Source organism: Oncorhynchus masou, chromosome 11 (assembly GCF_036934945.1).
Source record: "Oncorhynchus masou masou isolate Uvic2021 chromosome 11, UVic_Omas_1.1, whole genome shotgun sequence".
In the NCBI taxonomy this organism is placed as follows: domain Eukaryota; kingdom Metazoa; phylum Chordata; class Actinopteri; order Salmoniformes; family Salmonidae; genus Oncorhynchus; species Oncorhynchus masou.
The window spans coordinates 32887100-33022176 of record NC_088222.1 but is presented as its reverse complement, the minus strand read 5'-3'; the positions used below and the strand labels follow the sequence as shown (position 1 = coordinate 33022176).

General features: G+C 42.4%; 1 long non-coding RNA gene across 2 annotated transcripts; it reads right to left on the bottom strand.

Moving 5' to 3' along the window:
* Positions 1-42076: 42076 nt before the first annotated feature.
* On the bottom strand, positions 42077-121527 carry LOC135548560 (uncharacterized). Of its 2 annotated transcripts, none has more exons than XR_010456844.1 (4): positions 121145-121527; positions 65577-65628; positions 44903-44957; positions 42077-44205 (listed from the first exon to the last, which is right to left on the bottom strand). It is a non-coding gene; the product is annotated as an uncharacterized LOC135548560 (long non-coding RNA). The 2 variants fall into 2 exon arrangements; XR_010456843.1 differs by lacking the exon at positions 121145-121527 and adding an exon at positions 87647-87802.
* Between the last annotated feature and the right edge of the window lie 13550 nt (positions 121528-135077).

Sequence of the window (135077 nt, the reverse complement as noted above, 5' to 3'; positions counted from 1 at the left end):
GGCGTCGTGAGGGAGTTTGTTCCACCATTGGGGGGCCAGAGCAGCGAACAGTTTTGACTGGGCTGAGCGGGAACTGCCTATTTATTCAGGACAAGAAGTTACTTTGCCACATTTTGTGTCATGCTTGAGGGTCATGTCAGGAGGAAGGGTGTAGGAAGGGTACCACATGAGGGAGGAGGATGTCTTCCCTCTAACGCACAGAGTTGAGATTGTCTGCAATGACAACAAGCTCAGCCCGATGATGCTGTGACACACTGCCCCAGACCATGATGGACCCTCCACCTCCAAATCGATCCCGCTCCAGAGTACAGGCCTCGGTGTAACAGTAATTCCATTCGACGATAAACACAAATCCGACCATCACCCCATGGTGAGACAACCGCAACTCGTCAGTGAAAAGTACTTTTTGCCAGTCCTGTCTGGTCCAGTGACGGTGGGTTTGTGCCCATAGGCGACGTTGTTGGCGGTGAAGTCTGGTGAGAACCTGCCTTACAACAGGCCTACAAGCCCTCAGTCCAGCCTCTCTCAGCCTATATGTGGACAGTCTGAACACTGATGGAGGGATTGTTCGTTCCTGGTGTAACTCGGGCAGTTGTTGTTGCCATCCTGTACGTGTCCCACAGGTGTGATGTTCGGATGTACCAATCCTGTACAGGTGTTACACGTGGTCTGCCACTGCGTCTTAGGCGTCTCATAGTACGGACATTGCAATTTATTGCCCTGGCCAAATCTGCAGTCCTCATGCCTCCTTGCAGCATGCCTAAGGCACATAAGCAGGGACCCTGGGCATCTTTATTTTGGTGTTTTTCCCATAGTCAGTAGAAATGCCTCTTTAGTGTCCTAACTTTTCATAACTGACCATAATTGCTCACCGTCTGTAAGCTGTTAGTGTCTTAAAGACCATTCAACAGGTGCATGCTCATTGATTGTATATTGGTCATTGAACAAGCATGGGAAACAGTGTTTAAATCATTTACAATGAAGATCTGTGAAGTTATTTGCATTTTTACAAATTCTTTGAAAGACAGGGTCCTGAAAAAGGGATGTTTCTTTTTTTGCTGGGTTCATGTGTGGGGTACAGAGATGAGTCAGTCATTCAAAAATCATGTTAAACACTATTATTGAACACAGAGTGAGTCCATGCAACTTACTACGTGACGCAAATCTCTACTCCTGAACTTATTTAGGCTTGCCATTACAAAGGGGTTGAATACAAGACATTTCAGCTTTTCATTCATTAAATTTGTTGCAAAAAAATACATTTTGAAGTTATGGGGTATTGTATTTGCATTTATTATGGATTCCCATTAGCTGCTGCCAAAGCAGCTATTCCTGGGGTACAACAAAATTAAGGCAGTTTATACCATTTTAAAACATTACATTCAAAGGTTTCACAACACACTGTGTGCCCTCAGACCCCTACTCCACCACATATCTACAGTACTAAATCCATGTGTATGTATAGTGGGTATGTTATTGTGTGTGTGTGTATGCATGCGTCTGTGCTGCTTCACAGTCCTGCTGTGTGTAGGCCAGTGACACCATCTAAATGTAATGCATTTTAAATTCAGAGTGTAGCAACAACATTTTTAAAAAGTCATAGATAATACTTTCTGAAAGGCACTGTATAATATATAACCCCAAACCCCACCACAGATCACATATCTGTCCTATGACATGGCACCAAATTTGTAGAATAGCAGGAAATTTGCTTTAAAATGCTAAGTTCTCTCAGTCTCATTGTAAAATGTCTAGAATGGCTCTGAAACTACATTTTTTTCTCTAAGCCCCATGGCAAAATGTGTAGAATTGTAGGAAAGCCAGTGGAGTGTGCGGAGTAACGGGGTGATATGAGAGAACTTGGGAAGGTTGAAAACCATGCGGGCTGCAGCGTTTTGGATAAGTTGCAGGGGTTTGATGGCACAAGCGGGAAGCTCAGCCAACAGAGTTGCAGTAGTCCAGACAGGAGAGGACAAGTGCCTGGATTAGGACCTGCGCCGCTTCCTGTGTGAGGTAGGATCGTACTTTATGGATGTTGTAGAGCATGAACCTGCAGGAGTTGGTCACTGCTTTGATGTTTGCAGAGAATGACAAGGTGTTGTCCAGTGTCATGCCAAGATTTTTGTACTCTGGGAGGGCGACACTGGAGTTGTCAACCATGTTGGAGAGGTCTTTGAGCAGACAGGCCTTCCCCGGGAGGAAGAGTAGTGCCGTCTTATCGAGGTTGAGGTGGTGGGCCGACATCCAAGTTGATATATCAACCAGGCATGCAGAGATGCATGTCGCCACCTGGGTGTCAGAAGGGGGGAAGGAGAAAAGCAGTTGAGTGTCATCCACTTAGCAGTGTTAGGAGACCCCATGTGAGGATATGACAGAACCGAGTGATTTGGTGTATAGAGAGAAGAGAGCCTAGAACCTAGGCCTGAAGGACAACAGTAAAAAGTGTATGTGGTACAGACACAGAGCCTCTACACGTCACCTGTTAGGAGCGGCCTGCCAGGTAGGATGCAATCCAAGAGTGGGCAGAGCCTGAGACACCCAGCCCTGAAAGGGTGGAGAGGAGGATCTGATGGTTTACGGTGTTGCAGGCAGCGGATACATCTAGGAGGATGAGAAAAGAGGATAAAGAGTCAGCCTTGGCAGTGCGGAGAGCCTCCATGACACAGAAGAACAGTGGCCCGTCTTGAAGCCTGACTTGTTAGGCTCAAGAAGATTGTTTCAAAGAGAGATAACAAGAAAGTTGATCAGAGACAGCACACTCGAGTATTTTAGAAAGAAAGGGATACACAGGTCTATAGTTTGACGTCAGATGAGATGAGTGTTGGTTTCTTGAGGGGAGCAACTCGGGGCATTTTTATGAGGGAAGTGAGGAATGGGAGAAGGTCTCCAGAGATGGTCTGGAGGAGGGAATGGGGTCAAGCAGGCAGGTTGTCAAGCAGCCAGACCTCACTTGTTGCAGAATGTCATCTGAACAGAGAGGGAGAAAGAGGTCAAAGCATAGGGTAGTTCTGTGTGTGGGAGAGACCAGTGGACTCAATAGGCTGAGTGAATGAGTAGCGGATGTCATCAACATTTTTTCTAAATTGTTGACAAAGTCATCTGCAGTGGGAGGTAAAGGATAATTAAGGAGGGAGGAGAAGTTGGAAATTAGTTTCCTAAGGTTAAAGTCAGAAGCTTGAAATTTAGAGTGGTAGAAAGTGGCTTTAGCAGTGGATACTGAGGAAGATAAGGTAGAGTGAAGGGAGTGAAAGGATGATCGGTTCACTGGAAGTTGAATTTTCCTCCATTTTCGCTCAGCTGCCCGCAGTCCTGTACTGTACGCTCGCAATGAGTCACTCGGCAATGGAGCAGGAGGGGAGAGCCGAGCCGGCTGGGCGGAAAGGGGACAGTGCGAATCAAATAATGTGGAAAGGGAGGAGAGTAGGGTCAAAAGAGGCAGATTCAGGAGATAGGAGGGAGAAGGATTTAGCAGAAGGGAGAGATAATAGGATAGAAGAGGAGACAATAATGGGAGAGAGAGCTAAGATTGTGACGGTGCATGATCATCTGGGTAGCGGCTGAGTGGTTAGGGTTGGTGGAAAGGGAGACAAAAGGAAACAAAGTAGTGATCAGAGGGGGGTTACAGTGACATTAGTAGGCGAGCGGCCTCTAGTAAAAATGCATATTGCATTGCCTGCCTTGTGAGTTGGATGATATTGGGAAAGGGTGAGGCCAAAGAGACCTTGTAAGGAAATGAATCGAAGGCAGACGTCGCCAAGAACAAAGAGCGGTGAACCATCGTCAGGAAATGACCTTATCAAGGTGTCAAGCTCATTGAGGAATTCTCCAAGGGCACCTGGTGGGCAATAGATGACAATAACGCTAAGCTTGAGTGGACAAGTGACAGCATGGAATTAAAATGAAGATGGACATTTGAGAGAGGGAGAAGAGAAATTCTCCACTTAGGAGAAATGAGTAGACCTGTGCCATCGCCATGATGACCAGATACTCTCGGACTATGAGAGAACGCCTCCCTGTACTAATTGCTGATTGCTTAGGAGAGGTGAAACGACTCCCCCTCCAATTCAGCCACTGAATACCAAAACAAGACACAAATTGCCCTGCCTCTTGATCCTGGTTGATGAGTCAACAACTATCTGCAAATGATGAGCAGTCAGCAGTTCTCACACCAAGTAGGCCACTGGGAAGTCAAGCGGCACTTAAAGTAGATGGACCTAGCTAGCAAAAAGACTAGACTAAAAGTACTAGACAACAACAGATGAAGACAATATAAATACACGTTTCACTCCTGAAGATATCAGGACTCCTCTAGCTATAGAATTAAGTACTTTAAGAATATAACATTAATGTCTTGTGAGCTTAGTTCAACTGTCATACCAAATCAGAACCCAAAATACAAGCTTGTTTTACTCCAATGTTTGAAAACAATGTGAATATAAACAAACACAGTATAGCCTCAAAACATATCATTTTGATATCATGGATGGTCAGTCCTTGCATCCATAGCTCAGTCTATGAATTTGAGAGTGGTTAGAATTCTCCAGGCTCACCCCTCCGCTTTTTACCAAAACACAGATGGGGTGACAGCATTGTTATTGTTTCAAGGATTATAGCTTTAAGGATACTCTACTCTAAAACGTTATAAAAGCATTTAGAGAAAAGTTGCCCAGGGTAAGTCTAATAAATTATGCATATTTGGAAAAAAGTAAAGTATGAGAAGCATTTCTCAGGGGGATGCAAAGTGAAGTATAGTAATTAATGATATCCAAACTTAAACCACCTTTCCTTATAAGACTGACAGCTCTTAATTTCTGCGTCCAGAGTGACAAGTGTATAGTTGGCCATCATGTTGATTGCCTTACCTACTAGAACATGTCTGTCTGTCATCTCACTGTTCTCTCAGCAACACTTTACAGTGTGAATAATAGGGTTAACATAGTGCCGCGAAGGCATAATGGAACCCCTGTGTGGTAGCCTGTCAAACAGTTCTATTGGACTGACAGGGGGTCTGTGTTGAATTGACGGTCCAAATGGACGACTCCATCTACTAAATAATATTAAAAGCCACAGGAACAGTCAACATGGTGACAACAAAACGCTTCCCAATCCCTTTCTCCACAGCCAGAGAGAGCATTTCCTTCAGTTTCTCACATTGTGGATATAGGATTCTTATTTTCATTGCAAGTAGATTATACAAAAACATGTATTGGCCCATCTACTGCTACGGAGGACAAAAGTTACTTTGTTTGAATTTGTGGTATTTATTTTTGAGCTTATTTTGTTACTTATACAGTACATTATTCATGCCTTTTACATACATGTTACTTTTATACACAGTATAACATGACATACAGTATAGTTTGATATACACATTACACATTAAGTGGTACTCAGAAATATTTGGTGTACATGATATGGTGTATTCGGTCCTGGCTATTACAGATCATGAGCTTTTAATCCCAGCGCTCAGCCACACTCAGCCCATCCCACCTATCTCCATGGATTCCCCCTCTCTTGATTTTCATGCGCATTTATTTTTCAACTGTGCTGTGGTGTTTTTCTAATCTCATAGTATCCACAGATTGTAAATTAAAGATCAATATTTATGTTAAGAATATTATTAGATTATTGATTGACAATGGCTTTCCAAATTGCCCAACAGCACCATTTGTAGGGTTAGGTTTTTAGGTGAATGTTGTAATTTTCAAAGCAGAGAGTTTGAAGCAGAGAGTTCAGGGGAGTGCTATTTTAATGCACAAAGAAACTGCGAACATAAGCCAAACCCACAAAAACACAGGGCGTAATGAACAAACAATCACCCCAAATGGGGGGACTTAAACTGTCCAGGAAAAACCACGAGATGGGAAGCCACGAAACCCATAGACGTGCACACAAGTACACCAAACAGACGGTCACAATAATGAATCCCGCACAAGGAACCAGGCGGGCAGGCTGACTAATAAAGCCTCACTACTAAATTACCTAACTCAAAACAGGTGCACTCAATAAACACATAAGGAGGGGGAGGAAATAATCAGTGGCAGCTAGTAGGCCGGCGACGACGACCGCCGAGCGCCACCCGAACGGGAAGGGGAGCGTCCTTCGGTCGGAGCCGTGACAGTACACCCCCCCCCCTTGACGCGCGGCTCCCGCAGCGCGCGACACCGGCCTCGAGGCCGACCCGGAGGACGAGGCGCAGGGCGATCCGGATGGAGGCGATGGAAATCCCTCAACATTGACGGATCCAAAATGTCCCCCACCGGTACCCAGCACCTCTCCTCCGGACTGTACCCCTCCCAGTCCACGAGGTACTGCAGGCCCCTCACCCGGCGTCTCGAGTCCAGAATGGCCCGTATCGTATACGCCGGGGACCCCTCGATGTCCAGAGGGGGAGGAGGGACCTCCGGCACCTCACCGTCCTGTAGGGGACCAGCTACCACCGGCCTGAGGAGAGACACATGAAACGAGGGGTTAATACGATAATAGGAAGGGAGTTGTAATCGATAACACACCTCGTTTATTCTCCTCAGGACTTTGAAAGGCCCTACACACTGCGGCCCAAGCTTCCGGCAGGGCACGCGGAGGGGCAGGTTCGGGTCGAGAGCCAGACCCTGTCCCCCGGTACAAACACGGGGGCCTCACTGCGGTGGCGGTCAGCACTCCTTTTCTGCCGTCCACTAGCCTGTTGAAGGGATTCCTGGACGGCCCTCCAGGTCTCTTTGGAGCGCTGCACCCATTCCTCCACCGCAGGAGCCTCGGTCTGGCTCGGATGCCACGGTGCCAGGACCGGCTGGTACCCCAACACACACTGAAAGGGGGACACATTAGTAGAGGAGTGGCGTAGTGAGTTCTGGGCCATTTCAGCCCAGGGGATGTATCTCGCCCACTCCCCTGGCCGGTCCTGGCAGTACGACCGCAGAAACCTACCCACCTCCTGGTTTACTCTCTCCACCTGCCCATTACTTTCGGGGTGATAACCGGAGGTCAGGCTGACCGAGACCCCCAGACGCTCCATGAACGCCCTCCATACTCGGAACTGGGGGCCCCGATCAGAAACGATGTCCTCCGGCACCCCGTAGTGCCGGAAGACGTGGGTGAATAATGCCTCCTCAGTCTGTAGGGATACCGGGCAATGGGAGGAGACGGCAGGACTTAGAGAACCAATCCACAATCACCAGAACCGTGGTGTTGCCCTGAGACGGGGGAAGGTCGGTCAGGAAATCTACGGATAGATGTGACCATGGCCGTTGTGGAACGGGGAGGGGTTGTAACTTCCCTCTAGGAAGGTGCCTATGAGCCTTACTCTGGGCGCATACTGAACAGGAGGAGACATAAACCTTAACGTCCCTAGCCAAGGTAGGCCACCAATACCTCCCCCGAAGGCTCCCCACTGTTCTCCTCACCCCAGGGTGACCCGAGGAGGGTAGGACGTGAGCCCACCGAATCAGTTGGTCCCGAACACCAAGCGGCACGTACCTCCACCCCGCCGGACACTGAGGAGGTGCGGGTTCAGCCCGTAACGCCCGCTCGACGTCCGAGTCCACCTCCCATACCACGGGTGTCATCAGCTTTGAGGCCGGAAGGATGGGAGTAGGTTCAGTGGACCTATCCTCCGTGTCGTAAAGGCGGGACAGTGCGTCCGCCTTCACGTTTTTGGAGCCCAGTCTATACGATAAAGTGAACCGGAATCGGGTGAAAAATATGGCCCACCTTGCCTGACGCGGGTTCAGTCTCCTAGCTGCCCGAATATACTCCAGATTTTGGTGGTCGGTCCAGATGAGAAAGGGGTGCTTAGCCCCCTCAAGCCAGTGTCTCCACACCTTCAGAGCCCTGACCACCGCTAATAACTCCTGGTCCCCCACATCATAGTTACGCTCCGCTGGGCTGAGCTTCCTCGAGAAGAAAGCGCAGGGGCGGAGTTTTGGTGGCGTACCCGAGCGCTGTGATAGCACCGCACCCACCCCAGCCTCGGACGCGTCCACCTCCACTATGAATGCTAGAGAGGGGTCCAGATGCGCCAACACGGGTGCATCCGTGAACAGCGCCTTCAACTTGTTGAAAGCTCTGTCCGCCTCTGCTGACCACCGCAACCGCACCAGGCCCCCCTTCAGCAGTGAGGTAATTGGAGCCGCTACCTGGCCAAAACCCCGGATAAACCTCCGGTAGTAGTTGGCAAAACCCAAAAACCGCTGCACCTCTTTTACCGTGGTCGGAGTCGGCCAATTACGCACCGCCTTACTGCGGTCACCCTCGATCTCCACCCCGCGAGGTGGAAATACGATAACCCGGAAAGGAGACGGCTCGTTTGGAGAACACACACTTCTCAGCCTTGACGCATAGGTCATGCTCCAGCAGTCTACCAAGCACCTTGCGTACCAGAGACACATGCGCGGCGTGAGTGGCTGAGTAGATCAGAATGTCATCGATACAAACAACCACTCCCTGCCCGTGCAAGTCCCTGAGAATATCATCTACAAAGGATTGAAAAACAGCGGGAGCATGTTTTAACCCATACGGCATGACACAGTACTCATAGTGGCCCGATGTGGTACTAAATGCGGTTTTCCACTCGTCTCCCTTCCGAATACGCACCAGGCTATACGCGCTCCTGAGATCCAATTTTGTGAAGAACTGCGCTCCCTGAAAGGATTCCACTGCCGTAGCAATGAGAGGTATGTGGGTAGCTGAACCCCACTGTGATGGCATTTAGACCTCTATAATCAATACACGGACGCAAACCTCCCTCCTTTCTCTTCACAAAAAAGAAACTTGAGGAGACGGGTGAAATGGAGGACCGAATGTACCCCTGTCCCAGAGACTCCGTGATATATGTCTCCATAGCCAACGTCTCCTCTTGGGACAATGGGTACACGTGACTCTTGGGAAGCGCAGCGTTTACCTGGAGATCTATCGCACAATCCCTTCCCGGTCGATGTGATGGTAATTTAGTCACCTTCTTTTTACTAAAAGCGATTTACTCGGGGGGAATGCACACTGTGGGACTCTGTTCTGGACTTTCCACCGAGGTGGCACCGACGGAAACTCCCAGACACCTTCCAGAACACTCCTCTGACCACCCCTGGAAAACCCCCTGTCTCCACAAAATTTTAGGATTGTGCCTGGCCAGCCAGGGAATCCCTAGCACCACTGGAAACGCAAGCGAATCAATAATATAGGAGACAGATACGCTCCCTATGATTCCCCTGCGTTACCATGTCCAGTGGAACCGTGGTCTCCCTGACCACCCCTGACCCTAATGGCCGGCTATCTAGGGAGTGCAAGGGAAAGAGAGAATCTATCGGCACAAGCGGAACACCTAATTTAATAGCGAGTCCGCGATCCATAAAGTTTCCAGCTGCGCCTGAATCGACTAGCGCCCTATGCTGGGAAGAGGGGAAAAAATTAAGAAAAAAAATGTGACCAACAGGGGGTTCTGGGTGAGTTTGGTGCTGACTCACCTGGGGTGATCGAGAAATGTTCCGCCTGCCATCTCGACTCCCAGACAGACCCCCCCAGCACCGATCGGCCGTGTGTCCTCTCCGACCACAGCTGGTGCAGAGGGAGCCTCCTCCTCCGGTACCCCTCGGCAAAGCCCCTCCCAAATCCATCGGAACGGGAGTGGAGGTGCTGGGTGGTGGAACACACAGGACCCTCTCCGAACGCCCGCGGGCAGCCAGCAGATTGTCCAGTCGGATGGACATGTCAATTAGCTCATCCAGGGAAAGAGCGGTGTCCCGACACGCTAGCTCCCTGCGGACGTCCTCCTGGAGACTACACCGGTAGTGGTCGATAAGGGCCCTGTCGTTCCACCCGGATCCTGCTGCCAAGGTACGTAACTCCAACACGTAATCCTGGGCGCTCCTCTTCTCCTGCCGGAGATGGAATAGTCGTTCTCCCGCCACTCTGCCATCTGGAGGGTGGTCAAACACGGTGCGGAAGCGGCGAGAAAACTCGGGGTAGTGCTCCTTAGCTGAGTCTGGGCTATTCCAAACTGCGTTTGCCCACTCCAGAGCACGACCCGTGAGACAGGAGATGAGGACACTCACCCTCTCCGCTCCTGAGGGAGTGGGTCTGACGGTGGCCAGGTACAGTTCTAGCTGGAGTAAGAACCCCTGGCACACTGCTGCCGCTCCATCATAGACCCTCGGGAGCGTAAGACGGAGAGTGCTGGAGTTGGGAGATGGGGAGTCCTGAGTAATGCACAAAGAAACGGTGAACATAAGCCAACCCCACGAAAACACAGGGCGTAATGAACAAACAAACGCCCCAAACAGGGAGACTTAAACTGTCCAGGAAAAAAACACAAAATGGGAAAACACGAAAGCCATAGACGTGCACACAAGTACACCAAACAGACGGTCACAATAATTAATCCCGCAACAAGGAACCAGGCGGGCCGGCTGACGAATGAAGCCTCACTACTAAATTACCTAACTCAAAACAGGTGCACTCAATAAACACATAAGGAGGGGGAGGAAATAATCAGTGGCAGCTAGTAGGCCGGCGACGACGACCGCCGAGCGTCACCCAAATGGGAAGGGGAGCGTCCTTCGGTCGGAGTCGTGACAAAGGCGATACGTTGAACAAGGTGTAATATCAATTAACCAAAAATTTGAGGTTGTAATCTGGATAAAGGCAAAAAGGACATTTAAAATGAGCCATTCTTACTAATCTACTGGATAACCTGATCGGGTTTAAGTATCATTTTTGTATGACTGAAGCTTTTAGTGAGATGTTTAATGCATTAATATTTCATAATTTTAGCCCCCCAAACTCATATTTATTATATACGTAAATATGCATGTTTAATTTTGTCTGGCTTACTGTTCCAAATAAAGTGAAAGCTTGCAGTAAAATCTGATTTAGAAACAGATAAAACAACACCTCAGGGCACTACACAGGCTGTGAAGAGACACACACACACACACGCACACGCACACACGCACACACGCACACACGCACACACACACACACACACACACACACACACACACACACACACACACACACACACACACACACACACACACATTGTAATATTGTAGTGTTGTAAAATTTATACTGTAAATGTGCAATAATGGAGTAATAATGTAATATGTTCTTGTATGATATATTGTTTTTTTATGATGTAATTGTTTTATTCCTGTGTGGCCGAACGAAATGAAAGTGAAATATTTTTTGCTTATAAAAAAACAAGTAATCTGGAGTAGGTGTAACAGTATAGCTTCCGTCCCTCTCCTCACCCCAACCTGGGCTCGAACTAGGGACCCTCTGCACACATCAACCACAGTCACTCACGAAGCATCGTTACCCATCGCTCCACAAAAGCCGTGGACCTTGCAGAGCAAGGGGAACAACTACTTCTAGGTCTCAGAGCGAGTACCGTCACCGACTGAAACACTATTAGAGCGCACCACCGCTAACTAGCTAGCCATTTCACATCGGCCACATAGGCAGCACCATAAGTAAATAAGTAAACTGTGATATGACTTAAAAGAGTTCATCGGTGTGATTTTTCCATAAATAGACTGGTATTTACCTCACCATGGTTGCAAGATCTTGTCTATTTTTGCTAGCTTTCTATTGAATTTTGTGAGTTCGTTAATTTTGTCTACTTCACCATCAGACCAGTACTGTAAAAGTTAACAATCCAATATGTAATATGGTACACATCATAATTAGGAGCTCATTTCAATCAAACCCGCATTGCAGTTTTTACGCAGTAGATCTTTTTCCAATGCTCAAATGAAGTCAGACTGGTATTCGGTACTGTATAAAAACCTACAACTATTGCCAGGGCAACTCCTTTCACAAGCTTTCACTTTTCAGAACTAGAAGTTTAGGCAGGGGATGAATATTATAAAAATAAACACACTGTGTAAACTTTGCTATGGCAAGTTTGACTGAATCCCAGCCTATGTTTTAGTCCAAATAGATAGAGAAATTATCAACATCCTCAATGAGACCTTGCAGTAATCCAGATTGCGAATTTAAAAGAAAACTTTTGTCATCGGTATACATTGACACTTTTAAGCCCTGGATTTTTAACCTATAGATGTTATTGTTGAATCTGATTTTAATAGCTAACATTGGCCATAACAAATAGATATGGAGATAGTGGACAACCTTGTTTAACTTCGCTTGACAGCCTTTCACAGTACAGGATTCTCCATTTACAGTCTCTCATTCAGTCTTCATACTGATATATTTACTTATACAGCTGTATACACAAATCTATCAGTATGCAAATTTCCTCAAAGTCCGTGCATATCCCCATTCCTCATTCGTAACAGCATTTATGTTGGTCTACAATACAACAGCTACATTTAATTCCACAATGCCCATTATTTTAGCACCAAGGAAAAAATAGTAGGGGAATATTTTTGAAGAAGTTGAGTAATATGAACTAGGAGAACCTACACTTCCCATGTGTCAAAAAGTCAGGCCACTCAGCCTACAAAAAACCTTAGCAGGAAAAGCTCAAACCAAGTTTATTCACCCACTGGATCAAACAGCTGCAAAGACAAATACGTGTTTACACAAGCACATATATTTATACCCTCCAACTAGGAGGAGTCACCTCCTTGCTTCTCTAGATAGCCAACATATCTATGTTGCTAGTCAGGAACCTAATTGGTTCCTCTCACTGGTGTAGTCATGGCCCTGCATCCTGCTATAAACCTTTGTGGGGATGTAAACATATGTGTAACAGGACTGTTCTTCCTCACTTCATCTGGCATGACCTCACTCTTCCCTAATACATGGCTGTCCTACCTTATTAGTGACTGAAACCAGACTGTTGAAACCAGACTGTTGTCATAAAATACTTTTATGATATCACGTCTGAATGAGCAGTCACTATACTGGGCTGTAAATATATTCCTTAAACAAAACAGAATCTTTAACTCATCAAATGAAAAAAAATGAAAAAACAATCTCCTTATTACATGAGCAACTCGTGCTAAAAGCAAGTTGACTGTACTGGACTTTTGTCATTTTGGAATGGGGTGGGGGCTGTCATTATCAATGCTTTATTGAATAATTTGGTCATTGCTGCCATGGGAGCCCTGATGGTGACAAGCTCAACATGTATTGTGACTATCATAAATCACTCAAAGTTTAAATCTTAGGACAAGGTGTCCAGTCACGCTTACGCCTATTTTACCCCACACACAGATAATACCAGGAGAGACGGATGGCTGATCAATTTGACCAACATTTAGGCTCCTTTGTATGGATATAAGACCTCAACTATTTTCTCTGGACCTGACAAAATGAAGACGAACCCAAACGTATTGCTCTGTTAATTTAGTATTAGTTAAAGTCAACTAAACACTTGTCTCAGAACATTCAAGACAGACCTTTATGGAAAAATTCTATACCTGATATGAACAAAAACTGTTTCTAACTGATATTACCTTTATGACAACAGAAGCAGTGAGAACTGAGAAAAGCCTTTTTCTCTCAGAGGTGAGCTTTACTGAAAGCCTCTATACACACCTGTCACAGTTGTTATTACAACTATAAATGTGTATTGCCAAAATGCTTTTCCTTTCCTTCATTGCATCCAGTAATATAATTCCCCTGTTAATGGGGCTTGAGTGAACAAACCTTACCTTTTTACTGCCCACATCTATCAAAGGGGGATACCTAGTCAGTTGTACAACTGTATGCATTCAACTGAAACATGTCTTCAGCATTTAACCAAACCCCTCTGATTCAGAGAGATCCAGGGGGCTACCTTACTCAACATCCACGGCGCCCGGGGAACAGTGGGTTAACTGCCTTGTTCAGGGGCAGAATGACAGATTTTTACCTTGTCAGATTGGGGATTCGATCCAGCAACCTTTCTGTTACTGGCCCAACTCTCCTACCCGCCAGGCTACCTTTTCTTTCAGTGATGTAGTAGTGGCCGTGCCCCAGACCTGACTCTTATCAACTATATGCAAGGATCATTTTGTATTTCTCAGGAATGCAGAATTATCTCTGCTGCTCTCACTATCCCCCATTCTGTCACACATCTGGGAAGCAGAGGTTATGTTGTGTTGACATCCTATAGGTCTGATGTCATCTGGTGTGATTGGAAGTTAACTTTACATTCATGCTATAGGTGACTGTAGGTCAACAACTCATATTTAGAATCCAAACAGTCAGATGTTATAAGAGGGTCTCAGATTCATTGTGTTGTTCTCTGTTGTTCCTGACCTGCTGACCTATACTGTCTCTCTCTATACTCCCTGTGGACTTTCAGGCCATGAACTCTATCTCTCTCTCTCTCTCTCTGATCATGTCTAGAATGTGATTGCTTTGTTAATGCCAGTATTGCTTTGAAAATTATGGTTATGACTTGTATAATGTAATCACTTTTTTTACAATGCAATTTAATATTTTTCTTAGACAATTATCAGACCTTTCATGATAGGGCCTGAGGGCACACACTGTTTTGTGTTCACACTGTGTTGTGAAATGTATTGTAATGTTCTTAAAATTGTAAAACTGCCAAATTTTGCTGGACCACTGGAAGAAAAGCTAATGGGGATCCAAAATAAATACAAATACAAATGACTGTAGCTCAACAATAGTCCTGCTTGCACATTGCTATTAATATGGAGTTGTTCATATTAATTGAATAGTCATATTACGGGTCGAAGGTGAAGTATATATAACAAAATATTCCAGCACAAGTAGTGGGCTATGATTGCGCTCAAATCAAAGTTAGCATTCCTCTGACATTCTAACAATCATTCGGTCACATATACTCCCTCTCCGGCCCTAGGTTATCAGGCTGCTGATTATCCCGCACACCTGTCGCCATCGTGCTGCGCACCTGCACCTCATGACACTCACCTGGACTCCATCACCTCCTTGATTATCTTCCCTATATCTGTCACTCCCCTTGGTGCTTTTCTCAGGTGTTATTGACTCTGTTTCATGTAGGTGTGTTGTTTGTGTTTCGTGTTTATTATTTTGTTTATTTATTAAAACACTCACTCCCTGTACTTGCTTCCCGACTCTCAGCACACTCAATACACATTCAACATTAACATCTATTAAAACATCTTGGTGTCAGGGGGCAGTATTTTCATTTTTGAAAAAAAAACGTTCCCGTTTAAAAAGGGTTATTTTGTCAGGAAAAGATGCTAGAATATGCATATACAGTGCCTTGCGAAAGTATTCGGCCCCCTTGAACTTTGCGACCTTTTACCACATTTCAGGCTTCAAACATAAAGATATAAAACTGTATTTTTTTGTGAAGAATCAACAACAAGTGGGACACAATCATGAAGTGGAACGACATTTATTGGATATTTCAAACTTTTTTAACAAATCAAAAACTGAAAAATTGTGTGTGCAAAATTATTCAGCCCCTTTACTTTCAGTGCAGCAAACTCTCTCCAGAAGTTCAGTGAGGATCTCTGAATGATCCAATGTTGACCTAAATGACTAATGATGATAAATACAATCCACCTGTGTGTAATCAAGTCTCCGTATAAATGCACCTGCACTGTGATAGTCTCAGAGGTCCGTTAAAAGCGCAGAGAGCATCATGAAGAACAAGGAACACACCAGGCAGGTGTTGTGAAGAAGTTTAAAGCCGGATTTGGATACAAAAAGATTTCCCAAGCTTTAAACATCCCAAGGAGCACTGTGCAAGCGATAATATTGAAACGGAAGGAGTATCAGACCACTGCAAATCTACCAAGACCTGGCCGTCCCTCTAAACTTTCAGCTCATACAAGGAGAAGACTGATCAGAGATGCAGCAAAGAGGCCCATGATCATTCTGGATGAACTGCAGAGATCTACAGCTGAGGTGGGAGACTCTGACCATAGGACAAAAGACCTGAGACTGGGACGGAGATTTGTCTTCCAATGATCCAAAACATAAAGCAAAATCTACAATTGAATGGTTCAAAAATAAACATATCCAGGTGTTAGAATGGCCAAGTCAAAGTCCAGACCTGAATCCAATCGAGAATCTGTGGAAAGAACTGAAAACTGCTGTTCACAAATGCTCTCCATCCAACCTCACTGAGCTCGAGCTGTTTTGCAAGGAGGAATGGGAAAAAAATTCAGTCTCTCGATGTGCAAAACTGATAGAGACATACCCCAAGCGACTTACAGCTGTAATCGCAGCAAAAGGTGGCGCTACAAAGTATTAACTTAAGGGGGCTGAATAATTTTGCACGCCCAATTTTCAGTTTTTGATTTGTTAAAAAAGTTTGAAATATCCAATAAATGTCGTTCCACTTCATGATTGTGTCCCACTTGTTGTAGATTCTTCACAAAAAATACAGTTTTATGCCTTTATGTTTGAAGCCTGAAATGTGGCAAAAGGTCGCAAAGTTCAAGGGGGCCAAATACTTTCGCAAGGCACTGTAATTGACAGCTTTGGATAGAAAACACTCTAATGTTTCCAAAACTGTAAAGATATTGTCTGTGAGTATAACAGAACTGATGTTGCAGGCGAAAGCCTGAGAAAAATCCAATCCGGAAGTGCCCCAGGTTTTGAAAGCGCTGCGTTCCAATGACTCCCTATTTAGCTGTGAATGTACCATCAACGAGCTTACGCTTTCTACGTATTCCCCAAGGTGTCTACAGCATTGTGATGTAGTTTTACGCATTTCTGTTGAAGAATAGCCATAGGCGGCCACATTGCGTAAGTGGCCACATGGTGGCTCCGAGAGAGGTTCTTGCGTAAAATACAGAGGTAGCCATTATTCCAATCGGTCCTAGTGAAAAACGAATTGTCCCAACGGATATATTATCGAATAGATATTAGAAAAACACCTTGAGGATGGATTCTAAACAACGTTTGTCATGTTTCTGTCAATATTATGGAGCTAATTTTGAATATTTTTCGGCGTTGTGGCGAATGCAATTTCCGGGCGATTTCTCAGCCAAACGTGAAGAACAAACGGAGCTATCGCCTACAAAAATAATCTTTTGGGAAAAAATGAACTTTGGCTGTCTACCTGGGAGTCTCGTGAGTGAAAACATCTGAAGTTCATCAAAGGTAAACGATTTAATTTGATTGCTTTTCTGATTTCCGTGACAAGTTTGCCTGCTGCTAGCAAGGCATAATGCTATGCTAGGCTATGATAAACTTACACAAATGCTTGTCTAGCGTTGGCTGTAAAGCATATTTTGAAAATCTGAGATGACAGGATGATTAACAAAAGGCTAAGCTGTGTTCCAATATATTTCACTTGTGATTTTCATGAATAGGAATATTTTCTAGGTAGATTTATGACCGTTGCCTTATGCTAATTAGTGTCAGATGATGATAACGGTCCCGTTCACGGGATGGGGTGTCACTACTGGTTAAGAATGCTATTATCTGATGATTATTCCATATTGGAATTTGGCATCGAGGTACCCTCTCTAAAGGACCATCCACGCCAAGGATGATAACTACAACGATAACTATAATGATAAATTATACATAACTATAAACGTTGGCAAGCATCCACACCAGCGGACCGTTTAACTTCTTGGATATAGGGGGCGATATTTTAATTTTTGGATGAAAAACATTCCCGTTTTAAACAAGATAATTTGTCACGAAAAGATGCTCGACTATGCATATAATTGACAGCTTTGGAAAGAAAACACTCTGACGTTTCCAAAACTGCAAATATATTGTCTGTGAATGCCACAGAACTCATGTTACAGGCGAAACCCAGATAAAAATCCAATCAGGAAGTGTCGCATTTTTTTAAATGCCTCATGCCAATGACTCCTTATATGGCTGTGAAGGAGCTAGGAGTCAGCTTACGTTTTCCACGTTTTCCCCAAGGTGTCTGCGGCATTGTGATGTCTTTTTAGGCATTTCCATTGGAGAATGGCTGTAAGAGACCATATAGGGCGAGTGGACGCATGATGTCTCCCGGAGAAAACCTTGTGTAAAATACTGAGGTAGCCATTTTTCCAATCGTTTCATATGAGAAACGAACTGCCTCCATGGATATATTATTGAATACATATGTTAAAAACACCTTGATGATGGATCCTAAACAACGTTTGCCGTGTTTCTGCCGATATTATGGAGCAAATTTTGAAAAAAGTTTGGCGTTATACTTTAAGTATTTTCAGTTGATTTCTCAGCCAAGCAGGATGAACAAACGTGACGTTTTTCGCCTACAAAAATATTATTTTTGGAAAAAAGGAACATTTGCTATCTAACTGGGAGTCTCCTGGGTGAAAGCATCTGAAGTTCTTCAAAGGTAAATTATTTAATTTGGTTGCTTTTCTTATGTTTGTGAAAATGTTGCCTGCTGCCAGCACAGCCTAGCATAGCATTATGCCATGCTAAACTTACACAAATTCTTGTCTAGCGTTGGCTGTAACGCATATTTTGAAAATCTGAGATGACAGTGTTGTTAACAAAAGGCTAAGCTTGTGTTTCAATATATTTATTTCATTTCATTTGCGATTTTCATGAATAGAAAAAGTTACGTTATGCTAATGCATTATAGTTTAAGTATTTTTCTGTCGATTTCTCAGCCAAGCATGATGAACAAACGTGCAGTTTTTCGCCTACAAAAATATTATTTTTGGAAAAAAGGAACATTTGCTATCTAACTGGGAGTCTCCTGAGTGAAAGCATCTGAAGTTCTTCAAAGGTAAATGATTTAATTTGGTTGCTTTTCTTATTTTTGTGAAAATGTTGCCTGCTGCCAGCACAGCCTAGCATAGCATTATGCCATGCTAAACTTACACAAATGCTTGTCTAGCGTTGGCTGTAACGCATATTTTGAAAATCTGAGATGACAGTGTTGTTAACAAAAGGCTAAGCCTGTGTTTGAATATATTTATTTCATTTCATTTGCGATTTTCATGAATAGGAAACGTTGCGTTATGGTAATGCACTTGAGGCTATGATTACGCTCCCGGATACGGGATTGCTCGTCGCTAATGGTTAAGAATACTATTTTCTGATGATCATTCCCTATTGGAATTTGGCCTGTACTGTAGGTACCCTTGCTATAGGACCATCCACACCAAGGATGATAACTATAGCAATAACTATAATGATAAATTATACATAAAAATACTGAACAAAAATATAAATGCAAAATACAACAACTTCAAAGATTTTACTGAGTTACAGTACATAGAAGGAAATCAGTCAATTTAAATTAATTCATTAATTCATCAGCATCCCCCCTCCTCAGACGATCCCGCAGGTGAAGAAGGTCCTGGACTGGCGTGGTTACACCGGTTGGATGTACTGCCAAATTCTCTAAACAACATTGGATGTGGCTTATGGTAGAGAAATGAACATTGAATTATCTGGCAACAGCTCTATTGGACAATCCTGCGGTCAGCATGCCAATTGCACGATCCCTCAAAACTTGCTCAAAACGGCACATTTTAGAGTGGCCTTTTATTGCCTCACCACAAGATGCACCTGTGTAATGATCATGCTGTTTTCAGCTTCAGCAATCTCTCCTCTACTTTGAGCCATAAGAGATTGACATATTATTAATGTTAGCTCTCTGTGTACATTTAAGGGCCAGTCGTGCTGCCCTTATCTGATACCTCTTTGTGGCACCTGACCACACGACTGGACAGTAGTCCAAATGAGAAAATACTAGGGCCTGCGGACCTGCCTTGTTGATAGTGTTGTTAAGAAGGCAGAGCAGCGCTTTGTTACGGCCAGAACTTCACCCCATCTTAGCTACTGTTGCATCAACATGTTTTGACCATGACAGTTTTACAATCCAGGGTTTCTCCAAGCAGCTCTTTGTGTTGCAATGATTTCACTAGCTGTAGTAGCTGATGTTAATAGTGTTGAGTCATCCACATACAGACACTTTAATCAAAGCCAGTGGTATGTCATTAGTAAATATTGAGAAAAGTAAGGGGCCTAGACAGCTGCCCTGGGGAATGCATGATTCTACCTGGATTATGTTGGAAAGGCTTCCATTAAAGAACAACCTCTGCATTCCCAAGCCCGCTGTAGTAACCATCGTGGATGATGAATGGGCCGGAGTATCAGACAGCCTCACAGTCCGATGAAGGGGAAGCTCTGAGGATCTGAACCCGAGGTAGAATCCACCGGAGAGGGAGACAGAACAGAGGACGAAGGCACAGGTACCTCCGGATCTGATCTCTAATTGGAAGCCCACAGACATATCTGCCGATTCCAGCCTTGCTGAAGCATCCCCAGATCATCACCGATCCTCAACCAAATTTCACGACCTGGAGAGGCCTACAAGCCACAGTGTCTCGCACCCACTGTGAAATTTGGTGGAGGATCGGTGATGATCTGGGGGTGCTTCGGTAAGGCTGGAATCGGGCAGATTTGTCTTTGTGAAGGACGCATGAATCAAGCCACATACAAGATAGTCCTGGAAGAAAACTTGCTTCCTTTTGCTCTGACAATGTTCCCCAACTCTGAGGATAGTTTTTTTCCAGCAGGACAATGCTCCATGCCAAATAGCCAGGTCAATCAAGGTGTGGATGAGGGACCACTAGATCAAGACCCTGTCATGGCCAGCCCAATCTCCAGATCTGAAAAGTGTAAAGTAAAGTCCAGAACGGCATATTAGCATGCCAGTCATAGTGTGTATTTTGTCAGGATGTATTGGTGTAAACAGATAGGCCTACCAGCTTTCTCAAAAGCTGTTTGTTGTGGATCATCATTCTCCAAAGTCATCCTATTATTAATGTGGCCACCAATATGCTCACACATGCCCAGTTATTCAGGCAAACTTACATTGCATTCAACCTTCTCTCTGAGCAGCCTCGTGCACCTAGAAGTAAGAACTCTTCAACTGAGCATGTTTTTGATTGGTTGTCAATTGTTTAATCGTCGGTGGGACAGGGAGAAAATTGTTCTGAAAGTGATCCAAATTATAGCTCTCGTTATTGTTCTACACTCTTGTTGTAGTGTGAACACCCCTGTTCAAGATTTTTATTTTATCATTATAGTTATCTTCCTTGGTGTGGACAGCCCTTAAGACCAGAGATCAACGTAAACAGTTTTAATGCAAAAGTGAATAAAAAAATGATTATACACTTTTATTTTTGCAATTTGAATTACATGAATCAAAAACTCATATACCAACAATACATTGCGGCTTTGGCGTCAAGAAAGGAACAGCCTGCTGGTGGCTTTGGGGATGGAGGCGAATCAGGTAAGTCGGTACTAAAGTGCCCAAAGAGTTTTGTAATGTTATGTTGCTAGTAGATGAAAAAAACGAAGATAAGTACACCGTGCAAAATGAACTGGCCGTCTTGGATCTAGCATGGTTTTGGGGGATGGAATTATACAGCAAGCAAGCTACAACAACTGCACACTTTGCAGAAATGAATGGTCAATTACCAATCAGATAAATGTCTGTTTATTTTAAGGTAAGCTTTTATTTTTGCTGAACTGCCTGATCTTTATTGGCCAATATAACTTAAAGGGTATGATGGTAGCCAATGTTTGTGTTAGCCATTATACCTGGATTTACTCTTTGTTACTGCTGCTAGTAACGTTAGTAACATTAGCACTCAGTTTAGCATCTGGCTTGCTATAGCTACTATTTGCCATCAACAGAGTTTTAGCCAGTTTGGTTATAGACATTCAATGTGGTTTATCTTGATTTTGTGCAACAGTACAATAAATCCTGATGTGCTGAACCACTAATAAGTGATGTGTTTCAAGGCTTCTAGTGGTTAGCATGGGTCTGAAAGGGGCTATGCTGAAAGCATGCCCGCTGTATAAGTGATTAAAACATTTTTAGCTGTTACATCATAAAGAAATCACAGGATGTGGTCACATTATATGTTGTCTTTATTAAGAGTGTCAAAATATATTCGTTTAAACAATGAGGACTAGGTATGATGTGGGTCTTTACCTTCTTATGTGGACCGTGGCTCCACTCCTGCTGTGGATTCACACGCTTGTTCTTCTCTTTGCGTCACTTTTTCAAATGCTTTTCCCCGACATGACTTCAGTCAAATTCAGATCAAATATACATTTCTCCCAAAATACAAATGTAAAGTGATATGTCATATTGGGACTTTTAGCTTGATGGATGAAACCAATCAGAATGTTAAAAGGTAATTCTGCAATCTTCCCTTTAAGTGATAAAGATGTTTAAAATGTATATTCTAGTTCTGTTCTCACCTCTGGAGGGTGGTAGATTGCTGTGAACTTCGTACAGGAACGTGTCTGTCTCCCCATATGCATGTCTGTCTTTGTCCATTAAACCTTTACATATAGAAGTTGTTAGCCTAATCTTTGCATCCGGCATTTCTCCACACCTTGACCAGTTTTCAATTCATAACACATCCCCACCATAGAATCAACAGAATTTCAATCTACTCCCCCATCTCCAGCCATAAGTGACAGCCATTTAAGTGCTTCCTCTGAGATATTCAGACTTTGTGTTCTCTCAAAGCTGTTTATTCGTCCTTAACCCAATTTTTCTGAATAGCCTATCTTTATTGAAGCCCTTTTGAGTAGAAACGAAAAGGTAAACGATGTAGGCCTTATGTCCAAAACGGGCTGTGCTGAAACACATTGGCATTTTGATTGCTTGTCTATATTTAACAAGTTCTTTAGAAACGCCAAGATAATAGCATTTTTAATCTCAAACTTGCTGCCTTCTAGTGTGCCTTGAACGCCCAGAAGAAAGCTGTTAAACTACGGGATATATTGTTGTTATTTACAAAGTGGTTGGTTTCCTTGGAAAAGGGGACTTTTGTGTCATGTCTTAAACAGTAGACATACACTTAATTAACATGATAACCTTGAAAAGGTGCTAGCCAGAGTGAAAAACCAGTGGCGCCGAGGACTACAGTGGAAGGCAAGAGGACATAAGACACCCTAATTTAAATAGAATGCACTGACTGTTAATTGATTCAATGAAATTCCGACCTGAATTGATAAATGGATGATAACAAAATGTATCACTTCTATAACAAAATAAAATGAGCATAGCGTTTGTAAAATGTAGCGATGGAAAATACAATTCCCATTCAAATCCCTTTTCCCTAAAGCGCTATTGGCCATGAAAAAAGTATTTGCGGCCAGAAAACTTGCAAATGGCCAATCGTGCATGACATGCACAAGTAGGCAGTGGAATGGATGGCATCCATAGTAGACAGAGTAATTGTGTGCGCTGAACCCAGCGGACCTCATTTTCTCTCTGTGTGCACTGAGAGGCATCAGAGCAGTTTCATCTAAATGCACTGAGATTGCCTCTGTACCAGGGAAAGTCACAGGACATTATGGCTCAAACACAATGGACGTCCTCTCTCCCTATTATGGATGCTCTCTTTATTAGGGGATGTAGGCCTACTTGGCTAATGGAGCAGCCCGTCTGAGCCACATGTTGCTCCATTGGAAGATATCCATATGCACTTTTAATGATCTCATGTTTTCACACTTCTATTGTAAATTGAACAATAGTTTGCATCTTTCTTATTAGGACATTTTCAAATTACATCTTTGAATAGTTGCTTTTCATTTATGGACCAAAGGCTTTAATTTCTGAACAGCTGATGATCACTGTGGTTTCTGGATTGAAGAGTGTGCTGCATTGCTACCACCTGCTGGAATAGTGAAGTTTCTACAACCATTTGTACAGGTACAAGTCAAATCTGTGTACAAGGCATGTTACCTTCTCCAGCTGCTGACCTCTGACTGACAGCACTGACTATCTGGGCCGGCCAGCTCCAGAGTTGTTTGGTCGTTCAGTTGTTGTGATACCAACGTGTGCAATACATCAAAATGTCTATTAAAGGATCCACATCATTCCATGTAGGCCAAACCAAACAACCATCTCTTTCTCCCCCACATGGTTAGCCAAAATAGACATTTCAGAGTAGCCTTACATTTACATTTTTTTGTAATTTAACAGACGCTCTTATCCAGAGTGACTTACATTCATCTCTAGATAGCTTTGTGGGACAACCACATATCTCAGTCATAGTAAGTACATTTTTCCTCAATAAAGTAGCTATCAGGAAAGTCCGTGCTAGTAGGGGGGGGGAAAGGTCAAGTGCGAGTGTAAACTCACAAAAGGCATTTTGGGGGTGGGTGCTGTGGGATTATTTAAGATACTCTTCGAAGAGGAAGGGTTTCAGATGTTTTCGGAAGTTGGGCAGGGACTCTGCTGGTTCCACCATTGGTTCCACCATTGCCAGGACAGAGAAGAGCTTTGACTGGGCTGAGCAGGAGCTGCCCTCCCATAGGGCCAGAGGTTGCAGAATGTAGTACTCAGGTTGGGGTGTAGGGTTTGAGCATAGCCTGAAGGTAGGGAGGGGCAGTTCCTCTTGCTGCTCTGTCGGCAATTACCATGGTCTTGTAGTGGATGTGAGCTTCAACTGGAACCCAGTGGTGTGTGTGGAGGAGCGGGGTGACATGGGAGAACTTGGGAAGGTTGAACATCAGGCGGGCTGCGACATTCTGGATAAGTTGCAGGGGTTTGATGGCACAAGCGGGAAGCCCAGCTAACAGCGAGTTGCAGTAGCCCAGACGAAAGAGGACAAGTGCCTGGATTAGGACCTGCGCCGCTTCCTGTGTGAGGTAGGGTCATATTCTACAGATGTTGTAGAGAATGAACCTGCAGGATTGAGTCTGCTTTGATGTTTGCAGAGAATGACAGGGTGTGGTCCATGGTCACGCCAAGGTTCTTTGCACTCTGGGAGAGGGATACCATGGAGTTGTCAACCGTGATGGAGAGGTCTTGGAGAGGGCAGTTTTCCCCAGGAGTTAGAGCAGCTCCGTCTTGTCGAGGTTGAATTTGAGGTGGTGGGCTGACATCCAAGCTGAGATATCTGCAAGGCATGCAGGGATGCGTGTCACCACCTGGGTTTCAGAAGGGTGGAGGAGAAAAGTAGGCAGCGATGTCAAAGGAAGCTGATAGATCTAGGAGGATGAGAAGACAGAGTCAGCGCAGCGAGCCTTCATGACACCAAGGAGAGGAGTCTTGGTTGAGTGAACCATCTTGAAGTCTTTATTTGACCTTTATTTAACTAGGCAAGTCAGTTAAGAACAAATTATTATTTTTCAATGAAGGCCTAGGAACAGTGGGTTTACTGCTTTGTTCAGAACAACAGATTTTTACCTTGTCAGCTTGGGGATTCATCCTTGCAACCTTTCGGTTACTATTCCAACGCTTAACCATTCGGCTACCTCCCACCTGTCTGACTGATTAGGGTCAAGAAGATCGTTCTGAGAGAGATAGCGAGAGAGTTGGTCAGACAGCATGGTTAGGGTCAAGAAGATTGATCTGAGAGAGATAGCGAGAGAGTTGGTCAGACAGCATGGTTAGGGTCAAGAAGATCGTTCTGAGAGAGATAGCGAGAGAGGTGGTCAGACAGCATGGTTAGGGTCAAGAAGATCGTTCTGAGAGAGATAGCGAGAGAGGTGGTCAGGCAGCATGGTTAGGGTCAAGAAGATCGTTCTGAGAGAGATAGCGAGAGAGTTTGTCAGACAGCACACACGTGTTTTGGAAAGAAAAGAAAGAAAGTATACCGGTCTGTAGTTTTTGACATGAGTGTTGGTTTCTTGAAAAGGGGAGCGACTCCGGGCAGTTTGAAGTCAGAGGGTATGCAGACAGTGGTCAGGGATGAGGGAAGTGAGGAATGGGAGAGCATCTCCAGAGATGGCCTGGAGAAGGGAGGAGGGGATGGGGTTGAAAGTGTAGCTACATCTGTGAAGTTGTAGATTGATGGTCTAAGTAAACGTGGATGGATTACTTCCTATGAGGAGCAAGAACTGGATAAAGGAGGTAACGTCTCACTTTCTCTTCCGTCTCTGCATTAACTCAGTTCACCCCACTCAGGTATAAATTAAATTACATCTATTTTACAAGATTTTACAGTATTTTATACGATGTACGAATATAAACTTGCATCATGTACAGTATAATCCACCTGCAGCTTTATTGCTGTGAAAGAACACGAATGTGTGTGAAACGGATAGGCAAAAACGTGGGATTTTGTCATATATTTGAAAAGTAGTTTGCCTAACGTAACGTTAGTAACGAGCCTAGTCAAGGATTCAATGATCATGCTATTATTATACCTTTATGTCAACAAGGAGCACAGACTGAGACCTGTGTCTTTTACAGCTGGGCCCTGCGTATACATGTTTACACATACAGTTTAGGTACAATGATTAAGAAACTAAACAAGACAAACAAAACTCTCACAAATAACACAACAAAAATACAGCAACAGATTACATTTACACACAGGTTATTCCCGTAACAGCATAAGAACTTGCATTACCCGAAACAGTTACAAGCAATACAAAAATACAAATCCTCCAATAAATATTTTAAATGGGCAAGGAGGACAAGAGTCTCAAGTTTAACTTTAGTCTGCAGGCTATTCCATGGGCAAGGAGCGTAACAGGAAAAGGCAGCCGTACCCAACTCTGTGGAAATCCCATGGGCCTCAAGTATAATCCATGCTTGAGACCTGGTTTTAGGAATTAGAATTCTAATATTGATGAGTGATGATAAATAAGAAGGTAACGTATTCAGAAGTGCTTTATAGACAAGCACGAGAGCATGTTGTTCTCGTCTCACGGACAGCGAAGTCCAACCCACATTTTGATATAAAACACAGTGGTGAGTTCTGTAGCTAGCACCCGTAATAAACCTAAGTGCGCAATGATAAGGAGCATCCAGCAATATAAGTGTTGATGCCGTAGCATGCATGTAAATAATATCCCCATAATCTATAACAGACATAAAAGTAGCTTGCACAATTTGTCTTTTATTTACCGAGAACAAACATGTCCTGTTTCTATAGAGGAAGCCTAGCTTGATGTTTTGCCGTTTACAAAGTTCATCAATATGCATTTTAAAAGACAGTTTATCATCCAACCATATCCCTAAGTATTTATATGCAGAGACCCGATTCATTCGAGAACCATCTAAACTCGTAAGTGTATTTTCAACCAACTTTTTGAACCAATTAAAAATCATAAAATGTCTTTTTTTATAGTTTCAGCTATATAAAAGACCCTTGTAATATCTTAAAATATGTCTCCAATAATGATAATGCTTGGTCAGATGTTGAAGCGATAGAGTACATGATAGTGTCATCAGCATATACATGAATTTGACACCTTATCTCATCACCGATATTGTTTATGTAGAGAGTGAACAGTAATGGACCAAGTATAGAACCTTGTGGGACCCCTTTAACCAACTCCAATGGCTCTGACTTGATGCCTTCGACTCGAACAGCCTGACTTCTATCCTTTAGATAGTCATGAAACCAACGACAGGCATCCAACCCCAGTCCTATTGATGACAGCTTACCCAAAATGGTCTACAGTGTCAAAAGTTATCGATAAATCTATGAACAAGGCGGCACAGTACTTTCTATTTTCTAGGGCATTAGTAATATAATTTACAACACGTACAGTGGCCGTAATAGTACTGTGTTTAGGTCTGAAGCCAGATTGATTACTAGAAAGAGTATTGTTAACGGTTAAAAAAAGATTGTAGTTGCCTATTCACCAGTGACTCTAGAATTTTAGCCGATCAGGAGAGCTTAGAGATGGGCCGATAATTATCAAATTCACTACCATCACCTCCCTTGAGGAGTGGTAAAACAAAAGCTGTTTTCCAAGATTTAGGAATTTTTCCTACGACAAATGTTTGTCGTGCACCAGCAATAATAGGTGCCTCACACTTGAGTAAATATGTTTCCAGATTGTCAGCGCCGAATGATTTCTTAGAATCCATAGCAGATAGTGCAGATAAGACCTCATCTTCTGTCACTTTTTGAAAATTGTTTTCCACATCAGCTGAAGGCCGAGGGACAGAAACAATAGATCGGTCAGGATCATGTTGGCCATTTTTTCTTTCAAAAAGAAAACCAGCAGAAATAAAAATGCTTATTAAAAACATCACAAATTTCAGTTCGGTCACTGATGAACCCAGATTCCGATGTAATTTGCTTCGGCAGGGAAGTCAAGGAATTTTCTCTTTTAAGTGAGTTAACAGTTTTCCAGAATGTAGCCGGATCACCAGCAGACTCTGTCGTAGCATCAAGAAAATATCTAGATTTTGCCATCTTTATTCCTCCGGTCCATTTATTTCTCAATTGCCTAAAAAACAGCCAATCAGCTGTTTCGCCAGTTTTCCTCGCCAAGGCTCATGCTTGATTTGTTTGCTGAAATAGGATTTTCAAATCACAGTTTTTTTTTACCCTGAGTCGCTTTAACGGGGCGTGTTTATCAGCCATGAAGTTAAAAATGTATGAAAAGAAAGAGAACGCTAAAACTGGGTCCATTATGCAGATAAAAGCTCTGAGTAATAAAGGTCATGGATAAAGACTTGCTCTGAGAAGTGTTTATAGTTTCTCTTTAGAATTATACGTGGGTCAGGGTTTTTTAGCCTAGTATCTCTGATACATGCAATAGCGCAGTGGTCACTGATGTCATTAGCAAATAACCCACTAGCTATATATTTGTGAGATGTATTTGTTAAGATAAGGTCTATTAATGTAGATGTTTTGGGGTCTTTTGGATTAGGACGGGTAGGTATAGTTATTAGTTGAGTAAGATTTAGTTTGTTACAAATGTCTTTTAATTTAAACAATGCTGGCATCAGCCAGTCCAGATTGAGATCTCCAATAATCAATAATACAGAGTTTGCATAATTAACTCGAATAGAGCAGATACCGGAGCTTGGGGTGAGCGATAAACTCCCGCTAGCGTTAATAGTGCATTTTGACCAAGGACTAATATTGGCACTCTCTACACTTGAGACAGACTAAGTGAAGGGGAACAAAATTAAACCTTGAATTTGGAGTTTTAAATATATCCCTCTGGTGGCCAGGTTAACCTATCTTAAGAAATGCCATTGGTTTGTGAAGAAAAGGTTTAAGATCTTTGATTGGCCGTCGCTGAATTTGTTACAGGAAATAATCACTGCCACCTGGTGAGGTTGCATAGGGCTAATGTGTGCCGGGTTATCTGATGGGACCAGCTACTGTACACAATGTAGCGTTCTATCACGTGCAAGTAAATTGACAATTTTAATTGGCTCAGATGCATTTTGAGACAGAGGTCCAGGTTAAATTTAAACTTTTTCTAATGTACACAAGTATGGCCCCAAAATGTCTAAACAAAATACACTCTAAACTGCCATCTCCTAAGATTAAGATATATTTATGAATCAGTTGTACACAAGGTCCAACCGAAATGTGACTTCTGCTTTATCCCAACCCCTCAGAAAGACACAGATACATGGTTGGAGATGTTGGTGCAAGAGGCTGCCACACTGGGCACCGGTGGAGCAGTTGTTCTGGGGGGTAAAGTGCCTTGCTCAAGGGCACAACAGCAGGCAATGGCATCTAAGATTTGGTACCAGCAACCCTCCAGTTGCTAGCTCACTTCCAGACAAGTATTTCTTGTCAGACCCTGCATTCAAACTGGCAACCCTCTCTAACCGCTAGGCTACCTGCTGCCTTGTAGGCCTATACTTTATCTCAATGAGAATAACCCGTATTACTTTCAATGAAAAAAAGTGCTTGTCTTATATATTTGGGGTTCTATACAGTCTCAGAAAAACATTTATGTTAGGTAATTGTGTGCATTGTGTGGAATTCAAATGCCAAGAGTTTGTCAAAACATGTTGAGTGCAATATATTTAACTTGCACAAGATGGCGCCATAGCTCTTTCTTAGAGTGAAAGTTATGCATAGCGCACTGCACCAAAAACCAGCACAACTGTATTCATCACAACTAATTGGGAAGATCCCAACTTCCTTCTGAAGTTATTACCCTGACATATTTTCAACAGTGAATTAACCATCTGACCCATTTCCTGCCATTATACCCCTTTATCCACTCATGCCACTGTCACCATAGGTTGTCTTTTAGGGAATTATGCTTGGGCCTTTTGTTCAAAACATTATAAATCATGATGTGTGTCAAAGGCATTTTAAACACATTTGAATGCATCATCCTATGTGTCATTATACATCCAGTCCCGCACAAGCACTTGGCGTATTAAAAAAACCACTGCTATCCACTACAGTAATAATCTGCTCTGAACCGTACAGTACGTTGTATGAACAGTACTGCTGCTTTGTCTTGTCTCCAGTAACACTGACTGGATGTACAGTAGGCCTCAGTGAGCCTGTGAAGGACAGAGACATCTGTATATCCAACTATTCTGTTCCTACAAGCTGCTGCGCACAGCGCATGGTAAGAGCACATCAAATGCACACACACACAAGCCACAAGTACGCGGCAAACCGTGTCCATCAAATCAAATCAAATGTTATTCGCCACATGCTTCGTAAACAGGTGTAGACTAACAGTGAAATGCTTACTTATGGGCCCTTCCCAACAATGCAGAGAGAAAGAAAACATGTCATATAGAAGTAATAATAAATACACAATGGGTAATGATAAATGTAATATATATTTGACAATACAACTGGGAATAAGGGACAGATAATAAACGGTAGCAGCTGGTTATGTGATGAGTCAAAAACGTTAGTGCAAAAAAGGTCAACACAGAAAGACTGACAGATTGTCTGGGTGGCTATTTGGTTAACCTCTATGGGACGGGACGGTTGAGTTAACATGCACTAATGTGATTAGCATGATGTTGTAAGCAACAAGAACATTTCCCAGATCATAGACATATCTTATATGGGCAGAAAGCTTAAATTCGTGTTAATCTAACTGCACTGTCCAATTTACAGTAGCTATGACAGTGAAAGAATACCATGCTATTGTTTGAGGAGAGTGCACAAAAACAAACTTTTATCACGGCATTTGGTTTGAAACATTCACCTCTGAAGGTAAATCATGTAAATAATGTACTCAAATCATTCATCTTGCTCTGATTTGTCATCCTGAGGGTCCCATAGATAAAATGTAGCATAGTTTTGTTTGATAAAATCAAATTTTATTTTCAAATGTAGGAACTTGGTTCTACAGTTTGATCCCCTGCCAAGCAGTTGCCAATACAAGCGGTGTTGCAGCCAGTCAAGATGCTCTCAATAGTGCATCTGTAAAACCTTTTGAGGATCTGGGGGCCCATGCAAAATCTTTTCAGACTCCTGAAGGGGAAGGGGTGTTGTTGTGCCCTCTTCGCAACTGTGTTGGTGTGTGTGGACAATGATAGATCCTTAGTGATGTGGACACCGAGGAACTTGAAGCTCTCAACCCGCTCCACTATAACCCTATCGATGTAAATGAGGCTGTGCTCAGCCCTCCGTTTCATGTAGTCCATGATCAACTCCTTTGTCTTGCTGTCATTGAGTTGCAGAGGGAGGTGTACAGTCCCAAGGGTCCTTGGCTTAGTGATGAGTTTAAAGGGCACTATGGTGTTGAACACTGAGCTGTAGTCAATGAACAGCATTCTCACATAGGTGTTCCTCTTGTCCAGTTGGGAAAGGGCAGTGTGGAGTGCAATAGAGATTGCATCATCTGTGGATCTGTGGGGCGGTATACGAATTGTAGTCATTTAGACAGATTATCTTTGTGTTCTTGGGCACAGGGACTATGGTGGTCTGCTTAAAACAGTGGAGGATCCTTAGAGGAGGAAGGGAAGGACCATCCTCAGTGAATTTCATAAAAATGTAAACAGTGAAACATTAAAAAAGTTATCATTTTTAGATAACACTATATTAATATAATCACATCACCAAATAATGAATTAAAGCATACTGTTCAGCAAATAAGGTCTACAGTAGCCAACCTCTCTGGGATATGTGGGACGGTAGCGTCCCACCTTGCCAACAGCCAGTGAAATTGCAGGGCGCCAAATTCAAAACAAAAGAAATCCCATAATTAACATTCCTCAAACATACAAGTATTTTACACCATTTTAAATATAAACTTCTTGTAAATCCAGCCAGTGTCCGATTTCAAAAAGGCTTTATGGCGAAAGCACACCAAACGATTATGTTAGGTCAGTACCTAGTCACAGAAAACCATAAAGCCATTTTCCAGCCAAGGAGAGCCCTCACAAAAGTCAGAAATAGCGACTGAATTAATAACTAACCTTTGATGATCTTCATCAGATGGCACTCCCAGGACTCCATGTTATGTTAACAGCACTCTGTAGGGTAGCACCATGGTGTAGCCGGAGGAGAGCTAGATTCCACCCTCTTCTGGGTACACTGACTTCAATACAAAACCTAGGAGGCTCATCGTTCTCACCCACATCCATTGACTTACACAGTAATTATGACAACTTCCGGAGGAAGTCCTCCAACCTATGAGAGCTCTTGCATCCTGAACTGACATGTTGTCCACCCAATCAAAGGATCAGATAGTTAATCTAGTACTGAAAGAATAAGCTACAGCTAGCTAGCACTCCAGTGCATAATATTTGGTGAGTATTTGACTCAAAGAGACGAAATACAATAGATGAACAGTTTGGAATAAATTAATTGATTTAAAAATTAAGGAGAAGCAAGAGAGCTAGCGAGAGTGAGAATATTTTTTATCTTTAATTTAGCTAGTGAATGCTGCTATCTAGTCCAACGCTCTAACCACCTGATTACATTGCACTCCACGAGGAGACTGCCTGTTACGCGAATACAGTAAGAAGCCAAGGTAAGTTCCTAGCTATCATTAAATTTGTATTATAAAAAACAATCAATCAATCATAATCCCTAGTTAACTACACATGGTTGATGATATTCCTAGTTTATCTAGCGTGTCCTGTGTTGCATATAATCGATGTGGTGCGTATTTGCGAAAAAGGACTGTCTTGCTCCAACCATAAACATCAATGCCTTTCTTAAAATCAATACACAAGTATATATTTTTAAACCTGCATATTTAGTTAATATTGCCTACTAACCTGGCTCGTTGCGAACTGTGTGACCTGGCTCGTTCCTAACAAAGACAGCCAACTTCGACAAACGGGGGATGATTTAACAAAGCACATTTGCGAAAAAAGCACAATCGTTGCACGACTGTACCTAACCATAAACATCAATGCCTTTCTTAAAATCAATACACAGAAGTATATATTTTTAAACCTGTATATTTACATTTACATTTACATTTAAGTCATTTGGCAGACGCTCTTATCCAGAGCGACTTACAAATTGGTACAGTTCTTTCCACAGATTCTCGTTTGGATTCAGGTCTGGACTTTGACTTGGCCATTCTAACACCTGGATATGTTTATTTTTGAACCATTCCATTTAGCTAAAAGAAATCCAGGTTAGCAGGCAATATTAACCAGGTGAAATTGTGTCACTTCTCTTGTGTTCATTGCACGCAGAGTCAGTGTATATGCAACAGTTTGGGCTGCCTAATTTGACAGAATTTTACGTAATTATGACATAACATTGAAGGTTGTGCAATGTAACAGGAATATTTAGACTTATAGATGCCACACGTTAGATAAAATACTGGACGGTTCCGTATTTCACTAAAAGAACAAACGTCTTGTTTTCGAGATGATAGTTTCCGGATTCGACCATATTAATGACCTATGGCTCGTCTATGATTTGATAGAGCAGTTTGACTGAGCGATGGTAGGCACCAGCAGGCTCGTAAGCATTCATTCAAACAGCACTTTTGTGCGTTTTGCCAGCAGCTCGTCGCTGTGCTTCAGGCATTGAGCTGTTTATGACTTCAAGCCTATCAACTCCCGAGATTAGGCTGGTGTAACTGATGTGAAATGGCTTGCTAGTTAGCGTGGTGCGCGCTAATAGCGTTTTAAATGTCACTCGCTCTGAGACTTGGAGTGGTTGTTCCCCTTGCTCTGCTTTTGTGAAGCGATGGGTAACGCTGCTTCGAGGTTGGCTGTTGTCGATGTGTTCCTGGTTCGAGCCCAGGTAGGGGCAGTGAGAGGGACGGAAGCTATTCTGTTATACTGTCAATACTATTGTGCCTATAAGAGCATCCAATAGTCTAAGGTATATGAAATACAAATCGTATAGAGAGAAATTGTCCTATAAATCCTATAATAACTACAACCTAAAGCTTCTTACCTGGGAATATCGAAGATTCCTGTTAAAAGGAACCACCAGCTTTCATATGTTCTCATGTTCTGAGCAAGGAACTTAAACGTTAGCTTTTTTACATGGCACATACTGTACTTTTACTTTCTTCTCCAACACTTTGTTTTTGCATTATTTAAACCAAATTGAACATGTTTCATTTTATTTGAGGCTAAATTTATATTATTGATGTATTATATTAAGTTAAAATAAATGTTAATTCAGTATTGTTGTAATTGTCATTATTACAAATTTAAACAAATTAAATCTGCCGATTAATCGGTATTGGCTTTTTTTGGTCCTCCAATAATCCTCCAAGTCCTCCAATCCTCCAAGTATCCAAGTATCCTCCAAGTATCGGCATTGAAAAATCATAATCGGTCAACTTCTAATTACCACTACACACACTCTACATTGTTATCACCATATTAGCTAACGTCAAAGTCAACATAGCTTAAAGAACTAATGTGTTAGTAAACCTGATACAATCATGCAGAATAGATACAATCATGCAGAATACTCCGGTGGTAGTAAATTAATAAAACCAAAAGCTTACCTTGACTTGGAAGAGTTCCAGTGTTGGATAGCCAGCTAGTTAACACAACATCCCTTTATGTTTGAGCTGGTTGTTTGAGTAGGCTTAACTAGCTATTAACTGTAAGGTTGCAAGATTGAATCCCCGAGCTGACAAGGTAAAAATCTGTCATTCTGCCCCTGAACAAGGCAGTTAACCAACCATTCCTAGGCTGTCATTGAAAATAAGAATGTGTACTTAACTGACTTGCCTTGTTAAATAAAGGATTTTTTAAAAAAGGGGTACATTTTTTATTATTTTATTTTAAAAAATCAGCCAAATCGGTGTCCAAAAATACCGGTTTCCGATTGTTATGAAAACTTGAAATCGCCCCTAATTAATCGTCCTTTCCGATTAATCGGTTGACCTCTAGTAGTTATCATATGAATTTCTGGCTTGGAACGTTTCTTTTCCTCCTGGTTACAGACAGTTGATTTGTTGTGTGCTGAAGTCCACAAGGGAAGGGAAAAGGTGAGAGGAGCAGAGCTCTTTGATGCGAGAAGAAATTATACAATGAGCAAAATGATCATGCTGTTTGTATGTGGCTGCTATGAAAGTGAACTTTGTTTGCGTTTGATCAGTGGTGTATTCATTCCGTTAACTCTGTTGAAAAATGTTTCTTCAACGGAAGCAAACAGAACAAAATAGGGATAAACATACCTGAATTTGTCCAATAGAATCTCTTATTTACAACTTGTTGGACTAATGATTACCCCCTAGATCAGCTAAATGCATGTTAACCATCATTGTTATGTGAGCTGAGTTGCAGTTTTTTTTTGTGTGAAATAAAATGAATCGAAAGGCTCTGTGTCTATGGCTTTGGCACAGATGGGGTACATACTTGTCTATGGTTGATGATCTCAGTAACCAAAGGTGTGGGATGCAGGAGGCCCGTGGGCTTAATTGTCCCCAACTTCAACTCCAAAGAATTATAATATGCAAAGTCAAAGGTAAAGTTGAATAGACCAGGGGTTGATAGTGTTAATGTACTGTACTTTCAAACTGCTTGTTTGTGAGCATGCACACGCACGCACGCACGCACGCACACACACACACACAGACACACACACACACACACACACACACTGATCTTATCCCTCTCACAGTTATTTGCTTTGGCTGAGTTTTTCTTTTTTGCTTCATTTGTAACAGTGAGAAGCTTGTGTTTTGCCATGTGCAGATGATGTCTTGTTGTTTTTTTATGTGAGATCCCTTGTGGCCAAAACTTCAAGAGAACTGTCAGCAGATTCTGATAAAATGTACAAGCACAGTGTTTGCTTTACTCATCAGAAATCAGTCTCCTTTGTGTGGAGCAGGATTTGATTCTCCAGCCTGCTAGTACAGGAGGGTCTTTTGAGTTCAGAACAACATTTCAAAAAACAGACGGCAGAAGCCCTCTGTGAGCTCTCTCTCTCCCACCACAATTCAAAGGAATGAAAGAGCCCACCATCTTCAGTGGAGCGCCTAAACAGCTTGAAGAATAAGAGTTATTTGTTATTTACTGGCTGGTAATACTGTACAACTTCAATATTGTTACATACATACTTTGTAAGGTAGATTATAAAACAGAACTTTAAAGGGCAACTCCACCACTTCTCAACCTAACTGTCATTATCTCCAGCACAATACCGTGTCTACATATGTGAAAATGGCACATTTCTATCTTTTGTAGAAAAAAAATATAAAGTTTAGAAGTTCTACCTGATGATATAATCAAAGGTTTAAACATTTTAAAAACTGATTTTCAAACACTATGAGGTTTATGGGGACGTGGGATCCAAGAAAATACCTAGGAAAAAACAGGAACCATGATTGGCTGAGATAATGGATGGGCTGGACATGCAGGGAGATTCGTTTGGATTAGTCTGCCATGTAGCATGCTTCTGTTTATAATGTGAGCTGCTCAGTATGTATTGCTAATCCTTCCTACCGCAGCTTTTTGTAAAGATATAACGTTAGCCATCAAGAACTACAAAAGTTTTACAACTTTTCTTAACAACATTGATGCCCTGAATTTAGCAGTGGACGGGTCACAATTGTCTAGACATGTGTACATGTTCAGGAAATACAATTAACGGCCATAATCTCCCCCAGACCCACCTGGCTAACTTGATGGGTCATGTAATCATCTGGCGAAGTGGAGTCTTTTGTTTAGACATATAGCTTGCTAGCTAAACACTGAACTTGCATAATTCCAACTCATACTACTACCGCGAATACAAACTGATTGTCAAAGCTGTAGTATGAATCTGCATGTAGCTCAAGCTAACCAGCTGGGTTCAATGTTAGCTAGCTAGCTAACATTGAACCTAGTTGGTTAGCTTTATCTACATTTGGGCAGCCCAATTAAAAATCACATGCACAGCCTACTTATTGCCAATATAGGTCTCACTACACACCCATCTTTTACCCAGATGTAACACATTTGGGTAAACCACTAGGGCAACTTGTAAAGCCCAACATTAACCCACATACATTCCAACATGGCAACCACATGTGGGGCCAATATGGATGTTGAGGACAAAACTTTGTGGGTCCCTGTTGGGTATCCCTCATAGGGCCCGTGGGACAGCCCTCCATTACCCCATATGGGCACCACATGGAAATGTTGGCAGGCATGTAGACGTTGGTATGGTGCTAGAGATAATGAATATGAGGTTGAAAAGTGACGGAATAGACCTTTAACAGTTCGTTCTGTACAATCAACTTTAGAGATATGCATTTCCTGTTATTCATGAATGATTTGATCACTCATGAATAATAATTTGTTACCTCACTAGGTGATGTGTTCATGACACATTGAAGCATGTAGCCTATAAATGTGAAGATATGACTGCTTTGTGTCTTGTAATACTTACAAGGTCTTTATTGTTTTGTATGTAGTATATGAATACTTTACCAGGTCAAATTTACTGTGGAACTGTGTATAAATAGGTTCTTCTGAGTATCTTAGAACATATCCACTGTACGCATGATATGAACAAGTAGAAGTTTATGATGCTTGACATACTGTATATCTAAAGGATGTTTATGACAATTACTTTATATTCTTACTGAGATTCTTCTATAATCTAGGGTTAAAAAACACTCTTATCTTTCACCTCAGTAACAACTCAATGCCCAGTGAGGGTGTGATCTGTGAGAAATGGTTACATATTAGGAGTAATGGAGATGATGCTAGCAGCAGGCTCTGGTGGACTGGCTAAGCTCTGTGCTTTGTTCCCAGATGTATCACCCTGGGTGGCGGCGAAGGAGCGAGTGTTCCGAGCGATCAGAGTTGGAGAATTAGGATGCAGCTCCCATCGTCAGAGCCGAGGAGCTGTCTGCTGCCTTCCCAGCAGCCCCTGGGCCAGTGACAGGGAGATGGATGATATCTGCAGCCTGGCCGCACTGCTCCCTGAGCACAGTCTGGCCATGCGCGCGCACACACACACACACGCACACACGCGCGCACACACACACACACACACACACGCACACACGCACGCACACACACACACAATGAACCTAGGATATGTGTGCCTAATTCACCTCCACCAGGTGTTGCCTAGGCAACCAATGCACGCTCAGGGGATATACAACTTGAAGGGTTTCTTATACACTGAACAAAAAATATAAACGTAAAATATAAATGTAAAGTGCTGGTCCCATGTTTCGCACAAAAAACAAATGTTCACAAATGTCATTAATTTTGTTCACAAATATGTTTACATCCCTGTTAGTGAGAATCTTATCCTTTGTCAAGATAATCCATCCACCTGAAAGGTGTGGCATATCAAGAAGCTGATTAAACCCCATGATCATTACAGAGGTGGACCTTATGCTGGGGACAATAAAAGGTCTGTCTAATATGTGCACTTTTGCCACACAACACAATGCCACAGATGTCTCAAGTTTTGAGGGAGCATGCAATTGGCATGCTGACTGCAGGAATGTCCACCAGAGCTGTTGCCAGATAATTTAATGTTGATTTCTCTACCATAAGCCGCCTCCAGCGAATTTGGCAGCTCGTCTATCCAGCTTCACAACTGCAGACCACATGTAACCAGGCCAGCCCAGGGCCTCCACATCTGGCTTTTTCACCTGCGGGATTGTCAGGGGAAAAAACTGTAGGTAAAAATACCTCCCAAGTGGGTGGGTCTACAGTTGAAGTCAGAAGTTTTCATACACTTAGATTGGAGTCATTAAAACTAGTTTTTTCAGCCACTCCACAAATTTCTTGTTAACAAACTATAGTTTTGGCAAGTCGGTTAGGACATCTACTTTGTGCATGACACAAGTCATTTTTCCAAAATTGTTTACAGACAGATTATTTAACTTAAGTATCACAAATCCAGTGGGTCAGAAATGTACATACGCTAAGTTGACTGTGCCTTCAAACAGCTTGGAAAATTCCAGAAAGTTATGTCATGGCTTTAGAAGCTTCTGATAGGCTAATTGACATAATTTGAGTCAATTGGAGCTGTACCTGTGAATGTATTTCAAGGCCTACCATCAAACTCAGTGCCTCTTTGCTTGACATCATTGGAAAATCAAAAGAAACAAGCATACTTCCAAAGTTGTGGCGAAATGGCTTAAGGACAACAAAATCAAGGTATTGGAGTGGCCATCACAAAGCCCTGACCTCAATCCCATAGAAAATTTGTGGGCAGAACTGAAAAAGCGTGTACGAGCAAGGAGGCTTACAAACCTGATTCAGTTACACCAGCTCTGTCAGGAGGAATGGGCCAAAATTCACCCAACTTATTGTGGGAAGCATGTGGAAGGCTACACTAAATATTTGACACAAGTTAATCAATTTAAACAAACAATTGAGTGTATGTAAACTTCTGACTCACTGGGAATGTGATGAAAGAAATAAAAGCTGAAATAAATCATTCACTCTAATATTACTCTGACATTCACATTCTTAAAATAAAGTGGTGATCCTAACTGACCTAAAACAGGACATTTTTACTTACATTTTACTCAGGAATTGTGAAAAACTGAGTTTAAATGTATTTGGCAAAGGTGTATGTAAACTTCCAACTTCAACTGTATGCCCTCCCAAGCCCACTAATGGCTGCTCCCCATCCCAGTCATGTGAAATCCATAGATTATGGCCGAATGAATTTATTTCAATTGATGGATAATATACAGTTGGCTGGGTTTTCCGTGCATCAGCAGGAGAGAACAGCTATGTCTGGTAAGACGATGGGTGAGGGTGTGTGTCTACTTTTAAATAATAGCTGGTGTGCAATGTCTAGTTTTAAGGAAGTCTCGAGGTATTGCTCACCTGAGGTAGAGTATCTCACGATAAACTGTAGATCACACTATCTATCAAGAGAGGTTTCATCAATATTTTTGTAGCTGTCTATTTACCACCACAAACTGATGTTGGCACTAAGACCGCACTCAACGAATGTCACGTTCTGACCATCGTTTGTGTGTGTTTTCCTTGTTTTAGTGTTGGTCAGGACGTGAGCTGCGTGGGCATTCTATGTTGTGTGTCTGGTTTGTCTATTTCTATGTTTGGCCTGATATGGTTCTCAATCAGAGGCAGGTGTTAGGCATTGTCTCTGATTGGGAACCATATTTAGGTAGCCTGTTTTATGTTGGGTTTTGTGGGTGATTGTTCCTGTCTCTGTGTGTTTAGATAGGGCTGTTTCGGTTTTTTCACATTTCTTGTTTTGTAGATTGTTCATTGTTCATCTTTATTAAAGATGTTTACAAGTAACCACGTTGCGTTTTGGTCCGCCTCTCTTTCCCCAGAAGAAAACCATTACAACGAGCTGTATGAAGCCGTTTTACATAATTTTTACCAGCATGTCACATATGCAACCAGAGGGAAAAAAACTTGAGAACACCTTTACTCCACACAAAAAAAAGACTCATACAAAGCTCTCCCTTGACCACCTTTTGGCAAATCTGACCATAATTCTATCCTCCTGATTCCTGCTTACAACCAAAAACTAAAGCAGGAGGTACCACTGACTCGCACAATGCAGAAGTGGTCAGATGACATGGATACTATGCTACAGGACTGTTTGACCAGCACAGACTGGAATATGTTCTGGGATTCATCCAATGGCATTGACAAGTATACCACCTCAGTCACCGATCATTAATCACATCGACTACGTTGTCCCCACAGTAACCATACATACATATCCCAACCAGAAGCCATGGATTACGCGCAATATCCGCACCGAGCTAAAGGCTGGAGCTGCAGATTTCAAGGAGGGGGACACTAATCCGCATACTTATAGGAAATCCCCATATGCCAAGCAAGGCGTCAATACAGGACTAAGATTGAATCCTACTACACCGGCTCTGATGCTCGTCGGATGTGACAAGGCTTGCAAACTATTACGGACTACAAAGGGAAACCCAGTCATGAGCTGCCCAGTGATGCGAGCCTACCAGACAGGCTAAATTCCTTTAATATTTGCTTTGAGACAAGCAACACTGAAGCATGCATGAGAGCGCCAGCTGTTCCGGACGACTGTGTGATCACAATCTCCATAGCTGATGTAAGCAAGACCATTAAACAGGTCAACATTCACAAGGCCGCGGGGCAAGACGGATTGCCAGGACGTGCACTCAGAGCATGCTTGGACCAACTGGCTCGTGTCTTCACTGCCATTTTTTTTTACCTCTCCCTGACCGAGTCTGTAATACCTAGATGTTTCAAGCAGACCACCATAGTCCCTGTGCCCAAGAAATCGAAGGTAATCTGCCTAAATGACTACCTCCCCGGATCACTCACGACGGTAGCCATGAAGTGCTTTGAAAGGCTGGTCATGACTCACATCAACACCATCATCCCGGAAACCCTTTACCCACTCAAATTCACACACCGCTCAAACAGATCCAAAGAGGATGCAATCTCAACTGCACTTCACACTACCCTGGCAAAGACCTGGCAGTGTGGTGCCAGGACAACAGCCTCTCCCTCAACATGAGCAAGACAAAGGAGCTGATCATGGACTACAGGAAAAGGAGGGACGAACACGCCCCCATTCACATTGATGGAGCTGTAGTGGAATGGGTCGAGAGTTTCAAGGTCCTTGGTGTCCACATCACCAACGAACTATCATGGTCCAAACACACCAAGACAGTCATGAAGAGGGCATGACAACACCTTTTCCCTTTATGGAGACTGAACAGATTTGGTATGGGTCACCAGATCCTCAAAAAGATTTACAGCTGCACTATCGAGAGCATCCTGACCGGTTGCATCACTGCTTGTTATGGCAACTGCTTGGTATCCGACTCTCAAGCACAACAGAGGAGGCCAAGCTTCCTGCCATCCAGGACCAATATACTTGGCAGTGTCAGAGGAAAGACCAAAAAATTGTCAAAGACTCCAGTCACCCAAGTTATAGACAGTTCTCTCTGCTTCCTCTCAGCAAGTGGTACTGGGGTGTCAAGTCTAGCTCCAACAAAATCTTTGAAATCGTTGCATGTTACTTTTATATTTTTGTTCAGTATATATGACCAGGGTTGAAAATATACAGTAGGCTATAGAGATCCCTAGAAATACCAAAAGACACAGACAAATGTGGAATATTAATCTGTTTATTTTCACACAATTTGTAATGACATTTTACACTGTTTGCATTCAATCATTTGCTTTCTTTATAACACTATTCTCAAAAATGTAAAACATTTATTTGAAGAAAAAAAAATGTCTACGTAATAACATAATAAAATACAATATATTAGACAAAATCATGCTGTAAAGCTGAAGATATAACATATGTATCTCAAGAAGCATTACATTATCACTATATAGTCATAAAGGCTCTTACAAAGAAAAAAGCCAAAAGTACCAAACATTACCCAAACTCCCCTTGCGTGTTTGTGAGAGAGAATACATTTGTTCTTGCTTTTTGGATACATGATGTGCGCTTGACATAAAGTTTCTAGTCGGGTGTTTTGCCATTAAAGGCCCAGTGCTCTTTGCGAAGAAGCACATTTTTTTTCTTCTTGACCATTTTAGTTAAAAAATAATCACAGTAAGGTACTTAACTGTTACCTACAAATTATATTTGATATTGAGAATAAAACAACTGCATTGGACCTTTAATACATATACAGCACATTCGGAAAGTATTTCCGTGAGAGTTCCTCTGTGAGAGTACCTCTGTGGAGATGGGAGAACCTTCCAGAAGGAAAACCATCTCTGCAGCACTCCACCAATCAGGCCATTAGAGTAGCTAGATGGATGCCACTCCTCAGTAAAAGGCACATAACAGTCCACTTGGAGTTTGCCAAAAGGCACCTAAAGACTATCAGACCATGAGAAACAACATTCTTTGGTCTGATGAAACCAAGATTGAACTCTTTGGCCTGAATGCAAAGAGTCACTTCTGGAGGAAACCTGGCACCAATCCTACGGTGAAGCATGGTGGTGGCAGCATCATTCTGTGGCAATGTTTTTTCTGTGGCAGGGACTGGGAGACTAATCAGGATCGGGGGAAAGATGAACAGATCAAAGTACAGAGAGATCCTTGATGAAAACCTGCTTCAAAGCTCTCAGGACCTCAGACTGGGGTGAAGGTTCACCTTCCAACAGGACAAAGACCCTAAGCACACAGCCAAGACAATGCAGGAGTGGCTTCAAAAACAAGTCTCTGAATGTCCTTGAGTGGCCCAACAAGAAACCAGACTTGAAAGTGATCAAACATTTCTGGAGAGACCTGATAATAGCTGTGCAGCGATGCTCCCCATCCAACCTGACAGAGCAGAATGGGAGAAACACCCCAAATGCATGTGTGCCAAGCTTGTAGCATCATACCCAGGAAGACTCAATGCTGTAATTGCTGCCAAAGGTGCTTCAACAAAGTACTGAGTAAAGGGTCTGAATATTTCTGTAAAAGCGATATTTTTTACTCATTGTCTGCAAAAATGTCTAAAAACCTGTTTTTGCTTTGTCATTATGGGGTATTGTGTATAGATTGATAAGGGGAATTTAAAAAAAAATGTCATCCATTATAGAATAAGGCTGTAACATGACAAAATGTGGAAAAAGTGAAGAGGTCTGAATACTTTCCGAATGCACTGTATACTTAGAAACAAAAAGGTGCTATCAAGAACCTAAATGGGTTCATTGGCTGTCCCTATTGGAGAAACCTTTGATGAACTATTTTTGCTTCCAGGTAGGTTCTGGTTCTACATTGAACTAAAAAGGGTTCTACCTGGAACCAAAAAGGGTTCTCCTATGGGGACAGTCATATAACCCTTTTGGAACCCTTTTTTAAAAGAGTTTAGGTGTGTGTGTGTATGTGTGTGTGTGTGTGTGTGTGTGTGTGTGTGTGTGTGTGTGTGTGTGTGTGTGTGTGTGTGTGTGTGTTAGTGTCTGGAGAGTGTACGGAGTGCACCCCCAAAGCCTCTTGGGACATCTTGCCCTTCTTTCGCTTGTCCTCTTCTTCCCTCCTTCTCTCTTTCCTCCTTTCCTTTCTCTGCCTGTTCTCATTACCCTTACCTGCTGTCCTCCTCTCCTCTGTGTCGCTGACTTTCCTCTTGCAGTAAGCTCAGCCCGAACCCAGTGGCCCTGTCGCCTGGGGAACAGCTACTGCATACTAATGACAAGGGGAGAGGAGGGGAGAGCGTTCTGCTCTGCTCCGTCTGAGGAACACCACCCTTCAGCCACCCTGTCCCTTACACCTTGGCTACCTACTTCTCTTCGTCCTGGGGAAACAGAGACAGAGAGGGAGAAAGCGAGAGAGAGAGAGAGAGAGAGAGAGAGAGAGGGAGACAGAGAACACAAGAGAGAGTGAAATAAAGAGTGAGAGGGAAAGAGAGGTAAATTAAAAAAAGAGAGAGAGGGAGATAGAAGCAGAGAGGGGGGACATACATCAGTGTTTTAAGTGACTGCAGTGGGACGGGGCAGACTAAAAGGTTGTCTGGTGTCTCCCTGTGCACAGTGGGCATCTAGATCTGCAGAGCCACATGCCCCAAACGACTCTGGCTAATTACCCAGCTCCAGGCTGTCTGTCTGGCAGAGCAGCAGCCAACACGCCTGACATTTCTACTGACTCATGGCGAGAAAATGCGCAAGGTGGACCAAAATGGAGGAAAGTATCATTAAAACACAGAGACTAATATAATTAAAACACAGAGACTAATATAATTAAAACACAGAGACTAATATAATGAAAACACAGAGACTAATATAATTAAAACACAGAGACTAATATAATTAAAACACAGAGACTAATATAATTAAAACACAGAGACTAATATAATGAAAACACAGAGACTAATGTCTCCAAATGTAAAATAATAACATGGCTAAACTGAGGGTTCGAGATGTTAATGAAGAAAATAGTGTCCTTATTCTTGGCAGACCAGTCACTGTTTTACAGTGACTGTGATTTGGTCTTACCTGTGAGTGAGCATACACTGAGAGAGAAAGAGGGGGGGGGGGGGCTCCACAGTACCTAAACAAGAAAGGATAATGACAGCAATTAGTGGGAGAAGGAAAACCGGGAAAAAGGGATGTTAACAATGACTGGAGGACGAACATTTCAGGACCATTCCGGGGGAAAAAGTCATTTGGATTCATATATCTGAGTCACACAAACATTCAGGCAGAGTAATTTACATCATAACCATTCAGTGTGTGAAATGAGTTTATTTATATATGTATATTTTACCTTTATTTATTTAACTAGGAAAGTCAGTTAAAAACAAATTCTTATTTTCAATGATGGCCTAGGAACAGTGGGTTAACTGCCTTGTTCAGAGGCAGAATGACAGATTTTTACCTTGTCAGCTAAGGGATTCGATCTTGCAACATTTCGGTTACTCGTCCAACACTCTAACCACTAACCACTAGGCTACGTGCCGCCCTTGCCGTGAAATATGAGTAAACAGATTGTGTTTCCATGTGACCAACTATGCATGGGTTGGGCAGTGCAGTGCACTCGAGAAAACACAAGGAACTTCCTCTGTCATGATTTCTTTGTAGTGACACAAAGGAAGCCAGAATGCAGGATTTATCTCTGGGACTAAGTCTACAGTCTCTTTATTGACCACGTCCTTGCCGGGTAAAAGGTACATTCATTGGCCCAAGTGTCTGGCGGCCAACTAACCAACGGGTTAAAAGCATTTCTCTGTGGCGACACAGCCAAGCCAGCTGTAGGTCACATTCAAGTCCCAGAGTCTAATTATCCCAGCCAGTTGCGGTTCAATAACTCCAGCAAGCCTGCAGCAAGATACCGCGTTTCCGTGGCAACACCTCTGATGAAGTGAGAGGCAGGGAGGCAACCGTGGATGTGGGGAGGAGGGAGGGAATGGGGGGGTACCCAGCTAGAACACCATCATGGGCCGCACTTACATAGAATGCACACATAACACATGCACATAGACATGCACTCACACATGCACACACAGACACACACTCAGGCAAACTTAAAGTGCCAGTGGACATGTCAGTGAACAATAACCATATATTCAATACCACTGTCTAGACATCAGTGTCTCTATACTCCATCCCTATGCCTTTGGTTAAAACGATGTCTCAGTGCAGCCAGAGGTAGATACTGACCATTCGATAATGTGTTCACACACCAATGTTCAACTTACTGTAATGAACTTTATTCCTGGCCAACACTGGCCTGAGCATAAAAGGGAAAACTTGGCCCTTTGTGTTTTTGTGCTGTTGATTATGGTTATATTGTCTAAAGCGCTAAATGGTATATTGTCTTTAGCACTACATTCCCCCCCCCCAAAAAATGGATTATAACAGAAAATTACATTTGCCTTCATGGGGACGAACACCGGGGTGTGTGCGTGGAAGTGTCATTTGTGTGTTCAGGTGACTGGCTGGCTTCCTGCCGCAGTGTCTGGAAACTCAGACATAGTGCCCCCCCCCCCCGCCCCGCCACACCCCGTGCCTCAGTGGTCCGTCCCCTCCACCCCCCCTACTCACCATGCAATCATACACACCTGCTGTCCCCCCCCATCTACCTGAGATAAGAGATCCGCTGGGCTGCAGCTCCACAATGCCTGACAATCAAGGGTAGAAAACAAGACGATAATTCCTTTTAATCCATCTGATTTCTGTGTCAACTCTGTCCAATCAAAATGTGCCCTCTTCAGAATAGAATGCAATCTTTTTCTTCACACACCCTTAGTCTGTCGGCGAACACTCTTTAATTTAGAATAATCTGGAACTAGGGTTTATCCACGGCTGGTCAGGGATGGAATCAATCTTTTCTGCTGCAAGAAACTGATGACTAACAGAGACCATGGAACTACATATTGAAAGATATTTATGTAACAAATGCCTTGATGAATGTGGTTCGCAGTATATCACACATTTTTGCTGAGCCAGAGAATCTGAATGCTGTACAAAATGTCACACTGGTTGTTAAACGGAAATAGAAATGGATGATTGGAGTTTCACTGAATACATTTATTGTGTCAGAGGCATATTTGATCTCCTTTTTGTTAAACTACACTATCCAGGCCTCTTCTTAAATGACTGAATGCACTAATATGTCCAATATGTCCTAATATGTCCAATTCCAATCCATATTACTAGAGATTTATATGGTTTAATTACTCTAAATCAGTGGTTCCCAACCTTTTTCGGTTACTGTACCACCAACTGAATTTTGCTCTGCCCGGAGTACCCCTGAAGTACCCCCTCATGTACATTTTACCAGTAGGCCTATGGTGTCATGAGTCTTCGGTTATCACTAGTTACCACAGCCACATAGTCAAAATTGGCAATATCTACAAAAGAAATGCATGATTTCTTAATTTAAGGTTAATGTTAGACATAAGGTGTGGTTAGGGTTAGGTTTAACATCAGATTTTAAGAAGATAAATTGTAGAAATAGGCAGGAGTTAGCCATATGTATGACTGTGTCTGTGGTAACTCGTGATTACCTCACTGTCACGCCCTGATCTGTTTCACCTGTCCTTGTGCTTGTCTCCACCCCCCTCCAGGTGTCGTCCATCTTCCCCAATTATCCCCTGGGTATTTATAACTGTGTTTTTCTGTCTGTCTGGGTCAGTTTGTCTTGTTTGTTCAAGTCAACCAGTGGTTTGTATCAGCACCTGCTTTTCTCCAGTTGCTCTTTTTTGCATCCTGGTTTTGACCCTTGCCTGTCCTGTCCTGTCCTGTCCTGGCCTGACCTGACCTGACGCTGAGGCTGCCCTGTGCCTTTGCCCTTACTCTGGATTACCGATTTCTGCCTTACCTGACCCTGGGCCTGCCTGCCGTCCTGTACCTTGGCCCCACTACTCTGGATTATCGACCCCTGCCTGCCTTGACCTGTCGTTTGCCTGCCCCTGTTGCAATAAACATTGTTACTTCAACACAGTCTGCACTTGGGTCTTACCTGAAACCTGATACTAAGTCTTAGTACCCCTGGTTGGAAACCATTGCTCTATATGGCAAAATGGTAAGAGGGGATTTTGATACATGACATAACACAATGTAGAACTGCTGTTGCTGATGATCAATGGGAGAAATTACAAGACAGTATGTTTACCTCTTTAACTTGAGGACCCACCTCCACAGTGGTTCAAGATATCTCATTACATAAAGTCAAAACCAGCTTCAGACAATAGTTCTGTCCTACTGTACCTTCTGTCTATATTTGTTTCAAAGGAATGAATTAGCATACCTTTTTTTTTTTTACATAAATAATATAAACGATTGAGAAACAAATTGCTGATGTCTGATGGTACACATAAAGTGCCATAAGGTATGAGGTGGTTTCTTATTTGTCAGCACTGATAGTTTTCCCTGCTCATTTTCAATGTTTTCTTTGTTCATTTTCTTTTTGCAGAATAAACAAACACTTCTCCATCAGAGGTCATCAACCTTCAACATATCAAAACGAGACGAGGGAGGGAGAGTTCATTGTTTGAATTGTGAATTGTCCAAATTTACAGGGATTTTACATCAACATCTCAGAAACCTGCAATGTTTGAGCTATTCATTTATTTCAATGTGTCTGTCTTAAATTCTATCTTTATCCCTCGTTCTCATTTGATGTTGTAGAATCCACTAAACAGAGGAAGACAATAGAGGAAGACCAAAGATATCATTTGCAACTTGTAGCCTGGAGAGGACCAAAAGTCATATCCAGAATTTTCTTTTACTCTATTGTTGGATTCTCTTCATGCTGTAGTACAGTATTTTAGCCTTTGAGGCTACTGTACTGCATTTCAATGCCAAATAAATCCATCTAATTTGCACCAGTTTCTAATTGTAAAATAACTTGAAATTTCACAAAAGTTTTCTAGGGCTAGGCTGTTCCCTATTGAATAGTGTTAAATGCTAAAGTCCTGAGGGTTGCTGAGATGATTTCACTGTGTAATATATTTATGTATTGACTCCTTTAGATGAGAATATGGGTTGAGAAGAGCAGGGCAGCCAGCCTGCCTTGTTAGTGTTGTGGGAGCTCGCAGCCTAGCGCTGAGTTGAAGATTTCATCAGTGGGTTTCCGATGAGTGCTAGCTGCCTCCGTGCCTGCCAGGCTTTGCCACGTGTCAGACACATCCTAATAAAACTGTCTAACTGTTTTGTGGGCACCAGCTCTACCCTCGCTGCGTCGTGTCTGACTGCTTGGTATTCATGGGGGCATGGCACTCACTCCTTTAGCTGTTGCTGGGGGCTCTGTGGCACAGACACAGGCTGATTAGTTGGCATCAGCACTGTTCACTACGGACACCAAACAGGGAGTAGATAGGGAAAAAACATCATTAGTGAGTGTGTGTGTGAGGGAGAGAGAGAGGAGAGAGAGAGAGAGAGAGAGAGAGAGAGAACAGGCATAGAGAGAAAATCAATTGTTTTGAAACTGCATTTCTAATGTGGGTAATTTAGCAGAAATGTGTTTTTTATAAAAGCAAGCTGCCTCGGGAAAAGCAGAAAGTCAAAAAAACGAGGTCAGCTGTTAGGGTGAATTAATTTACACCTCTTTTAACAGTGAGATCCGTGTTAAGGACAGGGGCAATTTGTATGAGTTGTAATTGGATTGTCTTGGTCAAAAGCTATTTGATTTTGTATAGCGACAAACAATGTGTTTTCATTTGACATCCTATCTGCAATCTTCTCCAATCCCCTGAATGAAGATGAATTCCTGAGGGCCTTTCCTTTATTTCAAGGAAGTCGGTAATTTGACATGGAATAAGGTTTTTAAAAAGCCTTTACACATGAATGAAACATGACTGAAATAAGTGAGGGCTAGAAAGTCATCAACTATGCAAAATATTTATTTTTGTATTTTTTATTATAATATATAGGTAAACTGCTTGAACATCACCTAGTTTCCATAATAATCTTGTAGATCTTTATATATAATGTTGGTAAATAAATCAAACCAATTGAGAAAACAATATGGTAAACTGTTTACATGGATAAACAATGTTATGTGCTGAACAAACGTGTATTGTAATTCCATATAGTATATAATTTATAGTGCAAACACAGTAATTCATAAAAACGGTTTATTTAAAAAAAATGCTTTGTCTCATACAGTTAACATTGATGAAAGAAAATGTTTCCAATTGCAGAGTAATTGAAGAGTATTGTTATTCCTAACTTCAGGTTTGCTGGGTTGTGGTTCTTAACATGTAATTGAGTCTTCAGGGGAACTTGTTTCTATCAATTTAGTTTCAAATCATAAAGCAGTTACAGGGATGGTCAAATTAAAGCATGCTTTCAGATGACTTCATACAGCATTGAAAGATGAAGTTGAAGAAATATCTGTCTGCTACATAGTCAGGTCCATAATTATTGGCACAATTGATAAAGATGAGAGAAAAAGACTGTATGAAATAAATAATACAAATACTGAGCTATGCAAAAAAAGTGAAATTATATCATTTTTATACTAATACAAGAAATAATAAAATACATCTCAAAAAGATAACGACACAAACTTTGTTTTAAATGCTATGAATTTGGGGAACACATCAGGAGGGATCTTAGATCATCATCTTTCCAGATCCTTGATATCCTTCATCTACCCTTATGGACTGCCCTCTTCATTTCACACCACAGGTTTTCAATGGGGTTCAAGTCCAGACTGAACATTTGGATTTTGTGGTCAATTAACCATTTCTTTGTGAATTTTGATGTGTGCTTAGGGTTTTTGTCTTGCTGGAATATCTGTCGGAGGCAACCAGGTTTTTGGCTAAAATGTCCTGGTACTTGGTAAAGTTCATGATGCCATTGACCTTAACAAGGGCCGACAGGACCAGTGGAAGCAAAATAGCCCCATAACAAAGATGCACCACCATATTTTACTGTATGTATGAGGTACTTTTCTGCATATGCTTCCTATTTTCGACACCAAACCCACCACTCGTGTGCGTGGCCAAGGGTTCTATTTTCATGTCATCTGACATGGCCAAGATCTTTGGCATTGAAAAACAAAGCATATGCTGAAAAGTTCTTCATACACCTACGGTCAAATATGGTGGTGGATCTTTGATGTTATAGGACCATTTTGCTTCCACTGGTCCTGGGGCCCTTGTTAAGGTTAATGACACCATGAACTTTACCAAGTACCAGTACTGGACTTGAACCCCATTGAAAACCTGTGGTGTGAAATGAAGAGGGCAGTCCATAAGGGTAGATGAAGGATATCAAGGATCTGGAAAGATTCTGTATGGAGGAATGGTCTAAGATCCCTCCCTAAATAAACTAGTAATTTCATAAATAAAACAAATATATTGAATAGCTCTTGAAAATATGTGCAACCTTTTCCCCCTCCGTATCCACAATGTGCGTAAATGAGGCCCATACAGATGATTTGCCTGTAGTTTTTTCCTCCCTATACTCTCTTTCATTCAGTTTCTTCTTCACATCAGCAAAGAATGACTCTGTGTTTCAGAAATTCACTTTATATAGATTAGGGGCTATCACTCTTTCCCCCTGCAGCATCCTCCTCTCCCGTAACAAGTAGCCTATTTTACTCGGCGTCATTTGCAGTGGCTAGTTTTCATAAAGCGAATAACATTATGCAGTTTTGTCACAAAATGATAATTTATTTTGACACATTATGTTCGATGAAAGGGGAGCCCCTGACAATCATTTAAGATAATAAAATATAGGCTACATTACAGTAGACAAACTGAAAGCAAAGACAAAAATCTTTCTTCAATATAATAATTCAGAAGGTTAAACTCATAAAACTGTCGTCAACATGGTTTTATTTTGTAGTCCTATTGTAGGCCCGCCAGGCTGGAGTAGATGTACTCAAAGATGCCCTCTGATGGTTCGCACAAGCATTAACGGCAACAGTGGCTGACAACAAAATACTATGACGTCACGCACTGTAACGTGCAGTACCGTACCGTGGCATACCGCAGTGTATCGCGATATGATGCAGCAACTACTAAGTGAGGACCCACTGTAAGGGCGCTCATACATTGTACACATAGGGATGTGAGCGAGGGCTAAATCGTTAGTAAAGCTCATCAAGAAAGAAACCTACGTTTTAATTTCACTACCAACAATGATCTCTTTCGGTCCCCCTTCCTCATCCCCCTTTTCTCTCTGTCTTCCCCTTCCTCCCTTTTCCCATACATCCTGATGTGTGTAACATTGATGTCTGCAGCTGTTCCATCCCGACTCCACCCTTGGCAGGCACATTGGGTTGCTACTGTAGTCGCTCGTGCCCTCCGCCAGCGTCCCAAGAGCCTAACCCGTGATTTTTCATGAAGAGAGCTCACAAGTTAGGGTCTCAGGGAGCAGGAGAAGTACAACAGGGTCCTGGCACTGAGGAGCCGCACACAGGCAGTCAGTCAGACAGGGGTGTGAGCAGCATGGCACCCTTCTCTCACTATCACCACCCCTTGGTGCCTCCCTCCTGCCCCAAAACCACCTCCACGTGTCTGTCTGGCCAGTGTCCTGTCCGGTCTGACCACTTGGGTAATGTGCTGAAAGGCTTCGTCAAACAACAGTCTCCTGCTGTGGAAGAAAAAAAGTCCCCATTTTTCACTGCAGATAACTTATTCCTTCATTTCAGAGAGCTCGAGTAAAAGATAAGCTGAATGCTCCGCACACAAAGAAAGGCATAGACAGATGTATCAGAACACACAGACGCCACAAACACAATAAACTGTACCACCACAGAAACACGATAATAATAGCAGAGACAAAGATGAAGAAGGAGATATGAGAGAGGTCAAAGAGAGGAAAAGAGAGGAATAAGGTTCGCCGGAGACGATCAGAGTTACATTTTCCAAGTCGCAGGGCAGAGCCAGCCTCAGACAGGCGAGCAAGCACTCTCTGCTCTGCGCTAACTAGCCTTTGTGCTGGCAGAGGAAAGCCCCCCAGCCAGGCAGACAGTCTCGCCTCTTTGTCCTCTGAGCGTCGACATGCACGCGGATCATCAGTCTACATCTCCCTCTCCCCCTTGGGATGGATGGCCCCAGTGCTGACCACTGCACCGGACCCTCCAACCCATCGCCTGGAGCGACCACTGCACCGGACCCTCCAACCCGTCGCCTGCACTGACCACTGCTGATCACCACAGCCACCGCCAGGGAGGAGAGCTGACCACCTGACGGCCCCAGTCTGAGGGCTTCCATTACGGGGGTGACCCGGAGACTCTAACCCCCCCCTCCATGGAGAGCCTCAGTCATAAATGAAATAATGAGAAAATGTATCATTACGTGACGCCGCCACTCTCTTGGCTGACCAGCTTTTGCGGAAGTGGCAGGTAAAAAGCGATACTAACCAGAGTAAGATAATACAGAAACACAGAGCAGCGCATCTTCCAGAACTTGTGCTCCCCCACTCCACGCCTCTAACTGCACCCCCTCCCCCCTTCACACACACTGCTGTCTCTACTGCTAACAGTCTCCCCCTGCTTTCACCCAATCCCCTCGCCCCACTGCCATGGTGGCGAGCTCTGCACGGTACAGAAATAAGTTGTCACCACCACAGAGCCGAACAAGAAGCCACATTCAGTCACAGAGCTTTCCTCTCATCACAAATACAGAGTTCAGACACACACAGAGTACAGACACAGGCGGTGGTAACCAGAGCCACACAATCATACTGCCATGAAAGAAACCAAACTGCCCTGTCATGAATCTTAACAAAGCACCGCAACCAAAACATTTACATGTCATTTTCACCCCTTGTTCACCCTATACAAACCCTCCTCACCCCTCCCCCTCCCAACTCCTCCCACTAATAGTTAGATAGATGCCTTTCTCAGGGGAACACGGAGCAAAGCGGACGTTTCCGGAAACGCGAGTGTTCTCTCTCGCGCCTCGCCTCACACACTCCTCCGTGTCTCTGCCGACGACGCCTCTGTCATCTATCTTTAAGCGAGGGATGAGGGGGAAAAGGAGAGAAAAAGTAGCAGGGGAAAAAGAAAAACAGAAAGGGAGATGCTGAGGAGTCCTGGGCTGAGCCAGACGCAGGTCAGTGAGGTGGGACACCTCACCTCCCCCTCCTCCACCCCCCTAACCCCTTCTCCCCCTCCCCTCACCACTTGCATCATCAGCTCCATCTCACCTCCCCCCCTTAGGCTCCAGGACCACCAGTCGTGTCGTGACAGTGATCTACCCTGTTTTTTCCCACATAGGTCCAACACCAACACCACAGTGACAACAGGGTCATCAAAAGAAAATGGTGATGCCAAAACATTTTGTCTCCCAAAACACTGCCCACATGCTATTCTCATCACCCCCTCCTCCCCATCCCCAGGTCTCTACCTGTCTGCTTGTCTCTGTGACTCCCGTCTGTGGCTGCTCACTCGCCCAGAGTGGTACTACGCTACGGCAGCGGGAGTCTGCAGCTATAGCCCTCCCTCTCTCTCTCTCTTTCTCTCTCTCTCACTCCCATACAACCTCGGCTGGCGCACACATTCCACCTGTGCTGATGATCAATTCCAACGCCTGGCTGGTTGGCCAAGGAGCAGGATGCTCTAAAGTGGCTCATGCTGTCACACAACAGACACACAACACAAGGCATACTGACATATAACACAGAGTACGGACGCCATCACAGACATGTAAACACAAAACTCAGACACAGTCGTCGACAAAACAGTAGTACACAGACAAATTGACAAGAACAACAGACCAAAAACTCCAAGAGATACTGTCACAGTCCCCCATTACACAAGATACAGACACCGACACACAATGACAGGGTCACCTAACACTGAAAACTGACACTGCCGTAATATTATGACCTAAGCGCTGAAGCGTGCACACCGTCAGATGACAGTCTGACAGGACTGTATTTCATCAGTCAGACCATACAAAGTATACCATAATAGCTTTATAAAAATATTCAATAGATACTCAATTAACAGCATACACCTATAGAGATGCTGAATGACACACAAGCAGAGAAAAATCACAGAAATCACAGGACATGATTGTTTGTGAGATTCTTTGCTTGGATAGGTTTTGGACAGACGTGGCTATCTGTTTCTCTCTTTCTAGAAGCCCGTCTATCTATGCCCTTAAGACTCCACACCACATCCACACTACAGTGCTGCAGTTAATAAAGGAGGACCTTTAGCAAAACCATTCCGTCATACTGTAGACGCCCTGCTGAATACTGATTAGTTAGAGACATATAGTCTCACATAGGCTATCTGTACGTCTTTGCCCTGCACACTCCCACAGCGTTCAAGCTTCACTGTCCTCCCCATCCAAAACACTAAAATGATATGAGACAGCAAATGGAACGAAGTCATAAGTCAGAGCAAAACAAAGGAACAGACAACGTGGGTTTTTTCTCTCTATCTGAATGAGATCTGCCCTTGGCGGCTCATCCTAAACTCAGAGCCCCCGATCTATCAACCTCAACACCCTGGATGGATTAGGGTTGTGACTCCGTACGACAAAGAGGGGAAAGGTAAAGGGGGCCTGCAAATATCATCATTGATTGGTTATTTGCTTTTATTCAAAACTGCGAAACCCCCACATCATGGCTTTGCTGCAATGCAGAGATCCTTCAGAAAAATCACTCTGTTGCTTCACACAGAGGCATCTGTATTTGAGCTCAGAACAAGGTCAAGACTAAAAACGTCAACAATTAAAAATAATATGGTATATTACATTATCTTCCTTCTGTAGCCAACGTCACTACCATGGCAAGGTTGAAGTCTATATGCGAGTGGGTAAGGGTTAGCAGGCCTGGTGATGGCAATGGTGAGATGCTGGGGGTAGAGGTGTAGGAGAGAGGGGAGAGAGAACAACGGGTGGGAGGAAGAAGGGGAGAGAGAATGAGGGTAGGAAGGAAGAGGGGACAGAGGACTGGTGATCAATCAGCTTCATTACAGCCGTGTCACTGTAAAGTCTGGAACTACCGCTGCCCCGCCTCGCAACACACACACACACACACACACACATACACACACCACCGTGCTTCCTTAGACGCTCCAATCAGCGAAGAGCTAACCCCCCTCCAACACACACACGGCTAGACATCACGCTTTGACCCTCCTCTCCCTCCCCCTCCTCCTATTCCCTCTCCTCCCGTTTCCCCATATCCTCTCCATTTTTCTAGTCTAGACTGATTAGCGAATCTTGGAATACCACGGTTGGTCATTTTTTAATTGGCTGAGGAAACGTGTACAATGTCATAAACATGAATGACCCTGGGTTGTCTTTAATAAGTTATAGTAAAAATCTAAAAGATGAAGGAATGTGAGTAGCAGGCTGGTACAATAAAAACATCTCCTCAAGCCTCTATGATGCAGCACTGATATAAAAGAGAATGTTGTCATGACAGGAGTACAATGATTTACACCACAGAAATAACCAGACTGTTCTATGTCTCAAAGAACCCCAAAAAGAACTTGCAGCGGAAGGCAGTGCAGACAATGACTTTGAGAACCATTATGCACTATCAAAACGCTATGACACCACCCATTTTACAATAAGTCTGAAATCAGATGACAGTGTCTTACGACACGCGTCAATCACAAAGGTTTCCAGGCAGGAAGACAGACAGACTGACAGGCAGGCAGGCAGGCAGGCAGGCAGGCAGGCAGGCAGGCACGCGCACCAGTGGTGGCGAACAGGGAATGTGAGTAGCACAGTGGGGGACAGGAGAGGCCAGAGATTGAGATGCACAGCGCCTCCCTCGCCTTTCCCTCATATCATCAGCCAGCGGGACATTAATGACGATCATGTCTTGTCACACTAGCTGACTGGCAGTCGAGGCGGGCGGGCTGGTGGGACCCGTCAGAGGACCCTGCCCTTGCCCCTGCTCTTCTCGATCAATACCATTGATCTGTCCCAGGGGTCAAGGGGCAAGAGCATATCGATAGGGGAGAGTGGCTGACGCAGCAGCAGGCCGAGGAGAGAAGAGGAGGATGAGAGGATAGGAGGGGGGGGCTGAATGAATCCAGACAGATCAATGACACACCCGTCTGCCATGGATGTGTTATGGTTATTCATTTGCCATTAAACTAACCACATTAAGGGGATATCTCGTTTTAAGGAAAAATACTAGCAGCCATGCAGAGACCTCACCAAATCACAGTCTGCTACAGCCATATGAAGTGGGGAATTTGTAGAGAATTATTAGCTACCTGTCTGGCCAGTGACACCAGTGGCAGGATCTAGTCCCTCATGTTTTTATTTTCTATCAACGTCTCTGGTGTTTACTGAGGGCAGAACCAGCAGACCAATGGCCTTGTTGAAAGGACCCTCACTCAGACAAAAGCAGGAATTAATTGAATTTGCTTATGCGTGTGCACCAATGGGTATTATGTCCAACAATAGACTTACTGAAAATACTCAAGATTCACTTCTCTTAATAGGGTTGATTTTTTTACACATGCGTAGTGGCTAAAAAATATTTCACAAAGATGACATCAAGAGCCTAACATTACTTTTACTAATGCAGCTGGACCTGGCTTAAGCTAAGAGAGATTTGATATTCACACATTTCATTCCTGTGTACAGATGACATAAAATTGAGGGTCCTCGCTATCTCAGCTCCTTGGGATGTCCCTACCACATTGATGTTTACATTTAAAATCATTAAGGTAAGGATTAGAGCTAAGGTTGGGGTTAAGGTTAGGGCTTAGGGTAGGGACATCCCAAGGATCCCGGGATAGCACAGCAACAACCTTAAATTGATACAGTATGTGGCAAGAAATGAAGATAACTTGTTTTGATGGTAAGTTGCATTACATTAGAAGACAATTACATGCCTCCTCCATAATATAATTTGCTTGGAAAACATTTCATCTTTACAATTTTGCCTGGCATAACACAAATTAAGTAAATAAATGTTGCTAGCATGACCGAGGATGCAGGATATATCCTTAATACAATGAAATCAGTACAAGGATCTTGGAGCAACTGGCTTGTTACAGAGCTCTCTCAGTCAGTGTGCTGTTCTGTTATTAAGGAGGCCTTGGTTGGTGCAGTGAAAGCATAATCTCTTTCTCCAAGTCTCTCCTCTCCTATCTAATCCCATGATTTATTTGTCCAACCTCCCATAAATGGAGGCGCAGCTGGAACCAATGACTCCTACCCTGCTTGGCCTGGCCGCTGAGCCAGCTGGACCAGGGAGTGCTGAGGCAGCAGAATTCTCCAGGACCACGTCCTCTTCGCCTCGGCCCCACTAGTTAGATACATCTGGACGACCCATTCAGTTCAGAGGTGAGGAAAGATGGAGAAAAACTGAACTCTTAAAATAAACTCTGGGCTCCGGCCCAACGCAGCTTGGCTCCTCTAGTCTGTTTAATAACTGTGTGTGGAGGGTTGAGGAGGAACAGTATGAAGCCAACCAAGGCTTTTGAGTACCTGGCTGTAATTTGGAAAGCGTATGTGTATAGTACATACTACAACATAATTATATTTGTTTCTGAAAAACTCAAGTGAAAAGTGAGAAGATAGATCAACAATGTGTCTATAAATTGGAACTGGAATTAAGACATACAGTATTTCAAGTTAGGTCTCTTCCAAAAATTCAGACATGGTTAATTGAACGTTCTCCACATCATTCAGAACATGAACCTAGATCCTTTCACTCAGTCTGAGCTCCAGAGGGCTAGACTGACTGAAGTGCAACACTATAGTGGTTGACTGGACAGAGCAGAGCAGTCACCACACAGAGATCCCACCCCAGCAGGGGAGTCAGCTAGGAGGCCCCATGCAGATAAAAGGCCCTTCCTCTTGGGGTTTCCAGGGTTTTAGCAGGATCAAGCTAAACAACACACTGTCAACCTGTTGGCATTGTGAGTCGTCTGGGGCTGAGGGGGATCGTTGAGCCTACATGGAGAGGCCTCTCACGCTCTGCCATTGAACATCCATTAATATCACTCTACATTTGTTTGGCCCCTAATTGATAGCTGCTAAGTCCCTTTCACTGGGCAGCCTGTGTTGATAAGAGGCTCCATCAGCTGAGAGGCTCTCGGAGGCCCTATAGGCTAGCTGTAAAGATACTGCTGCAGGGTCCTTAGCTTAGTGATGAGCTTTTTGGGCACTATGGTGTTGAACGCTGAGCAGTAGTCAATGAACAGCATTCTCACATAGGTGTTCCTTTTGTCCAGGTGGAAAAGGGCGGTGTGAAATGTGATTGAGATTGCATCATCTGTGGATCTGTTGGGGCGGTATGCGAATTGGAATGGGTCTATGGTATCCGGGATGATGCTGTTGAAGTGAGTCATGACCAGTCTTTCAAAGCACTTCATGGCTACCAACGTGAGTGCTACGGGCGGTAATCATTTAGGCAGGATACCTTCGCTTTCTTAGGCACAGGGACTCTGGTGGTCTGCTTGAAACATGTAGGTATTACTGACTCGGTCAGGGAGAGGTTGAAAATTTCAGTGAAGACACCTACCAGTTGGTCCACGCATGCTTTGAGTACACATCCTGGTAATCCGTCTGGCCCCACAGCTTTGTGAATGTTGACCTTTTAAAGGTCTTGCTCACATTGGCTACCGAGAGCGTTATCACACAGTCGTCCAGAACAGCTGGTGCTCTCATGCATGCTTCAGTGTTGCTTGCCTCGAAGCGAGCATAAAATGTATTTAGCTCGTCTGGTCGGCTCACATCACTGGGCAGCTCATGACTGGGTTTCCCTTTGTAGTCCATAATAGTTTTCAAGTCCTGCCACATCCGACGAGCGTCAGAGCCGGTGTAGTAGGATTCAATCTTAATCCTGTATCGACGCTTTTCCTGTTTGATGGTTCGTCTGAGGGCGTAGCGGGATTTCTTATAAGCGTCCGGATTAGTGTCCCGCTTTCAGTACATTTCTAATTCAGTATGAAATGTACTGTAGACTAAGAAAATGGATCCACATATGCATTTTGTTCTCCTTTGTGGTGATCCGACTCATTTTACAAGCTGTGAACGACTGCCAGAAAGAAAGAGAGAGCCAGAATCAGAGCCCTGATCTTAGCAGACAGACCTTCCAAGGCTGGGGCAGGTTTAAACCACATACCAGACCGCATATCACTACTCCTCCCCATCGTCATTGTAGAGGACAAGGGCCCATAGATTATAACTAAGTCTCAGTGCATGGAAACATATAAACATACAGGCTGTTCCCTCCCATGCTGAATAGTTTAAACATTACAGCAGTCTGTCTGTCTGCTGAAGCAGTTTGGGGAATGGCCTTGGTTCCAGGCAGGTAGTTAGGTGGGATAATCAAGCCACTAAACCCCTCGAGAAAGGCACTTAACCTGGTTGAACCTGGGAACTATATTCTGCAGTGCAAATGGATATGTAATAAAAGCTGTGGGCGATGTCAGTTGTTTTCTGGAACAAAAGCATCTGCTAAACAGAGAATCTCAGATGTATTATGATTATTGCATTTCATACTTGATGTTTATGTCCAACCATCTGGGCCTCAAAGTGTGGCTGGGATTCGCCACTCAGCTCACAGGAGATTGGTTGTGATAATGTCAACCCACATGAACAAATGTGTATGCTACAATAATATCTGCAAAACACTTAAGTAAATACTACAGTATACTACAGTCCACAAAACACTACAGCTGTGTTCAAATACCCATACTAACATACTTACTATACTATACTACATACTATACCACATACTATATACTGTACCATTATTTAATTTTATTATACTGTAAATGAACAGTCTCCTTTCAGTTGAGTGTACTAGTGCTTTGCCTGTCTACCGGAAGTTGATGCTGTTGCTATACAACTTCTTGCTAGTTTGTTAGCATGGCTAACAAATTACTAGCCAGACATCTTACGACTTATTTGACAGTGTCCATTGAGAACGCACAATGACTATACCACTTAGCTAAGCTAAGAATGACATGAATAATCAAGTCAATAAACATTGGGTAGTTAGTTAGATAGCATATAGTTAATACTGGCAAGTTGGCCAACTAACGTTAGAACAGTAGCTAGCTAACAAACCGGTTGTCACGCCCCGACCTTAGAGATCCTTATTTATTCTCTATGTTTGGTTAGGTCAGAGTGTGACTCGGGTGGGAGAATCTATGTTTTCTATTTCTTTGTTGTTTTTGCCTAGTGTGGTTCCCAATCAGAGGCAGCTGTCTATCGTTGTCTCTGATTGGGGATCGTTGTCTCTGATTGGGGATCATATATAAGTTATAATTTTCCATTTTGGTTTTGTGGGGTGTTGTTTTCCGTTTTGTATCTGTGCCTGACGGAACTGTTCGCTTTCGTTTTTGTATTCGTTATTTTTGTTTGAGTGATTCTTGACAATAAAGATCATGAACACTTTCCACACTGCTCTTTGGTCCACTCTTCCTTGCGACGACGAGCGTTACACCGGTACATAAAAGCAACTGCTGTAATGATATGCGGTTCATAAGGCTAGCGTAGCTAACAAATTGTCAGACAACATAACGTAACTTATTTGAAAAGGCATTACTTTATTACATTGCTGAATTTTTTCTTAACAATTTTCATAATTAGTTAAAGCAATGAGTTTGGATCTGCTCATCGGACTTCGGCTGCATTTTCTTCAAATCTGAAAATGTTGTGAAGCCATGCCCATTTTCTGAAGAATTGCATTATGGGCCCCAAAAGCCCAGAAATAGTTTCCACTGCTTGTATACTTCATATTTTGGCGAATTCAGTACGACATTCGGGATCTTTTGGCATACTATGACCAATAACCATACTACATACTCAATTTATGTCACAAATAGTACAGATAGTGCTATAGTAGACTATAGTATATTGACCTAAAATATTTTACTGAGTTACAATTCACAAGGAAATCAGTCAATTGAAATACATTCATTGGGCCCTAATCTATGGATTTCACATGACTGGTAATACATATATGCATCTGTTGGTCACAGAAACCTTTATAAAAAAGGTAGGGGCGTGGATCATAAAAACAGTCAGTATTTGGTGTGACCATCATTTGACTCATGCAGTGCGACACATCTCCTTCGCATAGAGTTGATCAGGCTGTTGATTGTGGCCTGTGGAATATTGTCCCACTACTCTTCAATTGCTGTGCAAGGTTGCTCGATATTGGCGGGAACTGTAACACGCTGTCGTACACGGCGATCCAGCCTTTCCCAAACATGCTCAATGGGTAACATGTCTGGTGATTATGCAGGCCATGGAAAAACTGGGACATTTTCAGCTTCCAGGAATTGTATACAGATCCTTGCGACATGGGGCCATGCATTATCATGCTGAAACATGAGGTGATGGTGGCGGATGAGTGGCACGACAATGGCCTCAGGATCTTGTCACAGTATCTGTGTGTATTCAAATAGATTTAGTCCATCCACACCAGATGCAATCAGGACACGCAAGTTGAAATAGCTAAATTAACTCTGAACCAAATATATTAATTTGGGGACAGATCAAAACACACTAAACATTCATGGACATTCAGCTAGCTAGCTTGCTGTTGCTATCTAATTTGTCCTGGGATATAGACATTGGTTTGTTATTTTACCTGAAAAGCACCACGTCCTTTTTTCTTGTTGAATTTTTACCCATTTTGAGTCACCAAAATTGTGTGTTCTCTACTCCGATAATTCATCCACAGATAAGAGGAAACCTAGTTAGTTTCTAGTAATCTCTCCTCCTTCAGTCTTCTTCTGACTTTATATAGCGGTTGGCAACCAACTTTAAGGTGCATTACCGCCACCAACTGGACTGTGTGAACCTCAGATCATCTTTCAATCCCCCACGTGGGTACAGAATATACTGTACTCCTAAAAACCAATGAGGAGATGGGAGAGTCAAGACTTGCAGCGCATCAAGCATCAAAAATAGAACCAAGGTCTATTTTAGCGCCTGGCTACGCAGACTCTCGAGCAGTTTGGATTAAATTATTGAATAACATGTATGTGTACATTTATATTGAAACACTCGCGCACGCAATGTGGGTGGTGTGGTCAGCATCTTATGGTAGAGAAATTAATATTAAATTCTCTGGCAACAGCTATGGTGGACATTCCTGCAGTCAGCTTGTCATTTGCACGGCTCCCTCAAAACTTGAGACATCTGTGGCATTGTGTTGTGTGACAAAATTGCAGATTTTAGAGTGACCTTTATTGTCCCCAGCACAAGGTCCATCTGTGTGATGATCATGCTGTTTAATCAGCTTCTTGATATGCCACACTTGTCAGGTGGATGGATTATCTTGGCAAAGGATACATGCTCACTAACAGGGATGTAAACACATGGATGTAAACACAACATTTTAGAGAAATAAGCTTTTGTGCATATGGAAAATGTCTGGAATATTTTATTTCAGATCATAAAACATGGAACCAACACTTTACATGTTATATTTTTGTTCAGTGTATTTTTTCATGTGGGAAGGCCCTGGCCCACACTGGAGTCGCCTTGACTGACGGAGGCTAGGAAAACACAGGAACGCTCAAATGACCCAGGAAGCAATATGAAACCAGGTGAAACTGGTTGTGTGAAGTAGGTTACACCACAAAATCATGTCTTGGTGACAAATTGAAATGGACCTTTAGCAATAACAGAATAGCTTGACAGTATTAGGATGTAAAACGTAACAGATTCCCTTGCTGCGAACTCCATCACCAGCAGAAAATGGTGAATTGCTGTTTTAACAAAATACAAATTATATTAGATCTACTACATAATGGCCTTACAAAAAAACACATCCACACGATAGCAAGATACTATAATTCAAAGCATGAAGAATCGTGCACTCGCTGTATTCCCTCTGCAGATAAATCAGTAATTACTTTAATATGCTATATATTCATGGATAGTGAAAGAACAATTTAAAAAAAAACATTTTTTTTGCTGTGTGCTTTTTTTGTGCTTGGGGAGATACAATACAGTGGATGTCTAACATTACAGATCCCCTGTGTGATAGACGCAGTGTGGTCATTCCTCCCTCCCTACCAGAGTGGATGACAACCACTCTAAAAATACACAACTTTTCAACCTAACACTAACTGAAGGTTTTGTGCCCCTAAAGGCAGACTGACCGTGGGTCTACTGGCATGAAAGGTCAATTAGAAGCCTGTGTAGGTAAAGGAAAGACTATGACACGATACCCATTGTCACCTCACAAAACACTCCAACAATTCATTCTAATGAGAGCACACAGATAAAACAAAGCAAATCTAATTGTGAATCATCATGGCTTGATATTTGTGTTTTCTTCAAACAGCTGCACATTTCAAATAAGAAACATACATAACTCTCTCTTTTCCCATTATGTAATACATTTAGGTAATTTACTTCCTATATTTATCATCTTTTATCATGCACACTTAAATTAAAATAGTGCACAGAGAAAAAAACATTGATGGTGAGATTTTGACATCATGGCCCTCAAAAACAGTTGGCTAATGTAAACCAAGCCACGCTATGCTTTGAAAGACATGATGAGGGTCATCTCTTTGCTTGATGTCATGAGTGTGCTCCAAGGAAAGCTAGAAGGTTGTACAGTTAACTCCCAGGGTGTCATTCTAAACCATACAACCTACTACCTCAACCCGGATGCACACATTTTCAGTAGGCCTTCTTCTTGTCCTGTCCTCTACTTCCAAACCAAGAACAATAGTATCTTCTGAATTGTACTGTAGTCTCCTTTTCCATTCTGGAGGATAAGGTTGCTTCCATTAACATCAAAAGTTTGGAATATGCTATTAAATAAAACTGAAACATTATGGTTCGCGCTTTGTTAGAATAATCAAAATGTTCTATTCTGCCTGGAACTCCTTAACACCACAATGGACACCAAATATCTATTAACGCAGGATTAGTAATTGTATAAATAAAGGACATCAAAGAGACAAAAGTTACCATTAAAAAAACATGTTGTTCACACCACAATGACAGAGACCCACAGAGGCGAGCTTGTGATGTCAGATTTGCCACAAGATCGGATCTACGGGTTTGTGCCAAGTGGTTCGTTGGAAAGCATCAAAATAAATACGTTAAATTACACAGAACAATACAACGTTACCCTATTCCACAAACCTGGGCCAAACTGTGTCCAAAGATGTTACTTTATGTATGAGTCTACTGTACCATGCATGCAACAAGCCGTCAAATCAAAATAATGTCGTCGATAGGTTGATGTCCACCAATACCTCTGGTATGTCATCCTTACACTATCCTAATCAACAATAAAGTGAGGACAATAAACGCTCTCAACCTCTAAGTGGATCAATTCAGATAAATGTGTTGAATCGTATATATAAGCATTGGATCTGAAGTGTTTTGAGCAGAGCAGAGAGCTGTTGGCTACAACACAGAATTAAGCTGGAACAGCACAATGGAAAGGACCAGACAAGACCGCAAGGACGAATCTCCCAGAAACGATCTGAAAACATACTGTACCTGTCTAAACTAAGTAAGATCAAAATGAATATAGCTACAAAACCTAAATAACGTAAATGATATATTGATTAAATGTACAGATGAGACGGCAAAGATAAAGAATGACTCCACAGATTTTCGTCTGGCCTATAGACATGTCACAGAGACCATGTTGAGGAACACAACACAATGTCTGTGCCACATCCAAGGCCCACAGTTAAAGAAACTGCTGTTGGATATTTTGGTAAATCAGGATACACATAACACAATGTATTGTAGAGGGTAACTTCTTTCTGAAGGTAACTTACCTTGTTGATTGTGTGCCTTACAGGGCATGGAGTAATCTCACTCTCTTCCTATCTGAAAACACAAAAGAAAATAAGAACATTAATAGGCTTGAACAATACCGGCAGTTTCACACCCTACTGCACGGCCTGGTGGTTCCTGAAATGACAGGATTAAAATCAATAGCAACAGTACAATAAATTACCTAACAAAATATTTGCAACTGAAAATACATGTTGGTGAATAATAAAGCAACAAAAGAAAAAGACAGAATGGCTTCACAAAAACCCTGATAGTACCGACAATTGTATTGCAAAAGTATTCTTTCCATTCTTATACTGGTAATGTCAAATCATATAAAAGCAGATTCCATTTACAGTTTCAGCCGCTCATATAAGGAGCATCAAATGCTTCAGCAGTTCCCTCCCAGACAGAACATTTGCATGGAATTCCATTTTTCAGTGAGAATAATAATAATGTTGTGGAGGAGATTTATCTCCCCGTCTAGTCCCCAGAGAGACACGCCAGGGAGTCCTGCTTTCCTCCTGGCCATCATGCAGCACTGAGGCGTAGGCTGTGGCAAGAAGATAGGATAGGTTAGCCCAACTAAGCCTAGATAGCAGCAGCAATCGAGAAAATCATGGCAAGGAGCTGAATAAATCTGCCCCGGTGAACAGGATGCCATGGCGAATGGGATGCCGGTGTAATGGAGCCATGGTCACCTAGGGTTTACTGTGGCAACTTCAGAGTTCCAAACACATCAGAATATTCCTGGTCGTGGCTGCATGGCCGCAGTGCGACAAAGTCAGGTATAGAAACGGAACAGTGCGAGTATGCCAGTGCCAGTGCCACTTACCCCCAGATCTCTACTAACCATTTGGCATTCATCATCTCTATTTGGTTTGGATTGTTCTGACCTCTCTTTTGTACGCGGCCGGAGACAGACAGACAGGAAGCAGGATTGAGCTTGAATCAAAAATAGATGAAACGTGGGTGCTATGCAAAAAAGCATCCGCTTCTGATAAAATAAAAGTCAAGCTATGTTTTTGTGTCCATCTCCATTGGCAAGTCGGGTTAATTTCAGCACTGCACCATCCGCCATTTTCTAAGCAAACACAAGAATGAAAGAAAGACAAAAAAAAGAAAGCATAACCCTTTGCTGGCATCGCATTCTCTCTTTCTCTTCCTCCTTGCACCATAACAAAACCTTGGCCGAGGGGGTCACATGGTTTCCTACCAGAAAGCCACAGCATTTCCATAAAGCATTCTGCTGACATTGTGAAGACATCTTTTGTCTAAATCAAAACCTTGGCCAGCCCAGCCTGCCCGAAAATTTGGCACCTTCAAGGGAGAGGGAGTGCAGAGGGAAGGGGTGGTGTTAGGAGTCATGGCAACCCCTACCTGGCAGGCTGCCCATCATCTCGAGGTGGGGAGTAGCCGGGTCTAATGTGGTGTCGAGCAGGAATGCCTGGAGCCTTCCAAAGTCAATTTAATGTTCATGTTGGGACCTTCCATTTCGCCGCATATACGGTACCAGTTGCCTTTTTGATAGAATAAATGAAAAGGGCTCCACAGATGACACCTTCTGTCCCTTGCGCACATGTGCGCAAACACACACACACGCACATAAATACACACACACAGAGAGCTTGGAATATACATTATCTACAAGCCTTAACATTCATGTATAATGTCATCTGTACTAGGTCTTCTCTGCTGTCTGTCTGGTATGTGTAACCGGGCATTGGTCCTTCATAAAGCTCTTCTCCTCATGTTCTCAGCCGTAAAATGACATTTCTACCATTTCTACTTCCAGATATCACGACAAACAGCAAGCCTGCTGCTGTGGCTGGGAATGTACAGATAAAGACAAAACTATCCTATGTTGCTGTGTCTCTCCTGTAAAAGTTCCATGAATAAATAGCAGTGTGGAAAGTTTCTCATTTTTTTCTCTCTCTCTCTCACACACATGCACACAGGGAGGCCTTGGTACAGTAGGAACACACACACACAATTTGGCCATGGGGTCCTCCTTCGTACAGTACAGTAGAAGTAAACACACACGCACACACACACACACAAAGTCAGGCGGTTCAAGGCAATAACTCATGCATATGACATCTGACTCACACAGAGCCAGCCATCCACCAGGGAGGAGCTGTAATTTATGCCCCAAAAGCCTATTTTACATGTGTTTCCCTCACATAACGTAGCCTTAAATCAAAAGTGCTGAGCATCTGCCATGTTTCCTCACCTCCGGTAATGATTTTTTTTAAACACATACGCTGAGAGCCTGAGACTGTCTGGGACTGACTGACTGACTGACTGACTGACTGACTGGCTGGTTGTGGTGGGAGGGAGAGAGGGAGTGCCAAAACCAAGCCAAAATGTTTTTTCCCCCTTTTCTTTCAGGAGGTAAATGTATATGGCTTCATATCTCCCAGCCTGTCCAGTAACATGTAGTAACATGGTGATGATATCTCCCAGCCTGTCCAGTAACATGTAGTAACATGGTGATGATATCTCCCAGCCTGTCTAGTAACATGTAGTAACATGGTGATGATATCTCCCAGCCTGTCTAGTAACATGTAGTAACATGGTGATGATATCTCCCAGCCTGTCTAGTAACATGTAGTAACATGGTGATGATATCTCCCAGCCTGTCTAGTAACATGTAGTAACATGGTGATGATATCTCCCAGCCTGTCTAGTAACATGTAGTAACATGGTGATGATATCTCCCAGCCTGTCTAGTAACATGTAGTAACATGGTGATGATATCTCCCAGCCTGTCTAGTAACATGTAGTAACATGGTGATGATATCTCCCAGCCTGTCTAGTAACATGTAGTAACATGGTGATGATATCTCCCAGCCTGTCTAGTAACATGTAGTAACATGGTGATGATATCTCCCAGCCTGTCTAGTAACATGTAGTAACATGGTGATGATATCTCCCAGCCTGTCTAGTAACATGCAGTAACATGGTGACGATATCTCCCAGCCTGTCTAGCAACATGTAGTAACATGGTGATGATATCTCCCAGCCTGTCTAGTAACATGTAGTAACATGGTGATGATATCTCCCAGCCTGTCTAGTAACATGTAGTTTACATGGTGATGATATCTCCCAGCCTGTCTAGCAACATGTAGTAACATGGTGATGATATCTCCCAGCCTGTCTAGTAACATGCAGTAACATGGTGACGATATCTCCCAGCCTGTCTAGCAACATGTAGGTACATGGTGATGATATCTCCCAGCCTGTCTAGTAACATGCAGTAACATGGTGACGATATCTCCCAGCCTGTCTAGCAACATGTAGGTACATGGTGATGATATCTCCCAGCCTGTCTAGCAACATGTAGTAACATGGTGATGATATCTCCCAGCCTGTCTAGTAACATGTAGTAACATGGTGACGGTATCTCCCAGCCTGTCTAGCAACATGTAGTAACATGGTGATGATATCTCCCAGCCTGTCTAGCAACATGTAGTAACATGGTGATGATATCTCCCAGCCTGTCTAGTAACATGTAGTAACATGGTGACGGTATCTCCCAGCCTGTCTAGCAACATGTAGTAACATGGTGATGATATCTCCCAGCCTGTCTAGTAACATGTAGTAACATGGTGATGATATCTCCCAGCATGTACAGTAACATGTAGTAACATGGTGATTATATCTCCCAGCCTGTCTAGTAACATGTAGTAACATGGTGATGATATCTCCCAGCCTGTCTAGTAACATGTAGTAACATGGTGACGATATCTCCCAGCCTGTCTAGTAACATGTAGTAACATGGTGATGATATCTCCCAGCCTGTCTAGTAACATGTAGTAACATGGTGATGATATCTCCCAGCCTGTCTAGTAACATGTAGTAACATGGTGATGAAATCTCCCAGCCCGTCTAGTAACATGTAGTAACATGGTGACGATATCTCCCAGCCTGTCTAGTAACATGTAGTAACATGGTGACGATATCTCCCAGCCTGTCTAGTAACATGTAGTAACATGGTGATTATATCTCCCAGCCTGTCTAGCAACATGTAGTAACATGGTGATGATATCTCCCAGCCTGTCTAGCAACATGTAGTAACATGGTGACGGTATCTCCCAGCCTGTCTAGCAACATGTAGTAACATGGTGATGATATCTCCCAGCCTGTCTAGCAACATGTAGTAACATGGTGATGATATCTCCCAGCCTGTCTAGTAACATGTAGTAACATGGTGACGGTATCTCCCAGCCTGTCTAGCAACATGTAGTAACATGGTGATGATATCTCCCAGCCTGTCTAGTAACATGTAGTAACATGGTGATGATATCTCCCAGCATGTACAGTAACATGTAGTAACATGGTGATTATATCTCCCAGCCTGTCTAGTAACATGTAGTAACATGGTGATGATATCTCCCAGCCTGTCTAGTAACATGTAGTAACATGGTGACGATATCTCCCAGCCTGTCTAGTAACATGTAGTAACATGGTGATGATATCTCCCAGCCTGTCTAGTAACATGTAGTAACATGGTGATGATATCTCCCAGCCTGTCTAGTAACATGTAGTAACATGGTGATGAAATCTCCCAGCCCGTCTAGTAACATGTAGTAACATGGTGACGATATCTCCCAGCCTGTCTAGTAACATGTAGTAACATGGTGACGATATCTCCCAGCCTGTCTAGTAACATGTAGTAACATGGTGACGATATCTCCCAGCCTGTCTAGTAACATGTAGTTTACATGGTGATGATATCTCCCAGCCTGTCTAGCAACATGTAGTAACATGGTGACGGTATCTCCCAGCCTGTCTAGTAACATGTAGTAACATGGTGACGATATCTCCCAGCCTGTCTAGTAACATGTAGTAACATGGTGATGATATCTCCCAGCCCGTCTAGTAACATGTAGTAACATGGTGACGATATCTCCCAGCCTGTCTAGTAACATGTAGTAACATGGTGACGATATCTCCCAGCCTGTCTAGTAACATGTAGTAACATGGTGACGATATCTCCCAGCCTGTCTAGTAACATGTAGTAACATGGTGATGATATCTCCCAGCCCGTCTAGTAACATGTAGTAACATGGTGACGATATCTCCCAGCCTGTCCAGTAACATGTAGTAACATGGTGACGATATCTCCCAGCCCGTCTAGTAACATGTAGTAACATGGTGATGATATCTCCCAGCCTGTCTAGCAACATGTAGTAACATGGTGATGATATCTCCCAGCCTGTCTAGTAACATGTAGTAACATGGTGATGATATCTCCCAGCCTGTCTAGTAACATGTAGTAACATGGTGATGATATCTCCCAGCCTGTCTAGCAACATGTAGTAACATGGTGATGATATCTCCCAGCCTGTCTAGTAACATGTAGTAACATGGTGATGATATCTCCCAGCCTGTCTAGTAACATGTAGTAACATGGTGATGATATCTCCCAGCCTGTCTAGCAACATGTAGTAACATGGTGACGATATCTCCCAGCCTGTCTAGTAACATGTAGTAACATGGTGATGATATCTCCCAGCCTGTCTAGTAACATGTAGTAACATGGTGACGGTATCTCCCAGCCTGTCTAGTAACATGTAGTAACATGGTGATGATATCTCCCAGCCCGTCTAGTAACATGTAGTAACATGGTGATGATATCTCCCAGCCTGTCTAGTAACATGTAGTAACATGGTGATTATATCTCCCAGCCTGTCTAGTAACATGTAGTAACATGGTGACGATATCTCCCAGCCTGTCTAGTAACATGTAGTAACATGGTGACGATATCTCCCAGCCTGTCTAGTAACATGTAGTAACATGGTGATGATATCTCCCAGCCCGTCTAGTAACATGTAGTAACATGGTGACGGTATCTCCCAGCCTGTCTAGTAACATGTAGTAACATGGTGACGATATCTCCCAGCCTGTCTAGTAACATGTAGTAACATGGTGATGATATCTCCCAGCCTGTCTAGTAACATGTAGTAACATGGTGATGATATCTCCCAGCCTGTCTAGTAACATGTAGTAACATGGTGACGATATCTCCCAGCCTGTCTAGTAACATGTAGTAACATGGTGACGATATCTCCCAGCCTGTCTAGTAACATGTAGTAACATGGTGATGATATCTCCCAGCCTGTCTAGTAACATGTAGTAACATGGTGATGATATCTCCCAGCCTGTCTAGTAACATGTAGTAACATGGTGATGATATCTCCCAGCCTGTCTAGTAACATGTAGTAACATGGTGATGATATCTCCCAGCCTGTCTAGTAACATGTAGTAACATGGTGATGATATCTCCCAGCCTGTCTAGTAACATGTAGTAACATGGTGATGATATCTCCCAGCCTGTCTAGTAACATGTAGTAACATGGTGACGATATCTCCCAGCCTGTCTAGTAACATGTAGTAACATGGTGATGATATCTCCCAGCCTGTCTAGTAACATGTAGTAACATGGTGATGATATCTCCCAGCCTGTCTAGTAACATGTAGTAACATGGTGATGATATCTCCCAGCCTGTCTAGTAACATGTAGTAACATGGTGATGATATCTCCCAGCCTGTCTAGTAACATGTAGTAACATGGTGACGATATCTCCCAGCCTGTCTAGTAACATGTAGTAACATGGTGATGATATCTCCCAGCCTGTCTAGTAACATGTAGTAACATGGTGATGATATCTCCCAGCCTGTCTAGTAACATGTAGTAACATGTTGACGATATCTCCCAGCCTGTCTAGCAACATGTAGTAACATGGTGACGGTATCTCCCAGCCTGTCTAGTAACATGTAGTAACATGGTGACGATATCTCCCAGCCTGTCTAGTAACATGTAGTTTACATGGTGATGATATCTCCCAGCCTGTCTAGCAACATGTAGTAACATGGTGACGATATCTCCCAGCCTGTCTAGTAACATGTAGTTTACATGGTGATGATATCTCCCAGCCTGTCTAGCAACATGTAGTAACATGGTGACGGTATCTCCCAGCCTGTCTAGTAACATGTAGTAACATGGTGACGATATCTCCCAGCCTGTCTAGTAACATGTAGTAACATGGTGATGATATCTCCCAGCCCGTCTAGTAACATGTAGTAACATGGTGATGATATCTCCCAGCCTGTCTAGTAACATGTAGTAACATGGTGACGATATCTCCCAGCCTGTCTAGTAACATGTAGTAACATGGTGATGATATCTCCCAGCCTGTCTAGTAACATGTAGTAACATGGTGACGATATCTCCCAGCCTGTCTAGTAACATGTAGTAACATGGTGACGATGATTTTAAAAAAAGAATATGAAATAGGGCCGACACACACAAATGCATGAGTAGTACCAACACTTAATACTGTTATTATTGCCAGTGCTGCCGTATAAGCTAAGTATTTTACACTTAAATGTCAAGCACACAACTTTAACCAATGTATTACAATGGTTTATTACAGATTTAGAAACCATCTATAAACGAATAATTTTATCCGTTAAAAAGCCATTGGGTCCGGGCTCTATCATTTCTAATGACTCCAGTCCATCAGTGTTGTGGCTGGGACCTTTAATAATAACCACAGTATTAATAAGAACTGCAAACAAAGGGCCATGCAGGGCCCAGCCAGGGTCTCATCTGCTCTGAGCTCCGTTCCAAACAGACTAAGCTGAAACTGTCCAAAACATACCCCCCCCCCCCACCATCGTGCCCCTCATCCCCACTGAGGGGGTCATCTCATATCCTGAGAGGTAGGAGGCCAGGATCAAAGTTCAACTGAGACCAGAGAGGAGAAAAAAGGTTTCCCTTGGATTGAATATACCATCGCAAACCAGACAGGGGTGAAAAATCCGACGGACAGACAGTAATGTGAAACAGTTGAGCTTCAAGGCAGGGAAGAGGGTTGAAATGTGGGAAAGAGGCAGAGATGTAAAGTACTTAGGTAAAAATACTTTAAAGTACTACTAAAATCGTTTTTGGAGTATCAGTACTTTACTAATTATATTCTTGACAACTTCTACTTTACTACAAACCCCCCCCCCCTTTTTACTCCATACATTTTCCCTGAAACCCAAAAGTACACGTTACATTTTGAATGCTTGGCAGGACAGGAAATGGTCCAATTCACACACTTATCAAGAGAACATTCCTGGTCATCCCTATTGCCTCTGATCTGGCGGTCTCACTAAACACAAATGCTTTGTTTGTAAATGATGTCTGAGTGTGCCCCTGCTAATCCGTAAATTAAACAAACAAGAAAATTGTGCAGTCTGGTTTGCTTCATTTGAAATGACTTATACATTTACTATGGATACTTAAGTATATTTTAGCAATTACATTTACTTTTGATACTTAAGTATATTAAAAAATATATGTATATTAGACTTACTCAAATAGTGTTTTACTGGTTGACTTTCCCTTTTACTTGAGCCATTTTCTATTAAGGTATCTTTACTTTTACTCAAGTATGACAATTGAGAACTTTTTCCACCACTGGAGATAGGAAACCATTAGATGTGGAGTTTGACATTCACTGCATTTCTCAAATTGTAATTCATTTGATGTGAACTACCAAAACAATATCACAAGATGACTATGTTGATCAAACCTTATACATTATTTGAGTGAGCTTGTACTTACAAAAAGCCTCTCTGGTGAAATAATAATTTACCCTTAACATATCAGCACATTTCTGAGGCATGCCATTTGGTGTGAGAGTGAAATGTCAAACATGATTTTTTTACACGGTTTGTTAATCTTCACCACAAGCCAGCGCTACAGGCAGCCTTCTCCAAAGGCTCACCATGGACAGTGTTATTTATGTCTCAAAGCAAAGCACCCTTATCACCACTAATTTAATGATGTCTCCAGCCATGACAGAAAACATACAGCCCACAGGTTAATCCAGATGAAGGTTCACACTGTCCTGTCCTGTACTCTGACTGGGTCAGGCTGAGGAGAGGACTGTACTGTATAATCATTCTCTATTCAGAGGTCCTCGTTGGTTTATGTGTGGTTAGCATAGGTTACAGCACAGGCAACAGGTCTGTTTTGTGCTCCCTCACCATTAATGCAAGAGGGAGAGGCTGCAGTGTAAAAAAACAAAGCAATCAAATCTGTTCGAGCATTGAAAAACAAACTAATCTTCGGCCTTTCTCTTGAGCCTTTTTCGAGATTGACAGCTTCTCAGGCAGAGAGAGAGAGAAAGAGAGAGACTGTCTGAGACAGAGAAAGAGGCTGAGGTTGTTTTCCCTGCAGAGGCCTTGCCTTGCTCTGGCCCCTCTTCTTAAATGCTAACAGAGGTTTGCCAGGCAGTCAGCCAAGACGATGACTTTGCCTGACCTGCCTGTCAGTCGATCCTGCTGCCTAGCGCCAGACTAAACACTGACACTTTCGACAAGCCTCATTGGCTGCAGCTGCCCTCTCTGGGGCCAATCAGCAGGGAGGGGAGGGATGAAAGACACGGACCAGGGTTCTGAGTGGTGGGGAGAGGAAGAGAGTTGTGCAGAGATAACAGACACACAAAAAAATCCAACCAACCAACCTAGATAGGTATAGCCTCGAAAGAAGGAAATATCACACGACAGGAACAACAATCAATCTGTACTTTTTCTTCCTGACAGAATGACTTTCTATTTCCTGCTATCAAGTTTTTTTCACTGAAATGAGACATTAATAATTCAGGGTAGGTTGTCTAACAATGAATTGGTCCGGGGCCACAGGGTGTCTCTAGTGGTAAATGTCCACTGATAGTCCCTATAAAATGACATTCACCTAAAACAAAGCCTTTGGGGAAGGGATGGTATCCAATTAAGATACGCTATACAGTAGTAGTCATTACACGGATGTAGAGATAGTGGATGCTTTCCGCAAAGGCAGCAAATGTTGAAGGCAGCCAAACAATAACAAAATGAAAGGGCATCAGTCTTTGAATAGCACCGAATTGATTACCTGGCCTGGGCTGGGCAAGCCTTCAGATAGGACCGCTATCAGACCTTGTGCTTTTATACAAGCGTTACTAAAAATGATCAATACCTAATGAATTCCAAACACCAGGAGTTTGGAAATCAAATATGTCCTACACGTGTGTGCACAAAGTCCTCTCAATGGATCGATGGATACGGCATAACACAAAGCTGGAGAAATGCAATGTCTTAATTGACCTGAGCCATTTCAATTAATTCAAAAGACAATTCAAATTGATTGGATTTCTATTGCCCCTTTCATCCTGGAATCTCTGAGAGCTTTACATTGTGTCGCTGACTCCCCTCATGAACTGGCATTGCGTTTTAATTACCAAGGCTTCATATCACAGCTCTCAGGCATTACAACATTAGAACAAGGACACTGGAAAATGCTAATCTTTACACATAGCCATTGGCTTAAAAGCCCAGTGCAATCAAAAATGTGATTTTCCTGTGTTTTATATATATTTTCATACTATGAAGTTGGAATAATACTGTGAAATTGTGAAAATTATGAAAATGTCATTTTGGTGTAAGAGCTTTAGTGTAAGAGCAAATAAATACCAATAATACAAGAGTTTCAAACCTCTGCAAATAAGAGCATTCTTTCCTTCCCACTCAGACCACTCCCAGACAGTCCTAGCTAAATTCTTGCATGAGAAATTGTGCTTTGCTAAGAAGCTATTTGTTTCTATTTACCATTTTAATTGAAAAAAACACTTACAGCAAGGTACTTAATTGTTACACAGAATTGATTTGATATTGAGATAAAAACAGCTGCATTGGGCCTTTAACATTTAAAAAGTGGTAGGCCTGATTGAATTACGAAAGGATTGAGATAAAACTCCAGTATTGCCACCGTATGCAATGTAGTTACAAAGTTCCAGACTGATGGGCCAAAGTCTGCCCGGTAATATGGAGATATCTTTCACTACTCTACCCTCCTGCTGCTGCAGGATAGAGTGATGAAAGATTTACCAAGATGACTACAACTTCTTATGTCACAAAAAAATTGGGGCAGGCAATGTGCTATGGCACTTCCATATGGAACATTGGAAATAATTAATGAAATGGTACAAATCTATGTTATTACATTTCTTATCACAAAAAGATTTCATCTTTAAAATCATACACTGTTACTTGAGCTATCCCATATCCTATAAGGTCCTATTGTGGTAGTGTTAAACAGGTGCTGTTTGTAAGAGTATGTCAATTATTTCAACCCATTGACTCCTTTCTGGAGTCTAGAGAAAAATGTTTGAAATATGTTTAAAACATCAAACAACGTTCACTTCTTTATCCCACCAGATATTTTCCACAGGCCTCTCCAGACAGACAGACAGACAGACAGACAACGAACAGGCTGTAATCTACTGTATTAAGGATAACTTTTCATTTGGCAAGCAGAGTAGGCCGTTTCCATAATGATACCTTCTCTCAGCTTCTCTCAAACCAAATGCTTTCCCCAAAGATAATCCCCTTCACAACCTCTCATTATCAAAGCAATTGACTGACAATGGAAAAAGGAGCACTGGAAATGACACAAATTAGTGTACGCCTTTGGAAAAAAATATTACCCATCTAAGACTGTAATTAGGCTCTTTGCAAAGCAATCAGACACAATTAGGAAGTACCAGTCAATAAGGTAAAACTCACAAGCCGAGGGGAGATGAATTAATATTTTATTGTTTTGAAATGACTATTTGTGCTATTAGATGCCTTTTCCCCAATCCCCTGTAATGCGAAGCCCATTGTTTAGGTAGGGCCTTAGTCTTTCCAGCTGCTGCAGTCCGTTTCTAGGCTAATTCTTCTCCCAAAACAAGTGGTAATGAGCAGCCAGCCAGGTGACTTGCAGGTGAATCAGCTGTATTGCCTCACAATGAGGAAAACCATTAGCCTGTAATTGGCAGTCTTAGTGCCTTCGACTGAGGACGTTCTGTAGGTATGATCAGAATGTTTAACATTACTGTGTTGCTGCTGGCACAATTTCTCAGGTTGTCAAATAACTATTCCATGTACATTCCCATAGCCAGGTTTTGGTGTAGTCTACCTCCATAGCTTGGTCTATGAATTTGAGAGTTGTTTCATTTCTCCAGGCCCAACACTTTATTTTTTACCGAAACTGTGGTGGGGTGGCGGCTTTGTTATTGTTTAAATTAAGGATTCTAGTTTTTAAATGCAAAAATAATTTGGACACACAAAAACAATAATTCACCGTCTACTGTCAAAAACATTGACCAAAATATGTACACTGTATATCGCAAGCTGCCTGAAAGTCTTTCAAAAACCCACAAATAATGTAGGTTACAGAGAGGATTGGATTCAGGTTTTTATTTCAGCACCAATCTTTCTGTGCTGTCTGAAAATACCACAATAATGTTGGATGTGAAAATAAAGCTCCTACCTCTAAATGCTCCCTGATTTGAATACTCATGCAATATGCATTACATCTCACAACTACTTCATGTTTTGATGGTCTACGTTATGTTTCTCAATTCTTACACAACAGAATTAGGTATTTCAACATTTGTCAGATATTGCTGAACTTTTTCTTAACAAATAACCCCACACAACTCTCACTGTATGACAAATTCACATTGTTTCTGCACTGCAAAAAAATATATAATCATTCATGATAATAAAATCACAATGATTTTTATCCGCAAGATAAGTGGGAAATTGTTTTCCATAAGGGACAGGAACAATACTATTTCAGCTAATTGTTCAGGAATATAATGTGGTAAACCATAGTGTTCAGGAATGTAAAAAAAAAAGAGCTCTCAAAATATAAAGGAGAAATGATTGTAAAACGAAAATGAGAGTAATTTAACTATTTTGAGAAATGTTGTTGCATCAACCAGCATAAAGTATATAACTTAATTCTACATGACGTGTTGCAGGGTAAAGACTAAACCATAGGTTAACATGCTGTAGGAGGGGACCCATGCTGAGCATTGGCTTAAAGTTCACGTTTTTGGAATTAAAAAATGTGTCTTCCATTATCATCATCTCTCTGGCCTGGCTTTAGCCAAGGTGACTGACATCCATGCATGGCCTGGAGCTACTGGTATAGCAGGGGAGCAGTCAGAAATAAGTGTTCCTGCTTAAAACATAACGTGTGGCTCCTCACCAAGAAAGCCATATACAGTAGCCTATGCAGGGAAGAAGAGACAGAAGGAGCAGAGCAGAGTAGCACGTGATTTAATCAGTCAGTCAGTGTTGTCAGCCCAGGTCATGGATGATGATTCCAGGCCATTGAGGTTTAAAAGAACTAGAGAATGAGTCCAAGATGGCCGACCGTTGCTTTCAACGTAATCTATTCATGTTCGCAAATGCCGATTCCTCGACCATCTATATCAGGGTTGCATTCGGTTTACTCGGCCCAACTTCACATGTGCACTAGCACTCAGTGCGCACAGGGAGCAGAGCGAGCAGCAATGACGTCATCACTTCATCCAAAAGCATGGCAGACATTGGATGAAAATAAAATATTTATACAGTATCTTCGGCTGTGAGTAAAAAATTATAATATAAAAATAAATTTAAAAAAGTTTGGCCTCAGCAATAATTAGTTGAATAATTCAATGGATTTTATGTGCAAAGGTAATTACGATTGTCTTATTCTGAATTTTCTAATCTGATTCTCTATTGGGCCATCTATGAGAATTGTCTTTCTGAGTCGGACATTAAACTGCAGTATCGAAGCAAGACTGTAGGTGCAGTCGAAAGCGTGCTTCCAGACCGGAACCCTGGCCCCTTGTTGAAGGCAAAGCAAACAGGATGGGACAGAGCAGAGGATTATACTGCAGCCCTGGTGCTTCTACTGGGGCCTCCCCTGCTGCGCTACATGTTCACAGCTCCTTTTGTCTGCTGTTAACCCGTTAAATCCCACGGAAGAGCCCATTCAGGCTGGTGTCACACACCCCGGGGGGCCATTTGGCATGGAACAATGATCTTAAAGGGGTTACATAGTATTGCCACTGATTCCCCCCCCTCCTTTTTGTTTCCTGGGAGGCTTGTATATTCACTTGTTATTCTTATGAACTGCCTCAAGTCGTCGTAAATACCTCTTACAACAAACGCACCCCTAAAGAAGGGAGTGTTCTCCTGGTAAGACAATAGGCACTAGTCATTGATAAGAACACACAGAGGGTATTCAGTGGTATCTCACAGTTGTTCATGATTGTTCATGATTTGTTTTAGTGTGAGGGTTGGAGCATTGTAAGCTGAGCTCTGGGTAACTATGTACAAAACAGATTTACTGCAGTAGTGCCCTATGGAATTCTCTGTGTGAGTGTATAATCTGTGTATATGTGTGCTCTGCAAGAATGTGTCAACACCACAGAATTACTCTCCAAGACATGATTGTGTGTGTGTGCTTGTAAGCAAAATGATGGACACTACAGGAAAAGTCTAATTGCTGCACTATCAAGGTGTGTGTGTGTGTGTGGGTGTGTGTGTGTGTGTGTGTGTGCGCCGAAGACAGAGAGCTGTGCATAGTGTTGTGGGTACAAAGTGACTGGTAGAAAGTGTAATTACTGCAGTAATGCCCTCCATGATTGATGATGTGGGCCCCAGCAACAGCAAAAACCAGTACATTGGGCCAATGGCAGATTACCCTTTTTAAAAATAGCAGCTGATGTGAACAGGGCTGAGCACAAAATGTCTCCCAATCCGCCCAAACGGCGGCCAATTAGTGCTTCCCCCTCAGCCACACAAACCACAGCAATATATGTGCTGTAATATATGTCAATGTGTGGTTCTGTGTATGTGTGTATATTTGTATATATGGAATTGTTTAAATGTCTGACTTATATGAATGTAAGTTAAATGATTGTTATGAGAATATAGCATAATTGAATATATACAAATGAATTTCAAAAGATTTTGGTATGAAGTTTTTCAAATGGGTCAGTCTGGACAAATTTGAGAGTAAAGAAATCTATTTTAATTATTGGAAGAACAATATAATTGTTCAACGATTCAAAACGCTAAGTATTTAAGTGTGAAATGGTCTGAAGTGAAATATGATAGACTATTATAATGCATTTGGCAGAACATATTAAAACAAGTCATTGCTCTGACAATTCCTTTGATTTTCACACTATTTTGTCATTTTGAGATAACCCATGTAATATTGTAAAATGGATGTACACAAAGAAACTAACTCTAATTGACCCAATATTTCTCAGTCAGAGGAGAAGAGCAGCTTTGGCTTTAGAGGCCAGACTTGGACTACACAATAACCCCGTGACTGCTGCACTGCACTGCTCTGTGCAGAATTATTGGAAGGTCTTTTGAAACATTCTTGAAATAAGTGAAGTTCACATTGCAAGTCAAATACTATTTACATTACTGCACTGCAGTATGCATAACCAATTCTCTGTTTTGATCTCTACAATCATCCCCCCACCCACACACCAACCCCATTTTCAGTTGGAGTGCACTTGTCTCCAACCCAATGGCACCTTTTAACTACTATTGAACCAAATGCCTTTTCGCTGGCAACTGTGATGGACCTTTTTTTTTCTCCCCGCATGGAACCTGGAATAGCAATCAGGGTCCTCTGTCTATCCAAGTCATTTTGTCTTAACTGCAGGGCCAGATCTAACCATTTGGGAGCCCTAAGCAAGATTTGGTTGGGTCACCCCCCACCTCTCTGGCAAAACATCTTAGTGAACCCACTTCTTGACGGTGGAGAGAATTTTTTGTTCATTATAGTTAACTTTTATTCTAAAAGGGAAGACATATATTTTACAAATGCACCCTTTATTTACAACATAAATATACATATTATACTCAAACTATATTTAAATATACACATTATACCCAAACTATCAATATATATATATATATATATAGTTTGGTACACACACACACACTACCGGTCAAAAGTTCTAGAACACCTACTCATTCAAGGGTTTTTCTTTATTTTTACTATTTTCTACAATGTATAATAATAGTGTAAACAATAAAATTATGAAATAACACATAGAATCATGTATTAACCAAAAAAGTGTTTAAACAAATCAAAATATATGTTATATTTGAGATTCTTCAAATAGCCACCCTTTGCCTTGAAGACAGCTTTGCACACTCTTGACATTTTCTCAACCAGCTTCACCTGGAATGCTTTTCCAACAGACTTGAAGGAGTTCCCACATATGCTGAGCCCTTGTTGGCTGCTTTTCCTTCGCTCTTCACATCCCAAACTGTCTCAATTTAGTTGAGGTCAGGGGATTGTGGAGGCCAGGTCATCTGATGCAGCACTCCATCACTCTCCTTCTTGGTCAAATAACCCTTGCATAGCCTGGAGGTGTGCTGGGACATTGTCCTGTTGAAAAATAAATTATAGTCCCACTAAGCCCAATCCTGGTGGGATGTCATATCACTGCAGAATGCTGTGGTAGCCATGCTGGTTAAGTGTGCCTTGAATTCTAAATAAATCAAAGACAGTGTTAACAGCAAAGCACCCTCACACCATAACACCTCCTCCTCCATGCTTTACGGTGGGAAATACACATGCAGAGATCATCTGTTCACCTACACCGTGTCTCACAATGACATGGAGGTTGGATCCAAAAATCTCCAATTTGGACTCTAGACCAAAGGAAACATTTTCACCGGTCTAACATCCATTGCACGTGTTTCCTGGCCCAAGCAAATCTTTTCTTATTATTGGTGTCCTTAAGTACTGGTTTCTTTGCAACAATTTGACCATGAAGGCCTGATTCACACAGTCTCCTCTGAATAGTTGATGTTGAGATGTGTCTGTTAGTTGAACTCTGAAGCATTTACTTGGGCTGCAATTTCTGAAGCTGGTAACTCTAATTAACTTATCCTCTGTACCTGGGTCTTCCATTCCTGTGTCGATCCCATGAGAGCCAGTTTCATCATAGTGCTTGATTGTTTTTGCGAATGCACTTGAATAAACTTTAAAAGTTCTTGAAATGTTCCGTATTGACTGATGTATTAAAGTAATGTTGGACTGTCGTTTCTCTTTGCTTATTTGAGCGGTTCTTGCCATAATATGGATTTGGTCTTCCACCAAATAGGGCAATATTCTGTATACCTTCCGCCCCACCTTGTCACAACACAACTAATATGGCTCAAACGCATGAAGAAGGAAAGAAATTCCACAAATTAACTTTAAAAAGGCACACCTGTTAATTGAATTGCATTCTAGGTGACTACCTCATGAAGCTGGTTGAGAGAATGCGAGGAGTGTGCAAAGCTGTCATCAAGGCAAAGGGTGGCTATTTGAAGAATCTCAAATATAAAATATATTTTGATTTGTTGAACACTTTTTGGGTTACTACATGATTCCATGTGTTATTTCATAGTTTTTATGTCTTCACTATTATTCTACAGTATAGAAAATAGTAAAAATAAAGAAAAACCCTTGAATGAGTAGGTGTGTCCAAACTTTTGACTGGTACTGTATATATATAAAAAATACAAAAACAGTCATGGGAAGCACAAATAAATCATCACATATCACCCAGAAGAACAGTTATATTCCTCCACAATAAGTCCCAAATCAATACTTTAAATTGTCCGAATGGCACCAGAACATCAAGATGAAATGTATTTTGAATTTTGTTCCAGCAATATGGTGCATTAAAACTAAAAGCAGATTTACCTCAGTGGAGACCCTAGGAACCTTAAGAGTTAACCAGTCATGTGAAGGGTTAGGAAACTCAGATGTCTATACTTCAACAGCAAAGTTAGTTATGAATGACGTTTATGAAGTAGGGCCTTGTAAACAATAAGTAATGTAGAGATCTATGGGTCGTTAGCGAAGTCCAGCCAACGTTTTGATACAGGATGCAGTGATGAGTATAGAAACTGTCACCTGTAACAAAATGAAGGGCACCATGGTAGATTGCATCCAAAGGTTTAAGAGTAGTAGCAGCTGCAGTTTGATAAATAATATCACCATAATCAAGAACAGATAAAAAGGTTGACTGAATAATCTGCTTCCTGCGGAGTAGAGAAAGGCACAATCTGTTTCTGTAGAAAAAAGCCTACTTTAAATCATAGCTTCTTAACCAGCTCATCTATATATTTTTTTAGAGATCATATCCAGATCAATCCAAATTCCTAAGTATTTATAAGCAGGAACATGTTCAATTAGAGAACCATTTAATGAGTGAACATGTAGTTCATCTGAAACATTCTTACGAGAGTTTGAAAACAACATGTATTTCCTTTTGCTCGTATTAAGCAAACGTTTTAAAATCAGCAAGGGGATCCTGCATAGCAATAAAATCTGACTGTAGTTTTGACACAGTCAGATAAACAGCCGGGGCAATAGCATGCATACTGTAATAGGGTCATCTGCATATATATGAAGTTTTTAACAGATTGGCCAATAGTGTTTATATAAATAGTGAAGAGAATACGTCCCAAAATTGACCCCTGTGGTCTGTATGTACATCAAGAAGACTTAACCCCATTAATCATGATGGCCTGAGTTCTGTCACTAAGATAATCATGAAACCATGAACAGGCGTCAGAACTCAGGTCTATCAAGGACAACTTGTGCAATAAAATCGCATGATCAACACTATCAAAAGCTTCTGACAAGTCCACAAACAAACAGCACATTTCATTTTAGTGTCTAAAGCATTGACAAGATCAATAACAACTAAAGTGGTTGCTGTAATAGAGATAAAGTCATTTTAAAGTAAATTTCCTGCAATTCTACACGTTTTGCCACAATATGTAGAGAAAAGGTTGCCATTTCAAAGTACGTTTTCTATAATTCTACACGTCGCCATGGGGCAGAGAGAAAATTTAGCAATTTTATAACACAATTTATGCAATTCTATTCATTTTTCCATAAGTCAGAGAAAAATAAATCTGTTTTACAGCAAATTGTCTGAAATTCTACCCATTTCGCCATGGGATGGAGATAATTTCAGCTTGAAAGAAAATTTTCTGGAATTCTATACAATTTGCTATGACTGATTTCAAGTGCTATCGGAAGCTCCTAGTTCCCAGTGGGAATTATTTTTGTTTTGTGTTTTGGGTCTTGGCCCCATAGCAGCCTGGGGCCCTAAGCGACCGCTTATGCCTGGAGCTGGCCCTGCTTAACCCGACATTTGGATATGAAGCCTGACCCAAAACCAAAGGGATCAAGTATGCCAGAATATTCTACATGTAATTATTAACAGTGTGTTAACTGTCCAAACTATTTGTTTTAGCTAATGGAATGGATACTGAAATACCCAACCATTTTTCCACAAGTTTCCACAAATAGAAAATACCATGGAATGACTTGACAGAAATAGCTGATGTATAGGGCTACATGGAATTTTTAAAGTACTCTAATCATGCTTATTATATAGCACATAATTGTAAAATGTATGATTTTATTTGCCACTATATACCTCAATTTACATCAAACCTTTTATTCTTTATGTTAAGATATACTGCTTACATCAACAACATAAATAATATTTACTTCTCACATCTGTTTACACAGCCCTATCTATGCCCTCACAAACCACAATGTATCATGTCTAATATTTGATAAAGCTAAGTTGGTGTTCTCACGCAACCACTTCCAATGAAGGATTACAAAGAAAACATGCCAGAAGAGAAGTATATTGTACCTACGATAACAAAAAAGTCATGCAGCTCCACACAGTTACCATGCAAATCTAGCAAGTTAAAATATAATAATAATTCCTATATACTTAAATTATTTGTAAAGAAGATTGAGAGAAACACCAACACCACTTTACCAACACCACTTTAAGCAGCTCAAAACCAAACGCAGCATTAAGGTGTGCTCACAGAGCCTAGCGTTGAGTCCCTTTCTCTACGTTAGTGTTCATTTCTCTCATTGGTATTTAATCCGGTCGCAGCTCCCTGAGCAGGTGAAGTCAGCCAAAGACTTTCCCACGGTCCGGGAGCAAATCCTCCGCCCCGAGCCCTTCCTCAGGGGCGGCCATCTGTCCGTTCTGTTTGGTGTGTGTTAGGGGGCAAGCATCAGCTGCATGACCAAATTCAACGTTCCAACACTCCCCCTGCCTGCCTGCCTCCCACTCTACCCCTATCCCCCTGCCCTCTAAAAGACATCAAACAAAACAAACTCAATGGTCACAGCCCAGGCCCTAAAAAACTAAAACAAACAAATGTGATTGCTATTTTTTAGGTATGTGACTTATCACTAAAAAATATTTTCACGTAAAAATGTATGTTATTACATAATTAGAGAAGGTTCAAATAAACAACTATACAGTAGCAAGAAAAAGTATGTGAACCCTTTGAAAATACATGTCTTTTTTGAACACACCGTGTAAACATTCACAGTGCAGGGTGGAAATAGTATGTTAACCCTTGGATTTAATAACTGGTTGACCCTCCTTTGGCAGCAATAACCTCAACCAAACGTTTTCTGTAGTTGCGGATCAGACCTGCACAACGGTCAGGAGGAATTTTGGACCATTCCTCTTTACAAAACTGTTTCAGTTCAGCAATATTCTTGGGATGTCTGGTGTGAACTGCTATCTTGAGGTCATGCCACAGCATCTCAATCGGGTTGAGGTCAGTAGTCTGACTGGGCCACTCCAGAAGGCGTATTTTCTTCTGTTGAAGCCATTCTGTTGTTGATTTACTTCTGTGTTTTGGGTTGTTGTCCTGTTGCATCACCCAACTTCTGTTGAGCTTCAATTGGTTAACAGATAGCCTAACATTCTCCTGCAAAATGTCTTGATAAACTTGGGAATTCATTTTTCCATCGATGATAGCAAGCTGTCCAGGCCCTGAGGCAGCAAAGCAGCCCCAAACCACGATGCTCCCTCCACCATACTTTACAGTTGGGATGAGGTTTTGATGTTGGTGTGCTGTACCTTTTTTCCTCCACACATAGTGTTGTGTGTTCCTTCCAACCAACTCAACTGTAGTTTCATCTGTCCACAAAATATTTTGCCAGTAGCCCTGTGGAACATCCAGGTGCACTTTTGCAAACTTTAGACGTGCAGCAATGTTTTTCTGGGACAGCAGTGACTTCTTCCATGGTGTCCTCCCATCAACACTATTCTTGTTTAGTGTTTTACGTATCGTAGACTCGTCAACAGAGATGCTAGCATGTTCCAGAGATTTCTGTAAGTCTTTAGCTGACACTCTAGGATTCTTCTTAACCTCATTGAGCATTCTGCGCTGTGCTCTTGCAGTCATCTTTGCAGGACGGCCACTCCTAGGGAGAGTAGCAACAGTGCTGAACTTTCTCCATTTATAGACAATTTGTCTTACCGTGGACTGATGAACATCAAGGCTTTTAGAGATACTTTTGTAACCCTTTCCAGCTTTATGCAAGTCAACAACTCTTAGTCTTAGGTCTTCTGAGATCTCTTTTGTTCGAGGCATGGTTCACATCAGGCAATGCTTCTTGTGAAGAGCAAACTCAAATTTTGTGAGTGTTTTTATACGGCAAGGCAGCTCTAACCAACATCTCCAATCTCGTCTCATTGATTGGACTCCAGGTTAGCTGACTCCTGACTCCAATTAGCTTTTGAAGAAGTCATTAACCTAGGGGTTCACATACATATTCCAACCTACACTGTGAATGTTTAAATTATGTTTTCAATATAGACAAGAAAAATACAATAATTAATGTGTGTTATTAGTTTAAGCACACTATGTTTGTCTATTGTTGTGACTTAGATGAAGATCAGATCCAATTTGACCTGAAATCCAAGTAATTCCGAAGGATTCACATACTTTTCCTTGCCACTGTACATCTGGTTCAATAATAATGTCGTATTATACAATACAAATTAAAATATATATATAAAGTTGGTCATCCATTTTAGACAATAAAAAAAAACGAAACAATTAAAGAGTACATTCAGTTCCGCAGTCATTTGCTCACATTATGAATCTATTAATTGTATTTGACAAACTGAGGCTAAAACTTTTAAGTTAAAGGCTGGGGGTGAATCCTCATTAAGAAGCTATCCCTGCCTTTCAAAAAAAAGAGTTCACCACATAAACCTTGACCTTTGTTCTCTGGGAAGATAAATCATCTACGCTGCTGACTTGCACAGAACAATACCCTTCCCGCAAACAAAAGCAAAGCCGCTTAAAAGCAAGAAGAATAAAAATTATATCTCACCTCCTCATCACAAAATATTTTACCTTGATTTTTGTTTCGCAGTGATCATGTGACGCACTTTCCTTTCCTCTCTCCTACGCACCCCGCCGCCCCCATCCCCAAACGTATACCCCTACTCCTATTTTGTCCTCAAACATGCCATGTGTTATAATTTTATTTACCACTCTGCTGCTGCTGTGGATATGGTCCTCGCCCCAGCCCGGCCCGCCCGTATTTTAAAATGCGTGACATTGCCTCAGAGGGAGCATGAGAACTGAGCTTCCTCAATAGCGGGGTTCCCATACCCGGCCCGTAACCATGGAAGCAGATGCCTGCCCTCCCGGCCCTCCTTACCTCCTGGCAGCCGCGGGCTTTGAGCTGCTCCGGCACTGAAAAGAAGGGCCCGCCTGGCTTTCTCCTCGCCCTGACCGAACTTGCACCGCTCCTCAAAAGGAGCCATTGAACAGGTCACTGGTCTAGACTTGTTTGCACGGTCCAGGGAGCAGCCTTGATGTAACCCTTGCTCTCCCCTCACTCTTTCTCTCTCCTCTCCTTCCACTCTGCCTGCCACACCAGCCGCCGAGCGACTGCAGACTGTGGAAGGGTGGCGGGGGGGACATCGGAGACGTGGATTTGAAAAGGAGCCCGTCCGATTTTGCCATTGTGCCTTTTCATTCATCGATCGAATGAATATCGAACCTTCTGTCCGTGCATGTGTGAAACAGATAGCTTAGCAAGCATTTTTTTTCTGCTCAGGTCTGGTTTGTGTTGTGGGCCAGACCAGTGTTTATTTTTCCGTTCTCTCTTATAAGACTAATTTTCCTTTCAATCTATTTTTACTGATGCTCCAACAGAACCATTATTCAATCATAGACTAACCTTATTTTAGCTTGTTATAACTGATTTAGATAATAGCGGTTATCTAATAATTTCAGTACAACCCACTGGTATAATTTGTCCTCCACTATATCTATTGATCTTGTCAAATGTTGATATTGTGATTTTAATTTAGATTAATAATTATGAATCCATGGTAAATAAAATGTCTCATTAGCATCAGTTATTATCACAATGATGAAGTACAGAGAAATAGCATCAGTTAGTATCACTATGATGAAGTACAGAGAAATAGCATCAGTTATTATCACTATGATGAAGTACAGAGAAATAGCATCAGTTAGTATCACTATGATGAAGTACAGAGAAATAGCATCAGTTAGTATCACTATGATGAAGTACAGAGAAATAGCCTCAGTTATTATCACTATGATAAAGTACAGAGAAATAGCATCAGTTAGTATCACTATGATGAAGTACAGAGAAATAGCCTCAGTTATTATCACTATGATGAAGTACAGAGAAATAGCATCAGTTAGTATCACTATGATGAAGTACAGAGAAATAGCCTCAGTTATTATCACTATGATGAAGTACAGAGAAATAGCATCAGTTAGTATCACTATGATGAAGTACAGAGAAATAGCATCAGTTATTATCACTATGATGAAGTACAGAGAAATAGCATCAGTTATTATCACTATGATGAAGTACAGAGAAATAGCATCAGTTATTATCACTTTGATGAAGTACAGAGAAATAGCTGGAATTGTATGTAGTTACAAAAATATTTGAGTTGTGAAAATATATATATTTCTATGTCCTCAGTATTCATTAAAACATCATCATTTCTGAAAATATTTCTAACTTCACATTTTTACTCTTTAGCTTGTTTTCAAAATGGTCACATCAATTTAAAGTGATATTGTATCTCCTTTGCCTCCTTCATATTTAAAACGGTGAGTAAGTTAATGATTGCATATTCATACTGTGCATATGAAGATTTGTATTATACTTTGTTTAATGATGTTTTATAAGTATTATTTGTTTGCATCATAAAAGATGTGGAAACAGCGCTTAAATAATAACTATTTTCAGCTTTCCGCAATCAACAGTAAATCACAAATGGTAGTCTATCCCAACATAAAAGCCCAGACTAAAACAACTCAAGATAATGACGGTTTCAACACAAACAAAATTACATCTGACATTTATGTAGTTTGTGTTTTCAGTTAGACTAACCTCCTGCTGTGCGTGTGTGTGTGTGTGTGTGTGTGTGTGTGTGTGTGTGTGTGTGTGTGTGTGTGTGTGTGTGTGTGTGTGTGTGTGTGTGTGTGTGTGTGTGTGTGTGTGCATTAGGTGGATTAGCTCTCCCAAACTCACCAATAGCCTTAGCAAAAGAGTGAGAAGATTAATGTCAACATTTCACCGTTGCTCACTTGAGGATGTGTTCACAATGATCTGCAGCCCCGTCAGCACAAGCTCTGCTTGCACATGTATTACATTTCTGCCACGACTTTTTACCTCTTATTTTTGACTCACTAATGAGATTGCAGTAAAATGTAAAAAGTAGGAATAGACTTCTAGGCAAGAAAAATGTGTAAAAGTGTGACTAGGGCCTACACAAAACCTACACACATTCACATACAGTATATGCGCACACGCACACACCCCCACACACACATACATAATTTGCTGCTGGCACTCTGTTCTTTATTTTTACTATTTTTGTTCTTCTTCTTCTTATTATTATTATTTATCCTGATGCCTAGTCACTTTACCCTGTCTTCATGTACATACCTACCTCAAATACCTCGTACACCTGCACAGTCATCTGGTACTGGTACTCCCTGTATATAGCTCCACAGTGATCTGGTACTGGTACTCCCTGTATATGGCTCCACAGTGATCTGGTACTGGTACTCCCTGTATATAGCTCCACAGTGATCTGGTACTGGTAACTCCTGTATATAGCTCCACAGTGATCTGGTACTGGTACTCCCTGTATATAGCTCCACAGTGATCTGGTACTGGTACTCCCTGTATATAGCTCCACAGTGATCTGGTACTGGTAACTCCTGTATATAGCTCCACAGTGATCTGGTACTGGTAACTCCTGTATATAGCTCCACAGTGATCTGGTACTGGTAACTCCTGTATATAGCTCCACAGTGATCTGGTACTGGTACTCCCTGTATATAGCTCCACAGTGATCTGGTACTGGTAACTCCTGTATATAGCTCCACAGTGATCTGGTACTGGTAACTCCTGTATATAGCTCCACAGTGATCTGGTACTGGTACTCCCTGTATATAGCTCCACAGTGATCTGGTACTGGTACTCCCTGTATATAGCTCCACAGTGATCTGGTACTGGTACTCCCTATATATAGCTCCACAGTGATCTGGTACTGGTACTCCCTGTATATAGCTCCACAATGATCTGGTACTGGTACTCCCTGTATATATCTCCACATTGATCTGGTACTGGTACTCCCTGTATATAGCTCCACAATGATCTGGTACTGGTAACTCCTGTATATAGCTCCACAATGATCTGGTGCTGGTAACTCCTGTATATAGCTCCACAGTGATCTGTTACTGGTACTCCCTGTATATAGCTCCACAATGATCTGGTACTGGTAACTCCTGTATATAGCTCCACAGTGATCTGGTACTGGTACTCCCTGTATATAGCTCCACAATGATCTGGTACTGGTACTCCCTGTATATAGCTCCACAATGATCTGGTACTGGTAACTCCTGTATATAGCTCCACAATGATCTGGTACTGGTAACTCCTGTATATAGCTCCATTCTTGTGTATTTTATTTTACTCCTCATGTTACAATTTGATAAATTTTTAGATCTAAATTGTTTAAAAATATTGGTTATTGGTTTGTTTTCCTTAATTAATCAGTGAATTATTTTACATAGATTTTGTTTAGAAGCGAATGTGCAACAACAAAATAGATATTTTTCTATGTGAATATAATTGAGGACATTTATTGAGAAGTTCCTATTCCATTTACTCTATTGTCTTGAATATATTGGTATGCTACACACGTTGTCAGGGATACAACTGAATACGTATGTAAATGTAACATATTTTTTAATGCCGAGTTAAACATACGACCCATGTCTATTGTCACTGGTAATGATGGCTTATTTTACACAATAAAATGTGATTACAATAGAACATTGAAAAATCTAATTCAGGAGAGAAAACTTGCTAAACATAATTGTGTTGATTTTCGTAGTTCTAAATTCTAGAGCCTTGCAATGAGAAGCAGCGATCTACTGCTGTCCATTTGACATGTTGCTATGGAGGAGGTGGAGGCAGGGCATAAGCAGGACAAAACGGGGCAGAAAATGAGCAAATTCAAAGGCAGAAGAAGGAAAATAATGTGTGGAGTGAGAAGACAAAGGCATTGTGTCCTCAGGATCCCTAAAACAATCAAGGCCTCCATAATGAACACTAGCCTGCCTTGAAACACATTGCTACTGCTGCTGCCACCACTTCTACTGCTGCCACAGCCCACATCCACCACAGAGCAACACACAGTAAATAAAGGAAACAGTGCATAAACACACAACCACATCACTTTAACAGACAGACTGAGAGGGCTGGTGTTGGGGTTATACCACAGAGATAGAAAAGAGAACAGATGCACTTCCTAAGCACTTTGTTCTGAGCTACAGAAAAAACACATCCAGGCAATTATGTGAAACCTGGGTGAACATAAGCATCTACAATGCATATGATGAACACATGTAAATTGCTAAGACGGCATGTTGTGGCAAGGAATAAATGGAATGGTAGATTGTGGATAAAATGGACTAATAGATTAGTATAATTGAAAACTTGAATCAAAATACAAACGACAGAGTGCATACAACTATGACAATGGATTTAAAATATTAACATATAAATACACCATACTGACATATACACATAACATCCGTTTAAGTATGATTTTAAATGTTTAGTTCAAATGTTTTTGGAAGCGGAGTTTAAGAAATTGTATTATTTGAGGCCAACCTTTTGTATTTCTGTCATATTAATATTGTGATAATAATCAAGGCTACATTAGATATTATATAGTATTATAAACTCACATTGAATCGATTATTATGAATTAGTTGCAAATAATACCAATCAAACTAAAACAATTTAACCATTGTTTCTGTTACTTGTATGATTCAACTTGTGTGAAAACGAAATATCAGGTTATAAATTCATTAAAGTAGGTATTTCTTGGTCAAATATAACCCCTTCAATATTCAGTATTTTACCTTTATTTAACCAGGCAAGTCAGTTAAGAACAAATTCTTATTTTCAATGACGGCCTGGGAACAGTGGGTTAACTGCCTGTTCAGGGGCAGAACGACAGATTCAGCTCGGGGGTTTGAACTCGCAACCTTCCGGTTACTAGTCCAACGCTCTAACCACTAGGCTACCCTGCCGCCCCAGTCTGTAGGATAAGTGCGGTTTGTGAGAAGTTATAACCAAAAACTAGTTTGACTTTTATATGAAAATGTATGAATGTAAATAATAGATATTTAACAAAGAAGTTGTACTTTGCTAATTCAATTTAACTGCTTGAAATAAAGCAAAGTACATGCATTATATGAGAGCATAACAACGTATGAACAATTTAAGTCTGAAGGGTGAAAGAGTGAGTTGTGAGAGATATGGTGAGACATCTGAGGAGACAAATGTGTATTGAAGTCTAGAGAAACTAAAAGGGAGAGAGGGGTGGAGATAGGGAGGTAGATAAGTATGTGACTGGGGCTCATTGGCCAGGAGAGGACATAAGGACTGCCACACAGACAGTGCCCCTTTGGTGGGAACAATAGCCACCGAAGGGGCACTGGGTCACAGAGCGCGGAGGGTTCGAGTTTAAACCTCTCTGTGAAGATATGTGCCGCACCGACACGGAAAGACTGACAAAATCAGCCACTGTGTAGGGCAACATGAAGACAGGCACACTCAAACATGCTGGCACACACACATAAAACCCAATGATAAAATACAGCAAATACTTTATATTGCATTCGTTATAGTATTATTAATAACATTGAATTCAGTTATTCTAGAAGCAATTCATGTTTTATATTTACTCTCTGCGGTCTCAGTCTATTTAATGCATGGGATCTGCATGGGATAAAGTACTGCCATAATATAAAATATACAATTTTGTATAGAATTAAAAGCTATGAGTATCTTCTCCTAAAATAGTCAAGCCACAGCAAGTGCTGGAACAAATCAGTCATGTCATCATGATAAGACACAATTCAGTTCAATACAATTTTCAACTTAACCTTGACCACCACTTATAATGAAAAGCCGAGCAGAATTAAAGCAAGCTTTCAGCATTGGACCAAGCGGGTCCAGCCTGATATTGCACATATTGTAAACCATCCATCACATTTGGCTCCTCACATTTGAATGACAGCAGAACAGAAATCGATTAAAAGGTAACGAGACATATTTTGATCCCCCCCCCCTCCCGCTATCCTCATCCACAAGCCCATCTCCGATGGTCAGCCTGGCCCGTGACCTGAACGCAAACAAGCAGCTCCGTCACCATGGCCCTGCCTAGAGACAGCAGCAGCATCAGCAAACTACACGCTACAATACAATCTAGTGACGCAATGTCAGAGCAGCAGAGAGGTGACCCAAGGATCCTAGCACAGAGCCATCACACATCGTTAAGAGCAGAGAATGTCAATGAGCCACAAGGGAAACTTTAGACATTTTAAAAACTTGGAGAAATGCATAGTCCATTCAGTTGTCAGATAGATAACTCTGTCTGTCCCCTACGTTTTGGTCGTGTCGAGACCATTCTTGCCTTTTTGAATGGCGATTGGATGGGCAGCATACCATGTGACTCATGAGCTAACATGTGACATCTCTGTGTTGAAGTTTTGATCCCGGTACTGTGTGCTTTGGGGAGGGGACCCTCACTGACACTGTTGCTTTTCACCACCATTCCACGTACTATGGCACATACATGCCCCCCACCCCCACCCCACACACACACTAGTTTAACACCGACACTGTCGCTCTCAATCCCTCTTCCCCTCTCAAACACCCACAAAGGCTTGTCACACCCTCTCTCAGGTCAAGCCTACAGGCACCCACACAAAGCATTGAGTGCATCATAATCTCCCCATCCTACGTAGTTAGGGCCCTCCAACACTAGCCTAAGGCATGCAGGCAGTCAGGCGACAGCAGGAAACATCATTAGTAATCTGGCTCTTGATGGTTGCCCAAAATTACCACAACATTTAAAAAGTTCATTTAAAAAGAGAATCACACAAGCTGACGAATTACATTTCAATGGTTCATTTTAAAGCAAATAACATGAGCTGACATTGTCATATGAGTACAATTCCCTAAAATACACAACTCTGCCAGAATACTGTATTACACACATACCATATTTGGCAGTGCTCAGAAATGTTTTCTATAATTTTATTGTTAACAAATTCTGGAGTTGACTGCAAAATAACATTTTTGTAATGACTCTCTCACAAACACAGAAGCTAGGATAATGACTGCGGTAGATTGGTACAGTTGTGTAGTACATACAAACACAGAAAAGCCTCTCATTTCAACACATTTAGTTTGACAAATTAAACTGTTATAACTCATGTATATCATTTGTAAGAGGATAGACTAAGCAGTGGACTACTTTAGGATACAGAACCTATGCACCGTGTGAGAGATAATCACAAAAGCAGTGTGAAAGCCAGCCATACCCTGCTTCTGTCACCACAGAAAAACACTAGCTTTAGAAGATGCTGTTGTTGCCTCAGAACAAAGAAGCCAGTCCCATTACCACAACTCAGAAGGCCCTTTAATTAGGTGGAAAGCAACAAATCCTCCCTATTCACAGAGAAGAGGACACTTGTGGTGGTGGAGTGGATTGTCAGTGAAAGACACTCGTCCTCATAACGCCACCGAAGGAGCATCCCTCTCACTAAGACACACACACCGCGCCGCCTTACAAATAGCCTGTGTGTGTTAACAAGCCCATCGTCTGCTTGTCCTGCTCAATTGTTGTTTAAATTAGGCCTAATGGAGAAACAAAACAGCAGCACACAGTCATTTAGGAGAGTGGTTGCTCTTTTAGTGATCACCACACTATGGTGTCTGTTACCTAATGCACTACACATCACTGCTAATGAGCTGATGACAGTCTTGAAAATGTCATAGAGAAAAAGGTAAATATCAAGATCAAAATGATATGATTAAATGGTATACGGTCAGAGAACTGTATACTCCCATATTACTAAATATATCTGGCTAAATAAACATGCAAATTAACTAAATATATATTTCCCCCAAAAATCTAAAAATAATATTACAATTTCAGGGAAAAATTACATATGCTTTATCAGTCTATAGATTTCCGAAGGCAACACAAGGCAGACCATTTTCTCTCATTTTCTGAGCAGCCATAATTACTAAAACCTATATAATTGATGTAAACATGTTTTTAAATTAAGTTTCTCAGATGAAAAATAAATCAAAGTTCTGTAAAGATTTGTGATTATTCTTTAATATGTAAAGATGATTTTGTTTGCCACGTGGGGGGAATAGACTGACAATTAATGTTTGAATAAAGAACATTTATTTCAATGTGTGATTCCATATTTTTTACATAATGAGCTATTAATTATTTTTAAGAAACAAATAAGTATATCTCTTTTTAAAATGTTTAAAATAGGTAAGTGCACAAACATAGCACCCTGTATGTATTTAACAATTTTGCAACACAGAGTAACATTAGCAGCCAATCGGGTGATAACATTTAATCCTGTAGGACAAAAAACAGCATATCCACTGAGAAAAATCTCATTATGGAACCTTGCTGATATAGTTCGGTCTGGAGATGACTTTACTTTGTATGACAGGAACACATACAAGGAAATGCAATGTATTAAATGTATTAAAGATGCAGGTCCTGAAATATGATTTAAATTCACATATAATAATACAAGGAGATAATCTAAAATGCAAATAAAAACACACTCTTTTGTTTACGAATTACCATGGAATTTAAGTTAATTTGAGGTTATACATTGTGACTCATTCGTCTTTAGTCAGCCACAGTACGTTTTGGCAAGAAGCCTAGGATATTGAATGACCTTTTACACATAAAATATTGCTTAACCAAACTGAGTGCAATACACAATTTAAACAAATACAATAACTAAAATGAATAACGCAAAATCTGAACAAATGTCAAATTCAATTGATCTAAGAGAAAAAAAATGAAAGAACTTTGAAATTGGTCAGTATTTCATTGAGTAATATTGTTGGGTATTAAGGCAGAAAAAAACTGCCTAGGTGGCTTAACACTGAAAACTTTAAACCAATTAAAATGTAAATTGAAATGAAGGCCTCTTAGGATAGGGAAATACATCCACTTAGTCAAGGAGAATCATGGTCATAGAGCCATACTAACAGTTTGGCTGGTCAACACACAAAAGAGAGAGAGTAAGGAGGGGAAAGGATACGAAATGACAGAAGAGGACAAATCTTGGGGCATGACTATCCGTCTACTGTATATTCATGTGTACCTAATTGTGCAAGTGTGTGTACATTATGAGAACGAGTTTCAGTGTCTGTTGGTGAGAGTGTGTGTGCACGCACATATGTGTGTGAATGTATGAGTTTGAGTGTGTGTGAGTTCCAGAATGTGTGTGAGTGTGAGTGTGTATAGTGCTGATGGAATGTGCTTTCCTTTCAGCTCTCTCCTGGTCCGGGAGCCAAAGGCCGCCAGCGGCATTAAAGCTGGAATCCTTAGTGGTGAAACTGCCACGTCCGTTTGCGATATTACACCAACAAAGACATTACTTCAAACAACGAACACTGTTTACTTTTCTTCTGATTGCACATCAGTGCATGAGTGATAGAACAGCAGAGGAGATGAGGCTTGGTCGGTATACCGTATGCCGGGGTATTTGGAAATAGTCACAGGATGGTTTTTCAATACCGTCAATACCTTTGAAACATTTTGTTTTTTACGTTTTTCAATACATTTTAATATATTTGTAGCTACTTTTTAAGTAAATACATACAGTAAGCTTGTGCAATACATTAGGAGATAAAGCAGATTGCGTTCTTCATTTCACCTGTCACATTATTTTACATTATGAAGCTTACTGTAGTTCCCCAAAACCGTCGAGCCAGTCATATGTTTGTTTGTAAATAGCAAAACAGGAGAAAGCGGGAGCAGGTGAGTCTAGCTGTCTATTGACAGGGTCACGTTTTATATTGAAAGTCAGTGTTTTTTTTTTTGCTTCAATAGAGTGATCGCGGACTTGCAACTATAGTTTTCCTTCACCGAAAATAAATTAGTACCACACAATCTGCAGAAAATAGCTTAATTGTCATCCGATGACAACAGAAGTGCAACACTATTTGGCTGGCAGCCACACAAGTAAATGAAAAAGCAAGGTATTTTTTTGCAAAAAAAACGATGCATGGCCATCAAATGTCTAATGTTTATCATAGAAAGAATGTAACCAGCTACATTTCCTAATGTTTTGCTTAAAGTTAATATTTTTGTTTGCGCTCATTAGCATATTTAGCTAGCAGTCTCCTATGGAAATGTACTATTGCTTGTGCTAATTTTGTTAGCATTCTGGTAATAGACGCTCAATGGGCTTTTTTGCATACTTTTGTGTGCGCCCCCTTGTGTTCTAAATCGGTAATACCGTAAATCCCGGTGTGAGAGAAGGACGGTATGAGGAAATAAAAATCTGGATACGCCCCAACCCTAGAGTAGATTAAAAAAAATATTCTTGATGCTCGAGCTCCTCTCAGGGTTTTAAGAAACAAAACAAAAACAATAACAAATGTGCCTGTGGCGGTCAGTGGCACTGTTTTCCCTAATGCAGATCTCAGCTTTAAGCCAGCACTGGCTGCCATTCATTACCACATCAAGTTAATGTGAGAACCTACCCCCCATTTCCATATGAATGCTTAAGAAAACCGCAGGATCCCTAGAACAAGGAGGCGACGCAAGGAGGGAAAACACACATTTTCTCCCCTGGATAATACATAGCTCACAGACCCCCTGCACCTCCCCAGCTCTCAGATCATGTGGATGACCCTGCCATATGAACGTCGTAAACAGCGAACACAGGCACACACACACACACGGACAGCCGTGCGTGCACTCACACACACACAAAGGTCAACCCATTGTCAGCACAGCAGCTTGTGAATCAAAACACTAATGCATACGCACGTGTAGACTCATACACACACACTTAGAATTCCGCCCAAACTGCACCCCAGCACCTCAGTAACAGAGTTCATCTAGACAAAGAGTGGAGCCAGAGTGACTCTACAGCGTGGAGCAGTAAGCAGCACTGCGACAACACTAGCGATTCACACTGATATTTCAAACAGTCACACATGCCGGATAGACACAAACAAACCGAGAGAAAATCAGAACACCTTTGTTCTCACATATGTATACAAAAAAAATATTACGGACATACACTTGCAATAATGAATACATTCACAAACTTAGACTGGCCATAGGAAACGTGTGGTGATGTACATAGCTCCTCTATGCAGACACGAGAGAGATTAGCCTGTATGGTTTATGACCACCACAGAGCACAGTGCAGAGCCACCGCCAGCCTACCTCCACCACTGGATCAGACCGCACAGTAAGAGTAGAACATCACACAAACACAGACACGCACCACCTGATGTAGTGGATGATGAATCCTGGCTGGGAGACCTATTTTAAGTTCAACTTCACAGTATCTAAAATAAAAAACAACTAATTTATTCAGGTCATCAACCACATTAAAGCTTGTGTGGAAACGACGACACTGTGCTCTCCTTGTCTGGTGGAGGGGCTGTAGCGCAAGCAGCAAACTGGCCTGAACGGCAGTAATCATAAACAATCAACACAGTGCAAAGCAAGCAGCACTCCACTATGATAATATCGCAGTGTGATTTGGTTAAAAACAAGCTGGGCGCTAGCTAATTGCATTCATATAAAACGGTAAATACTTGGCTGCGCTGAGCGCTTGGCGGGAGTGAAGCTCTCCTCCTCCATCTCTGTTATTTTTCTCTCTCACATCAGTGTTTTCCTGAGGACTCAGAGCAGACCAGGCTTCAATCCCCACGTGCCTAAGTCCCACGCACGCGCGAGCGAGAGAGTATCAGAAATATTTGTTGCTGTGCATCGTTGGCACACAGTGAGCATTGTGTGTGTTTTCTATTTAGAAGGAGCCAATCAGGAGGCCAGGATATAGGCTCCTCATCAAGGGAGGACAGACAGCCTCCTTTCCTCTGGTGGTGGAGACACTGGAGCTTGGTTCCAACGTCCATACTAGCAAAGGATACCACTTACAATGAATCCCGCTGAGACATTGATTCATTCTAGGTTTTAGCCTATTGCCAGTCTGGATATTATAATATAGTCACAATCTCTGAACTGTGATAGTGTACTTTCTGTGACACACATTTACATGACCCCAAATAATTCAATATTAAACTCAATATTAAACAAGACAGAGGAGATGATTGTGGATTATAGGGAAAGATGGACCGAGCAAGCCCCCATTCTCATCGACAGGGCTATAGTGGAACTGGTTGAGAGCTTCAAGTTCCTTGGTGTCCACATCACCAACAAACTATCATGGTCCAAACACACTAAGACAGCTGTGAAGAGGGCACAACAAAGCCTATTCCCCCTCAGGAGACTGAAAAGATTTGTCATGGGTCCTCAGATCCTCAAAAGGTTTTACAGCTGCACCATTGAGAGCATCCTGACTGGTTGCATCACTGCCTGGTATGGCAACTGCTCTGCCTCCGATTGCAAGGCACAGGGTTAGTGCGTACGGCCCAGTACATCACTGGGGCCAAGCTTCCTGCCACCCAGGACCTCTATATCAGGCAGTGTCAGAGGAAGGCCCTAACAACTGTCAGACTCTAGCCACCCTAGTGGCAAGCAGTACCGGAGCGCCAAGTCAAGGTCCAAAAGGCTTCTTAACAGCTTCTACGCCTAAGCATTAAGACTCCTGAACAGCTCATCAGAGGGCTACCCAGACCTCTCTTTTACACTGCTGCTACTACGTTTATAATCTATACATATTCACTTTAACTCTACCTACATGTAAATATTACCTCAGTTACCTCGACTAACCGGTGCCCCCGCACATTGACTCTGTACTGGTACCCCTGTATATATATTCGAAGCGGAAGCTCCTCAGAGAAGGAAGGGGAGGACCATCCTTAGTGAACCATCCTTAGAAAAACTGCGAAACATTAAAAAAAGTTATCCGTTTAAGATGAAACTAAACAAAATATATTCACATGTGCCCAAATCACTGATTAAAACACAGTGTTTGCAATGAAGGTCAACAGTAGCCTCACTCACCTACTTATTTTCCACCATAATTTGCAAATAAATTCATTAAAAATCCTACAATGTGATTTTCTGGATTTTTTTTCCTCATTTTGTCTGCCATTGTTGAAGTGTACCTATGATGAAAATTACAGGCATCTCATCTTTTTGAGTGGGAGAACTTGGACAATGACCCCAAGCATACTTTCAAAGTTGTGGCAAAATGGCATCAGGACGACAAAGTCAAGGTATTGGAGTGGCCATCACAAAGCTCTGACCTCAATCATATAGAAAAGTTGTGGGCAGAACTGAAAAAGTGTGTGCGAGCAAGGAGGCCAACAAACCCGACTCAGTTACACCAGCTCTGTCAGGAGGAATGGGCCAAAATTCACCCAACTTATTGTGGGAAGCTTGTGGAAGGCTTCCCTAAGCATTTCACCTAAGTTTAATATTTTAAATGCAATGCTACCAAATACTAATTGAGTGTATGTAAACGTCTGACCCACTGGGAATGTAATCAAATTAATAAAAGCTGAAAAAAATTATTCTCTACCGTTATTTAGACATTTCACATTCTTTAAATAAAGTGGTGATCCTGACTGACCAAAGACAGGGAATTTTTACTTGGATTAAATGTCAGAAATTGTGAAAAAATGAGTTTAAATGTATTTGGCTAAGGTGTATGTAAACTTCCGACTTCAACTGTATTTTCAGGTCTCTCCAGAGATGTTTGATCAGGTTCAAATCCGAGCTCTGGACATTCAGAGACTCCTGCATTGTCTTGACTGTGCTTAGGGTCATTGGAAGGTGAACCCCAGTCTGAGGTCCTGAGTGCTCTGGAGAAGGTTTTCATCAAGGATCTCTTTGTACTTTGCTCCATTCATCTTTCCCTCGATCCTGACCAGTCTCCCAGTCCCTGCCGCTGACAAACATCCCCTCTTCATGATGCTGCCACCACCATGCTTTACCGTAGGGATGGTGCCAGGTGTCCTCCAGACGTGATGCTTGGCATCAGCCAAAGAGTTCAATCTTGGTTTCATTAGACCATATAATCTTTTTTCTCATGGTAAGACAGTCCTTTAGGTGCCACGTTTTGGCAAAGTCCAAGCGGGCTCTCATGTGCCTTTTACTGAAGAGTGGCTTCAGTCTGGCCACTCTACCATAAAGGTCTGATTGGTGGAGTGCTGCAGAGATGGTTGTCCTCCTGGAAGGTTCTCCCCTCTCCACAGAGGAACTCTGGAGCTCTGTAGGAGTAGCCATCGGGTTCTTGGTCAGCTCCCTGACCAAGGCCCTTCTCCCCCTATTGCTCAGTTTGTCCGTGCAGCCAGCTCTCGCAAGAGTCTTGGTGGATCCAAACTTCATCCATTTAAGACTGATGGGGGACACTTTGTTCTTGGGGACCTTCAATGTTGAAGAAATGTTTTGGTACCCTTCTGCAGATCTGTGCCTCAACACAATCCTGTCTCAGAACTCTATGGATAATTCCTTCGACCTCATGGCTTGCTTTTTGCTCTGTCATGCGCTGTCAACTGTGGGACCTTATATAGACAGGTGTGTGCCTTTCCAAATCATGTCCAATCAATTGAATTTACCACAGGTGGACTGCAATCAAGTTGATGATCAATGGAAACAGGATGCACCTGAGCTCAATGTCGAGTCTCATAGCAAAGGGTCTGAATACTTATGTATATTTAAAACATTTTTTTTTACCTTTATTTAACCAAGCAAGTCAGTTAAGAACAAATTCTTATTTTCAATGACGGCCTGAACTGCCTGTTCAGAACGACAGATTTGTACCTTGCAACCTTCCGGTTACTAGTCCAACGCTCTAACCACTAGGCTACCCTAAGGTATCTGTTTTTTATTTTATAGAAATTCACTAAAATAAAAAAACAGTTTTCCCTTTGTCAGTATGGGATACTGTGTGTAGATTGATGAGGAAAAACATTTCTTTAATCCATTTTAGAAAAAGGCTGTAATGTAACAAAATGTGGAAAAAGTTTAGGGTCTGAATACTTTCCGAATGCACTGTACACGGCAATTATGACAACTTCTGGAGAATGTGTTCCAACCTATAGGAGTTCTTTCAGCATGAACTAACATGTCCACCCAATCAAAGGATCAGAGAAAGCATAAGCAACAGCCAGCTAGCAATGGAGTGCATAAAATGTGATGAGTAGTTGACTCAAAGAGGAAGACAGACAATTGTTGAACAGTTTTGAACAAATTAATTTCTTCAAAAATGAAGGAGAAGCAAGAGAGAGAGATATTTAGTTGTATTTTTTTCACTTTCACTTTGAATTAGTTAGCGAATGCAGCTAGCTAGTTTAGCCTACTCAAACACCCCGCTCAAACAGAGGGAGATGCTATGTTATCTAGCTGGCTATTTCCATCAAACTGGAAGTCTTCCAAGTCAAAGAAAGCTTTTGATTGTATTAATTTATTGGCACCTGGGCACGCCATTGTAACTTCTAAATTGCTTGCTGTAGACTGTACATAGCACTGCACTATTGTAGCGGGTTTACTAATGCTTTATTTCTATGTTGACTATGACGTTAATATGGTGACAGCCATGTAGGCTGTGTGAAGCGGTTAGCGGTTATGATATGGAGGTTTGGCTTGGAAAGGTTTTTTCGCCTGGTCACAGACATCATGTGTGTTGTACACTGAAGTCTACAAGTGAAGGGAAAATGTGAGTGGAGGAGAGCACATAGATGTGAGAAGTAATTATACAACGACCAAAGGGATCATGCTGTTTGTATGTGGCTGCTATGAAAGTGAACTGTGCTTAAGTGTAATCAGCGGTGTATTAATTTAGCAGATTCTGTTGAAAAACGTTTCTGAAACGGAAGCAAACAGAAATGTCACGTTCTGACCATCGTTCTTGTGTGTTTTCCTTGTTTTAGTGTTGGTCAGGACGTGAGCAGGGTGGGCATTCTATGTTGTGTGTCTGGTTTGTCTTTATGTTTGGCCTGATATGGTTCTCAATCAGAGGCAGGTGTTAGTCATTGTCTCTGATTGGGAACCATATTTAGGTAGCCTGTTTTGTGTTGGGTTTTGTGGGTGATTGTTCCTGTCTTTGTGTTTGTTCCACCAGATAGGGCTGTTTTTGGTTTTTTACATTTCTTGTTTTGTATATTGTTCATTTATCATCTTCATTAAAGATGTATCACAATAACCACGCTGCATTTTGGTCCGCCTCTCCTTCAACAGAAGAAAACCGTTACAGAATCACCCACCACAACAGGAGCAAGCGGCGTGGTAAACAGAGGCAGTAGCAACAGCAGCAGCAGGAGAAGCGACAGGTGCAGCAGGAGCAACAGCAGCAGCAGCAAAAGCAGCAGCAGGAGAAGCAGCAGCAGGAGAAGCAACAGAGGCAGCAGAAGCAGCAGCAGTGGGAGAGGCTGCACTATTTGGAGGAATGGACTTGGGAGGAGATCCTTGACTGGAAAGGACCCTGGGCAGAGCCAGGGGAATATTGCTGCCCCAAAGCCGAGCTGGAGGCAGCGAAAGCAGAGAGGCGGCATTATGAGGAGCTAGCATGGCAGAGCAGCTGGAAGCCCGAGAGGCAGCCCCAAATATTTCTTGGGGGGGGGGGACACAGTGAGAGTGTGGCAGAGTCAGGAGTCAGACCTGAGCCAACTCCCCCTGTTTACCGTAAGGAGCCATGGATGGAATCGGAGCTGTCGGCGAAGCTGAGTGTTGAGGATGTATTGGACAGAGAGAAAGCTGTTGGTTTGGCATAGTATGCACGGAATTCGCCCTGAAGAGCGTGTTAGCTGTCTGATGCCACCTGTGTCACTTCCTCATACTCAGCCTGCAACGTGTGTTGGAGTTCCGGGGGATTTGATGCCAGCTATACACACCAGGTCTCCAGTACACCTTCACAACCCGGTGTGTCCTGTTCCTTGCACTCACCCGGAGGTGCGTGTCCCCGGCCCGGTACCACCAGTGCCGGCTTCCCGCACCAGGCTGTTTCTCCATCCCATCAATACAGGTGCTACCGCCTGTTCGGCGCTACCAGTGCTTCCGCCCCTCAGTCCAGAGGCGCCAGAGCCCCTCATTCCAGAGGCGCCAGAGCTCCTCAGTCCAGCGCTGCCAGAGCCTTCCTATTTCAGTGCTGCCGGAGTTTTTCGCCTGTCCAGTGCTGCCAGAGCTTTCCTCCTCTCCAGCGCAGCTGGAGTCTCCCGCCTGTCCGGCGCTGCCAGAGCTCCCGCCCCTCATTCCAGAGGTGCCAGAGCCCCTCATTCCATAGGCGCCAAAGCTCCTCAGTCCAGCGCTGTCAGAGCTTTCCTCTCCAGCGTTGCAGGAGCTTCCCGTCTGCCCAGCGCCATCAGAGTTGCCAGTCTGCCCAGCGCCGCCTGAGCTACCCGTCTGCCCAGCGCCATCAGAGTCGCCAGTCTGCCCAGCGCCGCCTGAGCCACCCGTCTGCCCAGCGCCGCCAGTGCCGCCAGTCTGCCCAGCGCCGCCAGTCTGCAAGGAGACGCCAGTGCCGCCAGTCCACAAGGAGCCGCCAGTCAGCCAGGAGACGCCAGTGCCGCCAGTCAGCCAGGAGCCGCCAGTGCCGCTAGTCAGCCAGGAGCCGCCAGTGCCTCCAGTCAGCCAGGAGCCGCCAGTGCCGCTAGTCAGCCAGGAGCCGCCAGTGCCGCCAGTCAGCCAGGATCTGCCAGAACTGCCAGTCAGCCAGGATCTGCCAGAACTGCCAGTCAGCCAGGATCTGCCAGAACTGCCAGTCAGCCAGGATCTGCCAGAGCCGTCAGTCAACCAGGATCCGCCAGTCTGCCAGGATCCGCCAGTAAGCCAAGCTTACTTACTTACTTACTTAACCAACAATGCAGTTTCTAAATAAACTAAAGTAAAAAACAAGTAACACAAGAAATGTACATGCTGTAACAATAACGAGGCTATGTACAGGGGGTACCGGTACAGAGTCAATATGCAGGGCTACAGGTTAGTTGGTAATTGGTAAAGTGACTATGCACAGATGATAAACAGCGAGTAGCAGCAAAAATCAAGGGGGGGGAGGGTCAATGTATATAGTCCAGGTGGCCATATGACTAATTGTTCAGCATTCTACGGCTTTGGGGGAGAAGCTGTTAAGGAGCCTTTTTGCTCCTAGACTTGGCTACTAGACTTGGCGCTCCGGTACCGCTTCCTGTGCGGTAGCAGAGAGAACAGTCTATGACTTGGGTGACTGGAGTTGTAGACAATTTTTAGGGCCTTCCTCTGACACCGCCTAGTATATAGGTCCTGGATGGCAGGAAGCTTGGACCCAGTGATGTACTGGCCAATACACACTACCCTCTGCAGCACCTTACGTTCAGATGCCGAGCAGTTGCCATACCAGGTGGTGATGCAACCGGTCAGGATGCTCTCAATGGTGCAGCTGTAGAACCTTTTGAGGATCTAGGGACCCATGCCAAATCTTTTCAGTCTCCTGAGGGGGAAAAGGTGTTGTCGTGCCCTCTTCATGACTGTCTTGGTGTGTTTGGACCATGATAGTTTGTTGGTGATGTGGACAACAGGGAACATGAAACTCGACCCGCTCCCATTCAGCCCCGGCGATGTTAATGGGAGACTGTTTGACCCTTCTTTTCCAATATTCCACAATCAGCTCCTTAGTCTTGCTCACATTGAGGGAGAGGTTGCTGTCCTGGCACCACACTGCCAGGTCTCTGACCTCCTCCCTATAGTCTGTCTCATTATTGTCATTGATCAGGCCTAACACTGATGTGTTTTTAGCAAACTTAATGATGGTGTTGGAGTTGTGCTTGGCTACACAGTCGTGGGTGAAGAGGAAGTACAGGAGGGGACTAAGCACGCACGCTTGACGGGCCCCAGTGTTGAGGATCAGCGAAGCAGATGTGTTGTTGCTGACCCTTACCACCTGGGGGCAGCCCGTCAGGAAGTCCAGGATCCAGTTGCAGAGGGAGGTGTTTAATCCCAGGGTCCTTAGCTTAGTGATGAGCTTTGTGGGTACTATGGTGTTGAATGCTGAGCTGTAGTCAATGAACAACATTCTCACATAGGTGTTCTTTCTGTCCAGGTGGGAAAGGGCAGTGTGGAGTGCGATTGAGATTGCCTCATCTGTGGATCTGTTGGGGCGGTATGCGAATTGGAGTGGGTCTAGGGTTTCTGGGATTATGGTGTGGATGTGAATGATGACCAGCCTTTCAAAGCACTTCATGGCTACCGACCTGAGTAGTACAGGGCGGTAATAATTTAGGCAGGTAACCTTCGCTTTCTTGGACACAGGGACTCTGGTGGTCTGTTTGAAACAAGTAGGTATTACAGACTCGGTCAGGGAGAGGTTGAAAATGTCATTGAAGACACTTGCCAGTTGGTCCGCACATTTCAGTACATGTCCTGGGAATCCATCTGGTCCCGTGGCTTTGTGAATGTTGACCTGTTTAAAGGTCTTGCTCACATCGGCTGCGGAGAGCGTGATCACACAGTTGTCCGGAACAGTTGGTGCTCTCATAAATGCTTCAGTATTGCTTGCCTCGAAGCGAGCATAAAAGGCATTTAGCTCATCTGGTAGACTCGTGTCACTGGGCAGCTCACGGCTGGATTTCCCTTTGTAGTCCGTAAGAGTTTTCAAGCCCTGCCACATTCGACAAGAGTCAGAGCCGGTGTAGTAGGATTCAATCTTAGTCCTTTATTGACGCTTTGCCTACTTGATGGTTCGTCTGAGGGCGTTAGTGTCCCGCTCCTTGAAAGCGGCAGCTCTAGCCTTTAGCTCAGTGTGGATGTTGGCTGTATTGCATGGCTTCTGGTTGGGCTATGTATGCATGGTCACTCTGGGGACGATGTCGTCGATGCACTTATTGACAAAGCCGGTGACTGAGGTAGTATACTCCTCAATGCCATTGGATGAATCCCGGAACACATTCCAATCTGTGCTAGCAAAACAGTCCTGTAGCGTAGCATCCGCGTCATCTGACCACTTCCGTATTGAGTGAGTCACTGGTACTTCCTGCTTTAGTTTTTGCTTGTAAGCAGGAATCTGGTGGATATAATTATGGTCAGATTTGCCAAATTGATGTCGAGGAAGTGCTTTGTATGCATCTCTGTGTTTGGAGTAAAGGTGGTATTGAGTTTTTCTTCTCCTCTGGTTGCACATTCTGGTATAAATTAGGCAAAATGGAATTAATTTTGCCTGCATTAAAGTCCCTGGCCACTAGGAGTGTTGCTTCTGGATGATAATTTTCTTGTTTGCTTATGGCCTTATACAGCTCGTTGAGTGCGGTCTTAGTGCCAGCATCGGTTTGTGGTGGTAAATAGACGGCTACCAATAATATGAGAACTTTCTTGGTAGATAGTGTGGTCTACAGCTTATCATGGGGTATTCTACCTCAAGCGAGCAATACTTTGAGACTTCTTTAATATTAGACATCGTGCACCAGCAGTTATTGACAAAGAGACACACACCCCCGCCCCTCATCTTACCTGACGTAGCTGCTCTGTCCTGTCAATGCACGGAGAAGCCAGCTAGCTCCATATTATCTGTGTCGTTGTTTAGCCACGTCTCAGTGAAACATAAGATATTATAGTTTTTAATGTGCCGTTGGCAGGATATTCTTAATCGTAGATTGTCCAGTTTGTCTTCCAATTACTGCACGTTGGACAATAATACAGAGGGTATTGGTGGTTTACCTACTCATCGGCAAATTCTTCCCAGGCACCCCGCCCTCCTCCACCTTTTTCTCTATCCTTTCTTCATGCGGATGACGTGGATTTGGGACTTGTCTCGACAAAGCAGAATATCCTTCACCTCGGACTCATTAAATACATAATCCTCTCCTGTTCAAGGTGAGTAATCGCTGTTCTGATGTCTAGAAGATCTTTTCGGTCATAAGACACGGTAGGAGCAACATTATATAAAAGAAAGGAGTTACAAACAATGCAAAAAAACAAACAAAATAGCACAGTTGGTTAGGAGCCTGTGAAATAGCATCCACCCCTCTGACAAATGATTACACCCTAGATCAGCTAGATGCAGGCAAGAGTATGCAAGGCCGTATTCAATGTGTCAGTGTCTGTCAGGGTTCAGTAGATTGTCAATTTATTCTCCGGCGCACAAAGACGGTCACGCCAACACACAGGGCGCATACAATTGACCAGCCCAAAACACAGGACCAAAATAGTCCGGAGAATAAACACACGAAAACCACCATACAACAGAGTAACAAAAACAATCCCACACAAAACAAGGGCGGGACAACCTACTATATATAAGGACGCTAATTAAATTAAAATACACACAGGTGAAACTAATAAGACAAAACCATCAGACAAACGAAAAAGGGATCGCTAGTAGGACGGTGACGACGACCGCCGAGCACCGCCCGAACAGGCAGGGGAGCCAACTTCGGCGGAAGTTGTGACAGTTGTAGTAACCTCATGATGGGTATAGGGAAAATTAGTATCATGTATTAGCCTAAACCTGCCGTTGTTACATTGAGCTGGCTGAATGGAATATGAATGACAGTCATCCAATGTGCTGTAACAGAAATAAGGATATGCTCATAAAAGAAAAGTCTTCCCTTAAATGGCACTGACCGCCACTGGTAAACACCTCAATCGGCATGTATTTGATTTACGCATGTGATAGCACCAGCTGAGCTGGCCAACAACTGAATGTATGTGCCTTAGAAGTCGTTTTCACATACAAACTTCATATGTCCGAATGCCATCAGGTAACCTGATTTCAGATGTGTCCATGTAAACAGGATTATTAGGGAAATCGTTCATTTTGCAAAACATGTAAACGTTTAAATCAAACTATTATATTAATCTGACTATCCACAATAAATCGCATTATTGTGTGCACGTACTCATTGTGATATTGTTATTTTTCTTTTATGATATTGATATGCTGTAACAAACTGGGATTCATGCCTTCTATTCTTCTAATTGTTCTTCTGTGACACTCATACACCAGAGGACGCTGGTGGGAGGAGCTATAGGAGGACATACTCATTGTAATGGCTGGAATAGAATAAATGGAATATAATCAAACACATTAAAACGCATGATACACAGTGATAAAGTCATATTGGATATTTGGGTCTCTGTCTGATTCCCTTCAGGCCCTCCCTGCCTGGCCAACTGTAGGCCAGTCTTTCTGCTGTATTTACACTGGGGTAATCAAACCGGGATCTCAACCAGATTGGGTGTCTTATCTACAAGGGTGCTCCCTCTTGCCTGGATCAAAAAGCTGCCTGTCAGAAATATGAGCCAAGTCTGATAAAATCATCCAGTTTAAACTCAGAGTTCAAATCATGTCAAACCCAATCAAAGGAAAAATACAATCCAACAAAGGCAACAAAAAAGTTGTTTGAAGTCATTTTTTTCTTCTTCTAATCGAGCCATAGAGTTTTGTGGTGAGAGAGTTACAAAACCCAAAAGAGAAAAAGGCCTGTGGTTTTTATCTTCTTGTTTGGATAGTGTCCTGATGGCCCAAACTGTGTGTGTCCTAACTGAGTCATAGAGTAAGTAAGGTCATCCACCGCCTCTCCTCAGCTGTACCAGCTAGACAAACACAGAGAGAACATGACATCATTCCTCTGTCATCCCAAAGATATGCTCAAGGCTTACAGTTCAGCAGGCTACGCACAAGAAGGCTAATGTTAACTCACTATGACAGATCCCTCATACTGTACACACCATTTCGTCAACCAGCCGTCCCGCCACCGTCCCTCTCAAACAGACCTTGGCAGTCATCACAAGGAGATCGTGTTACTGCTTGGTCTGGGGCTTTTGACCCCCCTCCCCCTAGCCGCACTTCTGACCCCCCACCACGCCAGACCCCCATATGTCTGGCGACAGAGAGCTTTAGACAGCTCACCCCCCGCTGCGGACTGACCGGTCTGGACTGTAAGTGAGCAGCAACCGAGAACAGTCTCTTTTGGTCTCCCTCTTTTCTGGTCTCTAGCTCTCTTTCTGTGGGCCCAGTGACTAGGGCAGATGTTCTGTCTGTCTGTCTGTCTGTCTGTCTGTCTGTCTGTCTGTCTGTCTGTCTGTCTGTCTGTCTGTCTGTCTGTCTGTCTGTCTGTCTGTCTGTCTCGAGCTCTCTCTCTGAAAGTGAGACCAATCACAGCAGGAGTTTTATTGAACACACACATTTGAACACATGCACACAGGCCCGCACAGTTAATGTCGCACTGTTCATGGCGAACACCAGGAAATTATTTGGAAATAGTCTTCTATGACAAACATGCGCTTCCAAATGTTTGAAACTTTGACAGTGAGTTTAGGGCAGGGTTCCCCAACTAACGTGTCACGTGCCAAATTTAGTACACGGGTGGTTTTATTTGGCCCCCTAAGTTCTGAGCAAAAAAATCCCCACCCGGAAACCAGCTGCAAGTGATTTGAATTTTAGAAATCTGTTCCCAAATATTCCCCGACATAATAGAAAGTCAAATCTGATAGTATACACATGTCAGCAAGGTTTGAAATGATTATGTCAGTCTACAAATTATTTGTAATTATGTTCCAGAAAACAGAATAAAACACTCATGAAAAAAACATCTAGTTGATGATCCCTGGTTTAGGGTGATTCCTCATGGAACTAGAACAATAAAAAGACCAGGATTTGTTGGATTTTCATGACATTTAATCCACATAAAAGTGTCCTTTGTAGGAAGAATTGTTGACATATTTCATATTGAAATGAAGTTGGAACATTTGTGACATTTTGGCCTTACCCCATAATTACTCCATAATGTTTCATCTGTAGGTGCTACATAGCAGGAATGTGTGTTATATGAAGCACTACAGCTTCCTTTAATATTAGTAGTATTTTGTTTTTCTTAAATTAATAAAAAAACATATTTGGCTAATTTGTCGATATATTATTGAACATAGTATACTCTATGGGTATATAAAAGTTCCAGAGTGGGATCACTGCTAATTTCAAAGGTATGGCCCATTTTACACAGAGAAATTGGCATAGTAGGCACTGTAACCAATCACAGCCCTCCTTTTACTTGTATCATTGCACATCCTGCAAATAACCTATCATAGGACGACCATTTAAAAATCCATTTTCACATTCACACTGTTGGTAAAGCTTACAAATTGGATCCTAACTGAAAGTAGCTGAGATCCCCACTCTGGAACTTTGATATGCCCATAGAGTATATTATGTTCAACAATCTATGGAACACATTGCCAAATCAAAAATAGTATGTTTTCAATATTTTCAATATTTATAAATAAATCTAAGATCATTGTTATTGAAATAAAAATAACACAACTACTATAGAGCAAGCGGTAAAGCTTAATATGATACCAATGTTTGCTTTAGCGCCTACAAATAAAACATTATGTTGTCATGAATCATAAAGGAGGCCTGAGTAAGGACAAAATGTCACAAATATTCCACATTTAATTATTTATCAATTATACTAGAAGATACAAAATGTCAAACAAATGGCAACAATACTTCCTCCAAAGCACCCTTTTGATTAAATGTCGTGAGGAATCACCCTTAACATACTATTATAGAAACACTATTTTAGTTCTCCTGAAAGAACGGTGGTCATAACCACTACATAAACATATCATGACCTATATGTTTTTTATTCACTCATCATAAAAGAATGAGGTTTCACCAGGTTTCTGATTTTTACAGCAAAATATGTCAGGACAGATGGAGGGAAAAAGAGAGGGGAAAACAGCAGTCCTCCATTTGGCCCACCATCTATTCATTGGCTCTTTTATTTCTTTTGGGTGCGTAATCCTTTCACTTTTAATGGCAAATTTAACCGTCCCCAAGGCCCCCGCACCAGACTGGTCAATAGAAAACCAGACAACTAATTACTGCGCACGCCACACTCCCTCACTCTCTTCCATCTTCCCTCTTTCTATCCAGCAGCTGTAAGGTTCATGTACACAGAGCAACAGCCAAGCAGTGTTAGGTTTCCACTCCCCCAATCTTCTTTAAAAGCTTCTAAACCTGTCTCACTACAGCCCTTTAGTCACACATACGCAGAATAACACACATACACACACCTTCACTTGAAACATTTTAAAAATAGTAAATAGATATTTGTCCTGTACCTGATTTGATTGGAATGTTCACATTTCTCTAGAATTAAAATGGTTCCTAAAATGTATATTCTTAAAATAAACCCAATTTATAGTAGATTTACATTTAGTGAAAAAATATGAGGAAGAATCTAAAAAATCAATAGCAAGAATGTTTTCTCCTCTTGCTTTACTAGCACATAATAACCACGCGATTGTCATGTTATGGTAAAGCATTTCATGTGGTAAAGTGTGTCATTACTGAATAAATAGTTACTACCGTTGTTGTAAATGCTCAACTAAACTATCATCATTATGGGACAAACACTGCTGATTAGATCAGTAGATAACTGGATAATAAAACATTTGTTCAACCAAAAGTATGACAGTAATTTATACGTTAGGGTCATTTCTTTATGGTCTGACATCAGCATGATTTTTTTTGTCAGCAAGAATCAAGAATAATATTTTCTGATTTTGAATTTACAGTCAAAGCACCTTTTCTTTAGAGAACTGTATCCTTTAAAATGTGTACTATTCTAATTGTAACTGTGTAATATTATGTTGGCTCCCCTGGTCTGAGTAAATAGCCTGGCGATGATAATACCATAGTGAATATTCAGGCTCTGTGTTAACACAACCCCATGTTGTGTGGTGCTGTGTCTGACTGACTGCTGTCCAAACTACAGCCTTCCTCTCTCTCCCCATCTCCCAGGCTTTGACCATGACCCTACCCTACACCCCAGTGTCTCATCACTCAGTTGCAGAGTCCCTAATTTGCCAGTGGGGTTTAAAACCTCCCTCAATTAAGATCACTAGTGTCAGACAATGGGACGAGTTAGCCCCCCGGTGACCTGCATAGGGCAGTCCTTTGTCTTACAGCCAATGTTTGCCTTAGCCTTTTGTGCCTGCATTATCCTCCACCTCTACTCCACCCCCTCACACACACACACACACACACACACACACACACACACACACACACACACACACACACACACACCCAAGATGGAGACAGAAAATATAATTTTGGAAGCCATTTCCAAATATACCCCTTAAGTACGGCACGTCCACTCCTCCCCCTCTCAGTCCCCTCCCACCATTGTCTGTCTGTATGACTGGCCCATCAAAAGGCTGGCCTGGAGCAGAGGTGGTTAAAATGGTCCAGAGGCTAGTGGCTCACACCAGTCAGCCCCACACACAACTCACAAGCCAATGAAACAAGCCCCCTTTGCAAGCACAGAGGATGAGCTCCTGTCAGCTCCAAAGGAGAGGAGACAAATTGCCCCATGATCTCTTGACCCTCAAACACAGGGTAACTGCCCAAAATAAACTGCTCTTAAACTGATGAAAAACAAAATTGGACAACTTAGTTCTGCCCAATGGAAAAATACTGTAAAACTTAATTAATAGCCCAGGTGTTTATTTGTTTAAATTACTGAACACAACAGGTGCTTATTAGAGACAGGCTTCTATTTGAGCCTAATGTGTTATTTACACACTTTCACATTTCTTTTGTCTTAATATGCCTCCATAAAGAAAAATACAAAAATAACTTTTTCTTGACAGAATAATAATTCTCATCTTTGACTGTGCATTTTCAGCAGTTCACCACTAGAGGGAGATCATCCGATTTCTAGGAGTCTGTACTTCCAACGTTTTTGACTGTTTTCGTGCTTGCCAGTAAACTAGCAGTTCTCAGCTGTTAGCAGCCAATGTCTAGTAGTTTCTTACTAGTGATAAAAATGGATGATTGACATAATTATTTACAGTCATTACTGAAATATTTAATGTAACAAATCAACACATTAAACCTCGTAAACAATTAATTTAGACCTGGCATTTATTTGAAACGGGCATTTATCTGCTGAAATGTGTGCCATTGCCCGGCTATTAAAAGCGACAGGTGTCGATTTAAGAATCTGCATTTATTTGAAATTTTACAATACGTAAATGGGAAAGCAACGAGCCACAGAAGAAACATCAGCACTTTACATAAATAACGTGTTGGAATCGCTCAAGTTTGGGCAGAGTCTCTTCATCTGGCCCTAATCTCTTTTATTAGTCGTGAATACATTTATCTATGTAAAGCTGGCTAAATAAAAAAGGGATACATTTGCTTGAGAATTGGGAATGGTGGTGGGTGGTATTGAGGGAGAAAATACAACCCCCCTCCTTTCATTTTCTGTTTTGTGTCAGTCAGGACAGCTGGATAAGAAATGGATCAGTGGTGGAGGGACACACAGTCGCCATGGCAGACATGACATCATTCTCTGTACAACCAACCCGATGGGAACCAGTATTGGGAGAGCTCTATCCTATGCAGGTCCAACACTACAAACACACACGTGTGTGTCTGCATATGCGCTGAGTGTATTGCATATATTTGATTTGGATGTCCTATCAATTTAATTGATATAGACCGACTAACTGTACCAATTTCTTCCATAAGGAATATGGGCTTGTAACATTTCATATCTGATTTATACAAGGCCAGATCAATGAGTGTGATAATGATATCAACGTTCACATCTGGTCATTTGTTCAAACCCCTTAACTATGGCTCAGCATCACGTGCGCCAAAAATGACATGAATAAAAATCAGTCCATACACAAAATAATTCATAACACATTCAAACCATGGCAACATACAGTACAAGACACAAGCCTCTCTTTTTTCCTGCTGTTCTGAGAAAAGCTGTTTCCTGAATCTGAGTCTTGGTTCCTGTTAGAGTCTCTGGGTTGTGTTTTCATCCTGAATGGTACCTCTGTCAGTCACTTAGCAACTAGCAGTTGGCAGCAGGCTAGCAGTTAATAAAACACTAATTGAGCTTTTCCTTCCATTCCCCACTAACAGCAATGAGACTAATATATAGAATGATGAGAGGCTGAGGGAAGGACACACTGAGTAACCTGTCACAGACAGACATACAGACACGGGCTAAACACCATTATAGATAAACAGATGCCTATCCAAGGCATAGAAAAATACATGACCTGGTACAGATACAGACAACTTACTTTTACAGAGGATGCAACATAGACACACCTGACATAAGATTAAAGTACAGCACAGGTTAATTAGACACTTACCCCAACCGGACACAGGTAAAAGATGTCACCAGATCTGCACCAAAACAGCCAGAAAGAAGTCATTCTGGCTTCACAAGTCTGGTGGTTCTTGCCACCATGTTTCCAGAAATTAGTTGAAGCCACTCTGCTCTATTATAGAAGCGCACATCTCCTAGAAGGCACCTATAGTTCAGTTTGTTTCAGGTTACTTTCACACCAAGAATAGCTAGTGGGATGTGATAGATAGCTGGGATTAAAGGAGGACAGATTGAAAGCAGACAGCCATGTCGCGAGAGAGAGAGAGAAAGAGAGCGAAAGAGAGAGAAAGAGAACGAGAGAGAGAGAAAGAGAGAGAAGTAGGTGTATGACTGAAGGGCCAGTAATGTGGAGCAGCAGCCACTTCTATCTGCCCAAAATAAAACCACAATGACTTCATCATCAGGCCTCGTTAGGGAAGGTGTGTGATTCTGCCACTTCAGGAGATAGTGACCTACATGCCCAAAATAGAGAACTAGATTCTGTAGAGGACATACTTTGTGTGTATTTATAAAAGTGCTAGGATGACAGACAGTCAATGCCCTTGATATCTTGCCTCTCTTCATACGAACACTTCAAGTTGTGCCCCAGAAAAAGACGTTGGCAGTGACAGCGAGCGGAGCCCAAAATAAAATCATGCTAGCGTTACTCCACGTTTTTTTGCTTTCCTTTTCCATGCCGGGAGCCATGTTCTGAAATACCAACATTCGCAGGAGAAAGCAGTCCATTAACGCCTGTCAAAACACTTCATTCCTGTGTCACAGGGACATCTGATGGATGGACACTCAGGAAAGAGAGAGGAGGAGAGCAATTGAAATGTCTCTATTCTTCCTAAACTTTTGTGATGAATGTTTACTGTTAATTTCTGATTATTTATTTCACTTTTGTTTATTGCCTATTTCAGTTGTTTCGGCAATGTAAACATACAGTGTAAGTATTCAGACCCCTTGACTTTTTCCACATTTTGTTACGTTACAGCCATATTCAAAAATTGATTAAATTGTGTTTTTTAATGCCTCAATCTACACACGATACCCCATAAAGACAAAGCAAAAACATGTTTTTAGAAATGTTTGCCAATTTATAAAAAATAAAAAACAAATATCACATTAACATAAGTATTCAGACCATTTATTCAGTACTTTGTTGAAGCACCTTAGGCAGTGACTACAGCCTCGAGTCTTCTTGGGTATGACGCTACAAGCTTGGCACACATGTACTCCCATTCTTCTCTGCAGATCCTTTCCTCTGTCAGGTTGAATGGGGAGCGTCGCTGTACAGCTATTTCCAGGTCTCTCCATTCACAGTGGGTTGTGCTGTTCACCAGAGTAGTGTACACTCTTAGATGGTGCCATCTAGAACCTTAAAGGGTTATTTGGCTGTCCCCATAGGAGAACACTTTGAAATAACCCAAAATAGTTCTACCTTGGAAAAAAAAGGGTTCTACATGGAACCAAAATAAGCTTCCCCTATGGGGACAGCCAAATATCCTTTTCCAAACCCTTTTTTCTAAACGAGTGTAGCAGAGAACTCCATCAAGGAGGCTAGATATTCTGTGTGTGGGCTAAATAGAGTTGCTGTGTCATTCCGAGTAAAATCGACGGTAATTCTCAGAGTATTGCTAGTACCTATTTCACGTTAAAAAGCCTGTGTCTACATGTCAAATGAGAGGGTTCTTGATATAGTCTAATGCGATTTCATATAGTCTAATGAGAAGTGAGAAGAACCAACTCAATCTGTTTCATAGTTCTAATCAGTCAGACAAATCAGATTGATTGATCCCTTTGAGCGAGGATACAGTAGTTAAGCAATAAGGCACGAGGGGATGTGGTATATGGCCAATATATGACAGCTAAGGGCATCGTGCCTGGACACAGCCCTTAGCAGTGGTATAGTGGCCATATACCACAAACCCCCAAGGTGCCTTATTACTATTATAAACTGGTCACCAATGTAATTAGAGCAGTAAAAATAAATGTTTTGTCATACCCATGGTATATGGTTTGATATACCACAGCTGTCAGCCAATCGCATCTGACATTCGGAGAATCAAACCCTGTTATAATCCTGGGAAGTTAAACAATGTCACAGTCAATTTATAAAAATATAATGTATAACAATGAATATCTTTACATGCATACTAATAATTCGATATTAAACTGATTATGGTAGTAGGCCGAGTATGGAAATATTAATGTAAACACACTCTGCTTATCTTAAATCGGAGTAAGGTCAAAACTGAAGTAAGCATACACTGATTAAAAAACCTGGTTTTCTGAACAAATCTTTCAAATTCTTAGGGCATGTAAACAGCTTAATCGGCATTCCAGCAGTGTATTTGATCTTCGCATGTGCCAACACCGGTAGTGCAAGCCTCTCTCTTATGAGCAAGTGAAATGAGTTCAGAAAAACTGTTTTCACAGGGGTCTCCCGAGTGGCGCAGTGGTCTCGCTGTGCCACTAGAGACCCTGGTTCAAGTCCAGGCTCTGTCACAGCCAGCCGCAACCAGGAGACCCATGGGGCGGTGCACAATTGGTCTAGCGTCGCCTGGGTTAGGGGAGGGTTTGGCCGGCAAGGATGTTCTTGTCCATCGCATACTAGCAACTCCTGTGGCAGGCTGGGTTGAGTGAGCAGTGTGTCAAGAAGTTTGGCTTGGGTTGAGTTTTGGAGGATCTTGACCTTCGCCTCTCCCGAGTCCATACGGGAGTTGCAGCGATGGGACAAGACTAACTACCAATTTGATACCACGAAAAGGTGTTATGAAATCCTTTAATGTCAAAATAGCAAAGTTTCTCTGAACAAAAAGCCCTATTTTCCTCATAACCAGTTACGAGACGCTACTTCATGAAGACGAACCCCAAACAAACTGCCAACAAGCAGCCTTTCTATTGAAATCAGGATTCATGAGGGATATAGCAGTCCAGAGCCTGACAACGTCAGGATTATGCCTCTGTCTGTGGACCACACAGTGCACATTGCACACTCTAAATTAGCTCAATGAGCTGCAACACAATTGATTTATTTATTCTGCATTTTGCAGGATGAAATCTCTTGAGATGCACCATCTCATTTTCAAGAGTGTCCAAATACAATAAGGGCAAATCAAAACAATACTTAGTAAAAATAATAATATGCCTGTCTAATAATAATAATAACAATGAGATTCTAAAACACAAAAAAATTATATCATCCGCATAAAAAAAGTAGTTGTACAACTATTAATAGGACTATAACTAATAACAACTTGTTCAACTACTAATACAAATAATAAATCCAGGGTAATTCCTGGAACAAAATGGGACTTAGGTTGTGGCGCGTGGTGAGGGCGTGGCCAATGGTGCATTCGCTGACCGAATATTTTAGAGGCCCTCCTGCTGGCAGCAGTGACAATTAAAAAAAATAAAAAATTTAAAGCAAATTTCCTGCAATTGACACATTTTACTGTTTGGACATAGGCGTCCCGAAAAAATACTTAGGCGGCCCGCCCAAGACTTTTCTATGCAGAAAAATCCCTATAAAGAACCTATAAAATATACATGCATATTTACAAATATTTTCACATTGTGATGATTCTATTAGTTCAAAAGACAGTTTATTCTTAACATTTCAAAAAGTGTTTTCTTCACTATGTGATTTTAATTCTCAGATTTCCGTAGTTAAAATATTCCAGTCAATTGGGCCTTTGTGCTTGAAAGATCTTACTCCAAATGACATGATGTGCCCTTGCAATTTGTCATTGCTGCCATTGCTATTGTGTGAGTCTTGTAAGGTGTTCCATAATATATATGGCGAAATTTAAGTTGACCCTTTAAAAAGAAATTGGTACCAATGCAGTCATCTTCTGTTTGGGAGTGACAGCCAATTTATTGATTCATACATTGTGCAATGTGTCTTATAATGGCAAACAAGAATGCATCTGCAAAGATTGTAATAAAAGACAGTCTTAGTTGCGTTGTGATAGATGATGTCACCATAGTTTAGGAAGCAGTAGTTGGGTTACTAAGGTCTTTCTAATGGATACAGTAAACAATTATTAGATCTTTATAGTAACCTAAGGTTTTAGTAATATAATCAATATGCTTTCCAAAAGATATTCAGAATCTATCCTCTAACCCAGGTATCAACATTTTTCTATCACTTGCAAGAATTTTGAAAATGCCAGTTGTGGAGTTTATTCTTTGCTGTGTACCAAAAAGCATGAAAAAGGACTTTGTTTTATTTAAAACCAACATCTTTGCAAGACAACCGTTTTTGTTGCGCTAAAATCTGCAAAATATTTGAACTTGATGTATAGAGCACTGTATCATCAGTGTATAAGTGAACATGTGTATTCTGCCAAATTAGAAGTCATTCATTTATGAATATAGAGAAAAGGGGGGCCAATACTGAGCCTTCAGGTACACCTCTACTGAGTCCAAGAAGTTGTGATTTGTGTTCTATGAAAACATATTTTCTATTGCATGGAACCAGTTTAGTGATCTGTTAGTGAAACCAATGTTTAAGTTTTCCTAGTAAGATAGAATGATAAACTAAATGCTTTCGATAAATCAATGACGATGGCACCAGTAAAGATAACACCAATAAGTCAGTTGAGGTTCAGTCCTTTTCCAGGCATGTTTCACTAGAACAAGCACTAGCACTAGTTGACAAGCACTTGTGGGCTGTGATGAGGAAAAAGACAAGCAGCAGTTTTGCTGAGTTTATGCTATTATTTTTGACCTGATATTATGAATCTGGTTTGTTTAAAACACACAACCCCCTCACACACATTCCCTTCCCCCATCACCCTACCTTGTACCCCCCCACCTTCTACCTTGACCCTCCAACACAATTCAAAAGCACAAAGCCCTATTTTCACTGGAACACTGCAATTCAAACACATAACACATCAACAGTTCTCTGCCGACTAGAGACCAAGAAAAGTTAGAAATCAAAATAGAAAAAGGAAAAGATTGAAAAGTATGATAAGAAAATAGAAAATGATGATAAGACAATTGAGGTAATAAAAATAAACAACAAATAATGAATAACAAGAATATGAAGCATCAGTTTCGGGAACCCGCACATTCCTAAGAGCACAATTAGGTGCTTAAGTTACTGTTCCATAGAGTAAGAAAAAGAAAAAGAAGGAGAGAGAAACAAACACTTACCACTACGCAGAGCAGAGCATGACATCCAACACCAGGAGTGAAAAGATTCCCCTCTCCCTCCTCGGATCCACTCCCCCCCCACCCCCGTCTTCGGAGAGGGAGGATGGCGGTAGTCCCGTTGTTGGGATGGGGAGCTCAAGAGTGAGAACCGGCTTCTGCTTTCTACGTGCAGCTGTGCATCCCCATCAGTATCTTCACCAATCCTCTACACTATGTGTGCCTGCGGCACAGCAGAAAATGGGAACAAAGTGATCCCCTCACACCAACACACACACACACACACACACACACACACACACACACACACACACACACACACACACACACACACACACACACACACACACACCAGCACAGAGAGAGGGAAAGAGGGAGGGAAAGAGGGAGCACAAAATAAAACAAGTAGGGCAGTCAGTGAGAAGGCAGTGGCAGCTGGAGAATAGCAGGTTTACGTTTTTTGCCGTTTCCTTTAGTTTGCGGGAGAACCGCTCAGCTGAGAGAGAGAGTGGGAGGGTACATGGCAAGAGCTTCCAGGCAAGGAAACAGCACATAATCCCTGCCGGCAGAGACTTCCTTCTCCCCCACACTCCCTCTCGCTCCCCCCTCTCCTTCTCTGTTAATAAGCCTGGCTACGACCCCCTCCTTGGGGCCCTGGAATGTAAAGGCCAGAGTTTCAAGAGGCCCAGTTAGACAAGCCTCAGAGTCACTGCACAGTGACCCAAGGGTCAGACACAGCAAGCGAGCAATGGAGAGGTGGGAATGGAGAAGAGGGGGTTGAAGTGTGTGTGTGTGTGTGTGTGTGTGTGTGTGTGTGTGTGTGTGTGTGTGTGTGTGTGTGTGTGTGTGTGTGTGTGTGTGTGTGTTCGTGCGTGCGAGTAAGAGTATACTAAAATCTCTGTGGCCAGTTTTGCCTCATAAGATCGCATAACCTGACCTAGAGCCACGTAACAAAGATAAAGCGGTTTCTAGTTACTCTCATAGCAGCAGATGTAAATACTACTAGCATCACTCACATGGTTAAAGCATGGTTATTAGGGCTGTGACGATACCAGTATCGCAATATTTCTTTAATGGCAAAAATGAAAACACGAAGCAGACCAAACTATTTAGTCCTTTAAAAATCTGCTGTATGTATATATTGTGTGCAATAGCCTGGAAAATAAATGTGACTCTGGATGACAACATAATGATGTTTGTTTCCAAAATTAGGACTGTTTTGCTAAAGTGAATCCACTTTGTGTTGCTTCCTTGCCACCAAACTAACACATATTGCGATACTGGCATCGTCCCATACCTAATTTACTGCAAGACAGTCAGTTTAACATCACTATGATTCACAATTCAACTTTACTACCTAATACTAAGATTTTCACAAACTACAGTGCCTTTAGAAAGTATTCATACCCCTTGACTTGTTCCACATTTTGTTGTGTTACAGCCGGTATTCAAAATGTATTAGATCTATTCACCAATCTACACACAATACCCCACAATAACAAAATAAAAAAATGTTTTTAGAATTGTTTGCAAATTTCTTGAAAATGAAATATAGAAATATCAAATTTAGATAAGTATTCAAACCCGAGGAAATACTTTGTAGAAGCACATTTGGCTGCGATAACAGCTTTGAGTCATCTTGGGCATGTCTGTATTAACTTTGCACATCTGTATTTGGGGATTTTCTCCAAAAATGGATTTTCTCTAAAATGGCGCCGGAAGAAATGGCAGTAGTTTTACAGGCGACAAACCAATTGTGCTATTATGTGGGGGGGGGGGTACGCTTTATTTGTGCATAATGTTTCTGCAACCGTATCTTATGGCAAAAAGAGCTTCTGGATATCAGGACAGCGATCACTCACCTTGGATTATACAAAGATTTTTTCTACAACAAGGAGGGCCCAAGACTTTCTTCAAACACCCCACAGGGCCAACATCCCCGTTATTTGCAAGAGGAAGCGACGCAGGTACAGAGGACAAAGGGCCAGATGCCTGGTCAGGACACGGAGAAGGCGAGTGGGAAAGCTGCCGTTACCGTCAATACTACTCGCCAACGTGCAATCATTGGACGATAAATTAGATAAGGTACGATCACGAATATCCTACCAATCCTACCAATGGGACATCAAAAACTGTAATAAACTATGTTTCATAGAATCGTGGCTGAATGACGACATGGATATTCAGCTAGCGGAATATACGCTGCACCGGCAAGATAGAACAGCACACTCTGGTAAAACGAGGGGGGGCGGTCTGTGCATATTTGTAAACAACAGCTGGTGCACAAAATCTAAGGAGGTCTCTAGATTTTGCTCACCTGAAGTAGAGTATATTGTGATAAATTGCAGGCCACACTACTTGCCTAGAGAGTTTTCAGCTATACTTTTCGTGGCTGTTTATTCACCACCACAGACAGATTAAGACCGCACTCAGTCAGCTGTATAAGGAAATAAGCAAACAGGAAACCACTCACCCAGAGGCGGCGTTCCTAGTGGCAGGAGACTTTAATGAAGGGAAACATATCAGTTCAAACAAATTTCTATTAACATGTTAAATGTGCAACCAGAGGGAAAAAAATTCTAGATCACCTGTACTCCACTCACAGAGACGCGTACAAAGCTCTCCCTCGCCCTCCATTTCGTAAATCCGACCACAAATCTATCCTCCTGAATCCTGCTTATAAGCAAAAATTAAAGCAGGAAGCACCAGTGACTTGGTCAATAAAAAAGTGGTCAGATGAAGCAGATGCTAAACTACAGGACTGTTTTGCTATTACAGACTGGAACATGTTCCGGGATTCTTCGGATGGCATTGAGGAGCACACCACATCAGTCACTGGCTTTATCAATAAGTGCTTCGAGGACGTTGTCCCCACAGTGACTGTACGTACATACCCTAACCAGAAGCCAAGGATTACAAGCAACATTTGCACTGAGCTGAAGGGTAGAGCTGCCGCTTTCAAAGTGAGGGACTCTAACCCGGAAGCTTACAAGAAATTCTGCTATGCCCTGCGACAAACCATCAAACAGGCAAAGCGTCAATACAGGGCTAAGATTGAATCATACGACACCGGCTCCGACGCTAGTCTTATGTGCAGGACTTGCAAACTATTACAGACTACAAAGGGAAGCACAGCCGCGAGCTGCCTAGTGACACGAGCCTACCAGACGAGCTAAATCACTTCTATGCTCACTTCGAGGCAAGGAACACTGAGGCATGCACATCAACATCAGCTGTTCTGGACGACTGTGTGATCAAGCTCTCCATAGCCGTCGTGAGTAAAACCTTTAAACAGGTCAACATACACAAGGCTGCAGGGCCAGACAGATTACCAGGACGTGTGCTCTGGGCATGTGCTGACGAACTGGCAGGTGTCTTCATCGACATTTTCAACATGTCCCTGATTGAGTCGGTAGTACCAACATGTTTCAAGTAGACCACCATAGTCCCTGTGCCCAAGAACACAAAGGCAACCTGCCGAAATGACTACAGACCCGTAGCACTCACATCTGTAGCTATGAAGTGCTTTGAAAGGTTGGTAATGGCTCACATCAACACCATTATCCCAGAAACCCTAGACCCACTCAATTTGCATACCGCTCAAACAGATCCACAGATGATGCAATCTCTATTGCACTCCACACTGCCCTTTCCCACCTGGACAAAAGGAACACTTATGTGAGAATGTTATTCATTGACTACAGCTCAGCGTTCAACATTATAGTACCCTCAAAGCTCATCAATAAGCTAAAGATCCTGGGACTAAACACCTCCCTCTGCAACTGGATCCTGGACTTCCTGACGCACCCCCAGATGGTGAGGGTAGGTAACAACACATCTGCCATGCTGATCCTCAACACTGGAGCTCCCCAGGGGTGCGTGCTCAGTCCCCTCCTGTACTCCCTGTTCACCCACGACTGCATGGCCAGGCACGACTTCAACACCACCATTAAGTTTGCAGACGATGCAACAGTGGTAGGCTTGATCACCGACAACGACGAGACAGCCTATAGGGAGGAGGTCAGAGACCTGGCCGGGTGGTGCCAGAATAACAACATATCCCTCAACTTAACAAAATCTAGGGAGATGATTGTGGACTACAGGAAAAGGAGGACCGAGCACACCCCCATTCTCATCGACAAGGCTGTAGTGGAGCAGGTTGAGAGCTTCAAGTTCCTTGGCATCCACATCAACAACAAACTAGAATGGTCCAAACACACCAAGACAGTTGTGAAGAGGGCACCAGTCATAGACTGTTCTCCCTACTACCGCACGGCAAGTGGCAGAGTGCCAAGTCTAGGACAAAAAGGCTTCTCAACAGTTTTTACCCCCAAGCCATAAGACTCCTGAACAGGTAATAAAATGGCTACCAGGACTATTTGCATTGTGTTCCCCCCAACCCCTCTTTTTCCTCTGCTGCTACTCTCTGTTTATCATATATGCATAGTCACTTTAATTATACATTTGTGTACATACTACCTCAATTGGGCCGACCAACCAGTGCTCCCGCACATTGGCTAACTGGGCTATCTGCACTGTGTCCCGGCACCCACCACCCGCTAACCCCTCTTTTATGCTACTGCTACTCTCTGTTCATCATACAGTGCCTTGCGAAAGTATTCGGCCCCCTTGAACTTTGCGACCTTTTGCCACATTTCAGGCTTCAAACATAAAGATATAAAACTGTATTATTTTGTGAAGAATCAACAACAAGTGGGGCACAATCATGAAGTGGAACGACATTTATTGGATATTTCAAACTTTTTTAACAAATCAAAAACTGAAAAATTGGGCGTGCAAAATTATTCAGCCCCTTTACTTTCAGTGCAGCAAACTCTCTCCAGAAGTTCAGTGAGGATCTCTGAATGATCCAATGTTGACCTAAATGACTAATGATGATAAATACAATCCACCTGTGTGTAATCAAGTCTCCGTATAAATGACCTGCACTGTGATAGTCTCAGAGGTCCGTTAAAAGCGTAGAGAGCATCATGAAGAACAAGGAACACACCAGGCAGGTCCGAGATACTGTTGTGAAGAAGTTTAAAATAAAAAAATAAAATAAAAGGTCTATATACAGGAAATCAATATGCCATGCTGGCGAAGTAATTACAATATAGCAATTAAACACTGGAATGGAAGATGTGCAGAAGATGAAAGTGCAAGTAGAGATACTGGGGTGCAAAGGAGCAAGATAAATAAAAAATACAGTATTGGGATGAGGTAGATAGATGGGCTGTTTACAGATGGGCTATGTACAGGTGCAGTGATCTGTGAGCTGCTCTGACAGCTGGTGCTTAAAGCTAGCGAGGGAGATATGAGTCTCCAGCTTCAGTGATTTTTGCAGTTCGTTCCAGTCATTGGCAGCAGAGAACTGGAAGGAAAGGCGACCAATGGAGGAATTGGCTTTGGGGGTGACCAGTGAGATATACCTGCTGGAGCATCATATTTGTTGAGTAGAGTTTTGGAGGCTATTTTAAAGGTGACATCGCCGAAGTCGAGGATCGGTAGGATGGTCAGTTTTACGAGGGTATGTTTGGCAGCATGAGTGAAGGATGCTTTGTTTGCAAAGTAGGAAGCCAATTCTAGATTTAATTTTGGATTGGAGATGCTTATTGTGAGTCTGGAAGGAGAGTTTACAGTCTAACCAGACACCTAGGTATTTGTAGTTGCCGTCCAGAGTAGTGATGCTGGACGGACGGGCAGGTGCGGGCAGTGATCGATTGAATAGCATGCATTTAGTTTTACTTGCATTTAAGAGCAATTGGAGGCCATGGAAGGAGAGTTGTATGGCATTGAAGCTCATCTGGAGGTTAGTTAGCAGAGTGTCCAAAGAGGGTCCAGAAGTATACAGAATGGTGTCGTCTGCGTCGAGGTGGTTCAGAGAATCACCAGCAGCAAGAGCAACATCATTGATGTGTACAAAGAAGAGAGTTGGCCCGAGAAATGAACCCTGTGTCACCCCAAGAGCGACTGCCAGAGTTCTGGACAACAGGCCTTCCGATTTGACACACTGAACTCTATCAGAGAAGTAGTTGGTAAACCAGGCGAGGCAATCATTTGAGAAACCAAGGCAGTCGAGTCTGCCAATAAGAATGTTGTGGATGACAGAGTCGAAAGCCTTGGCCAGGTCGATGAATACGGCTGCACAGTAATGTCTCTTATCGATGGCGGTTATGATATCATTTAGGAACTTGAGCATGGCTGAGGTGCACTCATGACCAGCTCTGAAACCAGATTGCATAGCGGAGAAGGTACGGTAGGATTCGAAATGGTCGGTAATCTGTTTGTTAATTTGGCTTTCGAAGACCTTAGAAAGACAGGGTAGGATAGATGAAGGTCTGTAGCAGTTTGGGTCTAGAGTGTCACCCCCTTTGAAGAGGGGGATGACAATGGCAGCTTTCCAATCTTTGGGGATCTCAGACAATACGAAAGAGAGGTTGAACAGGCTAGTAATAGGGGTTGCAACAATTTCGGCAGATCATTTTAGAAAGAGAGAGTCCAGATTGTCTCGCCCGGCTGATTTGTAGAGGTCCAGATTTTGCAGCTCTTTCAGAACATCAGCTATCTGGATTTGGGTAAAGGAAAAATGGTGGGGGCTTGGGCGGGTTGCTGTGGAGGGTGACGGGCAGTTGACCGGAGTAGGGGTAGCCAGGTGGAAAGCATGGCCAGCCGTAGAGAAATGCTTATTGAAATTCTCAATTATTGTAGATTAATCGGTGGTAACAGTGTTTCCTAGCTTCAGAGCAGTGGGCAGGTGGAAGGAGGTGCTCTAATTCTCCATGGACTTTACAGTGTCTCAGAACTTTTTTGAGAACTTTTGTACTACAGGATGCAAATTTCTGTTTGAAAAAGCTAGCCTTGGCTTTCCTAACTGCCTGTGTATATTTGTTCCTAACTTTCCTGAAAAGTTGCATATCACGGGGGCTATTTGATGCTAATGCAGAACGCCACAGGATGTTTTTGTGCTGGTCAAGGGCAGACAGGTCTGGATTGAACCAAGGACTATATCTATTCCTAGTTCTACATTTTTTGAATGGAGCTTATTTAAGATGGTGAGGAAGGCACTTTTAAAGAATAACCAGGCATCCTCTACTGACGGGATGAGGTCAATGTCATTTCAGGATACCCTGGCGAGGTCAATTAGAAAGACCTGCGCGCAGAAGTGTTTTAGGGAGCGTTTGACAGTGATGAGGGGTGGTCGATTGATCGCAGACCCATTATGGATGCAGACAATGAGGCAGTGATCACTGAGATCTTGATTGAAAACAGTGTTGACCCTTCTTTTTCAAGACCTCTGCAATCCGCCCTGGCATACTGTCAATTAACTTCTGGGCCACATCCTGACTGATGGCACCCCATTCTTGCATTATCAATGCTTGAAGTTGGTCAGAATTTGTGGGTTTTTGTTTGTCCACCCTCCTCTTGAGGATTGACCACAAGTTCTCAATGGGATTAAGGTCGAGGGGGTTTCCTGGCCATGGACCCAAAATATCAATGTTTTGTTCCCCGAGCCACTTAGTTATCACTTTTTCCTTATGGCAAGGTGCTTCATCATGCTGGAAAAGGCATTGTTCGTCACCAAACTGTTCCTGGATGGTTGGGAGAAGTTGCTCTCGGAGGATGTGTTGGTACCATTCTTTATTCATGGCCGTGTTCTTAGGCAAAATTGTGAGTGAGCCCACTCCCTTGGCTGAGAAGGAACCCCACACATGAATGGTCTCAGGATTCTTTACTGTTGGCATGACACAGGACTGATGGTAGTGCTCACCTTGTCTTCTCCAGACAAACTTTTTTTCTGGATACCCCAAACAATCGGAAAGGGGATTCATCAGAGAAAATGAAAAGTCCTTAGGAGTTCAATCCCTCTACCTTTTGCAGAATATCAGTCTGTCCCTGATGTTTTTTCCTGGAGAGAAGTGGCTTCTTTGCTGCCCTTCTTGACACCAGGCCATCCTCCAAAAGTCTTTGCCTCACTGTGCGTGCAGATGCACTCACACCTGCCTGCTGCCATTCCTGAGCAAGCTCTGTACTGGTGGTGCCCCGATCCTGCAGCTGAATCAACTTTAGGAGATGGTCCTGGCGCTTGCTGGACGTTTCCTGGGCACCCTGAAGCCTTCTTCACAACAATTGAACCGCTCTCCTTGAAGTTCTTGATGATCCGATAAATGGTTGCATTAGGTGCAATTTTACTTGCAGCAATATCCTTGCCTATGAAGCCCTTTTTGTGCAAAGCAATGATGACGGCACGTGTTTCCTTGCAGGTAACCATGATTGACAGAGGAAGAACAATGATTCCAGTACCACCCTCCTTTTGAAGCTTCCAGTCTGTTATTTGAACTCAATCAGCATGACAGAGTGATCTCCAGCCGTGTCCTCGTCAACACTCACACCTGTGTTAACGAGAGAATCACTGACATGATGTCAGCTGGTCCTTTTGTGGCAGGGCTGAAATGCAGTGGAAATGTTTTTTGGAGATTCAGTTCATTTGCATGGCAAAGAGGGACTTTGCAGTTTATTGCAATTCATCTGATCACTCTTCATAACATGCTGGAGTTTATGCAAATTGCCATCATACAAACTGAGGCAGTAGACATTGTGAAAATTAATATTTGTGTCATTCTCAAAACTTTTGGCCACAACTGTAGACATGGGTGTTTCTTTTTAAATCTTGTCCAAATAATTGAATTGGCCACAGGTTGACTCCAATCAAGTTGTAGTGACATCTCAAGAATGATCAAAGGAAATTGGATGAACCAAAGCTCAATTTGGTGTGTCAAAGCGAAGTGGTGTGAATACTAAATAAGATATTTCTTTATTTCATTTTCAATACATTTGCAAAAATGTCTAATAACATGTTTTCACTTTGTCATTATGGTGTTTTGTGTGTAGAAGGGTGAGAGGAAAAAATATATTTCATCCATTTTGAATTCAGGCTGTAACAAAACAAAATGGAATAAGTCAAAGAGTATGAATACTTTCTGAAGACACTGTACTTACGCCCATTGCTTTCCATTGAGTAGTTTACAGAGGGTGCATAGATAAAACAAAACATAGTCGTCTACCAAACTAGGTATTTACTTTGCGAACTCCCTGAAATGGGGGAAGGGGATGGCTCCTCAGTCCGGTCTTTATTCAGTCTGACCTATTAAAGTTATAAACAAGGCAGAAACACGCATGCTTCCAGCCAAGGAGAAATGTGCTGCTGATAGATTAATAACACAGCTCACTGGGTATGAGTGGATGACGCAGACACAGGGCTCAGGCTGCATCCAAACCTTCGGATGAAAATGAGGGACAATTACAACCGGCTGCTTGAATGAACTCAGCTAACTCACTAACCCCATAGTCTCTGTGGTTTTTGGATGACATGTCAACTGCAAATTAGGGAGAGGAATGATGGCAAACGTTGCTCTCCATTTGGCCACGACCAGTTTCTTTGCCGTTGAAGCTGGCAGTACTACAGTATGTAGAGTTCTTTAATGATATAAATCATACATCTGATTAGCAAATGCTTTAATTATAAGCCGCTTAAAAGACAAACTACTACCAATATATAAAATTAAGAACATGAAACAAATAAGTAATGATATACAGTATGTCTATGTTACAAATAATAGGCTTTTCCAAAGGGAATTTCACAGTGAACACGTTAATATGCATCATTCACTTTTAAATCTTTTCCCCTTCCAGTGTAAAGTTTAGAAGTCACTCAACAACAGTAAAGTTCTTATCCATACTCTGCTCTGAATTCTATCACATCCAGTGTAAATCTATGCTCCAGGTAAGGGTGAGGATCAAATAGAACATATATTTTGATTTAATCCCAAAAAATTGGAAATTGTAATACATAAGAGTGTGTGCAAAGAAGGAGATGCCAAATATGCAAACGTTCTTTCGTGGAGAGCGCCTGTGTTAGTAAACGTATCATAATTAATACATTTAGGATTGGCAAGGACACGTCAGACATTACTCACTGTAGAAAGGGCTTTTCAAAACCTTCTCAGAAAGCAAGTTCTCTGGCATCTAGATCAGTCAAACTGCTGATATAAAGAAAGGTTTCTTGAGGACAATCTCATAAATACCTTTAATGCAAGTTATTCGCTCTTCCTGCCAAATATTTCACGGGTTATACATAAAACTAGATATGCCAAGGGATTTGGCAGGGGAAACAATGCTCTTAGTGAGTCCCTCTGATCTGAGACGGGAGCTAGGGGAGGGCAAATTAATGGAGTTGAAAAAACTAACTGAAGGGGCTTGAGATAACGATTTATAACCCTGCGGTTTGAAATGAATGTTTCTTCATACGTTAAATACATTTCTCGTTTGCTGGCTTGACATGAAGAAGCAGATCGAGGCATTTTCTGCTGAATATAACTCTGGCTTTGGATGCATGGTTAATGGCATGCCTGAGGTCTGAAGCCTGCTCTGCCTGCAACCTACCCATGACAGGGCCTCTCTCTGTCACTCCCTTTCCCCGTCCTTCGCTCTCTTTACCTCAGTCTCTGTCAATACTCATGAGCAGGGCGAATGCTGAGGACACTCAGCACATAAAGAGACCAGTGCCCACTTATCATCACAAGGTTGGGATTGAAATATGCATGTCATCTAGCTAAATGAACAAAAAAATGCCAAACCAAAAACATGGTTCAGATGGTGCCTCAAAATGCCTGAACCACAATGACTGCCAGTATAATGGTCCTAGTCTCTTAGAATATCTGTTATCGAAGGCAAGTACAAAGTGTTTTCTTTAACATGGCCCAAACTCTTCACATAGATGCCTAATGTGTTTCTATGAGATAAAATAGATAGAAGTTACTACACAAAGCATGTGGAAAGTATTTAACTAAGTGAAATGCAAAGGTGGCTGACTATTATAAACATAGGAACCCCTGACTGTGACCATCCTCTGGTGTCAGTGCTGCATCTTGTTGAAGTCCTGTCTATGGACGACCACCCACTGGCCCGTTTTCTACATAGACTGATTGCATGGAGCGCATGAACAGTGTGTAGGCAGGCAAACCTGGAGGCACTTTTATACTCTTTCTTTTCAAGTAAGTTCCCATCGTCCAGACTGAGGCACATTATTACAGAAAGAAAGAACGGATACACACAGAGAGAGAAAGAAAGAGAGAGAGAGAAAGAGAGCGAGAGAGAGCATATCAATCAAATGTATTTATAGAGCCCTTTTTACAACAGCAGTTGTAACAAAGTGCTTATACAGATACCGAGCCTAAAACCCCAGAGAGCATGCAATGCAGATGTAGAGGCATGGTGGCTAGGGGAAAAAAAACACCTAGAAAGGCAGGAACCGAGGAAGAAACATAGAGAGGAACCAGGTTCTAAGGGGTGGACAGTCCTCTCCTGGCTGTGCCAGGTGGAGATTATAAGAGTACATTGCAATTAAGGCCAGATCGTTCTTCAAGATGTTCAACGGTCATAAACTCAGCAAAAAAAGAAACGTCCTCTCACTGTCAACTGCATTAATTTTCAGCTCACTTAACATGTGTAAATATTTGTATGAACATAACAAGATTCAACAACTGAGACATAAGCTGAACAAGTTACACAGACATGTGACTAACAGAAATTGAATAATGTGTCCCTGAACAAAGAGGGGGTCAAAATCAAAAGTAACAGTGAGTATCTGGTGTGGCCAGATACTCCTCCTCATGGACTGCACCGGATTTGCCTGTTCTTGTTGTGTTACCCCCATTCTTCCACCAAGGCACCTGCAAGTTCCCAGACATTTCTGGGGGGAATGGCCCTAGCCCTCACCCTCCGAACAAAAAGGTCCCAGATGTGCTCAATTGGACTGAGATCTGGGCTCTTCGCTGGCCATGGCAGAACACTGACATTCCTGTCTTGCAGGAAATCATGTACAGAATGAGCAGTATGGCTGGTGGCATTGTCATGCTGGAGGGTCATGTCAGGATGAGCCTGCAGGAAGGGTACCACATGAAGGAGGAGGATGTCTTCCCTGTAACGCACAGCGTTGAGATTGCCTGCAATGACAACAAGCTCAGTCTGATGATGCTGTGACACATCGCCCCAGACCACGATGGACCCTCCACCTGCAAATCGATCCCGCTCCAGAGTACAGGCCTCGGTGTAACGGTCATTCCATTCGACGATAAACGCAAATGCGACCATCACCCCTGGTGAGACAAAACCACGACTCGTCAGTAAAGAGAACTTTTGCCAGTCCTGTCTGGTCCAGTGACGGTGTGTTTGTGCCGACAGGTGACGTTGTTGCTGGTGATGTCTGGTGAGGACCTGCCTTACAACAGGCCTACAAGCCCTCAGTCCAGCCTCTCTCAGCCTATATGCAGACAGTCTGAGCACTGATGGAGGCATTGTGTGTTCCTGGTGTAACTCAGGCAGTTGTTGTTGCCATCCTGTACATGTCCCGCAGTTGTGATATTTGGATGTACCAATCCTGTGCAGGTGTTGTTACACGTGGTCTGCCACTGCGAGGACGATCAGCTGTCCGTCCTGTCTCCCTGTAGTGCTGTCTTAGGCTTCTCACAGCACGGGCATTGCAATTTTTTTGCCCTGGCCACATCTGCAGTCCTCATGCCTCCTTGCAGCATGCCTAAGGCACATTCACGCAGATGAGCAGGGACCCTGGGCATCTTTCTTTTGCTGTTTTTCCAGAGTCAGTAGAAAGGCCTCTTTAGTGTCCTAAGTTTTCATAACTGTGACCTTAATTGCCTACCGTCTGTAAGCTGTTAGTGTCTTAATGACTGTTCCACAGGTGCATTTTAATTAATTGTTTATGGGTCATTGAACAAGCATGGGAAACAGTGTTTAAACCCTTAATAATGAAGATCTGTGGATTTTTACGTGGATCTATTTGGATTTTTACGAATTATCTTTGAAAGACAGGGTCATCAAAAAGGGACGTTTCTTTTTTTGTTGAGTTTAGAATACCAGTAGTGTCAAATAATAATCGTAGTGGTTGTAGAGAATACATAAATAGAGAGAGGAGAAGACAGGATACACAGAGAGAGAGCGAGAGAGAGAGCAGGGGAAGAGATAATGCAGAAAAAGAGAAGGGGGAGAGAGGATACACAGAGAGAAATACGAGGATAGTCATCCCACCAGCAGTGAACACACTCAGGTCCCACAACTGCACTGCTCCTCCATCATTGAGAGGGAAAATGTCATAGAGCTGGAGAGAGACATGGTGGAGTTCAGAGAGCTAGTCCACACAATACAGAGACAGAACAAACCCACAAAACAGACCAGCACAACAACACCACCCCCAACAAGACCCCGAGGGCAGAAGGTGAAGATAGACGGCTGTCTGAGAGAGCTGGCTGCTCTACGGACTGAGGTGATGGAGAGAGATGAGGTCATGAGAGAGAGAGGTCATGAGCAGATGCAGAGCTCCTGCATTTTTCAGCATGTTTTTACAAAAAGATAGATTTAGGGATAGATAAACTTGAGACCCCAATAACTACTGTGGGATATGTGTCAACAACAACCTTGGGGAAATCCTCGGCATTATCATTAACAGCAGACTAGTTAATTTCCTAAGTGAAAATAATGTACAAAGCAGATGTCAATGCTTTTTACTAAATTACTGTACGACAGACCACTAATTCACCCTGGACACCGTAATTTACAAACAAACAGACCAAAACCAAGGCAGTCTTCTCATGCTTTGTTGATTTATTTCAAAAAAGCTTTTGACACAATTTGGCATGAGGGTCTGCTATACAAATTGATGGAAAGTGGTGTTGGAGGAAAAAACATACAACATTCTAAAATCAGGTGTTCACAAACAACAAGTGTGCGGTTAAAATTGGAAACAAAAAAAACACATTTCTTTCCATGGGGCTGTGGGGTGATACAGGGATGCAGCTTAAGCCTCACCCTAGCAGAATCTGAAGTCAAATGTCTACTGTTTGCTGTTTGCTGATGGTCTGGT